Source organism: Phodopus roborovskii, unplaced genomic scaffold (assembly GCF_943737965.1).
Source record: "Phodopus roborovskii unplaced genomic scaffold, PHOROB, whole genome shotgun sequence".
NCBI lineage: Eukaryota > Metazoa > Chordata > Mammalia > Rodentia > Cricetidae > Phodopus > Phodopus roborovskii.
In genome coordinates this window covers 58,371,513-58,515,691 of record NW_026126480.1, presented here as the reverse complement: position 1 = coordinate 58,515,691, position 144,179 = coordinate 58,371,513, and the positions used below count along the sequence as shown (strand labels likewise).

The following is a 144,179-nucleotide window of genomic DNA, read 5'->3' as shown; positions in this document are numbered from 1 at the left end:
CTATTGCTGTGATAAAACACCATGACCTAAAGCTACATGGGGTGGAAATGGTTTATTTCATTTTATAACACTGAGGTTACACTCCATCATTGAGAGAACTCAGGGCAGGACTAAAGCAGTGGCCACAGAGGAATGCCACTAACGGGCTTGTTTCTTGTGGTTTTCTTAGCTCACCACCTTAATAGAACCCAGGACCCTGCCCAAGGGTGGCACTGGCCACTCTGTCATGTGCTGGTCCCTCCCACAAGAGAATGCCGCCATACCTTCCTAGAGAAAAATCTGATGGAGACACTTTTTCACCTGAGGTTCTTCTCTCCAGATAACTCTAGCTTGTGTCAAGTTAATGAAAAGTGGAGAGAGGGGGGATTGTTAAAAAAAAAAAAAGAGGGTGAGAAAAAATAACACATGTAAAGAGAGCTATCTTCTGTAAGCCCAAATCTATAGAATATCACCAGGATACAAAAATAAAGAGATAATCAGGATACTTCCTATGAGAAACAGTCCCTCGCTCACTTAGAACTTCCCTCCACACTTTTGCCAGCCTCTGTGTTTACTGGCAGCTCTGGAAACTCACATACATGGATTCTGGTTCTGAAGACCCCAGTGTTATCTGTGTGGCCCTAAGCACAATGTGTCACTGTGCATCCCACTGATCTGAACAAACATGGATAACACTAGCAATCTAAAAACTTTGTTTTCTTTGTCAGCTAAAGATAGATCTGTCTATCTTTTTTCCCCACAAAGGTCAATGGCATGAGAAGCCACTTTGCTGAGAAGGAGCTTGACAGCTGTGATTGTGGAGAATCAGGGTTTGGGTTTCTTACCTTTTTAACTTTTACCAAAATCTAGGCAGCCACTGTTTACATTGTCTTCCTTCCTAGTCCTTGCTCTAAGCTGGTGACCCCAAAGTATCTATCAGCAAGTGTGCATGGCACTAAATATCTGGTGTTGCTCCTCCAGAGCGATAGCACAGTTGATCTCAAAGCCCTAGCGCCCTCTTGAAATTTTGCAAGTTCCTGACCCAATTCCAACTCATACTCAGTTTCTGCCTTTGTATGAACTCTAAATTTTCTGTGTAGCAACCATGGCAACAAGTAGAAGTAAATATGGCCCATTGGCTGATTTTCAGAAAACTCACCAAGCACATTGGCTTTTTCTCCTGAAGCATGGAGGTATGGAAAGTCTGACTGTAATTTCCAAGCCACAATCTCCAGCCTTTTGAAAATTCAAACATCTCTGGATGCCTCTCCTTCCCCTTCATACTACCTTAATGAGAAACACCTACTGTTACTTCCCTATGCAAAACCAGCCTGGTTCCTTCTCTAGAAGCAGCTGGTGTCACTCCTCTATTTTATATTCAGATAAGTTTACTACTCTTTTTAAATGACCTTCTTAGTGGAAGGAAGGAGATGTAACAGATGCTTCTTCTTAGAATTTAAGGATGGTTTGGTTTGGTTTGGTTTGGTTTGGTTTGGTTTGGTTTGGTTTGGTTTGGTTTGGTTTGGTTTTTCAAGACAGGATTTCTCTGTGTAGCCTTGGCTATTCTGAAACTAACTTTGTAGAGTAGTCTGACCTCAAACTCAGAGATCTGACTGCCTTTGCCTCCTGAGTGCTGGGATTAAAGATGTATGCCACCATGCCCAGTAGGATTTAGATTCTTAATCCTTAGGAGAAGTATTTCACTGGAAGAGCCATGTCCAGGATACCAAGAGACTGAACAGAGAGGGATCTCCTTCTTGTTTCCACAGCAGAAGTTTACCAAGTTTCTTTCAGTAAAAATTAAACTAATGAAGAGGGCACAACAGAGATGACTCAATGGTTAGTGGAAGCAGAGCTCAGATATCCAAGTGGTCATGGTGGTTCACCTGCCATTACAGCCCCCAAAGGCAGAGGGTCACCAAAGCAAACTGGATAGTAAGGCCAACCTATCAGTAAATTCCTGGTTTAACTGGGAGACCCTGCCTTAATGAGTAAGATGGAAGGGTGATTGAGGATGATACCCAGCATCAGCCTCCAGCCTGCACATGCACACCACCCACCACCCATCCATTCATGCACATGTACACACACACATATACACACACACACTAAACCATGTTATAAATTTGTTTCTTCTATCCATGACTGTTTTTTTTATTTTTACATCTATTACAGATTGTGTTAGCAATTGTAACGAACATCATAAGTATCTTTGTGGCTATTATTGGTATGGTTATATTTGGCATTGAGTTCCCAGCTTTTGAAGCACTAGGAACTGAGTACATTTGGTCAAATGTAAGTACCAGTTTAATGTTAACTAGTAATAGTGTTAGATATAACTGAAACATTCTTATGAAAGGTACAATGAAATTATTCTAAGATACATATAGATAAAAGAACAATGATTTAGAAATTACCAAGGAAGTTGAGAAGTCACATAATCATTGGAAAAGGCCAGAGAACTTGCTGAAGCAGATATTAAAGTTGTTATTGTGGTATTGTAATAAAATTATATAGTCTTTTCACAAAGGAAAAACTCACAAAATAACAGCAGAAAAAGTTGAAACTGGAGGCAACCTGAGCTACACATCAAGATCCTATCCCTATTCATAAGTACACTGAGCTTATCATTTTTACCCTCACCTCTTATTCCAGTCCCTCTCTTCTCTCCTTCCTCTTGGCTTCATGACCTCTTTTCCTGCAGTTTATAACTATTGAGTCCATTTAGTGTCACTCACATGCACATATATTTAGAACTGACCACCTGGCATTAGATAACCTATCATGGTTTATCCAAGGGAAAAAAACTGATTTTCCCTCCCTTAGCAGTCACTGGCTGCCTGTTGGGTGTTGGACTTGTGAAATTTCCTCCGCATGTCAGCTGGTGTTATCATTTTGCAGGTCTCTTCTGGTAACCATATTGTTGAAATGTCATGGGTGCAGTTTTCCTGTCATGTCCAGAAGACACTGTCCCACAGCAGAGTTCTGGTCCTTTGGCTCTTACAACATATTTATTTATGGGATGAAGTCATATCAATCAACATGGGAAAATGAACCTAAATAGTACCAAATCAATGGGGTATCTATTGCAAAGAAAGTTTAAGTAGCCACATAGTCTTTGTTGTGTAGAAAAGTAAGTCAGGGATAAATGCTTAAGCATAAAATTATGAAAATCACCATGAAAAGTTATGTGTGTGTTAACAACATGAACAACAAAGAAAATTAGGAAATGATGGGAGGAAACTTACACACTTTGAGTTGTAAATATTTTCATTTCTGATGCAATATAGCCTGAGATAACAATAGCTAAATAAGTCTCATCGCGGACCCCAAGGGCTAGAAGAGCAAGGTCAGTGCTCCAGAGAGCTAAGAGTGAGGCCACTGACTCAGTAGACAATGACAGTCCCCCAGAAGACCAAGAGACAAGGCTATTGAGAATTATTCCCAAGCCTTTAAATCTACCAAAATGTAGCTCCAGTGGGCTGCAGACTTGAATAGGCCCTGTAAGTTTTTCTCCCTTTTAATTTCCCACTTTGTGAGTGTGTCTTCTGTTTGTTCCACCCTTGTGTCTTGGAGTCAAATGACTTGCTTTCTGGTTTCATAAGTCCACAGGTACAGAGAAATTTTACCCCTTACTAAACTACAGCACGAGTCTCTCCTACAACTGATTTCAAGAAGGATTTAGGGCTTCTTGACTTGATAATATTTAGGGAAATTTGGGACTCAGAATTGATGCTGTAATAAGTTTAAAATCTGGGGAGATGTTGAGATGAGATGAATATTTTTACACATGGAAAGAACATGAACATGGAAGGACTAGAGGCAAATGATTATAGGTCCAATTGTTTTGTTTTTTTAAGTATGTGCAATTGTGACATTTTTGAGGAAAGAAATAATTGTAGTTATAATTAGTTAAGTTAAACTGAGGTCACACTGGAGAAGGGCAGGCCATATCACTGGTGCTCTTGTGAAAAGGAAATGTGGTGCATGAGAAAGATGTCCACGTGAATGTAAGACACATGGAATAATGCTGCTATAATTCAAGAGATGTCCAGAATTCAAAGAGGGAAGTACCCTCCTTCAGAGCTTCTAAAAGGAGCATGGTCCCACCAATACATTGATTCGGCACTTTTAGCCTCCAGAACTATGAGACAATTAATTTCTGTTGTAGAGGTCATACATGTTATGGTGCTTTGTCACAACATACCTAGGGAGCTAGCACAGGAGGCCAGTAGATTGCTGCCTACTTCTCCAGCGTTTATAACTAAGACAAGACACAATATTAAAACAACTGAGCTAAGACACAAGAATGCACATGGAGCTGTCAGCTTCATAACTGACTGTTACCTTTGAAATCCTTGTCAGTGAGTTTGCTAACATTGCTTTAGTCAGGGCTACTATGGTTGAGATGAAACACTACAACCAAGAGCAACTTGGAGAAGAAAGGGTTTATTTGGCTTTTACATTTCCACTTCACTGTTTATCATCAAATGAAGTCAGGACAGGAACTCAAACAGGCCAGGAACCTGGAGGCAGGAGCTGATGCAGAGACCATGGAGGAGTGTTACTTACTGGTTTTTTTCCCCATAGCTTGCTCGGCCTGCTTTCTTTTCTTTCTTTCTTTTTTTAAATTAATTTTTATCTAAATTGAAAACAATCTTATTTTACATACTAATCCTAGTTCCTGTCTTCCCATTCCCCCATTCCTCTCACCATATCCTCATCCCACGCCACCTCCTTCCACTCTTTAGAGTAGAGGGTGAGGCCTACCATGGGGAATCATCAAAGTCTGTCACATCATTTAGAGCAGGACTGAGCCTCCACCCCTATACCTATCAGCCTGCTTTTTTAGAGAACCCAGGACCACTTGCCTAACGGTGGCCCCACCCACAATGGGCTGGGCTCACCCATATCAATCACTAATTAAGGAAATATCATACAGACTTGCCTACAATCCAGTCTTATAGAAGTACTTTCTCAGTTGAGGCTTCCTCCTCTCCAATGACTCCAGCTTGTGTTAAGTTGACATAAACTAGCCAGCACACCTATCTTCATGGATTAAATCCATCTGCCTATTTAAAATATACAATAGAATGAATGCTTCCCTACTGCAAACCAGACAAGGATCAGCTATTGAAAAAAGAATAGGATGTCCTAAACACTATTCATTCTCAGGAGAAAAAAAGACAGAACCCAAAAAAATCTGATTGACCCATTCCACTAGCTAAGTTCTCACTCTTCCCATGAGCTGAGAGAGAATAGCTTCATCAAAGTCATGCAGTAATGATTAGAGCAGGGCATAATAAAGAAAACAGAATATACGGGATAGAATAGCATAAAAACACAGATTCTATGTTCAGCCCCACCAAAAGAGACTGCGAAAAAGGAGGTTACTAGCAAACCATGTACTTCTCTGCTTTCTCTACTTTCCAACCTCATTATGTGTAAAGCAGAAGTAAAAGTTGGTGAGCTGTTAACAGAATTAAAGCATTTAGCAAGCGATCCACTACACAGATAATGAGGCAACTAATTTGAAATGGCCATAGCTGTTTGGATCTGGAAGAGTAAATGATGCAATGCTTTTCTCGAAGTTCTCAAAGGGTTTATTCACATGAGGAAAGTTTCTTTTCTACCTCAGATGGCTGGCATGATGCTTCTGCAGATCTCTATCATATATACCATCTCAGAGCTGGTCATTGCAATAATATCAGTCCACTGCTTCAGAACAGTGCTTCATCAAAACAAACCCCAGGATCAAAGTGAGTAATGGGGGTCAGGGAGATGGCTCAGAGGGTAAGGCTCCTGATTCACAAACATGGTGACCTGAATTCTGGTCCCAATTTGAATGTGAAAAAAGGTGGTTGTAGTAGCATATGTCTGTGACTCTCTCTGGGGAACAGAGATAGCTGGTCAGCCAGTCTTAGTTGAAACATCGAGTGTCAAGTTCAGTGAGAGACCTTTGTAAAAATGAAATGAAGAACAACATGCCAACATCAAACTCTGGCCCCCACACGAGCCTGAAGAGAAAGAGAGAAAAGTAACAAAGGCTGGGGATTTTATTGGTGCAGGGCAATTAAGACAGTCTACACCTGATGCAGCTTTTAACCAAAACTTTCTGGAATATGTAAATAAATGGCAAAGCATGCTCTTCACAAATGGAGAAAATATGTCACTAATTTTTTTCCCTAGGGAAACCTAAACCCTGGACTTAAACATGAGAATCTTCATTCAGCTATTTTAAAAGTTAATTAAAAGAACAAAAATAACTGGGTCTTGAGGTAGACTGATTCCCAAATTTCTGAGGAACCACCAGATTGATTTCCATAGTGGCTATACAAGTCTGCACTCTCACCAGCAGTGGAGAAGCATCCCCCTTTGCTCCACATCCTTACCATATGTGTTTCATATGTGTTATGGGTCTTATCCATTTTAACAGATTGTCATCTCTTGGAGAAGTGCTCTTTTCTGAAGAAAAATGAAGGGGGAGTAGATCTGGAGGAAAGGGAAGGTGGGGGAGGCTGGAAGGAGTGGAGGGAGGAAAAATGTGATCAGGGTGCATTGTAAGAGAGAAGAATCTACTTTCAATTTTTAAAATGAAGAACAAAAATAATCTTTAAAAAATCTAAAGGTATAGCAATCTCTGGCCTGAAATGAAATAGAGACAGCAAAACTCTTTAAGAAATATCAGAATCCCAGAGCAGAAAATTTCAACAGCAAATCTGAACATTTTAATGCAACAAGAAGATTTGAGTTGGAAGTAAAAACACCCAACCTGAAGGTAGATCAGTTTTAATTATCATCAGTGGCAAAGGATGAAAACAAATGCAAAAAAAAAAAACGAATGAACAGAGCATTACACACCTGGGAAATAGCATTGGAAGTGCCAAAATGTGCATTATGGGGTCACAGAAGGAGAAGAGGGAGGGAAGGGAAGGAAAGGAGAAAGGGGCATAATAAATTTCAAAGAAATGTTACATGTGTAGCTATAGAGAGTATATTTTTAAAATCTTGAATCAAAAACGTAACTTTCTCCTATTGAAAAAAAGAACTACAAAATGACTTTAAAAACTAAGCTTAATATGAGATAATAAAAATAATACCCTGAGGTGAAAATAAATGCAAGTACCTCATACAATAAATGCATATAAGTAAGAAAAAGAGAACAGGAAAAACAAACCAAAAGTATGTTTGACTTATTGTTTAAAAAAAGAAACAAATCTTTAGCTATATGGACAAAAAGGGAAAGGAAATCAAGTCTAGTTTTCTAAATGATGAATGAACATTAATAAAATTATTAAAGAAATAAAAGCACTGAAGTGGCTATTAGGAACAATGACATGCCAACAAGGCAGATAGCTGTTCTAGTTTGGCCTTCTGTTGCTGTGATAATATACTGACCAATTTGGTGAATAGGTAATCTTTTCAAATGGTACTGGCACAATTGGATTTCCAAAAAGAAAACAAAAAAATGTGAAACTGAACCACTACCTTACACAAGCTACACAAGTTTACTCAAAATGCGCAAAGACCTTGGCTTATGAGTTAACACTGTGAAACGCTTAGAAGAAACTATAGGTATAATTCTTTGTAACCTAAATTAGGTAATGGTATATTGGGTACAGCATCAAAGTCACAAAAATAATTTAATGCATAAATGTATTGGCTAAGGAAAGAAAACAGCAGAGACAATCTGATGAACATAGTTGCAACAACCTTCACCACCAACAATGAGACAGAGGCTCAGCAGTTAAAAGTAGTTACTTGTAAAGACCCAGTTCAGTTCCTATAGCCCCATTGAGAGCAGATCACAATCACCTGTAACTCTATCCAATGGATCAAACATCCTGTTCTGGCCTCAGCACATTCTGGCAATGTATGCACATGGTGCACATACAAATATGCAGGCACACACATGTACGTGCAAATAAAGATGCCTTGATATTTTTTCAATTACCAAATCAAATTCAGTAACATTTTAAAAAGTTTATACAGCCTGACTAAGTAGAATTTATCCTAAGAATGCAAAGTTAATTAGCTGATTAAAAAGTATTCAATAGAACATACTACATTATTAGATGGAGAACAGAAACATAATCACTGAAAAAAATGATGGTCTGTGTACATTGATTTTAATGGTGATAGTTTTAATAACTTTTCAGCTTACCTATTTTTTTTCAAAATATATCATTAATCTCAAAAATACCTATATTCTTCTATCAACCTGAAATCCTGCCTGGGGGCAGAAGATTGACAGTTCCCAGGATTCTGAAGGGCACTATATGAAAACAAATTCAAATGAGACTGAGCAATAAATGGAGTCAAGATCCTGAGGAGATTTAACCAGGTCATTAAAGAATATTTACTTTAGGGGCTGGAGAGATGGCTCAGAGGTAAAGAGCACTGTCTGCTCTTCCAGAGGTCCTGAGTTCAATTCCCAGCAACCACATGGTGGCTCACAACCATCTGTAGTGAGATTTGGTGCCTTCTTCTGACCTGCAGAGATACATGTATGCAAAATAAATAAGACTTTTTTAAAAAAGGAAGAAGAGGAAAAAGAAGGCCCTTGAAGGCCCTTGAAGGATTTTAACAACAGTTGATCTCAATCAAACTGTTTTCCTAATATTTGTGGGAATATTTTCTGTAGCAAATTACAGGTGCCCACCCCTAACTCAAATTTCTCAACCACTAAGGAAAGACTGCATCTCTTATAACAGCAATTCCAAAGCTAGGAAGATTTTAGGCATGGTTGGTACAGGACTTCCTTCTGTTCTTCCACTCTGCTATCTGCATCCTTATGCTATGACTGTTCCACTGCATGATCCCAAGATGACTTAGGCAACATAACTCCTGGTCACATCTTTCAGAGACTGGCTTTTTCCTCTTAAGGAACAGGAAATCAATCTCTCAATCTCTCTCTCTCTCTCTCTCTCTCTCTCTCTCTCTCTCTCTCTCTCTCTCTCTCTGATGCATCTGCCTCCAGCCTATGTCTGAACTAAATAATAAAAAATAGGATGGGACTGACACAAAGGGGTTAAATAAATCATGGTGGTAGGGTGATTGTGAGGGAACACACCAGTTTCCAAGTCATTCTAGAAGGAAACAAGAAAGAGAAAACAAGACATTAGACAAAACAAGGCATTAGACAAAGATAATTAATGAAGGGTTCCAACAAACCAGCCAAGTGATGCATGTCTAAACTTAAACCATGTAGAATACAGAAAGGAAGGTAAGTTTCACAGACAGTCAGAAGGTTTACATATATTGTGTATACTAGTTTTATAATAAATTTTCTCGGGCAACCAGGGCTATAAATCACTCAGTCTTTATTTATAGTTTCCATTCCACTTAAGAGTAATTGAACACCTACGGATTGAGTTCCAGGACAACCTCCAAAGCTACACAGACAAACCCTGTCTTTTAAAAAAAAAAGTTATTGAAACATAGCTTTAAATACTTAAACTGAATTCCAATAGATTAGGAGATTTTATATATATATATATATATATATATATTATTTTTTTCTTATTTTACATATCAATCCCAGTTACTTCTCCCTTCCTCCCTCCCATGTGCCCCCAACCCCCCTCCTATCTCATCCCCCCCCTACACTTCACAGGGAAGGTGATGCCTTCCAGGAGAGATCAGCAAAATCTGTCAAGTCATTTGGAGTAGGAACTAGGCCCTCCCTCCTGCCTCTAGGCTAAGGGAGTATCCCTCCATGGGGAATGTGCTCCAAAAGTAGCAGATGGTTTCTTAAATATTCACATTTTAGGAGGATTTTTGAGCACCTTCCTCAGCATAATATTCATTAATGCATTTAAAAAGTACGCAAAAAAGAGAACAAAATTTTTCTCAAGACAACAATAATAATACCATCTCCCTTAGGATGTGTTCTAGTCTCAATCTCTGTTGCTTTGGTAAAATTCCCTGCCTCAAAAAAAAATTAAGGGATTAAAGAGTTTTCTTGGCTTATAATTGCAGGAAGCAGGCCACTATTGTTTGGAAGTCAAGGCAGGAACTTAAAGCTCTGCAACCACAGTCAAATCAGAGAGAAAATAAAAGCATGGAGCCTTGTATGCTTTCTAAACTCAACAAGTCCAAGGCCTGGCCTATGAAATGTTGCCACCCATATTCATGGTGGATATTCCCACCACAATTAATAATCAATACAATTCTCACAGATATGCTCACAAACCAATCCAATCTAGATAACTCCTCAACTGAAAGTCTCTTTCCAGGTGATAGTAGGTTGTGTCATGTTAACAATTAAGACTAGCCAGTGTGGGATGTCTTCTGCATGGCACCCAAGACCTCTAAAGCTGATAGAGCCCCAGAACATAGCAAAAGGTTGGAGACCTTTTCAACAGACTAATGCTTTGGGATACAGTGGTTGCTGCAATTCATGGAAAACTGTGAGGTTAATATTGTGCATATATGAATACTTCAGCATTCAGGAGGCTAAGGCAGAAGAATCAGCTTGGGCTACATAGTGATAGTCTATCCAAAAGCAAAGGAGCCAAGTAAGTAACTAAACAGTACCTCATATGCTATAAATTCACGGGTCTGGCAGCCTTTGACACCTCCCTCAGGGCACAGCAAAAGTTGTCTTCCCAGTGTTTCAGCTCTCCATGCTTCAGGCTTTCATGTTTAAACAGTTGTTGTGTAGTCTAATTTTGACTTGATGACTCAGGACAAGCCTTTTATCTTCATGATGATACTAATTACCAATTTGCTGTCACTCAACTTCCCCTAGGTTCTTCCACTTCAGAATACGAATTGGAATCCCCATCTCCAGATTCCCTGAAGACTTCCAGTCAAAGCAAATGAAAAATGATGTGACTAAGTGAAGAACCCTATTGCTTTTACAAGACGCTTCATGGAAAATGCACCCTAATGATGTCCTTGCCAGTTCTCAATTTTTCCTAGTTCCTTAATAAAGGATGCAATTTGATCACAAGTTGGCTCTTACCCAATTGTCTCAGTCAATATTCTATTGATGTGAAGAGACACTATGACCATGTTACCTTAATATATATGTATATATATATGTATGTATATATACATACATATACATACATACATATATATATGGGGCTGACTTATAATTTCAGAGGTTTAGTCCATTATCAGCAAGGTGGGAAACATGGCCATGGCAGGATGCAGACAGACATGGTGCTGGAGTAGGAGCTAAGAATTCTCATCCCCAGGCAGCAGGAAGAGAGATCCACTGTGTTATGATAAAGCACGAGGGGAACCTTGGCGGATTCTGGATTCCATGGCAAGCGAGGGTGATCAAGGAGGGGACCAAACATGCCAGGCAGACGGAGCTTAAGTGAGAAGTTTTATTAGAAAGGGGAGAGAAGGGTAAGGGAGAAAGAACAGAGGTAAAGAGACACAGAGACAGAGGACAGAAGAGAAGAGGGAGACAGGAAAAGTCCTGTCTGCCCCAGGGGAACAGCGGGAAAGAGAGTATAAGTGAGCGGGGTCTTTCTTGTAAAGGGGTCTTTTGTACCTGCATCCAGGCTAGTAGTCATGGAACCCTGGGCTGACCAGGGTACGGCCTGAGTGCATTCTGCCAGGTGACAGGGGCAGGCCAGCGTAATGCCTGAATCCCTACACACTGGGCCTGGCTTCACATTTGAAACCCAAAGCCCAACACCAGTGACACTCTTCCTCCAACAAGACTACACTTCCTGATCTGTTAAAACAGTGGCATTCCCTAAGCATTCAATATATGAACCTATGGAGGTCATTCTTATTCAAACAGCACACCCAACTGTACCAACCTCCCCTACTCCTAAGATTTGGAGAATGAAGGGAAGTAGAGTTGACTGCTCATTTTTACCTCAGCCACTGGAAAACATGAAGGAAGAGACCTTTTCATTGCAGACAAGAAAATTCTAGCTTTGGAAGAGGCATAATATTGCTGCAGCAGAAAGCAAAACTCTGTAATTTCTCTGTACTACTGCTGCCTTGACTACAAAGAGTGGTCCCTAGCCCATACAGTAGAAGGGAGGACTACATGATGTTGGCAAAACAGCTTAGAACAGCTCATACCTGCACTCCATCAACAGGCTGACATTATAATTCATTAGTTCTCATCATTGTAACAACCATGGTGATTTTGGAAACCAGAAGGTAAGTTTCCTATTTCCCAATACTGCTGACCAGAGCCCATCTCTGAAAGCTAGAGGTGTGATCATTTTTAGTATTTTTAAGCCCCCAAAAAAGTTCCTGATAGCTTTCTGGAAGAGATTATGATGGGTTTGTGTTCCTCAATAAAAAAAAAAGAAAATAGATGTTGCAGTTTTAGCACCTGGTACATCAGAACATGGCCTCATTTAGAAATAAAGTCTGGGACCAGCAAGATGGCTCAGCAGATCAAGGTGTCTGAAGCCAAGTCTGACTATCTGAGTTTGATCTTTGGAACCCACTATGGCAGAATGAAAGAACTCCTGCAAGTTATCCTCTGGCCTCTACATATGTACAGTAGCATACACATGAATTTATAAGCACAGAATAATTTTGTTTTGTTTTTCATATAAAGTCTCACTGTGTAGTCCTAGCTGGCCTAGAACTTAGCATGTAGAGCAGACTGGCCTTATATTCAGAGTTCCACCTGCTTCTACTTCCTCAGCACTGGGATTGAAGGCATGTATCACCATGCCCAACAAATAAAAAACTTTAATAAAGATAAAGTCTTAGCTGAGTAGTGGTGGCTCAAGCCTTTAATCCTAGCACTCAGGAGGCAGAGGCAAGCAGAGCTCTGTGAGTTCAAGGCCATCCTGGTCTACAAAGGGAATTCCATGATAGCCAAAGGTTGTCTCACAAAGAAAACATGTTTTGGAAAACCAGAGAGAGAGAGAGAGGAAGGAAATGAAGTAAAAATGTCATAATAGTGAGGCCTAACCCATTGTGGCAGATTCTCTTTTAAAAGGTGGGAGACCCTTTGCTTCTTCTGCATATATACCTCTCTAGTGCTGGGATTAAAGGTGTGAGCTCTGTTACTCTTTTAGACTGATTCACTCTCACGTAGTCCCTGAAAACGTTTAGCATTGGCAGAAATTGAGCATCCTTGAGGGAGGTTATAGTTTGAACATAAATTGTCTCTACAGGTTCATGTGTTGAAAACTTGGTTGGTCATCAGTCTTCCTATCTCTCATGCTTCCTTCTCACCAGGAACTGAACAGTGTCACCTCAAATCCAAACCAACAGCGTCTGCTGTATTGTTTGGATCTCTCCACCCCTCCTGAGACTTCCCTCCCCTCAAAGTTTCTAATCCCTTCAAGGCAGCATCATTTCCAGGAAATCAAGAAAAGGGATAAAATCCCAACTTATGTAAGATAGCTGGTTAAATCTGGTTCCATAAGACCCACATGACCTAAGGCTTAGTCATTTACATGGCCAAGACCATATACTTCTTATTACTTCCCGCAGTACAAGTGGTTTTTTACATCATTCATCTTTCTTAGAGGCTGCTGAGTTATTTTATGGAGCTAGACAAATTACAGGAAACCTCCTCTTTAAAAAGTAAATTCAGAAGAATAGAAAGAAAAAAAATGAAGAAAAATGTGTTTAATTTCGAGAAAGACTGATCCAACCAGACATTAAAGCATAGTCTAGAAACTCTGTAAGGAAAATACCATTGGAGTAGCACCTGCATAGACAAGCAGGCCAGTGGCATAGAAGGAAGAAATCTCAACTGGAAATTGAGCTTGTTACTAAGGTGGCATTTCAGTACACTGCAGTAAAAATGGGCTGACTGGTAGAATACTATAAAAAAATAAAATAGTCTTTTTAAAGGGTACAAAATCCGATGTACAGCTTATACTATTTGCAAGAATAAACTCATATAAGGAAATCAAAATGTTAAAAGTGGTAGAACCCTTCCCCCAAGGTGTGTGAGGCCCTGGGCTCCATTCCCAGCACTGTCATTTTTTTTCTTAAAAGTAAAATCACAGAAGTACTAGAAGAAAATAAAAGTGAAATTATATTTAATCATGGGTCTAAAAGGTCTTCTAACTGTGACTCAAAATCCTAAGTAATAAAATAAAGAATCGATACATTTTAAATGTGGATTTTTTTTTCAGGCTCAAAAGTGTTTTAATAAGTTGAAATACAATTACTGTGCCCAAGGAGAAGAATCCCTAAACAAAATGCCTGCTGAGAAAGCATGAGGGCCTGAGTTCAGCTCCCCACACCCTACAAGAAAAGCTAGATGAAGCAGCATGCTTCTATAACTCTGAGCCTGGGTCCCCAGAGCTCACTGACCAGCCGGCCTAGTGGATCCCCAGAGCTCACTGACCAACCAGCCTAGTGGGATCCCCAGAGATCACTGACCAGCCAGCCTAGTGGAATCATAAAGTTTCAGATTCAGTGTGAGATGCTGTCTCTAAAAAACAAAGCAAATAGGCAGAGGCTTATGAAGCCACACCACTCCTGGAGAGCTATGAGCACTTGATGGTTGCTGAGGGAAGGAGAGATAGTTCCCTCATCCGGGCAACCACGTGTAAGCTGTCCACGTACTGATAAGTAAATCCTCAACAGGTTCCTATAAGTGATCTTTATTAAACATATTGTTCCCTAAAAAAAAAAAAAAGAGAGAGAAACACGGAGATAGGATGACTTGTTGGTAAAAGGAAGAGGATCAACAGGAGAGGAATAAGAAAATAATGAGGGGAAGACTATGACCCAAATCTAGTATATAAATGTATAAAATGTCAGAGTGAAACCTATCGCTATATATAAAACTAACATATGCTAAAGGAAAGTTTGAAAAAATAAGGCAGAGAGCGATAGAGAAAAACATCTAACATAGACCTTTGACCTACACATGGTCACACAAACACATACATACATACATACATACAATCATACAATCATACATATATACATACATACATACATACATACATACATACCACATGAAAATACAATAAACAATTGCCAAATTGTTAGAAGAAAATATTCCACTGGTAAGATCTAATAAAGAATTACGTCTAAAAGCCAAGGGGCAAATCTGGTTGAAATGGGTATTGGCAAGGTTTGCCTGCATCCGGATTTTTTCATCCTTTTCATTTTCAATGTGCCTTCTATGTGCCTGCCCAAAGCTTGTCCTGTACTTTCTTCTCTGCTTATCTTTGTCCCTTTCCATAGCCTCTACCTATAATGTTCTTTCAACTGGCTAACTTACAAAGTTCCAGCTGTCACCTCATCTCCATGTGCTCAGTCAGTGAGATTTTATTGAGTGTCTTTTATATGCCAGTAGGAATTCTCAGCATCTACATGGTCGTTCACAACCATATGTAACAGCCAGGAGGTTCAGTGTCCCTCTTCTGGCCTCTGTAGTCATTGTACACACATGGTAAACAAACATAGATAAAGGCAAAACAATCTTACTTATAAATAAGTCATTGATAATAAATACAGGAGTTAAGTGTAAATCTCATTTTACCCATTGGTTCCAACTTTTTTCATTGCAGTTCAATGATTTCAAATATCTAATCAATCATTTCTTTGTGTGTCCTCCTGGGATCACTTATCTTTTTGCTGTAAAATTGATGTCACCCTGTCCTCTATTTCAGTTCAGCACATCAAGCCCGGAGTGTTCAGGTCATTCTTTTGTCTCCCAGAGCATCCACCACACCTCATGTATCTATTCAGGCATCATGAAACCCTTGAAAAATGGAACTGAATTTAGTTGATTCAGTGACTAAAGCAGGAAGCAAATATGGGTGTGGAAGCTCTGAACAGCTGTTGATCCAGCATCAGCCAATAAAGAAGTAGAGAGGACTTCGGATCATTTGCCAACTGTACTGGGAGCAGTCATTCTCTAGAGAAGTAAGTTTTCCACAGCAGAGTTGGAAGCAGGAGCAAGAGAGACTTACTTGGCACAGTAAGGTGAGTGTACATGATCAAGTATTTGTATGGCTCACTGAGGGACAGCGATAAGGCGTTTGTGTCAAATGAGACATGGAGAATGTAAGTAGATGAAAGACATTAGAAGGTTGCATTGTACTCAGTTTATTGTGTCTACTCCAAAATTAGAAAAGTTTAAAGGCATACAAACTCAGTGGGTAAGGATTATTGCATCCAAACCTAATGGCCTGAGTTTGAGATCTAGGACCCACAGGGTAGCAGGAGAGAATCAACTCCCACCAGTTATCCCCTAACCTCCAAGTATGTGACATGGAGCACACGCATGCATGCATGCACACACACACGCACACACTACACTGGTTGATAATGGACTTTTCTTGGGCACAATGCCCTCTCTAAGTTTCTTTTCCAAAATCTAAGAGAATTGAACTCAGTGTTCCCTAAGAGTCCTTCCACTGTGGCAATCCAGGTTCAGGTAATTCCAATGTATGCAAACCAGGATCAAAACACTAGAGACATGCAAGCAGGGAAAAGGCTCAGCCTGTCTTCTGGGTTCCCCTAACCTCTCTAGGCCTTGCTTTATTAGTCTATGGGACTGAGGTTAGGACTGAAAGAGATGCCTTTGTATAACATTGGCTGTCTGACAGTCCCCACAGCCCTATAAAGTTCAACAATATCTTCAAAATGGGATTAGCAAGTATACGGGTTGAATTGCTCAAGAAAAAGTCATTCTCAGTTGGTGGTGGTGTTCTTGTTGTTTGGTTGGTTTTTGTATTTCCTGTCGCTTCTGACCTGCAACAAAGTTGCTTTAATTATGAATTATTGTTGATACATTTTATTTACTTACTGTGTATGGCCACATATGTGCCACTAAATGTGCTTGGAGATCAGAGGACAACTCTGGGGAGTCAGTTCTCTCTTTCCACCATTTGAGTCCCAGGGACCAAACTCGGGTCATCAGGCAGTAAGAGCCTTCATCTGCTAAGTCATCTCAAGGTCCTGCACTCGACTTTTTACAAAGGTGCTGGAGATCCAAACTCATATCCCCATGTTTGAGTAGTAGGTAGCTACCGATTGAGCTATCTCCCTAGCCTCTCCAAGTCTTTAAAACTATAAACACAAGTATATAAATGATGAGTGATTCCATTGTACTTTTTGTTTTCATCAGCATGAAATCAGTGCCTTCACCAGGCTCCATGGCCAATAGTGTATATGTGGTGGCACCCCACAATGCTTACCCTGAAGTCCCAGGAGCCAGGTCTCAAGTGCCTCTGTATCCAAACAACCAGGCTCAAATCCATGTAATTCCTGGGAATCCACCTATTTCTGTGCCGGCCCAGAAAGTCTTGAAAAACGGCAAAGTCCTAGGGGTAAGTAAAATTCACTTTGTGAGCCCTATGCCATGCTACAGAGAGAGGGAAACAGAGGTTTGAGACAGGTGAATAGAAATTCCAAATAAAGAGCAGCAGAACAGGATATCTCAGTTAGGAAAGTGCTCAGTGAAGTGCTGTCAAGCTGAGTTCCATCCCCACAACCCACCCTACATAAAATGGCTGTGAGAAAGCACACTGTCATCCCAGAACCAGGAAGGCAAAGACAGGTAGATCACTGAAGGTCTCTGGCCAGCCAGCCCAGCTTACATGGCGAGTTCCAAGCTAGTGAGGAAAGAAAATTAAATGGATCCTGGGGAATGATACCCAAGGTAGATGTCAGCCTCATCATACATGTCATCACACACATACACACACACGATACACAGTGCCCAAAGCCCATGCATCCACATTCATGCATGAACACACACGGAGACATATAAACACACATGTGCACACATATGTACATACATGATACATACATGCAGGCATGCATACATACATACATAGGTACATAAATACAAACAAAAAGAAAGAAAAGAAATTACAAATAAAGCAGGTGAGGCTGGCTTTGCCAAATCCAGGTCTGTTGGAAATTTCTTTATCACAAGGAGCCTCAGTGTGCAGCCTTGTAGTTTCTGACTTGGGCATTTGGGAACAAAGAATTTTTTTAAAAATAGTCAAAAAGCAGTGATTGTGAACATAGATCCTTTTGCCTCTATGCACTTGCTTCCTATAGCTTAGGAAGTAAGAAAAATCCAACAAGGACAAAGTTTCCCAAAGGTGGAATGAAATCCACAATTATTAAATCAAGTCTTTGCCCAAAATAGAAAGAAGGCAAGCAGGCTAGACCAGCAGCAATGCCTGAAAGGCTAACCTAAATAGCACAAGGGAATCCATTTCGTTGCATAATCCATGGTAACAAACATCGATTCTGATCCAGAGCCCACGTTCCAATCCCAACTCATGCTCTAATCTGGCTTGGGGAAGTCTAAAAATAGGCAACTTGCATTTTTAAAAAAGCATCCAGTGGTCTGTTTCTGAGACTTTAACCTCCAAACATGCCAATATGCACCAAAAAAAAATGTGGCACCTATAAGTTTATTTGATGCTATATAGCTTGTAGAGACAGGATGGGAGCAACTGAACTATCACTTCTAGTTTTGTTTCTGTTACTGTGGCAAAATACTCTGATAAAAAGCACCAGGTGGGAGGAAGAAGTTTGTTTGGCTTACAGTTCCAGGTTACCAGGGAAGTCAAACAGGAATTTGAAGCAGGTTACATGCACAACAAGAGCACAGGGAAACTGAGACATCTATGCTGCCCTTTGCTCTCATATAACTTTCTCCTATCCTATAGAGCTCCAAAGTAACAATGTAAAAGCTAGGTATAAAAGTATGAGCCTATACTACTAACGCTGGGAAGGTAGAGACAAGGGCTCCCTGGAGATTGCAGGCCAGCCATGGTAGCCAGTTAGTAAACTCCAAATTTGGTGAGACACTCTGTCTCAGAAAAATAAGATGAAGAATGACTGATAAAGACACCGGATAACAATCTGTAGCTTCCACTCACACACCCATGAATGCACATACACATATAAACATGTACAAACACACACATACAAAGAAAGTTTAACAGCTGAAGGATGTGCTCACAATGAAGCATTAAACTAAGTGCAGAGACGCTGTTTCTTTGTTAAGATACATGTTTGAAAAAGAACAATAGGAAGTTATAATGAAATGTAAATTCTTGCTTTCTCCAGGGATAGTTTGATTATAAATAGTGTTGATTTTATTAATATGCTTCTCACATTTTCTTTTAGACCAGGGAAATCAAATGGTTATTGAAATATAAAGGAAGTAGAAGGAAAGGCAAGATCAGGGCTTAGAGGCAAAGACTTCAGCTTTGGCTCTCCTGACAGGCCATCCAGATCCTTATTGGCTTGGTGCACATTGGCGTGGGCTCCATCATGTTCACCAACCTCTTCGGGTACTATACACCTGTCTCCCTCTATGGAGGCTTCCCCTTCTGGGGAGGCATCTGGGTGAGTAGCTCTAGTCTGATGCTCAGGGAAGCCTTATCAATCTGTTCAGGAATATGGGGGTTCTTGCTCAAATATCTTAGTTTGTGTAGGGGTTGGGATGAACCTTAACAAAGTGCCATAGGCTGGGTAGCTCCAAACCACAAAAGTATATTATCTCCCTGTTCTGAAGGCCAGAAATCCAAGACCAGAATGTCAGCTAGTAATCAACACTGAAGTCTCCCCTAACCTTACAGCTAGCCATCTTCTGCTGGATTCTTCCCTCTATGCCTGTTTGTGTTCCAATCTCGTCGTTGTTGTTGTTGCTGATGATGATGATGATAGTTTTGGTGTTTGTTGTCATTGTTGGTGGTGGTGGTGGTATTTTGGTGGTAGGAATAATGGGAGTGGTGGAGGGTGATAGTGTTGTTGGTAGTATTGGTGGTGGTGGTGAAAGATGGAGGTGATAGCGTTGGTAGTGGTGGTGGTAATGATGGTGGAAGTGGGGGTGTTTTAAATTAGTATACAAAGTAATGGATTAATTATGGCACTTTTACTCATACTTTGTTCCTGCTTCCCTTCTCCATGCCACCCCTCCTTTGCTCCCTTTCTCCCCTGCTTCCCTCCCACTTGACCCCTTCCTTCCCCTAATACCTCCCTGTTTTAGTTTCATTTCTATTGCTGTGGTAAACTACCCTGACAAAGCAACATGGAGGGGGAGAAAGGATTTGTTTTAGCTTATGATTCCAGGCTACAGGCTAGCGTCCTTTACTGAAAAGAAGTCAAGGCATTGGGAACTTGAAACAGCTAGTCACATCATAGCTATAGTCAAGAACAAAGAGAAGTGAATGCACAAACGCTCTCCCTACATGCATGCTTGGGCTCAACTCAAGTTCTCAGCTCCTACATAGTCAGGAACCCCTGCCTAAGAATGGTGCTGCCCACAGTGACTCTGGTCTCCCCATGTCAATTAACTTAATTAAGATAATCCTCACCAGGCATGATCACAGGCCAAACAAATGTAGACAATCCCTCAATGAGACTGTCTTCCCAGGTCATCGGGTTGACACTCCCCTTCTCCCCTTCTGCTTTCATAGTCATTGTATTCTGCCACTTTCATTTGCCATCATCAACCTTATGATCTTTTTGTCCCCTTTCATGAGTAACAATACACACACACACACACACATACACACACACACACACACACACACACACACACACACACACACACACTACAATCTTCCTATGAGAGAAATCATACAGTATTCATATTTTAGATTCTGGCTTATTTCACTTAGCATGACAATTCTAGTCCACCCATGTTCATTGCTAACCTACACTTATAAGAATGGCAGGTGCAAAATCAAACACACCCTTAATCCCAGCACTCTGGAGGCAGACACAGGAGGATCTCTATGGATTCAAGGCCAATCTAATCTACATAGTGAGCCCCAGGCAAACCAGGGAGACATGGTAAAACCCTATATAGTCACATTCTGAGGTTCTGGAGCTAGATCTTTTTAAATATGAAACTGAGGGTCACAAATCAGCAATAGCCCTACAAAGCTGTATTCACCAAAGACTAAGATCATCAACACAGAAATGGCAGCATTTAACTCACAAAGAAAATAGTACTGGGGTTAGGTTTTCAGGCCTTGTTCAACAGACACCCAGAGTTCAAGAAACACTTTTTTTTCTTTCTTTCTCAACAGTCAGTAAAGTTTGTGAGCCAGCAGTGGAGATGTCTAACTCGCTGTCCACACCTGGGCTCGCGCCATTTTGGAGGACTATCTAGCTTGCTAGCTATGCATTCCCTTTCTGAAAAGGCCCATGTGATCTGTAACTCCACAAAGATGCTGCTGTGCTCCCTCCATGCCAGTTTATTGCCTTCCAACCCTCTCGTTCTTCTCCTGGTGCCTCCCCAGCACACACACACCCTGCTCTGCCCCTCTCCAACTTCCTTTTGTTTTTCTCTCACCTACCTATGGCTCAATAAAAGCTTTCCCATAAATATCAAAACTCCAGAATGACCTTAGAAGTCAACCAATGCCAACCTTTCCTGTACAATGATAATAAAATAGGTTGGCAACTGTGCCATCCCCTCAGCTTCACAAGCTTGCAAAGCCACAAGGATGTGCCTTCAGAGATAACACCCTGTTCCCTCCTCTTCTGACCCACATTCATGACTCCTCTTGCTCATGGATCATTTTCCCAGGCTGCAGGTTTCTTGAACTCTGAACTAACCCAGACTTGGAGCTGAGCCCCCTCTCCTCCCCCAGCCCTCTACAGATAGATGCCTGGGCTGAAACATCTCACAATGTCACCACTATTCACTGGCTTTCTGTATCATGTTCGATTCTGCTGAGTGTTTGTGAGCACCTGGAAGTGTCCTGACATCCCAAATGCCCTACTGGCCCTTCAGGTCAGAACTTTCTTCTCTTTGTCTTCAGGCATTTTGTTGTTGCCATTGCCTGTCGTTGTTCCTTGTCACTTTCTTAATTCCAAGTCTGCCTTTCTATTTCTCATCTATTACTAACACCCTTCTCCAGGGCAAAGGAACATCTTTGGCACCTCCGGAGGACTAACAAGAACATGAAAGCCCAACTTTCTTCCCTTACTTTCTAACTCATTTCTGTAAGGGAAAAGCTGTGAAATTGAGGCTTGTTGCTCCAATGACAGAAAAAGAAAAAGGAAAAAAAAAGACATTTTCCTTGGAAGGGAAGCAGCTCAAATACATTTTCATTGTAGGTTACTAAGCATCTGCCCCAAATGGGAATGCAGGACAAAGTCTAAGAGGTTGAGTCTGAAGTCAAGCTACTGGGTTTGATCTCAAGCTTTGCTCCTTGCTTGATGATCTTGAGTAAATGGTTTAAAATCCATAAGCCTCATTCTGCCCATATTTTCAAATTTACTTTAAAACTTTATAAATATGTTCATATATCACATTCACTCCCGTTACCCTCTTTTATCCCTCTTCCCACTCCTACTGACCCCCCACTTTTCCCCAAATAGTCCAGCTCCTATTATATATATATATATATATATATATATATATATATATATTCATTCTTATTTTACATATCCAGCCCAGTACCCTCTCCCTCCGGTGCCCCCTGCCCCCCCATCCCATTCTCCCACATACATACTCCACAGGGAGAGTGATGCCTTCCAGGAGGCATCTGTCAAGTAAAATGGAGTAGGGTCTAGGCTCTCCCTCCTGCCTCTAGGCTAAGGGAGTATGCTTCCATGGGGAATGTGCCCCCAAAGTACTTTCGTGCACCAGGGATACATCCTGGTTCCAATGTCAGAGATCCCTTAGACTGCCCATGTTCAGGGGGTCTGAGTCAGTACAATGCTGGCTTCCCAGCTATCAGTCTGGGGGGTCCATTAGCTCCCCCTTGTTCAGGTCAGCTGTCTCTGTGAGTTTCTGCAGCCTGGTCTTGACCCCTTTTCTTATCACTCCTCCCTCTCTGAAACTGAATTCCAGGAGTTCGGCTCAGTGTTTATATGTGGGTGTCTGCTTCTGTTTCCATCAGCTACTAGATGAAGGCTCTATGATGGTAGATAAGTTAGTCATCAATCTCATTATCAGGGAAGGGCATTTAAGGTAGCCTCTCCACTGTTGCTCAGATTGTTAGTTGGGGTCATCCTTGTAGGTCTCTAGACATTTCTCTAGAGTCAGGTTTTTTTTTCAAACCTATAATGGCTCCTTCTATTATGGTATCTCTTTCTTTTCTTCTCTCTCCCTCTCTCCCTCTCTCCCTCTCTCCCTCTCTCCCTCTCTCTCTCTCTCTCTCTCTCTCTCTCTCTCTCTCTCTCTCTCTCTCTCTTCTCTCTCTCTCTTTGCTCTTGTCTCTTTGTCCCCTGACTCAATCTTCCTAGCCCCACAGGTTCTCCTCCCCTTCTCTCTCTCCTAACTCCCTCCCTACTCACTGCCCCCTCCACTCCTGCTCCCAATATGCTCAGGATTATCTTCCTTTCCCCTTCTGTGAGGGACCTTGTATGAATCTCTTAGGTTCCTCCTTGTATCCTAGTTTCTCTGGCTGTGTGAATTATAGGCTGGTGATCCTTTGCTCTGTGTCTAAAACACCAGCTCCTACTTTGATGGTTTTTTTTTCTTTTGACCACTGAGTTTTATTAGGGTTGTTTGTATGAGCATGGGTGAGGGGGTATTTACCAGAGCATAGCAACTTACTAGGTGCCACACTGCTGAAGAAAATGATATATCTCCTACACCCAGATTTTGGACATCTTTAAAAAGGAAATAACAGTGGTGTTTGGTGGACTAGTACTCAGGGCTTAAGAGAAACACTGTGTGTGGGTGGACGAAAAAGATATGGACAAGATTACTACTGGGTAGGAGATGATGAAAATGTTCTGGACTTAGATTATACAACTATAAATATACTAAAAATATTGGGACTGTGATGAATGGTAAAGCATGTGAATTTTCTCTCAGCAGTGCCATTTCTTAAACACCTCAAATAGAAGCCAGCAGGTTTTATGAAATCGTAGTTGCTGCCCTCTTAGACCACCTCTGTTGTCACACCAGGCAAACAATGGCAGCTGATCCCTGCAGAGCACAAGTTATTGGCAAGAAATTCCCCCCTTGTATGATGCTCAGCGTCAGAGACTCGCATTCATTGTCTAAGCGATTGAACAGAACCCATTCAGGCATGCAACAGAGAGGACTAATACTGAACTCCTATCTGAACCCTCTCCCTCTTCCCTCCAGAGGCCCACACCTCATGAGTCCTGATATAAATCCTGGAAAGACTCAAATAGTGAGCATGTGTAAACAAACAGCAGGAAATGGGGTAACATCAATTGAGTACTATGAACAAGACACAGTAAATTTGAGGCATAAGTTGTAACAGTGATACCTAAAAAGATAGGGATGTCCACATTTTTTTCAGATGAGGAAATGAAGACTTAGAGGGATTATTAATTCACCAAAGACTAGTTAAGTTCAAACTAGACTTTAAAACCTGTTCTGATAAACCCTGATTATTCTGTCACTGTCACTTAGCAACTCAACACACATATTTTCTACCATAAGTAAATCTGTATGAGACTGTCTGCTCTCCAAATCAGATTCTTATGGAAGGGTGTGCTGATGCCTAACCCTTGTTAAGCTCTCAATCTTGTGCACAAGTTTATCATTTCAGGATCTCTCTCAGTGGCGGCAGAAAATCAGCCCAATTCACCCTGCCTGGTAAGTCACATTCTGAGACTGTCTGTCCCACCTGGAGACCTATAGTGTCTCAGTGAGGAATAAGACTGACAAGCAATCCTTCCCTTACTCCTGCACCACCAAAACCAGACCTAGGGCACTCACATGCACACTAACCCTTGCATACAGGTGCAGACAGACAGACGGACGGACGGACGGATGGACGGACGGACAATGCTACTACCACTGACAGAGGAACGTGGGACTAGCTTGCATAGAAGACCTTCACAGGAGGAAACACAAAGCTACCAGTTAATCGAGACACACTATACAGAGTATGTCCATAGCACATAGAGCAGGCTTCCAGCCATTCCCGCAGGGGCCAGTGAAGGTCCCAGCACCTGCTTCACTGAGAAATCCAGAAACTACACTCTGAAGAAATATGGAAAGAGTTTTGTGTGCTTCCCTAGCAATGGACCAGTACAATAGCTCTGCTTCCTTGATAAGTAGGTTGCCCAGAGTAACTGCCTCCTAGTGATCAAGATCCTAAAATCATAAACTCTATTGGAAAATATCCAGAAAGAGAAGTTTAACATATCTAGACATACCTTTCTGTACATGGTCCAGATGCATAAAGTGCTTCATGCCATGGAACTGTGACTTTTATAAATGGTAATGACGGGAAAGATTGTATGTGGTCTAATTTAACACAGTACAAATGGGGGAGGGGTGTTTGCTGAATCTGCACATCTCAGCTATACTCAGCTTCCTCTCCCATCTTGACCTGGTGTGTCTTCTCCAGATGAATGGCAGTGTGGGCTTGAACATCTTCAGTGCCATCTGTTCTGCAGTGGGCGTCATACTCTTTATCACAGATATGAGTATTTCAGGAACATATATTTACCCCAGTGACTATCCTTACTACGACAACAGGGTGAGTGTCCACAACCAACGATCTCTGCCTACACTTATGTTCAGACTATGTCAGAAAAGACCTGACAATCAAGCCTTCCCATTAAGCACTGAAGGGGAAAAAAGTGCTTTTAGTGTCAGGACAGGGTTTAAAGTCCTCAGCTGCAGCCTCTCATCAGCTTTTACTGTCTTTGTAAAACAATACCTGCCTTGTAGTACTGGAAAAATTCAACATGATGATGTATAAAACACCAGCTGCCAATACACTAGCAGCCCTTCACAGTCTCAGCCTTCCCACCTGCTATGTAGAGTTCAACAAACACTGTTTTTCTCCTTTGCAAACTTTTTTGTTTAGTTTTTAGGCTGCTATCCAAAGTGCTAGGTTTCATCATTACACATACCTTTGTCCTCAATTTTCCCTTTCCCTTCCCATCCCCCTCTATCCTCCACCTCCTATTGGTTCACTTTTCACCCTATCTAATCCCAGCTCTGCTTTCTTTTTTTTTTTTAATTTTTTAAAGATTTATTTATTTTATTCTATGTGTACATATGTTTTGCCTACATGTATGTCTGTGTACCACATGTATGCCCATGCCCATGAAGGTCAAAAGAGAGCCGTGGAGTCCCTGAAACTGATGTTATAGATAGTTGTAAGCCATCACATGGGTGATGGGACCTAAACCCAGGTCTTCAGCAAAAGCAGCCAGTGATGTTAACCCCTGAAACATCTCTCCATGCCCCAGCTCCCTTATGATGTTGTCCTGCCTTCTCTTGGTCCCCCCTTCTAGTGTTATGACATACACATAGAAAAAATCAAAATCTAAGTTCCACATGAGAGAAAACATGCAGCATCCATCTCTCTGAACCCTGCTTATTTCTCCTAACAAAATGACTTGCAGTTTCATCCATTTTCTTGCAAATATCAGGATGTGCACAAGATTGGGCCCTAGAACAGCATCATAAGGGGAGTCTAGATTGCCAAACCCTAACAAACTTTTTCTGCAGAGTCAGATGGGCTTTTAGGCTTTGCAGGACATACAATTTCTGTCACAACACAATAGACCTTTGGCATCCACAGAAAATAGTACATGAACAAGCGTGGCTAGGCAACAGCAGGATCAACTCTAACAACTGTCACCTGGCCACCTGCACTAGCATCAAGCCCCATCTAATAGAAATAGAATATGGGCTACATATATGATTTCAAACTCTTTGCCACATTAAAAATTGCAACTAATTTTTTATTAATTTTTCATTAGCAAACACTATTAAAAGAAGTAGGTGATAGCAGGGGAGGGGAGAAAAGTCTAGTTCTGTAGGGATGGGCACTACAGTGTGTACTCAGAGCCAGGTCCCAGAAGATGAAGGAGTCTAGGAAGAGTGATTGTTGCACAGGCATCCAGACAGACAGCAGTATGGCAGAGACTTTAAGGATAGCTCAAGCCCACATAGCAGAATAGACAGCCAGTCTTATAGGTTGAGGAAGAGAGAAAGTTATAGCCCACATCACAGGCCTGCAGCAAAAGGACCAGGGAAGGATTCTTGCTAATGTGGGACTTGGATGTGAAGAAATGAGGGCCAGGGCCACATTTAATTAAGGTGCAGTAAGTGTCGGGATATTTTTATTTTGAGTAGTGAGCCTTTGAGATCCAGGTTGTGTTTTTACACTAACGACACATCTCAGTTTGGCGCTCAGCACTAATCTAGTACTCAGCAGCCACAGGAAGTGATTCTGAGCTCAATGGGCAGCTTTGGGCATGTCCTCTCAACCTGCCAACAGACACAGCCTCTCTCAGCAGACCAAGTCTCTCCTCCCCCCATCCCTTCTCTCTTCTACACTGTCTACCCCCTCCATTTTCTTAGAGATTTTCCATCAGCACATAAGCATGCATTTGTTTTTTTCCATCTCGTAAGGCAACTCCATCCTTCAGTTGCTGCATCCATAAAGGAACCGTTGGCCCCTCCTATCATACCTCACAGTTGGTTTCTTAAGGAATCCAGTTGGTTCTTCTTTGGGAATGTATCCACAAACCAGCCATGTTTTCCATTGTAGAGTGGGTCCCAGCCACTGCATCTGTCACCTCAGTCATTGAAACAGCCTGCCCCTGTCCTTGCTCCCCACCCCCTGCCACCCTGACCCCCTCAAAGCTCTCTTCAATATGGCACCCAGCCTAATCACTTTGACATATAAGGTCATGTGTATTCTCTATTCAACCCATTTTATTAAGAAATTACTTCTGATGCAACCTTTTTTGGGCATTTCCTTAACTAATGGCTTTCCTTCCCATAAAGGCTACTAGAGTAAATGATAAACAGCCATTTTCAACCCATACTTTAGCCTGGGCCACATTTGTCCCCATAAGGCTAAGAGAGACACTTTGTCAAGGACACACAGATGCTCCATTGCAGAGCTTTGTCAAAGTCCTCGCCTAGCACTGATACCCTCATATTTCTTCTGATTCTAGGATACAGGCATGGCTATTTCTGGTGTACTGCTCATCTTCTGCCTCTTGGAGCTCTGCATTGCAAGTGTGTTATCCCACTTTGGCTGCCAAGTGGCCTGCTGTCAGTACAACAATGTGAGTCCTTTGTGGGACATATACCCCTAGATGATGGAAAACTACCAGGGTCTCTGGTGAATTTTGTTTCTGCTAAAGAGGATGAAATAGAAAAATATCTATAGGTCTCAGTCTTTAATTTACCTTTATTACTGGGTCTTAGTCTACTTTCTGTTGTTATCAGTAAGCTGAATAACTTATTAGTAAAGATGTTTACTTGCCTCTCAAGTCTAGTGGCTGGAGTATCTAAACAGCATTGTCCTGAAGAACTTCTGGGCAGAGGCTTTCTCTGCCTGGGTTATAATAGCAGAGAAGGAAAAAGAATAGTGGTCTAACTGAGAAATATTCAAGCATGAGGGGTAGCCTTACTTTATTACAACATCCTCTTGTGAAACCTAGCCTTCTCCCTGAGTCAAGAATAAACCCATTCATGAAAGTGGTAACCACAGCCTGATCACGATCCCCTAAACCTCACCTATTACAAGTCCCACCAGCTCAGTCACACCACACTGGAGTGTATGTAGGCTTCCAGCAATGAACCCCTGGAGGATTCCTCTAGCTTTAGTGAAGTGTGCACCTGATGTGTGCCTTTGTTTTTCAGGTGGATGTGGTCATTCCAAATATCTACGCAACAACAAATACAGTGATCTTCCCAGAACCATCGAACCAAATACCACGTTATTCCAGTGTAGTGCAAAACTCCAGATAAGTGAAGCTCAAAGTTCTAGAAGAATCTTTCACTGAGACCAAGTGATGTCCTCCTCTGCCTAGGCTCCTGTAAGCTAGGTCCTTCCTTTCCTGACAAACTAGGGGAAATGTCTTTCTTACTGCTTATACTGAGGATTTGTTCTCTAATTCACCCTGGCAAGCCCTGCTGGCTCTCTACTAGAACAAGGTGGGCGATTGAATGGATTTCAACAAAGATGTCCTCCTAAGACCCATGCATCTGTAAGGTGGTAGGCATCTCTACACCAGTCTTCGTGTACACACATCCATGTACTCTCATCTAAAGGAGTTTCAGAGTAGAGTAATAGCTATCTTATCACCCAAACGTCCCTCTATCAGTCATTCAATCATTTAATAAATATGTATTGAGCATCTGAAATGCCCAAGAATCTATTCATGGCAGACATGAACATGCTATAGCTCTTGACCTTATGGACAGACAAACTGCTGGCCTCAGAAGGAAAAAAACTCTGTTTTGCTCATCTAGAGCAGTATGCAGGAGGAGAAAACACAGAGATGGATATGATTTATTCTGTCAGTGATGCAACAAGGAGGGAGGAAGCATAGAATTGGGAGATCTCTAGAGAGAGTCAACCCCTAAAATTGCTGATATCTTTGTACACTGGCACCACTGAGTTGGTAAGTTGAGTTTTAATATATGACTTTTGGGGATACACAAATATTCAGCCCATAAGACAGATTATGTAAAGTCTGTTGATACAATTTCAGAGATCATGTATAAACCAACATGTAAGTTGGGGGTTTCAGTTTCCAACAATGAGGGCTGGGATCAGCAATATTAAGACATGAATTGTCAGAATTGTAAGTGGAGTAGAAAGCACTACAGCATCTGCTAGGTAGTAACCAGGGGTGATGCTATATACCCCAAAACCACAGGACACCCCCCAGAGCAAAGAAGGCTCTGGCCCAAAATGGCAACAGTACTAAGGTTGAAAAATAAACCTTAATTTCTGAGAAAAAAAACACAATAATGAACTCAAAGAGCCATGAAAGACTAGTTTTTCCAAACACACAACTATACTGAGCCAGGTTTTCTTCCTATACTCTCACCAAAAACAAGCTATAAAACAATTGGGAGAATCTACACTTCTTCAGTTGGACCAGACATGAAAGATATACACCAACCTGATGAGGTTCAGGATGAATCACCCAAAAATGTGCCATCAGACACTTGAGAAAACCTGTGAGAAGATCACTCCTACCTTCCCTTCTCCAACCCCCTGAATATGGAGAAGCTCACTCAAGGGCCCTGATCTCTCCTAGAGGAAAGGCATCCTGCTGTCTGAAGACACAGAGAAGACAGTAGGCACACAGGTCATGTGAAGCTCACTTGTTCATTACCTCTGATCACCCTTTTTAAATTGTTTTCAGATGATATTTATTTTTATTTTATGTATATGGGTTGTTCAACCTTCATTTATGTGTGTGCAGCACAGGCAAAGAGTACCTGTTGATTCCACAAGATGGCATTATATCCTCTGGAACTGGAGCTACAGCTGATTATAAGCTACCACACACCCTCTGGGAATTGATCCTGGGTTCTCTGGAAGAGCATCCAGTGCTCTTAACCACTGAACCATCTCACCACTACCATATCATATTTTTTATGTATATGTTTATTATTTTTTATTTTACATATTGATCCCAGTACCCTCTCCCTCCCTTCCATTCTCCCCGACACTCCCTCCCGTCCCATTCCCCACCCACTCCACAGGGAAGGTGATGACTTCCAGGAGGGATCATCAAAATCTGTCAAGTCAATTGAAATAGGGTCTAGGCCCTCCCTCGTGTCTCTAGACTAAGATAGTATCCCTCCATGGGAAATGTGCTCCCAAAGTACTTGGGATGCACAAGGGATACATCCTGGTTCCAATAGTCAGAAGTCCCGAATACTTCCCAGACCTTTTAACTGAGACTCATGTTCAGGGGTTCTGAGTGAGTACAATGCTGGCTTCCCAGTTATCAGTCTGGGGGGTCCATTAGCTCCCCCTTTTCAGGTCAGCTGTCTCTGTGAGTTTCTGTAGCCTAGTCTTGACCCCTTTTCTTATCATCCCTCCCTCTCTGCAACTGATTTCCAGGAGTTTGGCTCAGTGTTTAGCTATGGGTGTCTGCTTCTGTTTCCATCAGCTACCACATGAAAGCTCTATGGTGGCACGTAAGTTAGTTATCAATCTCCTTTCAGGGAAGGGCATTTAAGGTAGCCTCTCCACTGTTGCTCAGAATGTTAGTTGGGGTCATCCTTGTAGATCTCTGGACATGTCTCTAAAGTCAGTTTTTTCTTCAAACCCATAATGGCTCCCTCTATTATAGTATCTCATTTTGCTCTTGTCTCTTCATCCCCCGACTCAATCTTCCTAGCCCCACATGTTCTCCTCTCCTCCCCTTCTCTCTCTCCTAACTCCATCCCCACTCACTGCCCCCCCCACTCCCACTCCCAATATGCTCAAGAGATCTTGTTCCCTTACCCTTCTGTGAAGGACCTTGTATGAATCTCTTAGGTTCCTCATGTGTTCTAGTTTTTCTTGTGGTGTGAATTATAGGCTAGTGATCCTTAGCTCTGTGTCTAAAATCCATATATGAGTGAGTACATACCATGTTCCTCTTTTTGTGACTGGGTTACCTCATTCAGGATGGTTTCTTCAAGTTCCATCCATTTGCATGTGTACTTCAAGATTCCATTGTTTTTTGTTTGTTTGTTGTTTGTTTTGTTTTGTTTTGTTTTTTCCCAAGTAGTATTCCATTGTGTAAATGTACCACATCTATATCCATTCTTCAGTTGAGGGGCATCTAGATTGCTTCGAGGTTCTAACTATTACAAATAATGTTGCTGTGAACATAGTTGAACATGTCTTTGTTGCATGGATGTGGATCATTTGGATATATGCCTAAGAGGGGGATTGCCGGGTCCTGTGGTAGACTGATTCCCATTTTCCTGAGGAACCACCATACTGATCTCCCAAATAGATGTATGAGTTTGCACTCCCACCAGCAGTAGAGGAGTGTTCCCCTTTCTTCACATTCTCTCCAGCATAAGTTGTCATTGGTGTTTCTGATTTTAGCCATTCTAACAATAGTAAGATGGTACCTCAGAGTTTTCTTGATTTGCACTTCCCTGATGGCTAAGGATGTTGAACACCTTCTTAAGTGTCTTTCAGCCATGTTGGATTCCTCTATTGAGAATTCTCTATTCAGTTCTGTACCCAAATTTTTAATTTGGTAATTTAATTTTATTTGGTGTTTTAGTGACTAGTTACTTGAGATCTTTGTATGTTTTAGAGATCAACCCTCTGTGGGGTTGATAAAGATCTTTTCCCATCTGTGGGCTACCATTTGCTGTTGTCGACTGTGTCCTTTGCCTTACAGAATCTTCTCAGTTTCAGGAGGTCCCATTTATTAATTGTCGATCTCAGTGCCTGTGCTACTGGAGTTATGTTCAGGAAGCAGTCTCCTGTACCAATTTGTTCAAGGGTACCTCACACTTTGTCTTCTAAGAGATTCAGTGTGGCTGGATTTATGTTGAGGTCTTTGATCAATTTGGACTTAAATTTTGTGCATGGCAATAGTCATGGGTCCATCTGCAGTCTTCTACACACCATCATCCCATTGTTGAAGATGCTTTCCTCCTTCCATTGTATACTTTTAGCCGTTATGTCAAAAAATCAGGTGTTTGTAGTTGTGTGGGTTAATATCAGGATTTTTTTATTTGATTCCATTAGTCTACCTGTCTGTTTTTGTGCCAATACCAAGTTGTTTTCAGGACTATAGCTCTATAGTAGATCTTGAAGTTGGGGAAGGTGATGTCTCCGGAAGTTCCTTTATTGTACAGGGTTGTTTTAGCTATCCCAGGTCTTTTGTTTTCCCATATAAAGTTGTGTATTATCCTTTCAACGTAAGTGAAGAATTGTGCTGGGATTTTGATGGGCAGCATTGAATATGTAAATTGCTTTTTTGCAAGATTGCCATTTTTACTATGTTTATCCTACCTATCCAGGAGCATGGAAGATCTTTCCATTTATGGGTATCTCCTTTAATTTCTTTCTTTAAAGACACAAAGTTCTTGCTATATAGGTCTTTCACTTGTTTGGTTAGCATTACCCCAAGATACTTTATGTTGTTTGTGGCTATTGTAAAGGGTGATGTTTCTCTGATTTCTTTCTTTATCATTTGTATATAGTAGGGTTACTGATTTTTTAGTTTATCTTGTATCCTGCCACTTTGCTGAAGGTGTTTATCAGCTGTAGGAGTTCCCCGGTAGAGTTTTTTGGGTCACTTATGTAAACTATCATACCATCAGCAAATATTGAAAGTTTGAATTCTTCCTTTCCAAATTATATCCCCTTGATCTCCTTTTGTTGTCTTATTGCTTTAGCTAGAACTTCAAGTACAATACTGAAGAGATATGGAGAGAGAGGGCAGCATTGTCTTGTTCCTGGTTTTAGAGGAATCGCCTTAAGTTTCTCTCCATTCAGTTGATGTTGGCTGTTGGTTTACTGTACATTGCTTTTATTATGTTTAGGTATGGTCCTGTTATCCCTGATCTCTCCAAGACCTTTATCTTTTTCAGTTTGTTTATATGGTGGATCATGTTGATAAATTTTCGTATGTTAAACCATCTCTGCAACCCAGGGATGAAGCCTACTTTGTCATGGTGGATGATTTCTCTAATGTGTACTTGGATTTGGTTTGTCAGTATTTTATTGAGTATCTTTGCATCAATGTTCATGAGGGATATTGGTCTGTAGTTTTCTTTCTTAGTTGTGTCTTCATGAGGCTTGGGTACCAAGGTGACTGTGGCCTCGTAAAAAGAGTTTGGTGAAACAATTTGAGGAGTGTTGATATTAGCTCTTCCTTGTATTTCTGTTCTGGTAGAATTCTGCACTGAAGCCATCTGGCCCTTGGCTTTTTTTTTTTTTTGGTTGGGAGGCTTTCAATGACTGCTTCTATTTCATTAGGGGTTATAGGACTATTTAAGTTGTTTATCTGTTCTTGATTTAATTTGAGTAAGTGATAGTTATCCAGAAATTTGTCTATTTCCTTTGAATTTTCAAATTTTGTGGAATACAACTTTTCAAAGTATGACCTGAAAATTGTTTGGATTTCCTCAGTGTCCGTTGTTATGTTCCCCTTTTTGTTTCTGATTTTGTTAATTTGCATGTCCTCTCTCTGCTTTTTGGTTAGTTTGAATAAAGGTTTGTCTATCTTGTTGATTTTCTCGAAAAATCAACTCTTTGTTGCATTGATTTTTTTTTTTTATTATTCTTTTCCTGGTTTCTACTGTATTGATTTCAGTCCTCAAATTGATTATTTCCTGACATCTACTCCTCCAAGGCGAGTTTGCTTTTCTTTTGTTCTAAGACTTTCAGTAGTGCTGTTAATTCTCTAATGTGACTATCCTCCGTTTTCTTCATATGGGCACTTAGTGCAATGAACTTCCCTGGTAGCACTGCTTTGAAGATGTCCCATAAGTTCAGGTATGTTTTATCCTCATTCTCATTGAATTTTAGGAAATCCTTAATGTCTTTCTTTATTTCTCCTTTGACCCAGGTATGGTGCAATTGCGCATTGTTCAGTTTCCATGAGTTTGTAGGGTTTCTGAGATTTGTGTTGTTGAATTCCAACTTTAAAGCATGGTAGTCTGATAAGATATAGGTGACTATACCAATTTTTTTGTGTCTGTTAAGATTTGTTATGTCGCCTAGTATGTGGTCGATTTTAGAGAAGGTTCCATGTGGAGCAGAGAAGAAGGTATGTTCTTTTGTGTTTGGATGGAATGTTCTATAAATGTCTGCTAAACCCAATTGAGACATAACTTCTGTTAGTTCTTTTGTTTCTTTGTCAAGTTTCTGACTGGTGGTCCTGTCTAGTGGTGAGGGTGAGGTGTTGAAGTCTCCCACCCACTATGAGTGTGTGAGGTTTTATGTGAGGTTTGAGTTTTAGTAGTGTTTCTTTTATGAATGTGGGTGCCTTTGTATCTGGGACATAGATGTTCAGACTTGAGACTTTGTGCTGATGGACTTCTGTGATGAATACAAAATGACCATCTTCATCTCTTTTGATTAATTTTGGTTTGAAGTCGAACTTGTTAGATACTAGGAATGCTACACCTGCTTGTTTCTTGGGTCCATTTGATTGGAAGATCTTTTCCCGACCCTTTACCCTGAGGTAATGTCTATCTTTGAAGCTTAGATGTGTTTCTTGTATGCAGCAGAAGGATGGATTCTGTTTTTGTATCCATTCTGTTAGCCTGTGTCTTTTTATAGGCGAGTTAAGACCATTAATGTTGAGGGAAAGTAAGGACCATTGATTGTTAATGCTTGTTTGTTTTAGATTTGTTGTTGGCAGTGGTATTGTGAATATATTTGTCCTGCTTTACCCTTGGTTTCTGGTGTAGTGGGATTATCTGTTGCCTATGTCTTTGTGAGCATAGTTAATTTCCTTGGGTTGGAGTTTTCCTTCCAAACTTTCTGTATGGCTAAATTTGTAGATACTTATTGTGAAAATCTGGCTTTGTCATTAAATATCTTGTTTTCTCCATCTATAGTGATTGAGAGTTTTGCTGGGTATAGTAGCCTGGGCTGGCATCCGTGGACTCTTAGTACTTGTAGAACATCTATCCAGGACCTTCTGGCCTTGAGAGTTTCCATGGAGAAGTCAGGTGTAATTTTGATAGGTCTGCCTTTATATGTTATATGTTTTATGTTATATGTCCTTTTTCCTTTGCTGCTCTTAATATTCTTTCTTTATTCTGTATGTTAGGTGTTTTGATTATTATATGTCAAGGGGTCTTTTTTCTTTGGTCCAGCCTATTTGGTGTTCTGTATGCTTCTTGTACTTTCATGGGCATGTCCTTCTTCAGATTGGCAAAGTTTTCCTCAATGATTTTGTTGAATATGTTTTCGGCACCTTTGAGCTGGGCTTCCTCACCTTCCTCTATGCCTATTATTCTTAGGTTTGGCCTTTTCACGGTGTCCCACATTTCCTGGATGTTTTGTGTTAAGGATTTGTTGGATTTATGATTTTCTTTGGTCGATGAATCTATTTCCTCTAGTTTATCTTCAATGCCTGAGATTCTCTCTTCTATCTCTTGAATTCTGTTGGTTATGCTTGTGTCTGTAGTTCCAGATCGTTTGCCCAGTTTTTCTATTTCCAGCATTCCTTCGGTTTGTGTTGTCTTTATTTTCTCTATTTCAGTTTTCAAGTCTTGAACTGTTTCCTTCACCTTCTTAATTGTTTTTTCCTGGCTTTCTGTGCTTTCTTTACTTTCTGTGCTTTCTTTACTTTCTTTAAGAAATTTGTCCATTTCTTCCCATTTTTTGTTTGTTTTATCTTCCATTTCTTTAAGGGATTTTCTCACATTGTCTTTGAGGGCCTCTTTCATTTTATGACGATAATTTTAAGTCATTTTCTTCTGCTTCATCTGCTTTGTTGTGTTCCGGTCTAGTTGGTGTAGATTCCCTAGATTCTGGTGGTGTCATGCCTGTCTTTCTGTTGTTAGGTGATTTCTTGTATTGCTGTCTTCCCGTAGCTTCTTCCAGTAGGTGTTGGTGGGGTCTCCCCATCTCTGTATGGAACTTCCCTGGTGGGCTTAGGTAGGTCAGAGGTTCGATGTCTGTAGCTCTGGGTGGTCCAAGCTCTCTAGGAGGTCTCTCCACAGGCAGGGGCCCAATGATGGGGGTTAGCAATCAGCTCCAGCAGAAGACTGGCAATGGGGGTCAAAGATCCTGAAGGCTGGGACTCAGGATGTTCCTCGTGCCTCTAGCCAAGGCCTGGTGATGGGTGACAAAGGCTGAGCTGATACTCAGGATGTTTCTGTACCGATAGGCAGATCTAGCTGGGACCTGGCACTCTCCAGCTGAGGCCTCTTTATTTAGCAGAGGCCCTGAGATGGGGGTCTATTTCATTTCTTTAAGGGATTTTCTCACATTGTCTTTGAAGGTCTCTATCATTTTTATGAAGATATTTTTTAAGTTGTTCTCTTCTGCTTCATCTGCTTTGAGTGTTCAGATCTAGTTGGTGTAGAGTCCCTAGATTCTGGTGGTGTTATGATTGTCTTTCTATTGTTAGGTGTTTTCTTGTATTGCCATCTTCCCATTGCTTCTTCCAGTGGGTGCAGGTGGGCGCTCTCTCTCACTCTCTCTCTCTCTCTCTCTCTCTCTCTCTCTCTCTCTCTCTCTGCTACTCCCCCAGTGGGCTTAGGTGGGTCAGAAGTTTAATGTCTGTAGCTGTGGATGGTCCAAGCTCTCTAGGAGGTCTCTCCTCAGGCAGGGGCCCAGTGATGGCAGTCAAAGATCCAGCAGTTCCAGTAAGTTCCCCAAAAGTGGCAGGATTGTTGGATCTGCCCTCTGTTCCAGTGCTTAACCAGAGCAATGGGACAGTGGGCTAGGTATGGCACAGGGTGGGGAGAGAGAGAGAGAAGAGAGAGAGAGAGAGAGAGAGAGAGAGAGAGAGAGAGAAAACACCTGGAATGCTGTTGCTTTTGAAACCATAAAGCCCACCCCCAGTGACACATACCCTCCAACAGGACACACCTATTAATCCTTCCCAAAAAGTTTTACGGAACCAAGAATTCAAATACATGAGTGGTAGGGACCATTCTAATTCAATTTACCATACCCTATGGACAGTTGCTGGGTAAAACCTTAGAAGAATCAGGAAGGAAATCTTCAAAGTCAAATAAAAAACAGAGATATGAATCTCTAATATTAATTTCTTGTTATGAATAAATAAAAGGCAGAATTACAATTTTGGACACACTTGCACAGCCCAGGATCACCTAGGATGTTGGTAATAGATTTTATGAGGACAGAGAAGTCTATCCTAGTTCTAGTAGGGAAAAAAGATCACTGGAATTTCTGTACTTTCCTCAAGTGGGTGAGCTCAAAGAAATAAGTACAAACAAATGCAATGCAAATCTTTTCTTGTCATAGTAGCCCCAGAGCCTTGATTAGCCACTAGGAAAACAAGTGCACTTAAAGACAGAACAGGGTGTCTCAGTGATTTCTAGAACAGGAGGCCATGGCCCAAGGGCTTCTCTTTTGTTCCCCTGGGAAGCATAATGACCTAAAAGTTGAAAACTCCCCATAGGACAATTGACTTGCTGATAATATCTGCAGGCAGTTAGGAGCCTGAAAGCTCCTGGAAGAATCAACAGACCAACCTCCATTGTTATTTACAACTTCGAGACCTTGTGGGGAACAAGAGCTATAGACAGTGTCTTCCACCCCTCTCCGCCCTTTAAAGCCCCCAAACCCTCCACGCCTCAGTGCACAGCCTCCACACCTGTACAGTCTGATGCCTTCTGTTCTCATTAAAGGACAGTCTGCCTCTGTGAAGGGTTGCCTCTGATTTCTTTTAGTTTCATGCCACTGCCATCAAACCCAATCTAACATGCTAGATGGATGTTCCAGTGGTGTTTGCTTCCCTGTCACAAACACTATGAGCTTTCTAGGGCTACACTAACCAAGTGACACAAACAGGATAGCTTATTAAATGGATTGTGCCTAGGTTCAGGCTGAGAACCTGAGCTCAGGGTGTCACCAAGGCTGGGTCCTTTCATTGTCTGTGAGAAGAGTCTCCTCTAGGCTTCTCTTATCCTCTGGCTTATGGGAGTATCTAGTATGTTAGAGCATTACTCCAAATCCCACCTGCATGTTTAAATGGTGTACCCTCCCTATGCTCACCTCTGCAAGATCTCTAACTGCAACCCACAATGAAAACACAGGTGATGTACACCTGAGAATAAGCCTGAAGACACACCCTAGAAAGCCAGGAAGAACATCCACAGACACATGTATTCATGCTACTTGAACAATAAATTGGTATTTGGTGTAAAGCATTGAAATGTGCCTGTTTATTTCCATAGCCAAATATGAAGCAATTGTCTAAGGTGGCACTGTACTGTTTTCCAAGCAAGAAATTCCCTTGATAGGAAATAGCTACTTGAGGATGTGTTTGGGGACTTTCCTGTTTGCCTATGGGATAAGCCAACTAATTGCACAGACTACTCTCATACTGGGGATTTTCTGGTTCATGTCAGCTTAACAAAATAATTGTCCCAAAGCAGTTCATAGGAAAAGTGAAAGTGACATCCTCAAACTTTATATAGAAACCCAAAGAGAAGACCATTAGGAGTCTGGCAGTCAACCAGGGTTGCAAGATATCTATGTAAAAGTACCTCTTGATCTATAAGGGGAAGTCTATAGTGGGTGAGCTGATCCATGGAGGGACTCAGCCCAGTTTGCTGGTCTTGGGAAGAATGAGTGTCACCTTCCATTATTAAAAGCTTGTACAAAGTTTATTATTATTTCTGAGTCTGTTTATCCAGGAAAAAGAGTTCTTGCAAGGAGGATATCTCCTATCTAAGTCCACAAAGCTTGAGTCCAAGCCTGTGATATAAGGAGGAAAAGGCAATAGTTGACATATGGACCTGATGATTCCACAAGTGCTGTGGGAGACACACACACACACACACACACACACACACACACACACACACACACACACACACACAGAGGAATTTCTGGAGAGAATTGAGCAAAGAACTTAAGCATAAGTTCCTCCTGGTCCCTCCTGTTTCTTCCTCTTTGGGGATCACTTCACTGACTTTTTCTCAATCCAAAGAGAGGCCATAATTCCTTCATCTTTCAAAATATCTCTGCCCTGCTCAGCAGATATTTTAATGATCTAGCTTTCTCTAGATACACAGGGCAATGGCAGAGTTTTGTATTTGAGCCAGAATACTACCCCCTTTGTTGAAGATGAGGTACCCTGTTTGGAGTTGAAATCTCCCCTGGGAGACATTTGGTGCAGGCCCTGTCCTCTCCATGTCCTCTCCATGTTCTCTCCATGTTGGCCTTGCTCCCCCCCATATTGCTCATGGCACCCCTTTCCTCTAACCATCTCACTTTTCTGTCTGTTCTTATCTGTAGCTTCATATCCTACTCACTCTTGCCCAGAGAAGCCTCTCTCTTTCACTCTAGACTATAACTAGAGTTGTCAGGGATGGAGTCTAGACTCTAATCATCCCAATTTGGCTACCAGTCCTTAATAGACCAACTAAACCAATAAGTAATAGTGGAAGTTTGAAAAAGTATATTTATTGTGACCTCACTGAGGAGGATTTCACCTTTGGAACCCTGGGTAGGGGCTGGAGCAGGTCTCTTAGCCCTTACAAGGAAGAACAATTACATTCATCAAAGGAAGAATCCACCAAGAGGATATTGCAACTCTTAACATCTATGCACTACACACAAGTGTATCCAAGTTTCTAAAAGGAATATTACTACAGCTCCGATCACACAATATTCTCTAACAGAGATATTGGGGGGCTTCAATACTCCATTCTCTCCAATAAACAGGTCATCCAGACAAAAGCTAAACAGATAAATGTTTTAACTAGCTGATGTTATAAACCAAATGAACCAGGAGACCCCTGCTTGACCAGAAGCCAAGTCAGCCACCCAACTCTAACCCCCAACTCTGAGGAAGACCTCTTGTGTGACAAGAGGCCACACCAGCTACCAGAATTCTAAGTAGGCTTCCCACCCTTGGATCTCTCCCATTCTCTTGGTGACCCTTACCTATCCCTAATCTTCCCTCCCCTGCTTGTCACCATGTCCTGGCCCCCAACTTGAATAGAGACCTCCTACACAATCAAAGGCCACACTGGCTAGAAGACCAGAAAGGAAACAGAAACCAAGGAACAAAACACCCATCAACAAAGACAAACTCAAAAATCAGCGTCTAGACTTATAATCACCCCAACCCAGATGCCTAGAAATGAGCATACTAACACAGTCAACAGCAGACAGGGCAATATGTCATCACTACAATCCAGTTATCCTCCTATTATTTTTAGCAAGCCCTGAAAAATCCCAACACAGCTGAAGCACTAGAAAAGGATAGTTAAAACCAACTTCCTGAAGATGATAGAGAAGAGGAAATAAAGAAATCCCTTTAAAAATGGAGGAAAAGACAAAAAATTGGAGAAAATGAATAAGTCCCTTAAAGAAAGCCAAGAAAAAACAACCAACAGTTGAAGGAAACAAATAAAACTGCTCAAGACCTGAAACTGTAATAGAAGCAATAAAGAAAACACAAATTGAAGGAAGTCTGGAAGTGAAAATGTGTGTGTGTGTGTGTGTGTGTGTGTGTGTGTGTGTGTGTACAAACTACAGATGCAAGCTTTGCCAACATAATACAAGGGATGGAGCATAAAAGAATATACTACTCCTTCTTAGCTCCTCACAGAACTTTGTTCATAACTAATCCAGTCATAAAGCAAGTCTCAACAGAAACCAGAAAATTAAGATAATCCCCTGCATCCCCTGCATCCTATCAGACCACTGTGGATTAAAGCTGGATTTCAATAACAACAGAAACAATAGAAGGGCTACAGTCTCATGGAAAATGAACAACTCTCTACTGAAGTACCACTGGGTCAAGGAAAAAATAAGAAAGAAATTAAAGACCTCCTGGAAGTCAATGAAAATAAATACATAACATACCCAAATTTATGGGATACAGTGAAAGCAGTGCTAAGAGGGAAGTTCATAGCACTGAGTGCCTACATTAAAAAACTGAATTAGCCTCATGTTCATGGAGCATTAGAACTAACATAGTAAAAACAGCCATCTTACTGAATCCTGTCTACAGATTCAACACAACCCTGATCAAAACTCTAACACAATTCTTTACAAACCTTGAAAAAGTACTCAACTTCAAATTAAAAACAAAAAACATGATAGCTAAAACAATCCTGTATAATAAAAAAAAACTTCCAGAAGTATTATCATCCCCAGTGATGAACCACAGAGCTATAGTAATTAAAAACTGCATGGTATTGGCATAAAAAACAGGCAGATTGATCAATGAAATTGGATTAAGATGCAGATGTAAATCCACACACTGATCAACACCCAAATTTTGATGAAGAAGCCAGAAATGCACAAAGGAAAAAAGGAAAGCAGCTCAACAAATGATGCTGGCACACTGGATGTCTGCATGTAGAAGAATGCAGATAGATCCATATCTATCACCACGCACAAAACTCAAGTCCAAGTGGATCAAAGACCTTAACATAAAACCAGATCCACTGAACCTAATAGAAGCGATCCTGGGGAATATCCTTGAACACAATTGGCACAGGAAACTTCCTACACAGAATACCAATAGCACAGACACTAAGATCAACAATTAATGAATGAGTACTCATGAAACTGAAAATCTCTGTAAGGAAAAGTGCCAGATTCCAGCTCCAGCAGCATTCTTGTGCCACAGGAAGAATATGTGAAGTGGGCGAAAAAGGAGGAGTCTGACCACCACTGAGTTGTCTTTCAAACTGATGGTTCTGACTAGCTCAGGCCATCTTCATTTATACAGGTTCTAATGCATTCTAGCACGAGCAGTTCCAAATCATTTCTCTCTTTAATTATTTTCCAAGAATCATTAACATTTTAGTTTCTCTTCTTTCCCACTCCCTTCACATCATTGACTCTTACCCCTTATCATTCATTATATAGCAAGCCAAATATTTTCTTCATTTTTAAATTCATTTTTACATTCCAATCCCAGTTCCCCCTCCCTCCTTTCTTCCCATTCCCTCCACTCTCCCCCACCTCCCATCTGCTCCGTAGAGAGGATAAGGCCTCCCCTAGGAAGTTTACTAAATCTGTCCTATCATCTAGTTGAGGCAGGACCAAGGCACCTCTCCACCCCCCACCCCTGTGTCTAGGCTGGGCAAGGTATCTCTCCATATAAAATGGGCTCCACTAAGTTAGTTCGCGACTTAGTGTTAGATCTTAGACCCACTGCCAGTGGCCTCATATATTATCTCAGTCACACCATTGTCAACTATATTAAGGGAGTCTAGTTTGGACTTATGCAGGTTCCCCATTTGTCAGACCTGAGTCAGTGATCTCTTACTAGCTCAAGTCAGTTGATTCTGTGGGTTTCCCCATCATGGATCATGGTCTTGACTTCTTTGTTCATATTTTCACTCCTTCTTCACTTCGATTGTACTCCAGGAGCTTGGCTTGTTGGTTAGTTATGGATTTCTGCATCTGCTTCCATCTATTTCTGGAAGAGGTTTTAAGTTTCTCTGGGGCTATGGATTGTAGGCTGGGTATCTTTTACTTTATGTCTGGTATTCACTTATGAGTGAGTACAAAATATAGTTGTCTTTCTGGGTCTGGGTTACCTCACTTAGGGATGGTCTTTTCTTGTTCTGTACATTTGCCTGCCAATTTTGGGATGTCGTTGTTTCTTACTGCTGAGTAGTACTCCATTGTATAAATATACCACATTTCCTTTATTCATTCTTCAGTTAAGTGTCATCTATGCTGTTTCCAAAATATATAGCAAGCCAAATGTTTTATATCTAGCTAGGTACTTCTTTCATACTGTGCCCTAGCCAGCAGCAAACATGTGGTTACTAAGTAAGAGATTTGAGCCCAGTGATTAATTCTTAATAATATGAGATCAGGTGAATATATTGTGATGCCTAGAGTAACATTTTCAGGTATATACCAGTTTCTGAGTAATCTGTAATTCAGTTTCGTTATATGGATGGCAGTTATAATCCTATTCTTTATAAGTTCTCAAATAATGATTAATACTTAACTCTTTAACTATCAAGACCAAATTTCTTTGTTCTTCCTGGGAATTTCTAAATGTAATTCTTTAAAACCCACAAAGGCAGCTGACCTGAACAAGGGGGAGCTCATGGACCCCCAGACTGATAGCTGGGAAACCAGCATTGAACCAACCCAGCCCCCCTGAACATGGGTCTCAATTAGAAGGCCTGGGCAGTCTACGGGACCTCTGACAGTGGAACCAGGATGTATTCCTGGTACATGAAAGAACCTTGGGAGCACATTCCCCATGGATGGATACTCCCTTAACCTAGAGACAGGAGGGAGGGCCTAGACCCTTCTCCAACTGACTTGACAGATTTTGATGATCTCTCCTGGAAGGCATCACCTTCCCTGTGGAGTGGGTGTGGAATGGGAAGAGATGGGAGTATGGGGGGGATGGGAGGATGTGAGGGAGAGGGAACTGGATCAAAATGTAAAATAAGAAAAAATAATAAAAACAAAACAAAAAAGTACCTCTTTAAGAGAAAGTGGAAATTTTAGAATCCTTTATTGATACTTTGATATTGGAAAAGTATCCAAGTGTCCTGTCTCTTTTTCCTTCTGTGTTCCTATAAGGTTTTTAATGTCATCTTTAAGAAACCATTTTCTTGGTTCTTACATTCTTTGGAATATATTTATCTCCTTTTGATATAGTCGCAATAGGCATTAACCTTAGTGAGTTCCTCCTGCTTATTCAGGATGACTGCAAAGGCAGCCAGGGACAACTGGAGAAACTGGTCTCTGTAACAGATCAGAGAAATCTGGTTTTACTGAAAGTTAGAGGAGCCTAAAGTCCATGAGCCCTCTAAGGTCAGCGCAGGATTTTGCAGTATTGTATCCATAGGTCCTTGCCAAATGGATGGGATTCTCCGAAGGGTCTTGCCATCTAAGGAGCTCCATTTGCAACACACCTATACACCATTCCCAAGGGTGACAGCATGGCTTCCACTAGCAAAGGGCAATATCAATGGGACAAAATGGCAGCCTATAGAATGTGAAAAGATTTTCACCAACTTCTCACCCAATAGTGTGGTGATATATTATTTATGATTTATTAAAGCTTCCTGAGGATTCAGAAAGCAAAGCCAGCCACAAGCCATAGAAGCCAGGCAGGCACCTTTAATCCCAGCATTAGGGAGGTATATAAGACAGAAGCAAGGTCTTAGTATCAGGCATTCATTCTCCAGCCACATTGAGAATAGGAAGACATTCAGTCTCAGGATTCAGCAGCAGATTCAGCCCATTCAGCCCATTCAGCCTGAGGTAGTGGTAGGAGCTAGTGGCCCACTACTTTGCTTTTCTAATCTTCACCTTAAAGTTTGAAGCCCAGTATCTGTCTCTGAGTCTTTTATTTTTCATACATCACAACAGAGGACTAATATCCAAACTACATAAAGAACTCAAGAAACTATACATCAACAAACCAAATAATTCAATTAAAAAATGGGATAAAGATACATAACAAATAATTCTCAATAGAGGAATCTCAAATGGCTGAGAAACATTTTAAAGGTCAACATCCTTAGCTGTCAGAGAAATGCAAATCAAAACAGCTTTGAGATTTCATCTTACACCATCAAAAACATAAGTGACAGCTCATGCTGATGAGAATGTGGAGCAAGGGGAACACTCCTCCATTGCTGGTAGGAGCATAGACTTGCATGGAAATCAATATGGTGGTTCCCCTCAGAAAATTAGGAATCAATCTACCTCAAGACCCAGCTACACCATTCCTAGGTATATACACAAAGAATGTTCCATCCTACCATAAGGACATGTGTTCAACTATGTTCATAGCAGCTTTAGTCATAATAGCCAGAAATTGGAAACAACCCAGATGTCCCTCAACTGAAGAATGGTTAGAGAAAATGTGGTACATTTACACAATGGAGTATTACCCACCTGTTAAAAACAATGAAATCATAAAAGTGGCAAGCAAATGAATGGAACTAGAAAAAAATCATCCTGAATGAGGTAAAGGAGGCACAGAAAAAGAAACACAATATGTACTCACTTACAGGTGGATATTAGCTGTTAAGTAAATAATAATAAAGCTACAATCCATAGACTAATAGAGGCTAAGTCATAGAGAAGGTTCTAGGACAGATGTATGGACCTCCTTGGAAAGGGAGACAGAATAGATTCTGTGAGTGAACTGGGAACAGATAAGAATGGGAACAGGAAGAATCAGGTTGCAGTGAAGGATGGAGAGAGAGAGAGAGAGAATATGAGAATAGATGACTGGAATTGGAGTGCATTTGGGGAACGAGATGGAAAACTTGTGCAGTGGATGATACTCCCTGAAATCTATGAGGGTGACCCTAGAAAAGACTCCTAGTAGTAAAGCATATGAAGCCTGAATCTTCTGTAACCAGGCAAGGCTTCCAATAATCCAGCCACAAAACATTCCACCTACAATTTGTCCTGCCTACAAGATGTACTGGGGCAATGGTGGCCTGGAATTTGTGGGAGTAGCCAATCTATGACTGGTCTAATTTGTGGCCCATACCATGAGAGGGAGCCCATGCCCAACACTGCCTGGATGAGCAGGAACCTGAGGCTGGATAGCCCAGAGACCTAGGATCAAACCAAACACAGCTGACAAAAGAAAAACAAAATGATTCCAATGATGCTCTCCTATACTCATAGATCAATTCCTAACCCAGCTGTCATCAGAGAAGCTTCCTCTGGGAGCTGATGAGAGAGGATACAGAAACCCACAGCCAAACATTAGGCAGAGAATGAGCTCAAGTTGGAGGTCTTTATCAGGTCCCTCCCCTTGGAGCTTGGGGAACCCATTGGAAGAGGAGATATGTCACTGTGTGGGTGGGCTTTGAGGTCTCCTATTCTCCCAGCTGGGAGTTCTACATCTTGATCCTCAGACAACAGGAAGTGAACCAAGTTCCACACTGAGCATAACTTCAGAATAGGAGACCTCAAAGCCCACCCCTACAGTGGCCTACACACTTCCTCCAACGAGGCCACATCTACTCCAACAAGGCCACACCTCCTAATAGTGCCACTCCCTATGGGAGCCATTTTCTTCAAACCACCACAACCACTCAGCACAATCAAAGTACAAACTGGGAGTCTGTTTTAAAGTGGCCAGTGTCTGCCTGGAGAGAAACATTTTTCACAGAGCAGCCTCTAGTACATTTATGGGGAGATTAGAACACAAAACAACTACATCATGGTTGGCAGTTGAAGGGGGAAGTAAAGTAAGTAGTTTAACAGAAGCCAAGAACATGCTGTTAGCTGGACATCTTGACCCTGAGTTTCTCAAACAGGCTTAGGTGTTTTCCTGTAGGCCCCTGCATGAACCGCCGAGGCGCCTTGAGCAAGCCTGAAGCTGTTGGCAGGAACTCCTTGCCCCAAGGCTTTTGTTGGTACTCTTCCTGTTTGATGACACACACCTCACCTCGTGACAACACACACCTTGTAGGGAGGAGCTAAGCCTAAAATTCCTGTAATTTTCCACTGTGCTGTAAATCGGTATTTAAGCCCGTTCTTTCCCCTCAATAAAGGGCATTCAGCATTTGGTGTTCCGACATTGCCATTGAATGAATGACCCGCTGTCTTGTCTTTATTTCAATCTCTAGGCCTTCGCCCGATTCATGGAACAGATTGTGGGGGAGGGGGGCTACACTTTCCCACGGGACGTTGAACAGAGCAGGTAGAAAAGGGAGGGAGGTCAGTTTCCATTTAAACCAAAGATGGCTCCAGCCGAGATAAGATGGAGGAACATTTGCCTTGTTACACCCCCCACTGGTCTTAGTGAATGAGCCAAATCCTAGACTCATCCTTCTTCAAAGAGGTGTACTTGACCCTACAAACCATTAATTTGAATTATTCCTTTGCTTTACATATTGGCCATACAAAATTTTTTAGTGTGTGTGTATTTAATGTTTATGAAATTTCCTGGTCCTGAATTCTTTTTTTTTTTTTTTTTCAATTTTTTTTTTTTTTTACTTATTCGTTGTGTCTTTCACATCATACATCTTGACCACATTCATTTTCCTGTCCCTTTGCATCTGCCTTCTGCCACTGCAACTCCCAAAAAAAATTTAAGAGAAAAAAAATAAAAATCTCACCATGGATGCTGCACTGTGACATAGTAAGCCACACAGTAAACCCCTTCGTCCATATATCTTTACTTACAAGTGTTCATTGTCATTGATCTGGTTTGAGGCCTCTGGTTGCTGCTACACTATCAATGCTAGGCCCTCACTGGAACTCCTCCTGTTGTTGCCCTGTGCTGTGGAGATCCTGTAGCTTTGGGTCTGATGGTCAGGCCCCTTCTCGTGCTCCAGATGATCATAGATGGGGTGGATGTTGAGGCAGATCAGGTCATAACCCTAGTTCTGGGCCTGGGCAGCTGCAGGGTTGGCCAGTTCTCTCTTGTCTCCACCTCCAGGGTGAGCTTTCCAGCACTGCCCCAGTTAATTCAGTCCTTGTAGCAATGAGCATGGGGTAGAGCCAGTTCTCTTGTGTTCATGCCTTCAGAGTCAACTTTCCCACACCTACACCACCAGGGCCAGCTCCACTGTGTTGCCCAGGCCAGGTACATCAGCCAATCTCCTGAGCTCTCCTAGTGAGGGGCAGAGACAGCCCTCCTGCTCCCATGACACCAAAGTTAGCTCCTTCACCTGTCCTAGGTGTGGATGGGGGATGGTGATCTCTTCTTCACCCATTTGGCCAAGTAATTTAAAGTGTAAGACCCCACCATTAATAGAATCAGAAAGAGAACTAGAGGCCCAGCCAATGCTGATAGAGTAGTTAGGCAGGGGACCAAGAAAATATTCTCTCTCTCTCTCTCTCTCTCTCTCTCTCTCTCTCTCTCTCTCTCTCTCTCTCCCTCTTTCTCTCCCTCCTTCCCCCCCCCTCCCCATTTTTCTTTCTGTGTCTCTCTTTGCTTTTCCCCAAGCATGGCAAGATTTTCTCTGATTACATCTGATCAATTAGCATGGAAACAATGGTTTCTCCCAAAACCATACATAGTCCCCCAGTTCTGTGGGAAGTTAGTCTAAGCCTCTCTGCTTTTGTGGGACCACTTCCACAAGGGAGTACGGTTTTTCTGCCTGCCACAGCTGGTCTTGTCCCACTGCCGCACCAGCCCCAAATAACACACAGAGACTCTGTATTTGATACAATGCTGTTGGCCCGGTTACTTGTTTCTTATCGGCTAGCTCTGCCTTAATTATTAACCCATTTCTGCTGATCTATGTATTTCTCTTACCGGGGAGCCGGCGGCATACAGCTTTCTCCAGACTCTCCATCTTGGCTCCTCCCTACTACTTCCTATTTCTTCCTTTTCTCCTAGTCCCTCCTATCTTCCTTTCCTATTAGCCAACAGTGCTTTATTATTAACCAGTATGAGAAACATATATACATAATGGCATCTCCCATCATCGTTCTAATTCAGAAATGGAAATTTTTAATACCTCTAGGTCCTGGTTCAACCTGTTTGCTTAGTTCCTTAACATTCTCATCTCTTCTGATAAAGGCTGATATGTCTGTGGCTGATGAGCCAACTCTTCCTGCTCAGACAAAGAGTGGGGGGAGGACAAATGTGGTTCCTTTTTCTTTGTAGTCCAAGGAGTTAATGTTAAAATGTATTCTCTCTTATTCCCCACTATATCGGTATACCTTGGGTAGAATGTGTACCAAGACTCATAAAAGGAGCTTCTTAGTTTGAGATTGTACATCAAAAAAGACATATATAGTCAAATCATTAGTATATGCTCACCAAATAGTTGTGGGGACCCTGTATGATGCTGATGTCCAAGTGAATTAACCCAGAAGGCAGAAATCAATCAAATGACATCAAAATAAGGGAAAGTGCCTAGTTTAAAGGTTTTGGATATTAGACAGTTTCCAGCCCTGTGTCCTCTAACGTTAATTTGGACTGTACCCATGAGTAGAGCCCGGTATTGCTTCACACAGGCATCAGAAAGCCATAGTTCTGGTGTTCATCAGAGGAGAGCCTCAACTGTGTGGGATGCTATGAGTGAAGATCCTGACCTAGCACTGAGCAGTAGTGGCAGCATTTGGAAGGCAGGGGTAGGTGGATCTCTGAGTTTGAGGCCAGCCTGGTCTATACAGAGAGTTCCAGGACAGTCAGTGCTACACAGAGAAGCTCTGTCTTGAAAACCAACAATAATAAAAAGATCCTGACCCAGAGTTACCCCCTCCCATCAATCCTGCTACTCTCTGTCTCTCTCTTGCCTGATGACAACCCACAGGTGCACATCCTTGATTGTCAGAAAAACGAAAGATAAAGCCAGATATATAGGAGTTGTAGTACTTGCTTTAACTTAATTTATTTAAGCCTAAGCCTTAGGGCCAGGTACCTTAACCCAAAGCAGAAATGATTGATCAGACCCTGGCTCTAAGGTGGTAAAAGAGAAAGACCACCACCATACACACAGACAGTTCCTATGTTTTTACTACTGTGCATGTCCATGTGTAGAGAAAGAGGACGTCTCACTACTGGAGGAAAGTACATTAAAAACAAAGAAAATGTCCTGGCCTCCCTAGAGGTTATGTGGCTTCCTCTACAAGTTGCTAGCCTCAGGAATAGATGAGAGAAAAGAGAGAGAGAGAGACCATAAAGAGAGAGAAGCCATTATAGATTTGAAGAGAAAACTGACTCTAGAGAAATGTCCAGAGACCTACAAGGATGACCCCAACTAACAATCTGAGCAACAGTAGAAAGGCTACCTTAAATGCCCTTCCCTGATAATGAGATTGATGACTAACTTATCTACCATCATAGAGCCCTTATCAAGTAGCTGATGGAAACAGAAGTAGACACCCACAGCTAAACACTGAGCCCAACTCCTGGAATTAAGATGCAGAGGGGGAGGAGTTATAAGAAAATAGGGACAAGACCAGGCTACAAAAACCCACAGAGAAGCTGATCTGAACAAGGGGGAGTTAATGAACCCCCAGACTGATATTTGGGAAACCAGCATTGGACCGACTCAGACCCTCTGAACATGGGTCTCAGTTAGAAGGCCCGGGCAGTCTAAGGGACCTCTGACAGTGGAACCAGGATGTATCCCTGGTGCACAAAAGGACTTTGGGAGCACATTCCCCATGGAGGGATACTCCCTTAACCTAGAGGCAGGAAAGAGGGCCTTGTCCCTACTCCAACTGACTTGACAGATTTTGTTGATCCCTCCTGGAAGGCATCAGCCTCCCTGTGGAGTGTGTGGGGAGGGTGGTTAGGGGGTATAGGAAGAAGGGAGGGAGAGAGAGGGAGGGAGGGAGGGAAGGAATGAGGGAAAGGGAACTGGGATCGATATGTAAATACGAATAAATAAATAAATAAATAAATAAATAAATAAAACAAGTTGCTAGCCTCCACTGCCAAAGACATAAAAAAAAAAAAAAAATTACTCCCTTGAGGCAGGAGGTAAGGAGGTCTCTGACCTGGCTGCCTGACAAGTGGACCTAAGACCAATGGAGCTCATTGATATTCTGGTGACACAGCCAGACCCAGTGTTACCTGAGACACCATGGTACAACCAAGAGGAAATAAAGGAAGCAAAAATAAGAAACAGACAGTTCAAAGCCATAGATTAGTGGAGGACACCAGAGGAAAAGATAATTCTTCCAGAACTGGGCAGGACTCTTGTAACTGACCTTCACCAGGCTACTCATTTGGGGTCCAAAAACTTTCTTAGTTACTCAGACCAAGGTATGTTATATCTAGACTGAACAGCCTGATGTGCAATATCTCAGCCACATGCCAGGTTTGTGCTCAAAAGAAAGGATCTGAATGAGAAGCCAATACCCCAGCAAACTTGGAGAAACCAACTTCACTAAGATCTGGCCTGCCAATGGAGGATATAAAAATTTGCTAGATTTTATACATACCTTTTCTGAGTAGGAAAAAGGGTTCCCCACCAGACTAAAACTGTTCAAATAGTAGCTTTAAAGGTTCTCCAGAAATGGGTCCCCTAATTTGGCCTCCCCCTAACAATGGGGTCTGACAATGACCTGGTTTTCATAGCCAAAAACTCTCAACTAATAGCTAAATCTTTGGACACAGATTAAAAACTTCATTATGCATATAGACCTCAGAATTCTACATGGGTAAATAAATAAATAGGATGCTAAAGAAAAAAACTAACACAACTCACATTATAGTCCAGTGAAGGGTAGATTTTTTTTGCTTTGGGTTTGGGCTCACTGCACCACATATAGGAAGGGATTCACCCCCTCTGAGATTATGTTTGGAAGACTTTCCCAACTGCTTCCCCAGCTCAGAGATCAGCAGTTAGTAGAACTCTTTAACCATTCTTTCCTCAAGTCACTACAGGTCCTCCAGTCCTTCATAAAGGCTTTTGTTGACTATATGAGAGACCTAGCTGACTTCCAAGTCCACCAACACTTTCCTTTTGTTCAAACCCAGTGATAATGTCTGTGTCAAACCTATAGCCAAAAGGGTACTGGAACCAGCTTGGAAAGACACCTGGGACACACTTCTCTACACTTCTATGGCCATGGAGGTAACTGACATTATACTGAGAATCCACCACACCCATGTCAAGAAAGCTGAAGCCACTAATGATGACGCAAACGAACTATCTTCAGAGTATGAACCCATTAAAATTAAGGTCTCAATAAGCCCTGCCTCTTTGCTTCCTCCTGAGTCATGTGTATATGAATGCAGGGTCATGGCCCAACCCCAACACCCTCAGGCCCTGACCTGGAAACCAAGGAGGAAGATACAAGGGAGGTGATAGCTAGAATGACTACTGATCAGCAACCCATATTCCATCTTGTCCATTGTTCACTGATGCCTGCTTCAAATGTCTGATTATATTGGTGAAAGATAGGAATACAGAGTTTAAAATTTCATGCATGTCTTGCAGGTAGGTCCTCTAGTTACCAAGAACAAGGGAATTTCCACTGTAAAAATTGGAAATATATATATATATATATATATATATATATGTATATGTATATGTATATGTATATGTATATGTATATGTATATGTATATATCCCCTCCCAATAGGAAAATGTGATCTAATGGCCATATAAAAAGAGATTACAGACCAACTTCCCTTATGAATATAGATATAAAAATACTCAATAAAATTCTTGTAAACCCAATCCAAGAATATTGTCCACTATGATCATCCCAGAGATACAGGGATGGTTCAACATATGAAAAGTTGTCAATGTAATCCACCATACAAAAAAACTGAAAGAAAAAGTCACATGATCATCTCACTAGATACAGAAAAGGCCTTTGACAAAATCTAGCACTCCTTCATAATAAAAGTCTTGGAGAGATTAGGAATATAAGAGACATACCTCAACATAATAAATACATAATAAAATTTATAACAAGCCCATAGCTAGCATTAACTCTAATGGAAAAAAGCTCAAAGTTATTCCACTAAAATCAGGGACAAGATAAGATTGTCTCCACACTCTCCATATCTATTCAATATAGTACCTGAAATATTAACCAGATTAGGACTGGAAGATAGGAAAGAGAGAGAGAGAGACAGAGACAGAGACAGAGAGAGAACATAAAAGAGGGAGCCAATATTGGTTTGAAGATAAAGTTGAACACAAAGAAAGGTCGAGAGAACTACAAGACTGCTCCCAACTAACAATCTCAGCTTCCGTGGAAAGGCTATCATAAATGCCCTTCCCGGAGAGTGAGATCAACAACTAACTTCTCCATGGAGCCCTCAACTAATGCCTGTTGAAAATAGGAGCAAACACCCATACATATACACTGAGTCAAACTAGAACCCAGAAGCAGATGGAGAGGACAAGACCATGCGGTAGAAGCACATAGAGACAGCTTACCTGAACAAGGAGGAGCTAAGGGCCACTAGACTGATAGCTGGGAAGCCAGCAGGGGACTGACTCGGGCCCCCCTGAATATGGGTCTCAGCCAGAAGGTCTGAGCAGTCTAAGAGACCTCAGACAGTGGAGCCAGGATGTATCCCTGGTGCACAAAAGGACTTTGCAAACATATCCCCCATGGAGGGATAACTGCCTTATTCTAGAGACAGGAGAGAAGCCCTAGTCCCTACTTCACAGGACCTGTCACATCTACATGACCCCAACTGGATGGCATTCCCCTACATATGGAATTGTGGTGGGGGGATGGGAGGGGAGGGTGTTTAGAGTGCATGTGAGAGGGCAGAGAGGGTAAAAGGGAAGGAAGGAGGGAGGGAGGGAGGGAGTGAGAGGGAACTGGGATCAACATGTAAAATAATAAATTAAAAAAAAAATGCTTTGACTCCAAAATTTAACTTGAAGAACAAGTTACCGGGGAAAAGGATTTCTATTTTTGTTTCCACAGAAAATGAAAAGATGTGGTTTCCTTCCAGACTAATGTGGTTTGATCACGCCAGACTGCCTGAAACAGAGTACAAGCTGATCCTACATTCAAAACAGCTGGACAAAACAGCCCTACAGACTACAGCTAGGATATCTGAATCTTCTTCGAATCCCCCAAGACAGCGCCCCCTTACCAGCAGGAAGTAGTTTGGAAAGAACGACGCCCAAATTCCCAAATATTGTGTATAAATATTTGTTTTCATTTAATTGGACTTTGTTATATAAAATTAAATTAAAAAATTATAATAAATAAATGAAAAAATAAAAAAAGAAAAGAGCTAAACATAAAAAAAGAAATATTAACCAGAAAAATAGGACAACTAAAAGAGATCAAAGGGAAAAAAATTGGAAAGCAAGAAGTCAAATGTCTTTATTGCAGATTATAAAACTCCTAAACCTAAGTGGCCCCAAAAATTCCACCAGGAAACCTCTACAACTGATAAACACTTTTAACAAAGTAGTTGGATACAAAATTAACTCACAAAAATTAGTAACCCTCCTATATACAAATGACAAATGAACTGAGAAATAAATCAGGGAAACAACATTTTTCACAATAACCACATATAATATAAAGTATCTTGAATAAATGAAACTAATCAAATGAAAGACTTGTGTGATAAAAATTATAAGACAGTAAAGAAATAAATTAAAGAAGATATCAAAAGATTGAAAGATCTCCCATGTTCGTAGATCAGTAAATATTTCCATCCTGTCAAAAACAGTCTACAGATTCAGTGCAATCCCCATCACAACTTTAATTCTTCATAGAACTTAAAGGGACAATTTTCTGCTTCAAATGGAAACATACATACACACAAAAAAAAATCAGGATAGCTAAAATGATTCTGAATAACAAAGAACTGGAGATAACAAATGTCCTCACCCTCCCTGGGGAGCAGAAAGGGGATGGGATGGGAATTGGGGGGTAGGGGGACATGGGAGGAATTGGGATTGACATGTAAAACAAGCTTGTTCAAATTTAAATAAAAAATTATCAAAAAAATTTAAATGAATTTTGCCAAATGTTAATGAACTAAATATTGCTGACTATAGTTCTTACTTGATAACTGCTTTTCTATATTTAATTTTACTATGTTAAAGTTAAAACCTTTTTTTTTTTATTTAGACAGAAAAGAGGAGATGATGGGGTTGCCCTTTTGTATATATGTTTCTCTTATTGGTTGATGAATAAAACACTGATTAGCCAGTAACCAGGCAGGAAGTATAGGCAGGGATACCAGACAGGGAGAATTCTGGGGAGAGGGCACAGAGTGAGTGAGTTGCCAGGAAGATGCCATGTAGCTAACGGGAAGATAGGACTCCAGGCATCCTCCAGTAAGATAAAGCCATGTAAAAATACATAGATTAATAGTTATGGGTTAAGAATCAAGAAAACGCTAGCCAATAAGAAGCCTAGGCTATCAGCCAAACAGTTTATAACTAATATAAGCCTCTGTGTGTTTATTTGAGATTAAGGGACTGCAGGACAGAACTTCTATCTACAGGATAGATATTTACATCACAGTTTGATTATGCAATCTAAATGGACTTATAAAGTTGACAGATACCTTTTATCTGCTCAAATACAGAACAAAAATCATTAACTGACCTGTGCATACCACACATTCCATACTTGTGTTAGTGCAGATAATATATGTTACCTTTAAAAATTTGTGTGTTTCAAAAAGACAAACACAAAATATAATAACTCATATATGGATTTTAGACATAGAGCAAAGGATCACCAGCCTACAATCCATACCACCAGAGAAGTTAGAAAACAAGACAGACCCTAAGAAAGACATAAATGGTCCCCCACAGACGGGAAAAGGGATAAGATCTCCTGAGTGAGTGATGGGAGATGTCATTCTGTAAATATGTTTCTCTTATTGGTTAATGAATAAAGCACTTTTGGCCAATAGGAAAGCAAGATAGGTGGGACTAGGAGACAAGGAGGAGATAGGAAGAGGTAGGAGAGGATTCAAGATGTAGGATTCTGGCCCCTCTCTCCGGTAAGATAAGACCACATGGAAATGCTTAGATTAATAGAAATGGGTTAATATTTAAGACAGAGCTAGCCAATAAGAAATGCTTAATAACAGGCCAATAGCTTTGCATCGAATACAGTTTCTCTGTGTGTTATTTAGGGCTGGTGCGGCTGTGGGACCAGACCGGCGGGAAAACCTGTTCTTAGGATTAAAGATAAATTACACATAGGACTTTAGACTCACAAACATAGGATAAATGATGAAATATTTTCTTTAAATATTGCTAAGTGTTAATAGACTTAATATTGTTAACTATGGTTCTTATTTGATAACTGTTTTGTTATATATTTTACTATGTTAAAATTAAAACCCTTTTTATTTTAGACAGAAAAGAGATGATGGGTGATGTAATTTTGTAAATATTTTTCCCGTATTGGTTAATGAATAAAGCACTGTTGGCCACTAGGAAAGCAAGATAAGCAGGACTAGGAGACTAGGAAGAGATTCAACATGGAGGACAGAGACAAAAGAACTCTGGACCCTCTTTCTGGTAAGATGAGACCACTTTGAAATACTTAGATTGGGGCTGGCGCAGTCTGGGTCCAGGCGGGAGGGAAAACCTACTCATAACACCTGAGCAAATTAGGAGGGGGTGAGGAGAGAGGGAGTTAGAAGAAAGAGAAGAGACGAGGAGGGGAGAGGTGAACATGAGAGAACAGGAAGATTGAGTCAGGGAAAGAATAGAGGAAAGTAAGAAAAGAGATACCATAATAAAGGAAGCCATTATAGGTTTAAAGAAAAATCTGGCACTAGGGAAATGTCCAGAGACCTACAAGGATGACCCCAACTAACAATCTGAGCAATAGTGGAGAGGCTACCTTAAATGCCCTTCCCTAATAATGAGATTGATGACTATTTTATATGCCATCCTAGAGCCTTCATCCAGTAGCTGATGGAAGTAGAAGCAGGCATCCACAGTTAAACACTGAGCCAAATTTCGGGAGTCCAAGTGCAGAGATGGAGAAGTCATGAGCAAAGGAGTCAAGACCAGGCTGGAGAAACCCACAGAAACAGCTGACCTGAACAAGGGGGAGGTAATGGACCCCCAGACTGATAGCCGAGAAACCAGCATAGCACTGACCCAGACCCCCTGAATGTGGGTCTCAGTTAAGAGGCCTGGGCAGTCTATGGGATCTCTGACAGTGGAACCAAGATGTATCCCTGGTGCAGAAAAGGATTTCGGGAGCCCATTCCCCATGGAGGGATACTCCCTTAGCCTAGAGACATGAGGAAGTGCCTAGACCCTACCCCAAATGACTTAACAGATTTTAATGATCCCTCCTGGAAGGCCTCACCCTTCCTGAGGAGTGAATGGAGGATGGGATGGGGGATCGATGTGGGGCATGGAAGGAAGGGAGGGAGAGGGAACTGGTATCACTACATAAAATAAGAAAAAAATATTTTTAAAAATGCAAAAAGAAAGTTTGTATGTTTTCAGAACAAGGGGACTGGATACCAGTGAAAACAGGTGGCCCAGGTGATCCAGTCTCTTAAAGTTCCTCTGTTGAAGTTCTACATCCAGAACAACTTCAAGGCTTCTTGCTGAAATGGTCCAGCCTCACACTATGCATATTGCCTGTTTGAACTGCTCTTGCCAATTTGCCAAGGTCAAGTTATGGGAAAAGTACAGGAGGGAACCAGGTGCTGCTCTCATCCAACACCAACCAGATATCTGTGGTCTGCACCTTGGACCAAAGCAAGGTCAGCAGGACGATATCTGGGAACAGAAAGTCCTGGAAGCATTCTATCGAGACCACCAGAGTGCTGAGATAGTCATAACTGAATTCTTTGTATTCTTTGTGCCCAACCCGAATAAGCAACTCTGTCCTTGGTTAACCCCAATTGCCTTAATTGAATGGACCAATGAAATCCCTGTAACCATGCTTCTGCTTCTGTAAGCCTGCTTCTTGCCACCCCAACACTATATAAACTGCCTGAGTTTTAGCCTCGGCACACTCAGTCCCCCGAAAGACTGAAGCGTCCACAGGTACCTGTGTAAGCAATAAACAGTCTCTTGTGCTTGCATCCAGTGGTCTGGTCTTGTCTCTTGGGGCAAGGGCCTCTCCTTGACAGGCTCCGAACTCTTGGGGTCTTTCAGTATTATCCCATCACACCAAGACTGGGCGACAGCTAGCTCCATCAAGACTTGACCATTATTTTTTCCCCTGAGGCTGTTAGGCTTTGTTTATGAAAGTGTGAAAAGAATTTCCAAAAGAAATGGCTGCATCTTAACTTCTTTATTGATAGACAAGAATTTAAATATTGTTATCAAAGATCATAATGACTATATGTGATGGTTTGAATGAAAATGGCCCCTATAGGCTCATATGTTTGCTTGCTAGAGCCCCATAATGGAACTGTTTAAGAAGGATTAGGAGACCTGGCCTTGCTGGAGTAGATGTGGCCTTGATGGAGGAAGTGTGTCACTGGGGCTGGACTTTCAGATTTCAAAAGCCCACGCCAAACTTCTCTCTCTCTCTCTCTCTCTCTCTCTCTCTCTCTCTCTCTCTCTCTCTCTCTCTCTGTTCCTCTCTCTCTCCCTCTCTCCCTCCTTCTTCCCCCCCTCCACTAACTTCTGATCAGGAAGTAACTCTTAGCTACTGCTCCAACACAGAAAGCCTGTCTACTTTCCACCATGATGATCATGCACTGACCCTCCAAAACCATACAAGCCCACAATTAAATGCTTTCTTTTATACAAGTTCTCTTGTCCCATGGTGTCTCCTCACAGCGATAGAACAGTGACTACGACTGCATCTGGAATGGTTCGTCTTTGTTTTCAGCTTGACAGAATTTAGAATTAGTTAGGAGATGGTTAGGTATTCCTCCAGGAGAGTCTGTGAGAGTGTGGGGAAGAAAATATAGCTTAAATCTGGATAGAGTCATCCCATGGGGGTCCTAGATGGAATTAAAGAAGAAAAAGACAACTAGCAGAGTGCCAGCTCGCGCCATCTGTATCCTGAGCCACTCAAATGTGAGCACTAAACTGACCTTTGGCTAGGCAAATTTAAAAGATGAACCTGTACATACTCTTGAGATCAGTAAGAGAGTTCAAATACTCATTTCTTTGCTTCACCAACTAGAAGTATAGAGCAACTGGTGCAGGAAGAAGTGGGAAGACAAGAAAAGGGTCTCTGGAATATTGTATATGTTGCATGTTTTCTTGTCCTTGATCCATATATAAACGTGTAGCTTGTCATTACTGAAATGGGCTCATTTTTCTATTGTTAAAATTGCTAATACATAACACATATTCTTGTAAACACATATTTTGGTATTATAACATCTAACTATGCTACAGAGAACCTAGTAAAGGCAATTGTTCAGTTGCTTGACTCGTCAAATGTCTGGTGAGTGCATATGATGGCTATTTAAGAATTTATGTGTACATTCCAAACAGTGTTTGTCTGTTGGAGTCCTGGAGAAAATACAAGACTATCTGAACCCATAAATTGCTGCCTGACATCTTCTGACATTTTAACTTAAATATGTGACTCAATACCATTCCATCTTCCTGTACTTTTGTCTTTACCACAGATTTACACCAAGACTGAGCTGTTTGGTTAAAATATATACAGATATATGCATTTTTTCCTGTTGTTTATATTTCAGGCTTTTGCCTGCTTAACCTGTCATTTGGACAACCTTGCCATTTGGAACTGGCTTATTGGCCTTGACTAAATGGTTATACTGTTAATATATATATATATATATATATATATATATATATATGTGTGTGTGTGTGTGTGTGTGTGTGTGTGTGTGTGTGTGTGTGTGTGCCCATATATCAGAATAACTGTAATAACTAGCACTATTCAATAAAATTATAAGAGATCTAAAACTTTTATTTCTGTCATAATTGTAGATTTAGCCTTCTGAGTCAAAGCTTCTAAATTTTGCTTCAAAAGTACAATCTGGGGCTGGAGAGATGGCTCAATGGTTAAGAGCACTGGCTCCTTTTCCTCAGAACCTGAATTTGGTTCCCAAAATCCACATGGCAGCTTACGACAGCCTGTAACTCTAGTCCCAGAAGAACCCAATGCCCTCTTCTAGCTTCCAAGAACACTGCATTTGCATGGTGCACAGACAAATGTTTGTACACAAAATAAATAAATAGTAAATAAATAAGATTTCCAAAAATAAATATTTATCCATGTGTTTTTCTCTCTGCATGTGCACATGTACACTTTATTTACTTTGTATGCATGGGGGAGTATTTGCCATGGTATTTGCATGAATGTCAAAATACCGTTTTGGGGAGTCAGTTATCTCCTTCAGCCATGCAGATCCCAGGGACCAAATTCAAGTTGGCAGGTATAGCTGGGAGCAGTTTAAGGCAATGAGTCAACTCAGAAGAGGCTGAAAATATCACAAGTAAACAAAAGCCAATGAGGCCAGTAGATCTGATCTTACATAAACAGAAAAAGATTAAACTGAACTGCAGACATTTCCTTTAAATGCTTCTGTTAGAGGAAAACAAAACTGAACCTCAGAGTCAAAAACAAACTTGACATTAGCCAAAGAAGGCAGTTCTCCACATGCAACTAAGCAAGTTGTTTCATTTTCCCTTCCTGTACACTATATAAAGACTTCTTTTGGTTGAGTATCATCAGCACTTTTACCTCTTCTAGTTTGGTGTTGTACAATTCAGGAATTGAATTCTGCTCAGCTAAACTTCTTTAAAAATTTTGCTTTGTCCTAAACTTTTAAGGGCATAAAAGAGCCAAGCAGATCAGTAGGTGCCAACTTCAGGATGCCTTCTGTAAGTCTCTTGATTTATATGGGGAAGTCTCTGTGGGGTGGCTGCCCTTGGGAAGGATTCAGTTCAGTTTGCTGGTCTTAGGAAGAGCGAATGCATGCATCTAATTTCAAAAGTTGTATGAAATTTAGTTACTGTGAAGAAGTAAGATTCCCTTGGGAGACAATGATTTCTTTGCAGAGTGGATGTCTCCATGTGTCCACAGAGCTGGATTATAGCCTGGGGTATAGGAAGCAACACTAATGGCTCTAGGGGAGCTGGGTCTTGCTCTAAAAGCTGTGCCTGTCACTGAACTCTTAGTGTCCCCTGTAATTGAAATCCTTCCACCTACACAACTAACCATAGCCTCTCCCTCATCCCCTTTCTTCCTCTATCGCCACTCCCCACCCCTTTCCTAAAGCTTGCCCTGCCACACACTCTTACACTACACATATCAATCCTCTCCACGCATGTAAGAATACACACACACAATTTTAAAACATATTCAGTGAGAGCATTGGAGATTTGAGAGAATTTTGCTAACATTAGAAAGAAAAGAAAACAAGACAGGAAGGCAAGCTGAAGATCTTGGTAGCTGCTGAGACAAAGGGTTTGGAAAAGGAGAAAGGGACATGATACACCTAATAACAGACACTCCAGAAAAATAGAGGCAAGATCCTGGGGTCTTTGCTCTTTACATTTTACATTGATATGCAGATTTGACCTCTTCTCAGGTGACATTGTCATAGTTTTAGGGTACAAGCCTGAACCCACGTAGTCCTAACAAGTTAAACTGTACTACTGTCTTCGAGATGTCAATTTAAGTGACAATTGTGAAATGTAGATCCATGAGATTTATATTTAAATAGAGTGTCTCTCTTTGGAGTATCTTCTCTTCTTGCAGGCATGTGCCATGGGCACATAAGTGACAATCCAGCTTTTCAGGCCAACCAAAAAGGAAATAAATGATCTTACTGTTTTGTTTTTTAACTTGTAGTCAGTTAAAAGTTTCATTGTGTAGCCTAAACCTCAGAATTCTGTTTAAGACAGAAAAATTATTACTCATTGCAATCGGTTTACCTTTCACTTCTGTTGGCTTTGGGCCAGGAGGAAATAACTGAACAGCATTGATTACTATCAATCTACCTTATGCCTTTGTTAACCTCTGCCATTAGTTCATCTTTATCTGGAGTTAGTAACAAGCAGCCTTCAGATCTTTAGCATTTATTGAAATCTAATTCAGGTCCACTTTCTAGCAGTGGAAGTCCAGTGCAGGAATATGCCTCATGAACAGCATGGAGATCTTTCATTATTGCTCTTGAAATCTGCTATCTCTTATTTTTCTTCTAGCCCCCTACCTAGAAGGGCATTGCTGATGACTGCTCATGCCATTTGTCTCTGAGGAAGCTGACATCTCTTCCGTGGTTCAAAGAGCACTTCCATTGGCTTCCTACCTGTCTAGTGTCAGGCTTATATTCCTCTGGTTTCCTCTTCTGCTGAATTAGTTCAACTTAGGAATCACTTCATTGGATCTTTTTCACCAGATAAAGGGAAGCCTCATGTGAGGCTTTGTGAGGCTTCAGACAGGTCGAGCTGACTTTCCGTGTTCATACCTAAGAAGGGGAGTACAGATTGAGAAACAGAAGGTAAAGATACTAAAGAAAAGACAAAGACAAAGAATAGTGTCAGGAGGGCACATCGGGACCAGAAAACTACTCATCACTGAAGATGTGGCACCTTAACAATCGTTGGAAGTCTCCCCTCTCTCAGGAGGCTTTTTCTGCATGCTCTTTGTCCCTCATGATATCCATGCCTCCTTTTTCCTCTATCTCACCTCTCTCTCTCTCTTTCTCTCTCTCTCTCTCTCTCTCTCTCTCTCTCCCTGTGTGTGTGTGTGTGTGTGTGTGTTTTAAGATTTGTTTATTATGTATACAGTGTCTGCCTACATGCCTCATTCTAGATGGCTGTGAGCCACCATGTGGTTGCTGGGAACTGGACTCAGGACCTTTGGAAGAGCAGCCAGTGCTCTTAACCTCTGAGTCATCTCTCCAGCCTTTCTCTGTGTTCTTGTACACAACACAAACACTATTCACTTCCTACACACAGCACTTTCACTGTCTCACTGACTCCAGGCCACATGTCTTTACCTAAGCAAATGACTGGTACTCAGAGGTTAAAAGAAAAAAAAAACTTTTTTCTACCCACACTGGATCCTCTTAAAGGCTCAAACAGACATTTTCCCCAGTGGAACTGAGAGATACTAGGGGACTTCCAAAGCCATAGAGACAGGTTCAACACCAAATTTGTTGGTATCCAAACTTGTTTTCATGCCCTTTCTGTTCATTTTGATTCCAGATTCTAGGATTTCTTGGGAGGGCACTTACAGGTGGACTGATACCTCTCATCATAGGTGCTCTTATCTCTGTGTTCACCTCCAGGTCCAGGGCTGATAACGCATACAGGTGAGTGTAGTTTAAAGGGGGTCTTTCTGTTTCTCATACCTGTATAGAAGCAGGTAGCATCACACAATGTCTAATCCCTCTGTGCATGACCACCCTCCTGTCACTCAGTGTTCCTCCTTGTGTTTTCCAGTAACACAGGTCCTGCCTATGACTCAAACAGATCCCAGAATACATATGGACACCATCCAAAGACAAATTAAGAAAACTCCACCATGTAATTAAATCTAAAGATTCTAGAAGCACCTCTCACTGGAACCCAAAGATGTCCTCCTCCTTCTGGGCTTTCATAACCCAGCATCTCTCTTCCCTGACAAATGAGGAAATAATTTACACATTGCTTGCACCTTGAATTTTGTGATTTGATTCAATTTGGTAAATCATAGTTGATTAAATAAATATGGATTTTAACCAACAGGTCTTCCCAAGGCATTTATAAATTTGTTGTGTGGGCATCTATAAGCCAGCCCTTAGTGTACACATATGCATGTGTATGTGAGAGTTTGTGGGTTAGAAGAACAAATATCTAGAAATGTAATCTGTAATCACTTATTTACTTAATAACTATGTACTGAATGTTTATTTAATATGTTTAATGCTGTTTTATAGCAGTAGTTGGGTAAATATTGTAAATATAACATTGTGCTTGATCTCAAGGAATATGGGGCTTTGCAAAGAAGATACTACATGTTTTAATCAGCTGTTCATCTTTGTAACAAAATACAAGACACAGTCTAGTTATGAGGAAGAGAAATCTATTTGGCTCGCAATTTTGGAGATTCAAAACCATGGCCGTGTATGTTCAGCAAATGGAAGACAGAAATAGTGGAAGCTCTCATTAAGTTGTGCCACAACTTGTCAATCCAGGAGCAGAGGAGGGTGGGTGGGAGCAGACTGGCTCTTTTCATACTGCCTTTAACTGTTAGAGTTTTTGAGAGGCTTCCTCATGGAGGTACTACAGCTCTGAGAGGGAAACCTAAAGGGAAAGGTATCCTGGCAGACAGGAGACAAGGAATACCATTAAGTCATGACCCATAGTGATGGATAAAAGTGTCAAGACCATGTTGGGGAAGCCTACAGAAACAGCTGACCTGAGCAAGTGGGAGCTCATGGACCCCAGTCTGACAACTGGGGAACCAGCACAGGATGAACCAAACCCCCTGAATGTGGGTATCATTTGGGAGGCCAAAACAGTCTATGGGGCCTCTAGCAGTAGAACTAGTATTTATCCCTAGTGCACGGCCTTTGGGAGCCCATTCCTTATGGAGGAATACTCTCTCAGCCTAGACATATGGGGGAGCACCCAGGCCCTGTCCCAAATGATTTGATGATCCCCATGGAAGGCTCGCCCTCCCTGGGGAGTGGATGAAGGATGAGATGGGTGGTTGGTGTGGAGCATGAGAGGATGGGAGGGAGAGGGAACTAGGATTGGTATGTAAAAGAAGATTGGTTTTAAATAAAAAAAATAGTATAATAAATAAAAAAACCTCACACAAGAGATTTATTGGGAGAGACACAAGAGGATGGCTGCCTCTGATCAGTCTAGAAGCAGCAAAGAACTGAGCAAGAGGCAGGCTTTATATAGGGTGATTTCGGGGCAGAGCTGTTCAGGTGACCTGGGATTGGAGGGATTTTTGTGGCTTGATCTTGGGCTTTTTTGTTGTTGTTGTTCTGCAGTGTGGGGCCTGACCACTCTCCTACCTCAAAGGTTGGGATGGCCTTTAAAGAAGTAGCAGATGGGGCCTAGCCATTCTTGCCTCCAGGGGCTTACATTCTATCCATTTTTGTTTACTAGTGATAAACAGTCAGGGGTCTGGGACATTGAATTCCTTGGGGCAAACTTGATCTTTTCACTGGGGGTATAATGGAGGGTGGGGATGATTACAGGCATTTGGCTCAGGATCTAGGGGCTGGTAATCTGTAATAGCAAATAATTAAAAGTCTGGTTAGAAATCATTTGAATCTGTTGCTGAACAAATCTAAACAAGAAGTTTATAAGACAGGATGAGATTGGTAGGATTAAAAAAAAAAACAGGAGAAAAGGAGTTAAGAAGGGTAGTGATGCTGAGATGTGGTTGTACACACCTTTAATCCCAGCACTAGGGAAGCAGAGGTAGACCTCTATAAATTCAAGGCCAGCCTGCTTTACAGAATGAGTTCCAAGACAGGCTCCAAAGCTACATAAAGAAACCCTGTCTCAAAAAGAAAAAGTTTACCAGTGAACCCCATCTCCCATCTGGGGTGCCATGGGTCCTTAATTAGGGTATAAAAGATCCCCCATTCTGCATAAAAGGTAGAATGCCTTCCTGGATATGCATCATGTCTCCTACAGGACCAATAAGGGCAGCCTCTATATGTCTCTGGCCAATGTCAACAATTGTTTCTAGTTTGATCATAGAGAAAGCAAGCATGCGTTCAGGTGGCTTAGAAGTTGATTTAGGTCTTACAGAGCTAAGCCCCTCTTTTGGCAACCTGCTGGTGAGCAGTCTCCAATGGTGAGCAAGCTCCACCATTAGGGTGGTCTGGTTGAACTGTTGGGTGTAAGTTTCCTGAACCTCAAACCTCAACACTCAACAGGGGTCAGGGGCTTAGACTGAGAGGAGAAACTGGGCATCTGGTACCAAGGCTTTCATGGAGGCCAGAGATGAGGATAAAAAATGAGTCCAAGAAATGGAGTCTCACCCACAGGAAAGGGTAATGGAGTCACAAAAGTCGCAAGGGCCTAGAAGACCTGTGGGAGTATGGACAGCTCCAAAGGGAAGGCAAGAGAAAAGGACAGGAAGGGGCACAATAGTACAGCTGAGCCAAAATAAACTGCAGGATTGTAGCTTTAAAGGGGGGGGGAGGGCAGGTGGAGAGCATCAGCCACATCTGAGGTACCTCAGCTTAAGAGTGCCAGAGGAGTGTCAGACATTCAACAGTCACTTCCTCAAACTCAGGGAAGTGTCACTCCAACCAAAGGTAAAACTTACCTAATTGCCACTAGTGGGAGAGCCAGAAGGTAAGTATGTTGTGGGTGGACCGAGTCCCAGTGCAGCTCAGACCCCGAGGGGAAGCACAGGTACCAAGAGAGCCTATCTGAGTCAAGTATTACAGCTCTGAAGGGAAATGTAATCCAGGATACCAGAAATACCACAAAGTCACACCACACAACAAACCTCACACAAGAGATTTATTGGGAGAGACACAAGAGGATGGCTGCCTCTGCTCAGGTGAGAAGTAGCAAAGAACTGAACAAAGCTGAAGAACCCATCAAAGAAGCAGAAGCCGACAGAATGGGAGACAGTCTTTACCAGCTATACGTCTGACAGTAGATTAATATCCAAAACATGTAAGTAATTCAAAAACTAACCAGTCAAAAAATTCATTCAAAAAAAAATAATGGGCTTGGCATCTGAAAGCAAGGTCTCAAAAGAAGAAATAAAATAACTAAGAAATATTTCAAAAACCGCTCATCATCCCTAGGAGCTAGGGAAATGAAAATCAAAACAACTTTGAAATTTCATCTTATCCCAGTCAGAACACCAAGGATCAACAAAATAACTGACAATAAATAACTAATTAAATAAGTAGTTAAATATTGGAGAGGATTTGGAAACAAAGGAACCCTCATTTACTATTGGTGGGATTGAACATTGGTCTAGCCCATCAGTGAGTATAGAGAACCCTCAAAAAGCTAAAAAGTATATCTACTATATGATCCAGCAATATAGCTCTTTGGCATATACTCACAGTACTCCAGAACCTACTCCACAGATACCTGCTCAGCTATGTTCATTGCTGCTCTACTCACATATTATGTAGGAAATGGTAACAACCTAAACGTCCTTCAACTGATAAATGAATAATGAAAATGTAAATAAAAATGAAACCAGGAATGGTGAAGGTAAATGGATGGAGCTAGAAAAGATCAGATTGAGTGAGGTTACCCAGACCCAGAAAGAGGAATATTTCATCTGATGTTCCTGGGCCCAATTCTTCAGATGTGAAGACAGCCTGATTAACTTCAGAAAGCAGGAAAGGGAAAAGGAACCAATGCCAGGGTAGGGAGGGTGGTACCAATAAAGAGGAGACTAGCAGGGTACACGTGATCTGACTAGAGAGATGGGGTAAACTAGGGAGGCCTAATAAGATCTAACTCACTTAAAATTACTGTGTGTGTTTGTGTGTGTGTGTAAATGAAGTTTTCTGATCTGGGCTGAGAATGCCTCCCCCAAAGAGCCATAAATATGAGAGACCACCTTTGTTCAGGGTTGTCTAAGAGACACCCAAAACATTATAGGCTGTTGATATTGCCCTTGCTTGCCTCCCAGAGATGAAAGGTATGTCCCTATTGATGAAGACAGCATATACTTTAGGCATAGGCTCCAAAGAATCTGATCTAAATCTAACCTAAAATTTTCCTCCATTAAGACTATCTTACATGATAGCCAGGTGGTGGTGGTTGCACACCTTTAATCCTAGCACTTGGGAGGCAGAGTCCAGCCCGGTCTACAAAGTAAGTTCCAGGACAGCCAGGACTACAAAAAGAGATCCTGTCTCGATAAAACAAAAACAGACAAAAAAAAAAAAAAAAACTATCTTTCATGGTACCAGGATGTTCCATGCAAGCTTCCAAGAGAGAGAAACAACCAATATTTCTACCCAGCTATGTTGCCTACAAATTAAAATGATCAACATAACACCATAACCCTAAGGATGTAATAGGGGTACACATAGCTTGGAAGTAACCCAGAACACTTCTAAACACTCATGGTCCACTTAATAAGAAGGAAAATCATGCTGGCACAGGAAACCTAGCCAACTACACAAAGCTACTGAAGTCTGTATCTTGGAGGAGAATCTGGAACTACCAATTTACTAAACCAGCACAATTTCTAGCTACATTCTAAATATTTGTCCTAATATCCACAGATAAGTATAGGTGTCACCCTCATCAAAGAAATGTTTCCTTGTGGCAGACAGAGACTACTGCAGAAAACCACAAACAATCAGAATGTAGAGAATAAGTGATTTTGTGGTGCCCAGCCTCAACTAATGCATCTACAATATAACTTTCATGCCTACGGCTCATGGATCATTGTGGAAGAGGGGGTGGAAAGACTGTAAGAGTCAGAGGATCTTCTTTCTGTGAGATTATGTCTCCTAGAAATGTCTCCTAGAATGAAGTCTCACTAACATGGCTGCCTGAATAAGGGCCACACCAATAGACAGGCTAGTATGGAAAGGAGAAAGCTCTTGGGACCTCAACTCTAGACAAAGAACTATAAAGCAACTAAGGAGTGCTCAGAGTGGGAGAAATAGACTTCCCCAGGGATGAAAATGCCAACTGACTATCCAGTACCAAGTTATAAAGCCTGAAATCGTATTTGTACAAGTAATATTATATGGGCTGAGTAATAATATATATTATTATACACACTATGTATACATACATATATGTGTAAAGTCCACTATGTATACATACATATATATGTAAAGTTTGTGCATATGTGTGTATATATACATATTTACATGTATGAATATATATACATATGTGTGTGTGTGTGTGTGTGTATATATATATAGTATGTGCGTGTAACAATTTGAGGAAAGGAGGCCATGAATTTGAGAGAGACCTAGGGGTTGCAGGATACATGACAAAGATTAGAGGGAGGAAAAGGAAGGGAGGAAAATTATGTATTTATCTTAGTTACTGTTCTATTGCTGAAAGGAGACACCATGATCAAGGCAGCTTATAGAAGAAATCATTTAACTGGGGACAGCTTCAGAGGGTTAGGCCATGACCATAGTGGTAGGAAACATGGTGGCAGGCAGGCAGGGACAGTAGCTGAGAGCTCACGCTAATCTGCAATGTGGGGGCAGAGAGAGAGGTGCTAGGCCTGGTGTGGACTTTTGAAACCTCAAAGCCTGCCACCCCCAGTTAAACGCCTCCTGCAACAAAACCACTCCTTTTAATTCTTCCTGGTCCAGCCTTGATATAAGAGGACTTGTGCATCATTTTATTGTAATTTGTTATGCCATGTTGAGTTGATATTCCTGGGAGACCTGCTCTTTTTCCTTTCTTTTTTTTTTCTTTCTTTTTTTTTTGGGGGGGGGAGAAAGGAGATAAAGGAGTAGATCTGGGGGAGGGGGGAAGAATGGGAGGAGTGAGGAAGGAATGGAAACTACAGTTGAGATGTAATGCATGTAAAAAAAATTAAAATTAAAAGCCACTACTAAACCATTTTATTTCATTTTGAGTATTTGCATCATTTGGATACCTCATAAGCACATCATCAAAAAATTAATCCTTGGGTTGGCATTGACACTGTCAGGAGAGTCTGGACCTTTGTGATCTGGGGCCTTGTAAACACCCTTATGTCATTGGTGGTGTATCCTCAAAGAGAATTTGGGGACTCTGGCCCCATCTTCCTCCTTTGCTTCAGAAAAACTCAGCATTCTTCCCACCGTTGTGACGTGATATGCCCACAAAACGTCTGAGTGAATGCTCTCACCCGGGCTTGAACTGCAATCTCAGAAACTGTATGTAGTGAGATATCTACCCCACCCGCACCTGTTGCACTGACCATGTCCATTGGGGCATGGGGACAGGTATACGTGTGACCTGGGGGAACTAGGTCTGGGGTCCCGGACCCCAGCACTCTTTCTTGCTTCCTGATCAGAGACAAAGAGCATCCAGAGACATCCTTGGAATGGGAACCTGCTGGCAGTCATCTGTTTCTGGTGTAAGTGATTTCTCCCCGAATAAACATCCATCAGCCTATTCATTTTCCCAGATTCTTATTTATCCATGATATCTGGTGTCAGAAATGGGATTCGAACCCATGCCTCCAAGGGAGACTGTGAAGATGATGCTCAGACTCGGGTATCTCTTTTAGATAGGTATAAGATATGGTTGGGAAGTGTATGGTTTAGATGGGATATAGGTAGATTAACTTACCTTCTTGTGGATTATCTTAGTAATTATTAGTTGTATACAACTTACATTGATTCTTGTATATTGTAATTTATGTAAAATTAAGTTTGTATTCCTTTCTCAGATGATTTGTACATTACATTTTGTCGTGTTGTGTAAAATCTTTCTGTTTGCAATGTTTTGTGCACAATATCTTTATCATATTCTATGTATATATACCTTTACATATGTTCAAGACATTTTTTATATCTATACAATTTAGGATATTTTTATCATGCTGCACTATACAGTTCTACCTCTGGTCAAGGCATTTCAATTCTACCTCTGTTTTATATATATATGTTGCTGTGAGACTTTAGATGACTGTCCAGGTAGCCTGCTGTTTCTGTCTTTACTGCACCATTTGGAAGCTGCCCACCTGCATTTCCTGCCTAACTCTAGTATTGTTATCTTCCTTCTCAGGTCTTTGATGAGGTTGAATATTAAACTGTCACAATTATTGTTCTCTCTTCCTAGATAGAAATATTAGGTACTAGACTTAAGCTTTCCAGCTTAGAACAACTCTATAGTGATCTCTGTTATGCCTTCACCCTAGGACTAAATTTGTAGGTTTTAAGTTTGCATGTCCTTAATTTTCCTTTTCTTAGAGCATACTTGATATTTACTGCCTTCGTATATAGTTTTGTATCAAGCCTAAATCTTTTCTTTAGACTAAAAGGGGAATTGTAGTGAGCTATCCACCCTGTCCGCACCTGTTGCACTGATCACAGCCTTTGGGGTATGGGGACAGGTGTTGGGTGTGACCCGGGAGAACTAGGTCTGGGATCCCAGAACCCAGCACTGTCTTGCTTCCTGGTCAGAGGGCATCCAGAGGCATCCTTGGGGCGGGAACCTAATAACTGTAAATGAACAATCTTTATCTTTCTATAATTAGTTACCTCAGGGACTTCATTGACAGATGCAAACACCTTCCAACACTGTGTATATGTCAGCACACACCTGACTCTGCTGAACTACTCTTCCTAAGAATGGATGAACTCACTCGAGAAGAACATCCAGATAAGACATTTCTCAAGACACACTCAAATGGGAGTGTGTTAGCCTAGTGGTGGTGGTGTTGTTATAGTTACTATCACCAAATACCTAGAGCAGGCTAGTTAATAAAAAGGAAAGAAAGGAATTTATCTTCACTGTATTGCATGACAAAAACGTGTGGTGCGTGTGTGCACTGGTTCTCTCTGCCTTGCCATATAAAACCACAAGAACTGAAGTATAAGAGCCCCACCCTAAACACCTGACAATCCAGTCACTTCCTAAGTGTTCCACCTTTATACTCTGCAGACACTCCTGACACCTCTAAACTCTGACATCAATTCAGATATCATATCATATTCAAACTTTAGGGAGATTTAAAAATGACCCTTCACCTTTAGACCTGATGAAAAGGAATGTTGGATAAGAGTCAGACACAGCCCATCCATTTCTAATCAGTCTCTGTTAGACTCAGTGCCTCAACTTCCCTTTGATTGGTCTTTCACACGCTAGTGTCAAGAACATTTTCATGTCTCATAAAGTTAAATCAACAACCAGGAGTCAATAGAGGCTATATAACTGCAGAGGGCAATAAAAGCTGGAGAAGTAAGGTTAAAGTTCACTTGGATAAGAGGAAAATAAAATGGCATAAAGGAGATCCCTCTGTCAGTCAAAATTGCTACATGTATCACACGTGATCTAGTAATGCTCTCCTCCTTCTGGAGTGTTTAGTGCAGACATTTATGGATTTGTTCTAATGTTTGTGTTGTTTGTAAGAAAATGTCTGTGGGCTGGAGCGATGGCTCAGAGGATGAGAGTATTGACTGCTCTTCCAGATCCAGGTTCAATCCCAGAACCCACATGGCAGCTCACAACTGACTGTAACTCCAGTTCCAGGGGATCTGACACCTTTACACTAATGCACATAAATAAAGTTAAATAAATTATTTTTTAAAAAATACCTGCAAGCCAGGTGTGGCAGAACACGCCTTTAATCCCAGTACTCTGGAGACAGAGGCAGGTAGATCTCTGAATTCAAGGCCAGCCTGGTCTACAGAGTGAGTTCCAGGACAGTCAGGGCAAATTTGAGACCCTGTCTCAAAAAAATAAGTAATTTTTTAAATGCCTGCCAGTGGATACTTTACTTACTTTAAAAAGAGACAGAGGATTATTTGGTTCCCAATTCTGATAGCTGGCAGTTTGAACAGGAATATCTATGGAGGGCCCCCTGAGTAACATCATGAGAACGGAAAGAAAGTAATATGTTTACCACAGTTTATCACGAGAAAAGAAAGGAAGTAAGATGCTAGGGAGATGCGGTCCTGCTCCTGTATGTCAAGCCACTTTCTCGGGAGCTGGTCCACTCCTAAAATATCTAGCCCACTCCAAAAGACCAGCACAAAACCTTTCACAAAAAGGGCCATGACCCAGTCACATTCTACAAGCCACACCTCTCAGAGGTCTCACCACCTCTTAATACCACAACCATCGATGACAAATCACATCTACACCATAGTAGTTTCCAATAAGTACCTGATCAATTAACTTGGTACTCTGGAAAACCAACGAGTTAACATTTATTGAGTCATTATCTACTATGCTATTTCTGTTCAGTGCACTTTTGCCTATGTTCCATTATTTCATATTAAACAACACAGAGGAGAATTATCAATTCTGTAAGGACAAGAAAAAAAAAAATCAGGTCTCATCAGGGTTCAGTAATTTGCCATAGTACACCTGCCAGTAATTTATGTGTTCTAGTTTGCTTTTTGTTGTTGTTGTTTTGTTATTGAGATAAAATGCTGGTCAAAAGCAACTTGAAGAGAAAATGATTTATTTGGCTTAGCCCATCATCAAAGGAAGCCATGGCAGGACCTTAAAGCAAGAACCACAAGGGAACACTACTTACTAAGTTGTTTCCTGTGGTTTTCTGAGATACTTCTCTCTCTCTCTCTCTCTCTTTCAAAATTTCTCATTTAATTCATACAAATGTTAACAGTTTTGTAATGCATATCACATTTACAGAATCGAAACAAGTACTGTAACCCAGTCTGGCCTTGAATCTATAATGTAATCTGGGCCCTCCTACATCAATTAGCAGTTAAGAACCTCCCCCAGACATGTCCACATGCTAATCTTTTTTTTTTATTATTTAAATTGGAAACAAGATTGTTTTACATGTCAATCCCAGTTCCCTTTCCCTCCCCTCCTCCCCTGCCCCCCCCATCCCCTGTCCCCTTTCTGCTCCCCAGGGAGCGTGAGGACTTCCATGGGAGATCTTCAAAATCTGTCATATCATTTGGAACAGGGCTTAGGCCTTCCCCCGCCACACGCTAATACTATGAAAGCAATTCCCTCAGTTGAGATTCCCTCTTTCCCAGGTGGCCAACACATAGTGGAACTGGATTTGAACTCATGTCTTCTCCCTCTACAGTCTATGCTGTGGGGCTCCTGATGTACCTGTCACTTCTAGAATGCTGATCACAAGGGAAAACATGATGGTGACAATGATAATAATGAGGTCATTTTTTGTGTTCCAGCATTACCCCTTCTACTAAAACTAAAATCATATTTGTCACTTTTAATTCTTCTTTCTCTCAACTAGCCTGTTAAGAAATTTTACCAGCTATACAGTCAAAACATTTTCAGGACAATCACCCCACATCTACCCTCATGCCTATTTTCCCAATTTAGGTCATTTCCATAGTCTTGAATAGTCTCTTAGATTTTTTGCCCCTTCCCTTCATAAACCTAGAAGCCAGCTACATTTATTCTTTGCCTCCCCTAAGATTTAATCTTAGATGACTCCATTAATATAGGGGGCTGAAGAGGTGATTCAATGGTTAAGAGCATTTGTTGTTTTTGCAGAGGACCTGAGTTCAATTCCTAGCATCCACATTGTTAGTATTCAAGCATCTGTACTGGCCTGCCCTTGGGGTTCTGACAGGATATGTCATAAGCTGCAGCCACTAAAAGCATCACCTGAGCATATTCACTACATCCCCTTATAAGAGGGCCCTAGCCACCTTCTCTTTCTCTCTCTCTTTCCCTCTCTCCCTCCCTCCCTCTCTCTCTTCCTGTCTCTCTGTTTCCCCCCTTTTCTTTTCTCTTCTGCTGCTCCTGTCCCCAAAGACCAGTCTCACTGTTCCCTTCCTTCCTTTTCCCATTCCCTTCCCCCCCCCCAAAAAAAAGTGTGAGCTCTGTCACATGGCATCTTTCTCTCTCTTCCCTGGAGGCTTTTTAAATTGTAACACACAGGATGACTCACTACCATGTGTAACTGCATTTCCAGAGGATCTTACCTCTTCTGATCTCTGCAGACACCAGGTATACATGTGTTCCACAAACATATCTGCAGGCAAAACATTCATGCACACAAAATAAATAAATCTTTTAAACCTATCAAATATTATTGATACACATCTAGTTACATCACTCCTTATTTCAGTGACCTCCTATAGAACTTTCTAATTCATAGCCATAAAAGCCAAAGTCCTTCCAAGGAAGGCCAGGCCCCTGCACAGTCAGACCTCCCTGGGCTTCTCCAGTTGGATCCTGCTGTGTTCCTCTGATGAGCCTGATTTGCATCTTGCTAGCTGCTCCCACCTCAGGGAAGCCTTTCCACTCCCATTTCCTTCTGCCAAAAATGTTCCTCCCTCCATACATTATTGCTGGCACATACTCAGTGTATGAAGTCATAAGTTTTGTAATGACATTTTTATCCAAGTATATCATGTACTCTGACCATTTCACCCCATCACCCTTTCCTGTCCTACCTCCCACTAATGCCTACTTTTCCCAAATAGTCCACATTCCACTCTTGTGTCATATATATGAGTCTATACTCATTTGAATATGTGAGACTATATATTTAATATAAAGTTCAAGTATAAGAGAAAATGTGACTTTTAGCTTTCTGAGTTTGACTGATTCCACTTAGTGTAATAATCTCCAGTTCCATCCATTTTCCTGCAGGTGAGATAATTTCTTCCTTCCTGCAGCTGAATTATGTACATACCATATTTTCTTTATTCATTCATCTACTGATGAGAACTATGCTGGTTAGCTTAAATTGTCAATCTGACACAGCCTAAAGTCGTCTGAGAGGAGAGACTCAATTGAGAAATTGCCATATTGACCTGTGGATATATCTGTCTTTGTCAGTGTCCTACTGCTGTGAATACACACCATGATCATGGCAACTCTTATAACTGAAAGCATTTAGTGGGTCTTGCTTATAGTTTCAGAGGTTTAGTTCATTACCAGCATGTCAGGAAACACGGTGGCAAGCTGATAGATGTGCTGCTGGAGGAGGAGCAGAGTGTTTGTCCATATGGATCCACAGGCAGCAGAAAGAGAGAAACCCTGGGCCTGACTTGAGAATTTGAAGCCCAAAGCCCACCCCCAGGGACACACTTCCTCCAAATAACCCACATTTCTTAATCCCTGTCAAACAGTGCCGCTCCCTAATGACCAAGAATTCAAATATATGAGCCTATGGGGGCCATTCTTATCCACACCACCACAGCATCTGTGGGGAGAGTGTCTTATTGGTAATTGATATGCGTGCCCAGCCCTCTGTGGGCAGAACCATTCCCTGGGGATGGTCCTGGGATTTGTAAGAAATCTAGCTGAGCCTAAGGCCACTCACAGCCATCAGGCAGCATGCCTCTGTGGATTCTGCTGTTCTTCCTTGGCTGAAAGTGAGTTCCTTTATCAGAGTTAGTGCTTCAAGGAATAGCAGGCATGCCTGCCTTCAAGTTCTGTTTGAGTTCCTGCTCTGACTTCCTTCAGTGATGGATTATGCCCTGGGAGTATAAACCAAATAAACACTTCCCTTCCCTAAATTAAATTTGGTCAGAGTATCCCCCCCCTTTTTAATTGAAATTAAAAACAATCTTATTTTACATACCAATCCCACTTCCCTCTCCCTCTTGTCCTTCCATGTCCCCCACAGGGCCCCCAATCCCACCCCCAATCCACTCCCCAGGAGGGTGAGGCCTCCCATGGGGGAAACATCAAAGTCTATCACATCATTTGGGGCAGGGCCTGGGCCCTCCCCCATGTATCTAGGCTGATGGGGAATCCTCCTGTGGGGAATGGGCTCCCAGAGTCCTTTCATGCACCAGGGATAAATACTAGTTCCACAGCCTGAGGCCCCATAGACTGCCCTAGCCTCCCAGCTGACAACCATGTACAGGAGGCCTGGTTCATTCCTATGCTGGTTCCCCAGCTTTGTGACTGGGGTCCTGGTCAGAGTATTTTATCACGGCAATGAAAGTGAAACTGGAAGTCTAGGCTAATCTGTTGAAAATATTGTGGGTAGTACTACAATAAACATGGCTTAAGCAGTGTTTGTTTTAAGAAGAAAGCAGATCTCATGGGTAACAACTTTGAATTTTTAAAGCCTGACAAAAGAATCCTCCTCCCACCCCAGTGACTGGCCAGGGTGAGGCCGGTGAAAGAAAGCTAACTGGACCCCCCCCCCAGTAATGTGGGAAGAATGTAGAGATTCTGTGGGAAGCTCTTCAGACGTGCCAGGGGCTGTGGGATCAGAAGAAAGGGGAGGTGATGAGGGGGAGAAACTCTTGGAAGCACAGGGGAGGCATGGGTCCTAGGTAGAGAGGGCCTGCCCCAGTTCTATGCAAGAATAGGCAAGAGGTTGGAGACCCCAGTGGTTCTCAATGCAGAGTGACTCGCTCTGACATCCTACCTGCCAACCCTCAGGCCCCACACCCAGCCACATGAACTAACTTGATTAATAAAGCTTTCAGAAAACTCAAACAAGGAGTTCTTGTTTCCTAGGGCTAATGCAACAGCATACCACAAACTGAATGGCTTTGTGAATAAAGTTCCATACAAAACCCAGCTCTCATCTCAAAGGAAGAGTTTATTCTGAAGCCAAATGTGAGTGACTGTGACCCAGTAATATGGATTCAGGTTACTCTGAATAGTAGGTTCAAACATGGCAACAGTTCCATGAAGTTTTAAGAATGACAAAATAAAAGGAAGCCATAAGTCAAGGTACTTTAAAGATATGCCAATAGAAACATCAAGTTATGTTGGTAACAAACACCAAAGCGAAGAAATTTCTGCCTAAGTCTGCGATGCTATCTGATGACATTCTTAACTTTGGACTTAGGGAAAGCTAATGGTTCATTAATAGATAGTTACTATATAGTCCGAAAAGACTTACCTGAGAATCACAGGGAGGGTAAGGCAGATGAGGAGGTGGGCAATGAATTGTCACACAAGAATTTGGCTCCAGGTCTGCAATAGTTCAACTTTCCACCTCCATCAAGGAAGTCCTAATCATTCAATAGTAAATTTCCTTGAACCTTGGTTTACATAAGTTTGCTGAGAAGAAGGTGTTTGTGTATTTGGGGTTCTCTGAAAGCAGGAACAAGAACCTGCTGTGTGCCTGTCTCCATTCTCTAGTTTGTGGAAATACCTGGTGCTTCTTGGCTGATAGGAGCACTATCCACTCCCTGCCTTTACGTTCCTATGCAAAGTATTCACTCTGAGTCCTCTGTGTCTAAACTGCACAGATATAAATGCCAAAAATAAAAATAAATAAATAAAAATAATCAAGGTCTACACAGGTGAATGAAATAAGAGAACACCGGAGGCATCTGGAAGATCCAGAGCAGGGAGAGAAAGTAGTAGTCTAAATATGGCCAGCAGACTGAACCAGCTGTGGGGTGGGGAGGAGCAGCTGGAGAGGAGAAAAGGGGGAGGACAAGAGAGAGAGAACCCAGAGACCCCATGGCTGAAATGGCAGATTTTTGTAGGAATCAGAAGCTAGGGCAGGGAAGGGAAGCCCCTGGGTGACATGAGAAGGGCTGAGAGAGGCCAGGACTCTGTTACGAGGCTTTCTATATAGAGAGAACCTGGAGAGCATCAGGAGCTTTGATGTGCTAATAGTTTCACAGTTGGCCATTTGGCCCATGTTTCTTTTGTACCTGACAATAGATTTAACCCAGATGGGAGTCTTAGCAATGAGGGAGTAAGTGGACAGAGGCTCCCACCCCCCAACCAATAGACTATCCACAACTGATACTCACTGGCAAAGGAAAAACCAATTTTTTTCAGTGACATTTCTTCAGGACAATAACCACACTTCAGGGCAGGCCCCATGCCCAGGAACAGTCGGACAACACAAAACAAATTCAGTTGTATTTTTGTACTTTTTTGTCTCTTTTTGTTTTGTTGGGCATTTATTGTTCTATTGGTCTTTTGCTTATAAATATTTGGTTTTCCTTTTTTGTGAGTGTGTTTGTTTTCTTCTAAGAGATAGAGAAAAAGAATACAAAGTTGGATGGGTAGGAAGTTGGGGAGGGTCTGGGAGGGATTGTGAGACAAAAAACATGATCAAAATATATTGTCTAGGGGGGAAAATCTATAAACGGAAAGGAATAAAAAAGGAGAAAAACTAAAAGGCCAAAAATACCCTACTCCAACAATCAGACACTAACTGCCTGGAGCCTGCCCAGGCTTGGAATGTCATAAACAAATAACTTCAGCCTAACTCCTGAAGAGCCCTGGGTGCCTCACCCAAATGGCTGGCCTTGAGAAAGATGAGTGTTGTGATATAAAATTACTACTCAACAAGATGGTGAGCTGCCAACCTACAACCTCTTCCAATGTAACACCACACAAACGACCTAAGGCAAATCCAGATAACTCCTCCAAACTGTCATAAAAAGAGGCCATTCCGAAAAGATGTGGATTCCTTCCAGACTAATGTGGTTTGATCACGCCAGACCGACTGAAACAGAGTACAAGCTGATCCTACATTCCAAACAGCTGGACAAAACAGCCCTACAGACTACAGCTAGGATATCTGAATCTTCTTCGAATCCCCCAAGACAGCGCCCCTTACCAGCAGGAAGTAGTTTGGAAAGAACGACGCCCAAATTCCCAAATATTGTGTATAAATGTTTGTTTTCATTTAATCGGACTTTGTTATATAAAATTAAATAAAAATAAATAAATAAATAAATAAATAAAAAGAGGCCATTCCCCATTAGGGGTACAATTTGTTCTCTCTCCTTATCCCCTTCTCCTTCCCCCTTTCCCTCCCCACCTTCTCTTTTTCTCCTTCCCCTTCCTCCCTTTTTCTCCATGTTTCTATCCACAGTGTATATTCTTTATTAAAACATCTATATCAATTCTGGCCCAATGACTACTTCTACACACACACACACACACACACACACACACACACACACACCATGTCTTGGACTCATGGCTCCAGGCATGACATAAATCTGCTTTCTATAAGGACACCATTCATGCTGGTTCAGGTCCCATCCTGACCACTTCATTGTAACTTAATTCCTTTTTATGAGGTCCCTATCTCCAGGTGCAATCACTCTGACATTCTGCATGGGACACTTTCTCAAAGGCAGACTTTGGAAGAACCATTGCCATAGAATCCTACTCTAGACAAGGCCATAAATGCTCTGAGGGGCAGATAAACTCAAGGTGGGAGCCTGACATCATAGTCATTGGCTCTCCGTGAAACTGCAAGGAGGACTTTGGAGCCTGAAAGAGAAACTTAAAATTTCTTCCCTTGTGTTTTTAAATTTCCAAAGAAGCTGCAGAAACTGCCAGAGCCTGAGAGAGATAGACTTGCCAGGACTCGAGGTAAGACTTCTGGGCACTCCTTCGCAGGGTCTTCACAGAACTTGGACATTATCAAAAGAGACCCAAGACCTGTACAAGCCCTGAAAAGATCCTTTAGGAGCTGCAAGAGTCAGGGGTCCTCTGTAGACAGCAGGATAGAGCATGGTGGGAGCTCATGATAACCCAACCTTGGAGACCATTGCTGCTCAGCCACTTGGCAAACTGCTGAAAAGTCAGAACAGGTTCCTGGAACTATTTCCCCCTCTGCCTGAGCAAAGTAATCCCAGGAAAGAAGGCTGGACCTCTCCCTGAGTCCATTTGTTAAACACATCAGGTCCTCAGGAGCACAGCCCAGGGCTTAGCTCTCTGTGTTAATTGCCATATCTGTAATGATATTGTTCTTCACACACTGAACAACAAGGAACCTCCTGGGGGGGGGGGGAGTTAGAGGGATGGTGGGATGGATAGAACTACCCCATCTTCCCATGGCATGGAAGAGAGAGTTGATTCTACATAGCATTTCTTTTGAAAGAGAGACAGGCAGATGTTCCATCCAAACCATTTGTATCCCAGTTTCAGGCTGCACTAGCAAAATATCTGCCTAGGATACACAAAGCCCTGCGTTTGACACACACACTCTCAGCTCCTTATAAACTGGTCATGGTAGTACATGACTATAGTTCCAACGCTTGGGAGATGGAGGCAGGAGGATCCTTAGCTACATAACAAGTTCAAGGATAGCCTGAGCTACATGAGACTCTATCTCAAAAACAAACCTCAACTTCAACATTTTCTGCATGACTATGTTCAGGCTAGCTAACTTCTTTAACATTCAGTTCATCTGAAAAATATACATAGTAATAGTGCATGGCTGGAGGAATTGTTTCATATTTCCAGGGCTGTGAGACATAAGCATCTATGGTTGCTATAGTTGTTGCTATCTGCCACCTCTCTTGAAAACTTGGTGTTTCTGGGAGAAAGAAAGGAAAGCTAAAAGTTTAAGGAGATGTGGCACATGGTGCTTGACACAGTATGTTCCAAAACTTTAACATTCATAACATTCATGGTTTGTGTCACCCGACAGACACAGGAAGTTAAAACATAGCTTTATGGAAAATAATCCTGGGTTCCAAGTTCATTCCTGTGAATGAATTAATCATCCCCCCTCCTCTCAGAGCCTAGGTCCCTGTGGGATTTAGTGGAGAGATGTGGGATATGGAGATGAGGGAGACATCATGGGTACTTCCTGGGCTGTCAGCTCTCAGACCAAGGACAGGTGTTTCTCTTGTCCATTTTTTTGTTTGTTTGTTTGTCTTGTTTTGTTTTGTTTTGTTTGGGGGGGTGTTGAGAACTGAATCCAGGGCCTCCTTTGCCCTGAGCAGTGCTCTGTCACCAACTTTCATTTCCAGACCTTTTTACTCTTGTGTAATTTCAATTATGAGACAGAGTTTCATTAAGTAGCCCAAATTGTCTTGAAATTACTCTGTAAATAAGTGAGCCTGGAATTTGCAATCCTCCTTCCTCAGCTTTCCAAGAAGCTAGCATGGGCCTGTACAGACCCTACTTTTGTTGATGCTGTTGTCTTCTTGGGTTTGCTTCAAGACAGGGTCTGGTGTATCCCAGATTGACCTCAATATCACTATGTGACAGAGGATGACCTTGAACTTCTGAATCTCCTATTTTCCCTTCCCAAGTGTTGGGATCCTAAGCATGTGCTACCACACCCAGTTCCTTTGGTGCTGGAGGTAGAACCCAGGGTTTCATGTATGTTTGGTAAGAACTCTACCAACCATGGAGTCTTTCTGTGCTAGTGGGGGCCTCAAACTCTAAGCATGTGCTACCACACCCAGTTTCTTTGGTGCTGGAGGTAGAACCCAGGGTTTCATGTATGTTTGGTAAGAACTCTACCAACCACGGAGTCTTTCTGTGCTAATGGGGGCCTCAAACTTTGCCAGCATCAGCGTCGCCTAGGAGGCACAGTAGAAGAAAAACTGAGAATGTCTGGAAAGTGAAGTGAGATTTTACCAAGTGATACTCACACTGCTGACCTAGAGACCACACTTTAAAGATGCATTTGACTTTGTATTGGAAATAAAATAGCTTAGAGTCTATGGGTGGCAGGGTTCTGAGGATAGCCTTTCTTTAGGGATGGCTTCTACCCTTCAGCAATGGGCGAGCTAAAAGTGCTTTCCTGTGCTGGAGGTGAAATGGCCAAGGAAAGTGCTATCTCTATCTACCTTCCACAGACAAGAAATAGAGCTAATGCTCTTACACCTGCAGGTCATAAAAACAGAACTGTCCATGGCTGCCTGATCTCTGGACCCTGATGCTACCTTGCCTGTGGGTTCACTATCTGGAGGGTTAGTAGTGAACAGTGCCAGCCCATCAGCCAACACTAGAGACAAGCTGATGTCAGCCTTTTGGGTAATTTCCTCCCTCTTGGTTCCTGCTGGCCAGTACCATACCATGGAGCACTGCAATGGATTTACTTTGTATTAGTCATCTAAACAGGCCAGAAAGCTTCCTGCTTGCATATTACTAGAATCTAGTTCATATTATTTTGTGCCGTAGCATTTGACATCTTGCCAGCAAGGAGGTACAATTCATCTGCAATAAGATTAGATAGAAGTGAATATTGACAGGTGATTTTCCTTTCCTCATCCAAATGGGAAATATTTCTACCAAGTCTTTACTGTGCTAAGGAGACTGCCTGCCTCCTACCACCATCCTTCCTCATCAGCGCAGGAAAATTAAGACATCCTCCAGCTCTATCTTATCAGAGGACAGCTCAGGACCATGGTCAGATTGTTCTCTTCCAGCAGCACCAAACACTGGGAGATGGAAACCATGTGCTAGTAAGGATCAGGCCACCCTCTGACTCCCCAGGACCCTATAAACAGCAGTTGAAATATAGATGAACACAAGCCAAGTGTGTGCTTCAGTTCTCGGCACCCACATGGCAGCTCACAGGCATCTGTAACCCCTGTTCCAGGAGATCTGACACCCTCTTCTAGCTTCTTCAGGCTCCAGGCACACTTGTGGTGTACAGACATACATGAAGGCAAAACCCGTACACATAAAAAACAAATTAAATTAAAATTTTGATAGAGACCTAGATGTAGCGCCCACGCTATAGTTTGTTCCACGAATCGGGTGAAGGTCTAGAGAGTGAAATAAAGAGACAAGACAGCGGTCATTCATTCTTCATTCAATGGCAATGTCAGAACGCCAAATGCCTTTATTGAGGAGATAGAACGGGCTTAAATACTAACTTACAGCACAGTGGAAAATTACAGGAATTTTAGGCTTAGCTCCTCCCCACGAGGTGTGTATTGTCACGAGGTGCACGTTATCAAAACAGGAAGAGTATCAACAAAAGGTTTGGGGCAAGGAGTTCCAACCAATAGCTTCAGGCTTGCTCAAGGTGCCTCGGGGTCCAGGCAGGGCCTGACCCCTAGATTTTCAAGTATGCCCCAATCATTTGAATATTGTATCCCCAGAACTGAACTCCCAGGGAACGAGGACACTTATCTTGTGCAGAGGGCTTGCATTTTAGTGAAGACAATGACAAGCATAAGAAGGGATTAGATGGATTGTTGATTTATCAGTGACAACTGTATCTTGTGTGTTTTGTGGTAGCTATACATCATGATCCAACAAGAGAGTGTGTCTGCTGTTACTGCTGTCCCAGGCAATGTCCAGCCATTGGAAATGACGACTTACCCGGCACCAGCAACTGTGCTCCAGTACAATACAGGCAGTACAAACTTACAAAGACCACACATTGTGATCCAGAATCCAGCTGGACTGACAGGCCTGCAGGCCCAGCCCACTGTACTACAGTATCCAGTAGGAATGGCTGGTGTGCAGCCTTCACCAGGAGTGATCCAGTACTCACCAGAAATACCAAGTGTCCAGGTCCTGCCTGGAAACCCTCAGAATCCCCTGAACACTGTCCCGGGGCCAACACAGACCTCAAGCAATCCCCAGTGGAACATGTCCTTTATGTCCTTTCCTGAATTTGATCCCAAAAAATTCATAAGTAAAGAGGTCAGAACATTAGGGGTGAGTATGACGTCATCTCTCCAGCTTTGTAAGACCATCTCTGGTGCCTCTGGGTTTGGAGGTCAAAGGAGGGTAGCAGCTTCTAAAGGCTAGGTCTAGGACAACCCCACAAATGGCAGTCCCATCCTGTATTCCTCTGCTTCCCAGTTCATCCCACAGGCTCTTAGGAAGGCTATAAAATTGACCAGCTATCCCTTTCCTAGCTATCAGGACAAGGGTCAACAGCAGCTTCACTAGAAAGACCATTGACCAGTTCAGCCTCAGCTGCTGCCTCTCTATCGTAAGATCTAGTAAGCTCCTCTAGATCCCACAAGCCCTGAGGCTGCTGACTTCCTCTTCCACCAAGGGTTTTCCTGCCTCTTTCCTGCATCCTCTAGTTTCATGTAACACTTTGAAAATCTCAATTTTTTTTTTTTTTTTTGAGGCAGAAACAAGACCAGTCCTATGCTCCACTAGATAGCAGCCAACTCCTAGCAAGACGACTGGCTTGTAGCAAATTCTCTATCTCAATGCACTCGCTCACTCAGCATGGAGGGCACTCTATGAGGAGACAGATTCAGAAATTACCAAGACATGGTCCTCAAAGACGAGGGGTGGGGGAGGGGGTATTTCATAGCAGTATTGCAACTGTACCTTCTTGGCACTCTCCATGAAGTATCACATGCACAGCTTTGCTGCTCAGAGAGTGCAAGTTCATTTGAGAGGTGACTACCCTCCTAGAGGTGAGAGGACGAGGCAGGTTCAGGAAAGAGACAGACTCATCAAAACCCTACTCTGATGGGGATATGGCTAGGCTATGCCCTGTCAGAAGCTTCGTCCCCGGTATGGTGATGCCGAGGGGTGCCAGAGAGCCTCTGAGAGGTAGGGCCCAGCGGGAAGTGTAGGTCACTGGGCTAGTCCTTATAGACTCTGGATACTTCTCCTGGGAGCAAGACTGGCCCCAACCCTCTGGCTTTCTGTCTCACTGTATAATCTCTCCCTCTTGCGTGAACTCTCATCATGATGCTATTCACCACACAGTGACACAGCCAGGGGCCTTATACAGCTCAAACTGACAGTTCCCAAGCTGTGAGATGAATAGACTTCTTTTTTTTTTTCTTCAGATTACCCAGCATTTGGTATTTTATTTTAGCAATAGTAAATGGAATAATACATACTCCAACCCCTCCCTTTTTGTCTATCTGCAGAAATAGATGAGTAGATTGGGCCAATAACAGAGAGCATTGTTTGTAGCCCCAATTTATCAGAGCCACCTCTTGGACTAAAGTCTGAAAAATTATCTCAGAAATCCAAATGCTGTTCCCAAGGACCAAGGGAGACTTTAATTGTATGGGTGAAGGTGATGTGGTGATGTTACATAGGCACTGTAATTCTGTATTACGCTTCTTTTTTTTTTTTTTTTTTTTTTTTTTTTTTTTTGGAGACAAGGTTTCTCTGTATTGCTGCTTTGGAGCCTGTCCTGGAACTCACTCTGTAGACCAGGCTGGCCTTGAACTCACAGACATCTGCCTGCCTCTGCCTCCAGAGTGCCGGGATTAAAGGTGTGCTCCATCACCACCCAGCTCTGTATTATGCTTTTTATGCTATTAATTAATACCAATGAGATGCATATTAATTCTAGTGGCCAACTATGTGAAGGCATTTGGAAATCCAAGTTCAAAAGAAAACTGCTCTGAGCCATCTTACCCTTTTTGTTACCCAGGGTACCCCCTGGTACCACCTGTGGAGCTTTAAGACACACCTGGAAGAGACCCCAACCAGAGATAGTGGTCTAGTCTAGGTGTGGGTCTAGGTGAGCTGATACCAATCAAACCTCAGGGACTCTGGGGCACAGCCAGGGTGATAAAGTGCAGCCAGCAGCCCAGCTCTCTCTCACCAGTTTGCTCTCTGCTCTCCCCACAGGGTATCCAGATCCTCATTGGCCTGTTTCATATCGTCTCTGCAGCCAACCCTCAACTATACTGGAGCTATTCTGTGCTGGGGATAACAGGGTACCTGGTCTGGGGAGGGCTATCTGTGAGTACAAAGCCATGTGGGTGGGATGGGGTAAAAAGACCTTTGAATCCTACCCCCAGTCATGTCTGTGGCTGCTGCTGAGGGCTGAAGAGCCCATCTACATCCTGGCAACACCACCTGCCACCTAAAAACATTCATGTCATCATCAGAGTTTTTAGGGTCCGAGCCTCAGCTATGCAAGCTATGCAGCACTAACAAGACAGCCTCTGCTACCCGCCCCCCCCAACAGGCCATAGCAAAAGAGAAAATAAAGATGATTTATTTCCTGTGACTGCAGGGAGAAGAGGAACAAATAAAGAGGCCCGGTGACACCTCCTCTAAACCTACCTTTGGTGTTTAAGTATCAGATAAGGACCACACATAACTATGTAGTTATGGTCAAGGTGTGGTCTTGTCCATCACTGGCCCATCACTGCCTAAGTTCCAGTATGTCCTTCCAAGTGACCTGACAGATTGGCAAAGGCAAGCTCTTTCTCTAGCTGGCACCAAGCTTCAGCCTTTCTCTTCCTCCAGCATCGGACACTTATAGCAACTTTAATCCCTGATATAGATTATCTTAATACTGTAAAATATGTAAGCCACAGAGTCCACAGAGTTCCGTGATGTACACAGCATCTGACTCCTAGTCACAAGAACAACTGCAAAATTTTCAAGAATTAAGCAAGTTGTCCAACCATTTGGTAACAGGAAACAGGCTATTGCAGATAAAGTCATTTCAAGGCCTTCCCCTACTCTGTAGAGACCTCACCAGCAGGTGGCAGACATTTATAAGGGCAGCACTGCCTATGTGAAAGCCAGGGGACTAGGAGAACCGTTCAGAAAAACAGACTGTCTCCTGAAAGTCTTAATTTGGGTTGAGGGTGCAGGTCATTCAGGGTCATGCAAAACTCCCAGTAGGTCAGTGACTCCTTATCTAGCAAACTTGGGTGAGATTCACAGAAAATAAAGGATGAGTTTAAGAGGAGTTTTATTATAGAAAGATTTTTAAAAGCGGAGCCTTCAAGCCTGGGTTCCCAGGAAAAGTAAGCGGTACTTCCAACAACAGGAAAAGCCTGGTGAGCTGCCAATGTAGGGGCTTTCACATGGCAGAAACTGGGTGAAGGCTGGAGTCATACCTGCTAAGATGGGTTGATCTTTTGGGCTTATCGAGGGGCAGGCTAAGTGGGATCTTGAACTATATTTCTGATTTATACAAGCAGCTGTATAAATCGCTGAAAAGCTCATGCCCACATGAGTGATGACTCCCAAAAACCACATCTCCTGAGCTACTTGCAAAACTTGTAAGCACTCCACTAAAGAGTCTCCCACCGCCCCCAGCAAGTGGTTGTAACCAAAAAAATCATACAATATGTTTTTATTATGGTTTTACCTTCCCCCAACTCCTCCAAGATCCTCCCCACCTCCCTACCCACTCACTCTCAACTTTATAATGCTCATTACGTTTACTCACTCTTTTCCTTTCTCTCTTTCTCAAAAACAAAAACAAAAACAAAAAATGAACATCAGAACAAGCAAACAAACAAAACAGGACAAGAAAAAAAATGCTAAAAAGAAACAAAAAGGCTCCCACCAAAAAAAAATTTTTTTTAAAAAGTGTTTTGTTGACTAACTACTCCTGGGCATAGGGGACTCCCTGGAATGTGGTTGATATACCAGTGAGACTCCACTGTAGAAAACTGTTTGTCCCTTTGCCAGCAAGTACCAATTGCAAATAGCTTCTTTGTTAAGGGTGGGACCCCATGTCCACTCCCCCTTCCATCCCTACTGAACCTGTGCCTCGAACCTGTGTTTGTCCTGAGTGCTGCCGCAGGCTCTGCAAGTTCTTCTGTGCACCAGTCCTGTTGTACCTGAAGGACACCGTTTCCTTGGAGCCATCCATCACCTCCAGCTCTTAAAGTCCTTACGCCTCCTCTTCCAGGAAGATCCCTGAGCCTTGAAGGGAGGAGGGCTTTGATGATGCCCCACTTTAGACTGAGTGCTCCAGAGTCTCTCACTCTCTGTACACTGTCCAATTTGGATCTCTATGTTAATTTCCATCTACTGCAAGAAAGAACTTCTCTGAGGAGGCTCTGATCTATGGGTTTAGCAGTGTTGTTCACAGTCATTTTATTGCTGATTTCCTTTAACAGAATAATAGTAGTAGGTTTTCCCTGAGGCTCATGGCCTATTTAGCCTCAGGTTCTTCCCCCCACCCCTCCCTTCCCCTCCAACCCCCCCTACAATTGTTAACTGCTAAGCTTTTCAGACCTTTTATTTTTCTAAGCTTCCTGAGCTATGACACCCACACATATATACACACATAAATAAATGTGGTTTTTTTTTTCTTGTATGTTGTTTTAGATTGTTCCCTAATCATTTTACCTTGCTTATATGAATATGTTTTGAAGCACATTCTCAAACTGTGTGTTGTTGGTTTAGGACTAGGCAGTTGACTTTTTTTTTTTAAAGACAGGATCTCAGTAGGTATCAGCTCCTGGCTAACAGGCAGTTCACTATAAACCAGGCTGGCCATGAACTAACAGAGATAGGCCTGCATTGGAACCACCACCCCAACTAACAATTGACATCCACACATTGATCTTCTATCTGGTGAAATGACTATACTTTCTTATTAATTCTAGTGACTTTCAGACCTGCTAGAATTTCTGTGTAGCCTCTCATATCATCTACTAGTGAAGACACTGTTAGAGTACACAACAATTTTACTTCATTATCTTGTCATATCACACTGATTTTGTGGCCCATCCTGAGTTCTTGGGTTTCAACTAAGTGGTAGGTATCAGTCCCCTAAACTCTATGATCTAGGGCAACCTTTTTTTTTTTTTTTTTTTTTTAAGGTTTCAGACCATCCAGTTCAGTGCTCCCTTCTGACTGCACAAGAGTTACACTTTACCATTTAGACGTGTTTCACCTCAGTGATTCTTAAAGAAAGAAACATAAGAGAGGGATGGCTCAGTGGTAAAGTTGTTTGCCCAGCACATCCAAGGTCCTGGGCTCTATCCTCGTAGTACAAAATAATGTAAGTAGAAACTGTTGTTACTACGAAAGTCATTTTTACAGATGAGAGGGAAAGAGCTTCAACAATAATTCACGGCGATCAACTGTGTGAAAACAGGGACCTTGTTAAATCTCTTAGGCTGCTCTAGGAGCACAGAGAGATGAACTAGCAGCAGATATGAAACATGAGCCCCATTGTCCTCTCTCCCAACCTCAGGGCAATGACTGCTATGCAACCCTACCCATAACTTCCAGAGTAAGATCACCGTCAAGGATAGGACAACGTCAGCAGTGAATTAGTTTGGACAATGATATGGCCCACCATGCACTTGAGGAAACATTGAGAAAACATAGATGATGATGATAATGAATGACTTAGGACATCCTATATGGCCTGTTGGAATTGAGTGCCACAATACTGAGCACTTAAAGTTTGGGACAGGGATAATGCCAAGACGAAACTCACAGATACAAGATGTTTGGAATTTAAAGACACGTTCTTTTTTTTTTTAATGTCTATGTAGTTTATCATCTCTGGATCCCTCTCAATCTCAGCTGAAAAGTCTGCCAACAGTTGCATGGTAAGTCACAATACCAATTCTTTGATGACCCATGAGTCTTTTTTTGTTTGTTTGTTTGTTTATAAGCCTAGATCTTTACAGATCTTTTTTATATTAATTTATTTTTTATTTTTATTTCACATATTGATCCCAATTTCCTCTCCCTCCCTTCTTCCCTTCCTCCCTCCCTCTTTCCCTCTCTCCCATCCTCACATGCACCCCAACTACCCACCCCTCCCATCCCCCCCACTCTGCATGTAGGGTGATGCCCTCCAGGACCGGTCATCTAAATCTGTCAAGTCATTTGGAGTAGGAACTAGGACTTTTCTCATGTCTCTAGATTAAGGGAGTATCCCTCCATGGGGGATGTGCCGCAAGGTCCTTTTATACACCAGGAATACATCCTGGTTCTACTGTCTGAGGTCCTTTAGACTGCTCAGTTCTTCTAGCTGAGACCCATATTCAGGGGGGTCTGAGTCAGTCCCATGCTGGATTCCCAGCTACCAGTCTGGGGGCCCGTTAGCTCCTCCTTGTTCAGGTTAGCTGTCTCTATGTGTTTCTGCAACCTAGTCTTGTCCACTCCCTCTGCATCTGGATTCCAGTTGGGCTCAGTGTTTAGTTGTGGGTGTTTGCTTCTGTTTCCATCAGCTACTAGATGAGGGCTCTATGATGGTGGATAAGTTAGTCATTGATCTCATTATCAGGGAAGGGCATTTATGGTAGCCTTTCCACTGTTGCTCAAATTGTTAGCTGGGATCACTCTTGTAGATCTCTGGACATTTCTTTAGGTTCAGTTTTCTCTTCAAACCTATAATGGCTCCCTGTTACTCTCTCTCTCTCTCTCTCTCTTTCTTTCTCTCTCTCTCTCTTTCTCTCTCTGTCCTATTTCTTCCCGGCTCAATCTTCCAGTCCCATGTGCTTTCCTCTCCTCCCCTTCCCTTTCTCCTAGTTCCCTCTCCACTCACTGCCCCCCCACTCCCCATGTGCTCTGGGGGACTTGTCCCTTCCCCCTTCTGTGAGGGACTTTATATGAATCTCTTAGAATCCTCCTTTCATCCTAGTTCCTCTGGTGTTGTGAATTATAGGCTGGTGATCCTTTGCTCTATGTCTAAAATCCATATATGAGTGAGTACACACCATGTTCCTCCTTTTGTGATGGGGTTACCTCATTCAGAATGGTTTCTTCAAATTCTATCCATTTGCCTGTGAATTTCAACATTCTATTGTTTTCCCCCCGCAGAGTAGTATTCCATTGTGTAGATTGCCACATCTTCTTTATGCATTCTTCAGTTGAGGGGCATCTAGGTTGCTTCCAGGTTCTTGCTATTACAAATAATATTGCTATGAACATAGTTGAGCACATGTCTTTGTTGCATGGATGTGGATCATTTGGGTATATGCCTAAGAGGGGGATTGCCAGGTTCTGTGGTAGACTGATTCGCATTTTCCTGAGGAACTGTGATACTGATCTCCAAAAAGGCTGTACGAGTTTGCACTCCCACCAAAAGTAGAGGAGTGTTCCCCTTTCTCCACATTCTCTCCAGCATAAGTTGTCATTGGTGTTTCTAATTTTAGCCATTCTGCCAGGGGTAAGATGGTATCTCAAAGTTGTTTTGATTTGCATTTCCCTGATAGCTAGGATGTTGAGCACTTTCTTAAGTGTCTTTCAGCCTTTTTGATTTCCTCTATTGAGAATTCTCTCTTCAGTTCTGTATCCCAGTTTTTATTAGGGTTATTTGGTGTTTTGTTGACTAGTTTCTTGAGTTCTTTGTATATATTGGAGATCAGCCCTCTGTCAGATGTAGGATTGATGAAAATCTTTTCCCAGTCTGTGGGCTGCCATTTGGTCTTGTCAACTGTGTCCTTTGCCTTACAGATCCCATTTATTAATTGCCCATCTCAGTGTCTGTGCTGCTGGAGTTACGTTCAGGAAGCGGTCTCCTATACCAGTGTGTTCAAGGGTACCTCCCATTTACTCTTCTAAGAGGTTCAGTGTGGCTGGATTTATGTTGAGGTCTTTGATCCATTTGGACTTGAGTTTTGTGCATGGCAATAAACATGGGTCCATCTGCAGTCTTCTACACACCATTATCCAGTTGTGCCAGCACCATTTGTTGAAGATGCTTTCCTCCTCCCATTGTATACTTTTAGCTGTCTTGTCAAAAATCAGGTGTTGGTAGGTGTATGGGTTAATATCAGGACTTTCTATTTGGTTCCATTGGTCTACTTGTCTATTTTTGGTCCAATACCAGGCTGTTTTCAGGACTATAGCTCTGTAGTAGAGCTTAAAGTTGGGGATGGTGATGCCTCCTGAAGTTCCTTTATTGTACAGGGTTGTTTCGGCTATCCTGGGTCTTTTGTTTTTCCATATAAAGTTGATTATTATCCTTTAAAGGTCATTGAAGAATCGTGCTGGGATTTTAGTAGGGATTGCATTGAATCAGTATATTGCTTTTGGGAAGATTGCCATTTTTACTGTTTATCCTACCTATCCAAGAGCATGGGAGATCTTTCCATTTTCTGGTATCTTCTTTAATTTCTTTTTTTAAAGACACAAAGTTCTTATTATACAGGTCTTTCACTGGTTTGGTTAGCATTACCCCAAGATACTTTATGTTGTTTATGGCTATTGTAAAGGGTGATGTTTCTCTGATTTCTTTCTCAGCCCCTTTGCGTCTGAATAAAGTTGGGCTACTGATTTTTTTTTTTTTTTTTTTTTTTTAGTTTATCTTAATTCCTGCTAGTTTGCTGAAGGTGTTTATCAGCTGTAAGAGTTCCCTAGTAGAGTTTTTTTGGGTCGCTTATGTAAACTATCATATCATCTGCAAATAGAGACAGTTTGACTTCTTCCTTCCCAATTTGGATCCCCTTGATCTCCTTTTGTTGTCTTATTGCTTTAGCTAGAACTTCAAGTACAATATTGAAGAGATATGGAGAGAGAGGGCAGCCTTGTCTTGTTCCTGATTTTAGAGGAAGTGCCTTAAGCTTCTTTCCATTCAGTTTGATATTGGCTGTTGGTTTACTGTATATTGCTCGTATTATGTTTAGGTATGGTCCTGTTATCCCTGATCTCTCCAAGATCTTTATCATGAAAGGTGTTGAATTTTGTCAAAGGCTTTTTCAGCATCTAGGGAGATGATCATGTGATTTTCTTTTTCAGTTTGTTTATATGGTGGATCACATTGACAGATTTTCATATGTTAAACCATCCCTGCAACCCAGGAATAAAGACTACTTGGTCATGGTGAATGATTTCTCTGATGTATTCTTGGATTCGGTTTGCCAGTATTTTATTGAGTATTTTTGCATCAATGTTCATGAGCGACATTGGTCTGTAGTTTTCTTTCTTAGTTGTGTCTTTGTGTGGCTTGGGTACCAAGGTGATTGTAGCCACACGAAAAGAGTTTGGTAATGAACCTTCTGTTTCTATTGTGTGGAACAATTTGAGGAGTATTGATATTAGCTCTTCCCTGAATTTCTGGTAGAATTCTGCACTGAAGCCATCTGGCCCTGGGCTTTTTTTGGCTAGGAGGCTTTTGATGACTGCTTCTATTTCATTAGGGGTTATAGGACTATTTAAGTTGTTTGTCTGTTCTTGATTTAATTTTGATAAGTGATAATTATCCAGAAATTTGTCCATTTCCTTTGAATTTTCAAATTTTGTGGAGTACAGGTTTTCAAAGTATGACCTGAAAATTGTCTGGATTTCCTCTGTGTCCCTCTTTTCATTTCTGGTTTTGTTAATTTGCATGTTCTCTCTCTGCTTTTTCATTAGTTTGGATAAAGGTTTGTCTATCTTGTTGATTTTCTCAAAAAACTAACTCTTTGTTGCATTGATTTTTTTTTATTGTTTTCCTGGCTTCTACTTTATTGATTTCAGTCCTCAAATTGATTTTTTCTTGGCGTCTACCTCTCCAGGGTGAGTTTGCTTCTTTTTGTTCTAAGGCTTTCAGTGGTGTTATTAATTCTCTAATGTGATTATCCACCCTTTTCTTCATATGGGCACTTACTGCAATGAATTTCCCTTGTAGCACTGCTTTCAAGGTATTCCATGAGTTTGGGTATGTTGTATCCTCATTCTCATTGAATTTTAGGAAATCCTTAATTTCTTTCTTTATTTCTCCTTTGACCCAGGTATGGTGCAATTGTGCATTGTTCAGTTTCCATGAGTGTATAGGGTTTCTGAGATTTGTGTTGTTGTTGAATTCCAACTTTAAAGCATGGTGGTCTATTCCAATTTTTTTGTATCCGTTGAGGTTTGTTATGTCACCTAATATGTGGTCAATTTTAGAGAAAGTTCCATGTGGAGCAGAAAGAAGGTATATTCTTCTGTGTTTGGATGGAATGTTCTATGCCTGTTAAACCCAATTGAGACATAACTTCTGTTAGTTCTTTCGATTTTTTGTTAAAGTGTCTGACTGGTGGTCCTGTCTAGCAGTGAGAGTGGGGTGTTGAAGTCTCCCTCTATAAGTGTGTGAGGTTTCATGTGATTTTTGAGTGTTTCTCTTATGTAGTGTTTCTTTTATGAATGTGGGTACCTTTGTATCTGGGGCATAGATGTTCAGAATTGAGACTTTGTGCTGATGGATTTCTCCTGCGATGAATACAAAATGACCGTCTTCATCTCTTTTGATTAATTTTATTTTGGTTTGAAGTCTAACTTGTTTCTAACAAGTTAGGATAGCCACAACTGCTTGCTTCTTGGGTCCATTTGATTGGAAGATCTTTTCCCAACCCTTTACCCTGAGGTAATGTCTATCTTTGAAGCTTAGATGTGTTTCTTGTATGCAGCAGAAGGATGGATTCTGTTTTCGTACCCATTCTGTTAGCCTGTGTCTTTTTATAGGCGAGTTAAGACCATTAATATTGAGGGAAAGTAAGGACCATTGATTGTTAATGCTTGTTTGTTTTAGATTTGTTGATGGTGGTGGTTTTGTGAATATAATTGCCCTGCTTTACCCTTGGGTTCTGGTAAAATGGGATTATTTATTGCCTATGTCTTTGTGAGCATTGTTAATTTCCTTGGGTTGGAGTTTTCTTTCCAAAACTTTCTGTAGGGCTGGATTTGTAGATATGTATTGTGAAAATCTGGCTTTGTCATTAAATATCTTGTTTTCTTCATCTATAGTGATTGATAGTTTTGCTGGGTATAGTAGTCTGGGCTGGCATCTGTGGACTCTTAGTACTTGTAGAACATCTATCCAGGACCTTCTGGCCTTGAGAGTTTCCATGGAGAAGTCAGGTGTAATTTTGATAGGTCTTCTTTTATATGTTACCTGTCCTTTTTTTCCTTTGCTGTTCTTTATATTCTTTCTTTATTCTGTATGTTAGGTGTTTTGATTATTATATGTTGAGGGGTCTTTTTTCTTTGGTCCAGTCTATTTGGTGTTTGGTATGCTTCTTGTACTTTCATAGGCATGTCCTTCTTCAGATTGGGAAAGTTTTCCTCAATGATTTTGTTGAATATTTTTGAGCTTGGCTTCTTTGCCTTCCTCTATGCCTATTATTCTTAGGTTTGGCCTTTTCACGGTGTCCCATATTTCCTGGATGTTTTGTGTTAAGGATTTGTTGGATTTATGATTTTCTTTGGTCGATGAATCTATTTCCTCTAGTTTATCTTCCGCGCCTGAGATTCTCTCTTCCATCTCTTGTATTCTGTTGGTTATGCTTGTATCTATAGTTCCCGATCTTTTGCCCAGTTTTTCTATTTCCAGCATTCCCTCAATTTGTGTTTTCTTTATTGTCTCTATTTCAGTTTTCAAGTCTTGAACCGTTTCCTTCGCCTGTTTAATTGTTTTTTCTTGGCTTTCTGTACTTTCTTTAAGAAATTTGTTCATTTCTTCCAGTTTTTTTGTTTATCTTCTATTTCTTTAAGGGATTTTCTCACATCGTCTTTGATGGCCTCTATCATTTTTATGACAATATTTTTTAAGTCCTTTTCTTCTGCTTCATCTGCTTTGGGGTGTTCAGGTCTAGTTTGTGTAGAGTCCCTAGATTCTGATGGTATCATGCTTGTCTTTCTATTGTTAGGTGTTTTCTTGTATTGCCGTCTTCCCATGGCTTCTTCCAGTAGGTGCAGGTGGGGGCTCTCTCTCTCTCTCTCTCTCTCTGATACTCCCCCAGTGGGCTTAGGTGGGTCAGAAGTTCGATGTTGTAGCTCTGGGTGGTTCAAGCTCTAGGAGGTCTCTTCTAGGCAGGAGCCCAGCAACGGTGGTCAAAGATCAGGCTCTAGTAGAGGCCCTGTGATGGGTGTCAAAGATCCTGCAGGCTGGGACTCATTATGTTCCTGTGCAGACAGGTTGATCTAGCCTGCGCCTGGCACTCTCCAGCTGAGGCCTCTTTAGCAGAGGCCCAGTGATGGGGGTCAAGGATCCAGCCAGCAGGGGCTCTGGATGGCTCCAAGGGGATAGGCAGATCTCTGGGAAGGGCCCCGGAACTCCAGTAGAGGACCAGCAGTGGGGGTCAGAGATCAGGCAGGTGGGAATTCCGGGTGGTCCTGCGTGGGTAGGAAGGTCTAGTGTGCTCAGAGCAGCTCCAGGAATTTCCCCGAAAGTGGCAGGATTCAACCCATGAGTCTTAAAGAGGAATAGTTGGCCCTAAGGACCAATCCTTTATTTTACATAATTGGCCATGAAATTTGAAGTGCAGAGCCCCATTGTTAATACAGTCTGTTTCACAGCCTCAGTTTTTACAATGGAAACTCCCTGGTTCTTGGCAACTAGGGAGCCTAGCCTCCCGATATGCACAGAACTGTAAACTCTGCATTCCTACCTCAAAAGATAAACTCCCACATCTTTCTCCAATACAATCAGACACCTAAAGTGAGCATCAGTGAGCAGTGGTTAAGATGGAATATGGGTTGCTAATTTGTAGTCACTCTAGCTATCACCTCTCCTATATCTGTCTTTCTCCTTGGTTCCTAGGTTTGGGCCTAAGGGTGATGGCTTTTGGACCATGACCTTGTACTCATCTACACAAGACTTAGAGGAGGCAAAGAGTCAGAGGGTACAAGGTCCAGGGCCCAATGAAACCCTAATTTTGAAGTGTCTATACTCTGGAGATAGTCCATTTGGCATCATCATCACTGGCTTCTGTTTTCTTAACCTGGATGTGGTAGATCCATGTGTGATATAATATCAGCTACCTCCATGGCCATAGAAGTGAAAAGAACCCCTTTGGCTCCAGCACCCCTTTGGCTATCTGTTTGACCCAGACGGTATAAATGGGCTCGAACAAGGGGAAGGTGCCTAGCTATACTTTGCCTGTCCATTGGCCCAAACAGCTTTATCCATCAACCTATAAAAGCAATGTATATTTACAGCATACAAAAGGCATCTAATATCAAGGGGTGTCATACACCAAAGAAAGCCACTAATCAATATAGGGAAACAGAACTGACAGAAACAAATAGACACACAGAGAGACACATAGTAAAGACAACCATGATGATCACCACACATTCACATACCTGAACAGACTAGGGGATTCCAGTGACATGTCACATGGATCCTAGACACTGGATCAGCAGCTATGCCCAGCCTTTCTTTTGTGTCCTAGACTGAAGGCCCCTTAACTAAAGTTACCTTCAGAGGTGACAGGCCAGATAACACTTATTTGAAGAAAATTTAGACAGGGTGTCAGAGAGGCCTGGACTATCACAAGCACCAAGACTCTGAGTTTCTAGAAAAACCTGGGTGCTCTCCAAAGGACTTTCATGATACGGGTTTAAAAAGGGGGGTGGAGTGATTTCAGGTTAAATTAAAGATGCCTCGCTGAGACAAGATGAAGGAACTTTAGCTATGTCACAAGAGAAATGTCAGACTTTGCCTCAAATCACACAGTGAATATGTGACAGAACTGGAATTTGAGTCCAGAATTCTCTGGTTCCAAAGCTATGCTGAAACACATTGCATGTGCTACCACTACATACTGAAACATGTCTCAAAACAAACAAATGAGAAACATTTAGCAATTTGGAAAAGTCATGAAAATTTGCTATGCGATAACCTGGAGGTGTTTTACATTAAACAGAAAGCCAGACCTGGGCCAGAAGGAGATAAACATGTATTACAGCCATCTCCCCCAAGGTATTTCCTACTTTTTCATTAGCTGGACCTAAACAAATACTTCTGGAACAATTGTATCCCCAACCATAATCTTTGATGTGGTGTTCCTCATCCCAACAGGCAGAGAAGAGCCTGGTCATCTTTGGACCTGTGCTGCAAACTTAAGGAGCTTCTGTGTAAGTGCAGAGCTGGTGCCAGGCCCTCCTTCCCCTTCCTTTCTCTACATGGCTTCTGTCTCTTAAGGAAAGTGGTAGATGAAGGGCATCTCCTGATTCCTAATCCATGATCTACAAGGCAATTTTTTTCTATCTAGGTCTGCCTTACAAAAAGGAGCACCTCCTCAACTCCCCAACATCAAGTGATCTCACATCGTCCTTTAACGTCCTAACAAGACTGGCCAAACACTGCCGGCACCCTCTGGGAAACGCAATGCCCTTGCCAAGCAAGGGCTGTGGCATTCCTGGGCCTCTCTGGACTCTGTGTTGCTCGGCTGTCTGACTTTTAACTGAAATCTCTGCTTCACTTTCTATGTCTGGCAGCTGCCCCAGACTTGGCCCAGATGTGACATGTTGACTCTTCTTTATTTTCTTCCCCAGAACCTCACTAATGGGAGCAGCCTGAGTTGAGCCAGGCAGTAAACAAAGCTTGCTGACATCTCAGCATGGTGAATCTTCCCCAGCCAAGCTTGCCAACCCAGGCTCCAGCCCCAGGCTCACCCTCAGCATTCCTATCATCTTATGTCTCTTCTCGGGGCAAGCTTGGTACCCTGCTTCTTTCTTCTGCACAGCAACCTCACCTTGCCTCCAAATACCCTTCCGAATCTCCTTGCCTCCCTCAGCTGCTTAGCCAGGTGTTGATATTCTCCCACTGGGATGGGGAATGTCCTTCTGTATGCTGTGAATATGTGTTTCTCTTATTGGTTGATGGATAAAGCTGTTTTGGCCAATGGACAGGCAAGATTTAGCCAGGTGGGAAACCAAGACAGGGATAGAGAAAGGTAGTAGGCAAAGTCAACAAGATTCCATGTAGCTGCCAAGGAAGCAAGAAATCCAGGCATCACCAGTAAGCCAAGAGCACGTGGAGATACACAGATTAATAGATGGGTTAATAATTAAGGGAGATCTAGCCAATTAGAACCCTGAGCCATTGGCCAAACCATTTATAATTACCATAAGCCCCTGTGTGTTTATTTGGGACTAAATGGGAGGGAAAGAAACTTCCATTTACACCAATGGGTGGTTCCTGCCCTGAAGAAACACAGAACAATCATATCTCACTACCCTGGGGTAAACTAACAGACTTCTGCCCCAACCAGCCTGGCCCCCTCCTTTCTGCCCTGCTCCTCTTTTGTCCTATGTCCAGAGTCCTCCCAAATGCTGAGCTTTGACCTCCGCTCACCATTCCCCTCTTTTATGTCCTTCAGGTGAACGCCAGCATCGGCATGAATATCGTCAGTTCCATCTTCTCCCTTGCTGGTATCATCATTATCATTGTAGATCTGTGTGTTTACAACTCTGGTCTTGGTTCACTGGTGGTAAGCATTACAACTGACTCGTCCCAAGGCTTCTTTAGGATTGGGAGAGTTTACATGGCTGTTTCTTGAGCAGGAAGGAATTGCAACAGAATTCCATCCTAATATGATCCATAAATCACATAACTTCCTCCATAACCCTGCAACTGCTAAGAAAACCACAATGTTCCTCACACCACGGTGAGAGCTCTAAGAGGCAAATTGTCTCGGTGGATATATGGTTGCTTATCTCAAGCTGCAACCTGGTCCCCCTTCAGGATTAGTCAAGCAGACAAAGGAAACCTGGCAGAGCAAAAGACCCATCTATAGTGGTGAGGACAGTCCTCAAAAAGAGAGCTTCCCTGGAAGAAGCCCAGTCCAACTTGACTGGACATGGCAGGAAAACATGCAAGCTTGTTAGCATCTGGAATCCAGCCCTAGGCAACAGGATGAACTGACAAAGAGGTAGATTGTGGTCATGTAGAACAGAAATTTAGGATTCCAATAGGCCTGAGACCAAACCCTGGGGTCCCATCTTCTGCTGAAGGGGAAGAGTGAGGAGAAGTACACCTAGAACCCTGCCTAGGGCTACAGCAGGAAGCACACTGAGCTCAGTCCTGCTTTCAAAGCTCTGTCTGATTTCAAAGCAAGACCAGAGATTGAGCTACAACAGCCAGAAGCCAAGCAGAGCTGATGGTCCTGACCTCACTGGTATATCACCAATTCACAGTAAGGGCCCCAGCCTTTCATATGGGTTCATAGCCAGGTAGGGTTCATAACAGGTAGGGGTCATCTCAGAAGCAAACTTTAAGACAAGTAATTTTGATGGAGGAAGTTAGCAATGCCTCAGGGCAGGGAATCAGGGGTACTTACACACCAAACCTACAAGCCTGCTCTCTAGAGGGTTGTTTGAGCTTCAGGCTTGTAGTATAAACAGCAACATGGGCTTCTGAGGCCATAAAAGTAACGATTAAGAAATGCAACGGCTGTTAAGTGGAAGTTGGGGTATACTGAAGGGATATGGCAAAGGTACAACGTAAAGGCAGCATCTATGCCAAGACACCACACACAGAAGGATCTCCAGGATTACAGATGAGGCATATGGCATTTACTTTAAGAGAGCTACAAGTACAGACTGCCATCCAGTCAACCATGAAGCCTAAAATGCCCCCATTTTCTCTCTGCCCCTAGGATTGTTTGAAAGCAATCACTGGGGGTCTTCTCCCCTTTGCCTTCCTGGAATTCATCATCACCTGTGTGGTCTCACATTTTGGGTGCCAGGCTACATGCTGGACCCATTTTGAGGTGAGTGTTGGGCTTTATTCCATGAATCAGAGCCTACTCTGGGGAGTTTAGCAAGAGATGACTAAGGTTTTAAGAAAAGTGGGCTGAAAGGGTGTATCTGATAAGTTTTGCTGCATAGCAAACTACCCCAAAACAAAGTACCTTAAACCTTAGACTTAGAATTTAATGCAGCAGTACTCAACCTGTGGGTCATGGCCACTCTGGGGGTCACATATGATATTTACATTACAAATTCTTAATGGGAGTAAAATTACAGTCATGAAGTAGCAACGAAATCATTTTATGGTTGGGGGTCACCACACCACAAGGAACTGTACTAAAGGTCACAGCATTAGGTTGAGAACCATTGACTCACTTGGTTCTTGGTTCTAAGTATCATCCATTTGTATGGTGATACAAGACTTGTTCCTCAACTGTTCTCAGATGAACTCACTCTTTAATCTGAAGCCAGCTGCCCAATGGGCTTCAGGAAGGCTGGTGCTCAGGTCTCTTAGCAGGCCAGCTCATTTCTGTTCCTGTTATCTCATCCTCCAGTATGCCAGCTTGAGTTTCTATACAAATCAGCTGGATTTCAGCCTAGCAAGAATGTAATGCCTCACATGCAATCACATGCAAGCACTCTAGTCCTTGCTTGTCCCTGCTTGCTGATGCTCCATGACCAAAGTCACTCAGGTGGCCAAACTTATAGTTGGTGAGCAGAGGACAGCTCTAGCTCAGGGAAGGAAATCTACAATGTCACCTAAGACATATAAGTAGGAGAACTTAAGGGAGGGGTGGTTTTGTTTTGGGGGGATTTTTTTGTTTTGTTTTGTTTTGTTTTGTTTTCAACCAAGTTATTAACATACACACAAAAAAAAAAAAAAAAAAAAAAAAAAAAAAAAAAGCAAACCATGTTTATCCCCATGCCAGGAATCCCAAGCATTCCACCCAATTCTATCACCATGCTTGAAGTCAGGGTCCTGTTATGGATTGTGGATCTTCTTGACATAGCAACCTAGAAACCAAAACAACTTTGGGGCTGAAAATGTAGGCTGAGAATTTGGTTAGCATACAGGAAGCCCTAGATTTGACCTTCAGCATTGCATGAATCAAACATAGTAGTAGTGTATGCCTGCAATACCAGAACTTGGGAGGTAGAGGCAGGATAATCAGAAGTTCAATGTCATCCTTGGCAACTTAGCAAGTTTGAGGCCAACCTGGAATACATGAGACTCTGTCCCAAAAAAAAAAAAGGCAATACTAATAAAAACAAGTTCCATTAACATACACAACAGAGTGTAGTGAGACAAGAACCAGATAACTCAAATATACTCTCCCATTCAATAGAGAAAGACCTTATAAGAGGCCCAGGACAGTCACTGCTCCATAAAATTCTAAAATCCTATGGAGCAGTCTAGAGACATGGCTCAGTGGTTAAAAGCACTGACTAGTCTTCTGGAGGACCCAGGTTCAATTCCCAGCACCCACATGGCAGTTCACAACTGTCTGTAACTCCAGTTCCAGGGGATCTGGCGCCCTCTTTTACAGTCTTCAGGGCACCAGGCATGCACGTAGTATAAATTCATACCAGTAGGAAAAACACCCATTCACACACACAAAAAAAAATCTTTATTTAATCCTAAGAAGAACATATTGCTTGGTTAGGAATCAGTTCAGCTTTGAGGAAGAACCTGCCATTATTTTGTACTACTTCCTGGTTGTGTCTTCCTAGCCCACTGTTCTGTGGGGTCTCTTGACTCTACTGTCAACAACACTGTCCCTTTCTCATAAGAAGGAGCCCATCTTTTCCATCTTTGGAAAGATGGGCAATTATCTAATCATATTTGCACTATGAGAAACATCAGTTCAAATTTAGTGGTCATTTTGCTAACACAAGTTCCTCAAAATTTCTGGGGATGTTTTATCTACCAGATTATGGCTTTTGCAACTTGATAAAGCCTCATCTTTAGCCGTGTTCTAGACAGACCTATCTCAAAATCTACCAAAACCTATTTTGGGATCAGGCCTCTCTGGAACCAAGCCCATAAGATTTTCAGAAGCTTTTCAGTGTGGCCAAGGGGAAGGCCAGAGACATGGTTCAGTCAGTAAAGTACTGGCTGTACAGGCATGGGGACCTGAGTTCAGATCTCCCAGCACTCATACCAAAAGGCCAGACTCTGCAACATATGTCCATAATGCCAGCACTAGGAGTCAGGGAATGTGGGGCAAAGACAGGTAGATGGAGCTCACTGGCCAGCCAATCTAACCAATCACTGAGCTCCAGTGATTCAGTGAGAGACCCTGTCTCGAAAATAAAGTGGAGAGCAGTGAGGAAGACACACAATGTCAATCTCTGGCCTCCATACACATATGTACACACAGTCACACATATCCCCATGCACTTGTGCACACACACATAAACACTTACACAGTCTTACTTAGCACAGGATTGTCTAACCCTAATTTGACATTTGTTGTTAGGCCTACAATTTACTATAAATGTCATTTATCATTGGTAACTTCAGAAATGTAGCCCTAAGATGTAATAGCTCATGCAAGAGGCATTTAGCTCATGACCTGCTGACCTTGCAGACAGTTCTGATCTGCTGGGATTGCTGAGTCAACAGTTGGTTGCTGAGATACCCAGAGGTTGTGTGGTCTTGGATGCACACATTTCTCACAGTTGGCAAACCTCCTGTGAACAGTAGAAAAAGCAAAACAAACAAACAAACAAACAAAAACTTCATTATTCATCAGGTCAGCCCTGCTTTCTGTTTCAATGAGCATCAAGAAAGATCAAGCCTTAGTAGGCAAACACTTCACAGGCCTCTGTTTGTATCCCCATTACTACTGTCTCCTTAGCCAAAGAAAGTCATGTGATCAAGGTCAGCATCCATGAGAGAGGGCCCACCCCAGTCATGGAAAGAGGAAGAGAAAGAAGGTACTGCTTTTCTTGAAGTTTACTACAAAGGACACAGATGCCTTCCTGGTCTTTGTCTTTCAGAACATGACTGTGATCTCACCCATGGTCAGTGGCAACACGGTCAACATGACCAATGGACCTGTCAACACCACCAGCCCAGCCAGTGCCACCAACATCCCAGTTCAGGCCACTGTCCATCCCACTGTCCCCAGTAATGCTTACCCTGAAAACTTATACATAAATGGAGCTGATCTTACCCAGAAATAGCTGATGGAATGCCCATTTCGAAGACATGGAGGTACCACTACAATGGAGGCTTTGTTTCCACGTGAAACCCCTGAGACCTTGACCCTGGCGTAACCACCAGGCCAGGGCCAACACCATTTCCCTTCCCTTCACTCCTAAGCTTCTCCCTTTGGATTGATATTTTTTATTGTTATTAATGTGCTTTTTTAATTCATAAATGCTGTCCTTTTGACTCCAGGTGCCTTTTAACTTTAACAAGCTGCATACAAGGTTGCATTTTTTCTGTTGTTGTTGTTGCTCTGTTGCTCCACTTACATACTTACTGTTGAGAAGTCAATTCTAAACCAGTAGACAGGCCAACCATAGGAACATGGGAGCCGCACAGAGAGCATGAACTGCCCAACCCCAGTTGCTGTGTGTCCCCAGCACTCCTGAGTGTGTGAGTGAGAGAGCAAATGAACACCATACTGCCTGCTGGAACTGTAACAAGCAAGCCACCCAAGCCCAGGAAAAAGCTGTCTTGGTTGAGCAATGGTAGAGATGCAAACTTAAAACCCCCTTTTACTTGTAAAAAGAGGCTCTATAACAGGACCTTTCAGACTATAGTGGTCCATCATCACTGTCCACCTCCCTCTTCTGTCCTTCTGTTTTTCCAAGAGTCCATACACTGGGCAACATGCACAAGTGACAGGATCCATGTTCCTGGTGCCACTCAACAGCATGACCATGGCTCCAATCAGATCCACAAGGCTGTTTTCAGCTAATCTGCAGAGACCAAAGACACTTTCTTTCGCTAGTGTGACCCTGGCTCCTGGCACCGCTTCACTAAGTGCCTTTGTTCAAGCATTTCTTTTTATTTCACATGTGTGTGCATAAGTGTTTGATGCATACGCAGGTAATATTGGCTCAAGGGTGTGTATGAGTGTGCTTGTACATATATGTGCATGCATGTAGAGGACAATTTCAGACGTTTCTCAGGTACTCTCCTCTTCCTCTTCCTCTTCCTCCTCTTCCTCTTCTTCCTTGAGACAAAGTCTTTTTACTGACTTGGAATTCACCACGTATACTAGGCTAGCAAGCCAGTGAGGCCTGGGAATCTGCCTGTCACACCGCCCCAGGCCTAGGCTAACCATCATGTGCCATCATGCCTGACTTTTTCTTTTTAACATGGACTATAGGGATCAAATCAGATCTTTGTGTTTGCAAAGCAAGCACTTTACCAACTGTCTCTTCAGCCCCTCAAGCATCTCTTTTCCACTTGCAATAAGTAAGGGTAATAAAGGAAAAAAAATGAAAGGGTCAAAAACTTCCATATTGCAGCATCCACTAGCCTGAAGCTCCCCACAGTCATTACCAGTTACCAGAGGGCCCTGTGATTTCCATAACCTTTAAGGATGAGGTTCTTATGGCCACCCAAATGCACTAGAGTACAGTAGTCACAGCACTAGGAAGTAAAGGACAGTGGGCAGCCAACATGTGAATAGTGCCTCTACTTCAGTGTTCACAGAGACTGAATGTCCAACAATAATATAGAGACATCCTCAGTCCATCCCTCACAAGAGGAAACTGAGACTCAGACAGAAGATGCTCTGTTTTGCCTGTTGCTATGGCAAACACCAAGGCCAAAAGAAACTTGGGAGAGGAATAGGTTCATTTCAGCTTACAGCTCCTGGATCATGGTCCATCACTGAAGGAAATCGGGGCAGGAACCTGGAGGCAGGAATCATGTAGGAATGCTGTTTCCTGGCTTGTTCCCTGGTGCCTAGCTATCTTTCTAAAGGATACTGGGGCTAGCTTCTTAGAAAATGGCACTGCCCACAGTGAACTGAACCCTCCTATAGACAATCCCTCACAGACATGTTCATGCTCTAAGTTGACAAAGGCATTTTTTCTGCTGAGACTTTGTTTTTAAGGTGATTCTAAGCTATTTAAGTTGACAGTTTGTAAAAGGTCCCCAGACCTTAGCACTGCCACCATGATGGAACCCGGACATAAGCAACACCTGTTGATGGGAGATGTCATTCTGTAAATATATTTCTCATATTGTTTAATGAATAAAACACTGTTGGCAAATTGGAAAGCAAGATAGACGGGACTAGAAGAGAAGGAGGATTCAGAGTAGTCTCTGGCCAGCTAATAAAGACTTTCTAATGGCTCTAAAACCTTGTCTGAAGCCTTGTCTTTGGTGGATTCCTCACAATGACTTAATGCTAACTGGGACAGGAGCCCTTCTCTGTAGATGTAAAATAGGATTCCCTGACACCTGGGCCACAGACCCTTCTACCATACCACAATAGCCTGCTCTGTCCCTCCCCCTTCTCCCTAAGTCTCCATGTCTACCCCAGGGCAGGATAAGCTAACATACACTAACTGAAGACTTGTCCCTGTTGAACCAGTTTGGGGCTGTCCCCCCAGAGTGCATGGCATAGGAATCCTCTGGGGGAAACCCATTGTCATCCCACCAGTAAGATAAACCAGACCCAAAGCATTCCACTTAAGACCTCCTCCCTTAAGACCCATTCCTCTACGTCACTTCTGCACTTCTGCTCAGAACCTGTGCCTCAACCCACTCCTACCTACTACATAAAGCCCTTGTTCAGAGCATGCAGGGAGGGAAAAGTGTGGCCGCATCTGTTCCTATATGCAACAACTGTATACCTACTATGTGTCTGGTGCTAGCCAGTGGAGATAAATGGGCAAATGCTAAACTGCTGGGGTAGCCATTAATACTTTAGCTTTGGGATCACAAAGTGGGCAGGAGTCAGAGGAGCAGCGTAAGTGCGGGGCAGTTAGGAAGGGACCTCTCCCAGCTCAGAACAAGTAGAATGAGCACACCTCTGTGTTGTAGTGGCCAGTCTACTATGTAGTATTTCCCAGCAAAGCATTAGCCCAGTGTACAAACAGAATCGACAGATTCGGCCACATCCAAAGAAAAAGCAAGGACAAGGATCATTCAGCAAGAGAGGGAGATTTGACCATACTGGCTAAATCATCCAGGCTACATGACCTGGAGAAGGAGGTAGATAGGGCTGGGCACTGGGCTTTCTCCCTGGACATTCCCACATCTCCAGCTTATCCTGTCCCCATAGTTTGTTTTGTAGATGTGGGTGTGGTTTTAGAGAGAGATAAGTCAAGATCAGGATAAGTCAAGTTGTAGACAATGGCTTGTGACAGCCTGTGGTGTTGCCTTTAGTGAGTGTCCTGTGACATTAATCCCCCCTACTTGATGAAATGAGGGCACAACTCATGGTGGCTATAAAGCCTGGTGGAGAATCTGTCTTTAGACAATGGAACTTGAAGAGTCCCTGAGGAGCAAGGCCTAAGGAGGAAGAGGTACAAGCTGTGCTCTGGAGTGTCTGTTTCCTAAGCCCCAGACAATGTCTGTGGCCGCTGATAGTAAGAGATAATCAGGCTACCCCAAAGATTGCTACAAGATTGGGACACATGGGGAAAGAGGCATCAAGATTAACATGAGAAGCCAGTTGGCAGATACTGGAAACCTCCCTACCAAGACTACAGGGAAGGAACAGAGTAGCACTGCACACTGATGACAAGTGTGGAAAAGGTAGGTCCCACTCAAATGACCTATAAAGGGCCCTGATGTTGGAGGCCTGACACTTTTGAGCCTCTGAGCTGTCCCAGGCGTCCATCCTACTTCCATTCTCAGAAGAGCCTTTCTCTTACTTAATACCTGTCCTGTCTATCGCTACCCATGTGTCCTTGACCTAACTCCTCATTCAGGGACATAGGTCTAGAAATCTTATCATGTGCCCTCTAAACTCAAATCCATGCCTATAACAAAGATGCAGTCCTTCTGCTATACCAGGAAATAATTCATTTTGTTCCCAGTCTACTGTTCTCTGGGCAGGTCTGGTCTGACCTGGACTTGGCAGAACTATCTCATGCATTTGTGTTCAGTGGAAGGCCAGCTCCATGGCCTTGCAGGCCATGGCTGCATGGGTGGGGCTTCACCAGGGACAATGGGGTTATGCCATGTGCATCAGCCTCTAACAGGGAAGCCAGGCATGGTCAGTGCTGGGTGCAGAGCTCACAGCCTCCTATGTCTTGGGTTGGAACTGATCACTCCCACTTCTTGTTGGCATAGGAAGTCACACGGCAGCCCAGTTTTGAGGACTCAGGAAAACAACTCCAACCCTCTGCAGGTGTAGACACACATTGGCCTGAGGACTAAGGCCGTTTTGACACTCAACCTGCCTTCCTGATCTATCCCAGCATTAGCTGAGGGCTGACCCAGGCCTGTCCCCACGATGTCTTGAGTTTATAGGTGCTATCCAATCATGAGACCTCATAAGATATTCTGAGATCCTGGACCCAGAAACTCACAGACTAACTTTCCAAGTACTTGAAAGGCACTGTGTATGTAAACATACACACATACTAACACATGTTCACATGAATGTTCATGCTTAGACAGAAATCTGTGAGTCTCCTGGGCTCCTTGTCTAACTGTGGTCAAACCTGGGAGGACAGAACACAGGCAGCCTGCTTAGTCTTCTCAGAGCATCTCAGTGGGGTGAAGGGGAACCTTATGGGTTCCTATCCCAGCTCTGACACGAGTAGGGGGTGCCAAGCAATTCACTTTACTCTCTGGGCCTTGACATTCCCTCCCAGAGACTGAAGCAAGGGAATGGGATGCTCTTGGGCCCTTGGGAGGTCAGTGACCACATAAGTGGCTGCCTCTGGCCCCCACCTCTGGGAGACAGGCGGAGACCTCCGAGCGGGGAAGGACTGAGAACCTGCCAGAGACACAGCTCCCAAGCAGTGATTCCCAAGCCCCACAGGAATAGCAAGGTTCTCACAGGATATGTGTGAATGTAGGAGCGCAGAGGCAGAGGGGAGCCAGCAGCCCGCACAGCAGCCGTGGCAAGCCGGTGAGTACCCCCATTGTCCTTCTAAAAAGACCACCCAGGGAAGAGATGGGTGGGGCTGTGGGGGCCGCCGGGGATGGAGAGAGAAAGAGATCATTGACAGAAACCTACCAGGCACTAAGATTGGGAAGGAAGGAAAATCCCAGCTCATTCCAGTTCAAGGCAATGAGAGACCCACTGCACAGGATAGGGGGACAAAGGAGGGGTATCTGTCTTCTCTCCTCAAAGCCAGGGTCAGAGATTACTCAGGTACCCACCAGGGACCCCAGGGAGGCAATCGCCCGCCTGAGGAGACTCCCTTCCTCCAGAAGCCAACTCATGTTAGAAGTCCAACCTAGGCAGGTGATTCCAAACCATGCACAGGTGTCCTATCTGCCCCTTCTCTGAGTGGAAGAGGACATGGCAAGGGTCACTGCTAGAAAACTCTTCTGGGCAAATACTGTGTCATTTGTAGATGGGATGCATTAGTCATGGAAAAGCAGAGCTGTCAATGCTGCCCAGTCTCAGTGGAGGGGTGCATGGGTATAGCAGAAAGCCGTGGGGTGTGTGAAGGCCAGTGACTGAAAAAAATCTGCTTCCCCGTGGTATGTTTGCATCTGGTGGCATCACTTCTGGGACTATAGGGCAGGCCTGGAATGTCCTGGAAAAGCTGAGATTGGAGACAAGATGCCTGGTGCCACAGGGCCAGGCTTACATAGATGCAAGTTTTTGCCTGGTCTGAGAAATGGCTACAGACCCAGGAGAGAGGGAGGGGGTGAAACCTTAGAAGCCTGAAACACCCTACCCTAATCCACTTCCGTGATATGTGGGGAAACAGGCCCAGAGAGCTCAGACTGTTTGCCCAAATTCACTCAGCTACTTCATCTTTTTGTTTTGTTTTGCTTTTCAAGACAGGGTTTTATCTTTAGCTTTGGAGCCTGTCCTGGAACTCGCTCTGTAAACCAGTCTGGCCTCGTAATGTGCATTCTTACCAGGCTGAGTGCAGGATCTGTGACTTAATTACTAAGCGAAGGTGCCAAGCCCCAGATGTGTTACCATACATTTCATTCCAGCCCCCCACCCCCTTAGAGTCTCTCCCTTCCAGCTGCCAACACCTCCTCAAAAGGAGCTTCAACAGGGAAGTAAGCAAAGCTGCTTTGGGACCCGGGTGAGGATCACTCTCAAGTCAAGTGCTGGCTGCCCAAGGGTGCTCCAGCTAGCATGCTGGGGCAGCCCACCACCGGTCCCTGCCACTAAGACTGTTAACAGCTGAAGCCCAGGAGTAGTGAAGGACTCCTCCCCACCAGGCATGCCCCAACCTGACAATCCTAGGTGGTCCTTATTGTCTTCTGGAATGTTGGTGGCTCTGATTTGGTTTGTGGTCCCAATCAAGCCCAAGGCAGAGTGTGCTCTGTGAATGCTAACTCTTGAATTTGAATATTGGTCCTTTTTTATAGGATGTGAATCAAATGTGTATGCTCTATGATGCAAATAAGTACCTATCTGTAAGTAAAACTGTTTACATTAATTTTGAAAGCTTCACAGCGGTTATAGCAGGGTGACACTTAGGCAGTCCTGTGACTTTTCCAGTCACTCTCAAGCCAAACTGCAGCAATTTAGCAATTAGCCTGCCTGCTCTTGTATCGCATCAGGACCTGGAGCTGTTCCTCAGCCCAGGTCCAGCAGGTAAGGAGAGTGATGGATGGCTGTCTTTTTTTTTTTTTTTTCCTGTGCCTTTCTTGCTCTCCCCCACCCCCCCATACACACAGTAGCTGACTACCTGTCATCTCCAAGACTGGGCAGTGCTAAATGAGGACAAAGGACAGGGGCCATGCACCTGCTAGGTGCTTTGTAAGTTGCTGTCACCCTCCCTGAGGTAGGCACTTCTCTACAGAGACACACCCCATTGCAAGGATCTCTCTCCTGTGTACCCCTCTGCAAAAGAGCTCTAGCCCAACCTAGAAATCTGCAGGTCCAGTGAAAAGAGCCTACATGTGACTTTCTCCCAGACAGTTCCTCAAGAAAGCCTCACCCCCCATGGCAAAAGACAACCAAAGACATGTCCCCTCCTTCCTGTGGGTGTCAAATCTATTTTCAACCCCACTTGCAACCCTGGGAAAAGGGCATAAAATGCAGCCCACAGTTTCTCAGCCACCTGCCTTTTGCAAGCCCCCTGACACCCTTGGTGACATCACTCACTTCAGAGTCTGCTCCCCAACCAACACATAAGCCCTCAAGGCCCATGACCTGCCCTACTTGCTTCTGCAAAATGATCTGCAAAACATGTCCATCCCAGAGTGCCCCGGGTGTGTGCCAGAGTTCCTTATAAATTGTTAAGGGCTCTGCATGAAGGGCTGTTATTGCCACATCTCACTCAGCAGTTGATAATCAAACACGGTTGGCCTGAGTTTCCAGGCAGCTGTTGGCTTAAGGCAGGGTGCAGTGGCTTTCTTTCCTGTGCATGCATGAGCGTGGGATATGCTGGCTGATTGAGAGTAAGAAATGGGGGAGCACTGAGGCAGAGTCACCGGAATACCACAGGTGGATTAGCCACTGGCTTCGGAGGAGCTGGGGGAGGGGAGTGTGTGAATCTCAGGTCCTGTGTCATTTATCCCTGCCTGGGTTTGCCACTTACCCTGCTGAGGGTGCAAAGCCTATTTCTGTAGGTGTTTCTCTTCTCCTGGGGATCACGGGGCTCTGTGTTTGATCATATTTCTCACCACCCACCTGAGAATGGTGCTGTTAATGATGCAAATGCTCCCTGCTGGGTGGCTTGAGCCCTGTGGGAGCTCAGAGTTCTTCTGACCCCAGAAAAAGTCCCCAGTACACATATGACTCATCATGCCCCTCATGTATGATCTTCCCCTGACCCTGGTAAGTGTGTCCTTTTAGCCTAAGATTCTGCCTTTTCTGACTCTGTCCTTAGTACTTTTGAATGTCCTTACTTAGGGAAGTACTGAAGTGGCAAACTCACTCAGCCCCCTTTGGTTTATAATGTGATCACCTGCAAATGCCGAGGGGTGTCAGATGGCTCTCATCTTTAATAATAATGGCTCTCATATATACATGGATAAATGCATTTGTGTATATATGCAATGCACATGTGTGTGAGTACATATACAAGTGCACACACATACATGTAGAGGCTAGGGATCTGCATGGCTCTGTCTCCCAAGCACTGGGAATCTAAGGATGCTACCATGCCCAGTGGTTTTCTGTCTGAGCATGGAACCTGGGTCCTCATGGCTTGCTATCTCCATCCCCATCTTAGTGTCATAGGACAGCAAAGAGAGGTCACCTCCTCCTGTTTCACAGAGAAAGTACTGGTTAGTTACTGTGACAATGAGGGAAAACCCTCCACAGTGCCCTGGACTGGTCAATAAACTCTTAGCTCAGAAGTTGTGACTTTACTGTCACTCATGTGGTTTTAACCAAAAAAGTCACATGACCACACCAAACTTCAAAGCACCCAGAATATAATAGCTAGAACAATTGAGCAAATGACAGAGCCTGCCCCTGGAGGCAGCAACGAGGAACAGATGCAGGTTGGGACACACACAGACTTGGGCTTGAATCCTTGCCCTCAGATTCACTAGCTGGGTCACCCTAAGCATGTTCCTTCTCTGCCACAAGCCTGTCATCACACCACAATAATAAACTGTGGGCATTATCAGGTCACTGTAAAGGTAAGAAGCAATGTATCGGAAGCATCCAGAGACAAGGGTGTCCTCAAGAAACAGCACATGCTGTTAATCCCATAAGCTGGGGCAGGGTGGAGCTGGTGCCCCATGAAGAGTTCAGAAAGTTTCAAATGTCAGTGATGATCTAGAACTGATAACAACACTGCTTTGAAACAAGCACACCATAGCCCTTTGCTGGTGTCTAAGGACATTCTAGTCCATCTTGATCCTCATTGCCAACCCCTGAGATGAAGTGAGCAACTGTGCTAGCTATGACACGGCCTGGGGTGATCTGCGTCTAAAGAGAACAGGTTCCTGGTTCAGTTCATGTTTAGCTGCCCCTGTGTTTTGAGCCTATGGGGAGATAGGACATGGTAGCCAGAGTATGTGGCTAGTAAGCCAAGAAGAAGCCAAGACCCCAAAACCCCCTTCCAGGACATTTCCAGACCCCCAGGGCCAAAGGACCCTCCACCAGCCTCTGTCTCTTGCATTCATTGTGGCTCATGTGCCTGGCCTTCCTTTTGGTCTCAGGCTGGTGACACTGTTTTGGAAAGTTTGGGATCTTTAAGAGGTGGAACCTCTGCAGAAAATGGCTGCTGGGGTCAGGGCTTGAGGTTCACAGCCTGGCTCTGCTTCCTGCCCACTCAGTGCTTCCTCACTGCAGGTGCATTCCAACCAGACGCCTCACACTCCTGCCACCATGCCTTTCCCAACGTGATGGACAGTGAGCCCTTGAACGCTAAGCCAAAATAAGCCCTCCTTGCTTTAGCCTGTTTATTTTTCAGTATTTGGTCACAGAAATAAGAAAATTAAGTAATGCAAGATTCTGTCACCTGCCGCTCATATCATCCTGGGAACCAAGTCTACGTCTAACAGGCAGACCTTTGAGGGACAATCAATACCCAAACTCTAGTCACAGCCACCTTTACCATCATTGTATAGAAATAGTTGGTAGCTCAATGTATTTTCCTTCTTATTCCAAAACACCGAAATTAATGTGGCATTTAAAGCAACAAGTAAATTCCAGTGACCATTTACTATATGGTCCAGGCAGTGTTCTGAGATTGGAGTTGGAAAACTCCAACCCACCAATCAGACCCAGCCCATCTGTTCATGTCAATAAAGTTTTATTGAAACATAGCCTCATCTATTTATGCATTTATTGCCAGTGTCTGGTTCACAGAGGCTTCTCCTATTCGAAACAGAAACTACCTCACAAAAGCCCAAAATCCTTATTAGCTGAGTGTCTGCAGGGAATGTTTGCTGGTGTGGCCCAAGCAGTGTTCATGTCTGCTAAGAACCATTTCAGTGTAAGGGTCTGAAAGTTGGAGCCCCAACTAAATCCCACCAAGTGGGAAGTAATAGCACTTTCCTTGAAGATGTCAAGCAACTTCTGCCACTCTCTGTATGGGACTGTCATTCAATAACATTATTTACCTGAAACATGTTCTTTTTTTTTTTTGCATGTGCATGAATGCATGCATATCTGTATGTCTATGTGTACATTTATGTGCATGTTCATGCATGTGCATCTATATGCATGCATGTGTGTGCACATATATGTGTGCATGTATGTATGCAAGTTCGTGCATGATGTGTGTGGAGGCCAGAGGTCCACTCTGGGTGTCACTCTGTCTTGGAAGTAGACAGTTACCTTGTTTTCTGAGAGAGAGTCTCTATTGGTCTGGAGCTCACCAAGTAGGCTGGGCTGGAAGGCAGGCCAAAGAACACCAAGGATCCAACTGGTTCTGTATCCCCAGCACTGGGATGACAAATGTGTGTGCCCACTCCCAGCTTTTTATATGGGTTCATGGGATTCAGACCCAGGTGGTCCTTATGCCTGTGCAGCAAGTACTTTACCATCTGAGCTGTCTCCCCAACCCATGAAACATTTTATTAATCACCTCCAGTGAATAGAAAAAGCTCATGCTGGCAGATTTTACCCTGTGCCTCCTCTGCCATTTCGGTGGAGGTACTCCAGCCATTGGAACCCTGCTTCACTCTTTGTGGGGACTCAGCTATGTCTCCCAAAGTCAGTCCCAACAGGACACTTGCACTTTACATTCATCAGTATGGATCAGGCCCATCACAGAGGACACACGTGTGGGAAGCACCATCACCCAGCATAAAGATGCATATCCACTGAGGTCCCTCACAAAGCCACAGGGATTGGGCTCTGTCAAGAGCCTGCTATCCAGAAGCATAAAGAGACACAATTGAGTTTTCCATAGTGCTAGAATGTATTGACCAACAATACATTTACAAGCTGAGTCAGTTTCATTCGCTGCAATTTGCCAAGCACTCCTGATTTTCCCTTAACAGAAGGCTGTTAACTCTCAGATCACACATTAAACACCTCACTCCGTGTGTGTGTGTGTGTGTGTGTGTGTGTGTGTGTGTGTGTGTGTGTGTGTTTTACAGGTTACAGAATGACTATAAAAGTACAAAGAGGCCACGGCACAATTCAAAGAGGCCTCACCAGAGGTCTTGAGCTATTAGAGACACAAAAGTCGCTGCTTTGGTTGGATATGATATTAAGGATCCCAGTTGGAGAGCTGAAGGCAAGGATTGCAGAGACACAGGTCCATGGAGGAGACGTAGAGGGCTGTTTTGGACAGAGACAGACTGACAGTAGTTTCAGGAGGCTGTATCAAGCAGTGGGACCAAGCTGAGTTGAAGTGCCAGACAATCTGCCTGGTGGTCCCATAACACACACATTGTGGGCTTAGGTGCCAGGGCAGTGAGGCCACCACCACTGCAATGGTGGCATCTTCTTTATAGGGTACTTTCCATCCTTTGGAATGGATGACATTGGCAGGAGGTAGTTATCTACACACACAGGGAGACACTGAGTCTTCTTGCCTCATTGGATGAACCCACAGAGCAGCCAAACGCTGCCTTTCAAACAGAGTCCCTCAGGGCAGGGCACAGCCCAAAGCCACGCTTTCACACAATGTGGAGTAACTTGGAGTATAGCACAGCCTGATCCCCCACAAGCTGTACAGTCTGCGAGCTGCAATGCCTCATGCACTCAAACCACAGACCTAAAAACAGTGGCAAATACACTTTTGTGCACTGAATATATAAGGTTTAAGAATATACTCCTAGTAAAGATGCTGGAACAATTCACTGTGTAAATCAGGGCCTTTACCTGGCCTGTAATGAGACAGGGTCTAGTGCCCTTACCCCTACTCTTGGTCAGGAAACTGAGGCAGGAAGAGGTGACCCTCTTGCCCCTAGTCTCATAGTAACCACATGGGCCAGACTTCAAATTCTGTCTCCTGTCACAAAGCTGTGACTTGGACTGCTGGGTTCTTCACCACATGTGAAAGCCAGCAAGGAGGATGACTGTTTTAATAATCCACTGGATTATATACACACCCTGGGAAGCGCTGCCAGACATCTAGCTAATGGGTCAACATTCATTCCCTTGAGTGTTTTCCCAGGCCAGCCACACCCATGCTTTCCACAATCCGTGTTTATCTTAGCTACAATAGCGGTTACTACTAGGGTAGTCAAGGGGAGCAGGATGGGTTTCCCCAGGGTAATTATGTACCCACTGTCACCAGATGTAGGCCTAGGGGAAGGAAGGGGCCCCATCCTGTCTGGCCCTTCTCTTCCTTACTTCAGGTAAGCTCCACCTTCCCAGGGCTGTGTGTGTGCGGTCACTCACCCTCTCTGGGGAAAGGAGGATGTTTAAATATATGCTCCTCTCAAAGGTTCCACTTGGGCTGGGGATATGGCTCAGCAGGAGTGGGCTTGCCTCTCCTGTAGGCTCCATTCCATGTGCAGCACTGAAAATAAAAAATGTTCCTTCCATGTAATGTAGGAGAAATCAAGATCAAAGTCAAGAGTAAAAAGCCTAACATTCAAGCCAGGAGCTTACTCGGAAGCTTACTCTGGGAGTCTCTTCTTTTTTCCCAGCTCTAGTCAGGAATTTGGGCTCTGTTATCCCCTGGCCTCAGCAAGCAAGAGCAGGGAGGTGCGCCATTTATCAACTGACAGCCTTAAGCAAATGTGTAACCACCATCACTGCCTTGTTATCTCCTGAGCCTTCGTCCCCCAGGCTCTCTGAACACGATGTCCACACCTCCTGCCAGCAATGGTGTGTTTGTCGTCATCCCGCCCAGCAACGCCAGCGGCCTCCGCCCGCCTCCAGCCATTCTGCCCACCTCCATGTGCCAGCCTCCAGGGATCATGCAGTTCGAAGAGTCACCGCTGGGGGCGCAGGCGCCCAGGGCCACCCACCCACCTGACCTTAGACCAATAGAGACGTTCTTGACCGGAGAGCCCAAAGCTTTAGGGGTAAGAGAAGCTCCCCCATGTGGTCTGAGACAAAACCGCGGGGCAGGTAGTGAGCCTTATACTCTACAGGAAGGGGCGCAGGCAAGGGATAAATGGGAGAATTCACTCGTGTACCAGACAGACAAGGCGCTTGGAGCTCACCAAATAAACCAGTAAACAAATGACCAGAACTCCAAAGAGGATAAAGAATGATGGGGGACTACAACACTAACAAGGACAGAAAGCTCTCTCTGAGAAGATGACACTGAAGCTAAATCCTAGGTGTTAAAGTCAGCCTAGCAAGAGCTTGATGGGTGCAAGGATGGGTGAAGGGTAGGATTGACTATATAGAAGAGCAGCAAATGCACAGGGCTGAGATGGGAATGGGTGTGGCTCATTAAAGGAAGCTATAAAATACTGACATAGCTGGACCGTAATGAACAAAGGAAGACCTGACAGGGGGTGAGAATGAAATGGTAGGCACGAGCCAACTCCTGTAGAGCTGACAGTCCATGAAGGGTGGCTTCCAAGCCCTTCTCTAATCTCAAATAGCCTTAGATAGTGCTCTCTACGAAGGGATAAAATATAGATGATTGGTGGATACATGGATAAGATAGATGATAGATTAAATAGATGATAGATGATGGACAGATAGTGACAGATGAATATAATTAAAATGAAAAGACAGATGGGTGGATGAAAAGAGATAGGTAGGATGGATAAATAAGATAGGATAAATATATAGGTAAGACACATAGATGATGGAATAGATAATATATAATAGGTGGTGATTGATAGATAAGATAGATGATAGATTAATAGGTGGCTAGATAGGCATGTGAATTGCTAAAATCAAAAGCTTCAAATTCAATTGAAGTTTTTTAGTGTACAAAATAATGAGTGTTCTAATGCTGTATTTATGCTTGCATATCATTATTCTTTGCTCATAATCATAACAGAATTATTTTGGGCCAAGAACTCATGAAGTCAGGCAAACCCTAAGGACTGGATCACACTCAGATTAGGCAAATGTCGGCTGTCCATCACTGCTCAAGCAGGAGTGCTCCCAGCTGCAGCCAATCAGGTGACCTCCCACTTTGTTACTGCTCATACTGCCTAATCTGAGTGTGATCCAGTCCTTAGGGTGCCTGTGACTGGCTGTGCTCAGCTGTCTGTGTTGGGCTAAACTCCACTGTTTATTTAAATTATATGCCCTTAGATGGGATTTCTCTTTGTTTCCATACTGAGTTAGGCTGCAGTTTGCATAGGAAGAGACATTAATGGTCTCCTGTTAAATCACACATATAAATTATATATGCGTATATATTTCTGTGTGAACAATAGGAACCGTGCAAGCAATGGTGGCAGTGTCCACTCTGAGAGACACCTACACTGTACCACATCAGCTCTTCAGACTCTCAGTTCTCAGCACCAGCTTGTGAGCCAGGCCCTCCCATTCTTACTGCAAAGACTAAGAGCCTAAGGCTTGTCAGTATAAGTCATTTGCCCAAGGCCAGACTGCTGGCAGGTGGCATTCTGTGACCCAGGACAGCCTGACCATAGATTCTACTTTCAGTCCCACTGTTTGGTCATGCCAGGACCTCTGACTAGAATGCAGAACTCCATCCTAAAAGCTGCATCAGAGTTATGGTGCAGAAGGTGACTGGGGATAGCAAACTAAAATAAGATATTGACCAGTGGTGGTGATGCACACCTTTAATCCCAGTACTCAGGAGGCAGAGGCAGGCAGATATCTGTGAGTTCGAGCCAGCCTGATCTACAGAGCTAGTTCTAGGCTATCCAAGGCTACACAAAGAAACCCAGTCTTTAAAAAAAAAAAAAAGTAAGATATTGTTTCTAGAACCCTGAAACCACAAAGAAGGCCCTGGGAACTTAACTCTCTTCCTCTCTCTCTCTCTCTCTCTCTCTCTCTCTCTCTCTCCCTCCCTCCCTCCCTCCCTCTCTCTCTCTCTCTCTCTCACACACACACACACACACACACCACACTTTGGTGAGACAAAGCTAATCTATAGGAAATCTAGCTAAGTATCTGGGAGTATGAGCCAAGGGGAAGAACACTAGCTGTGTTATTCAGGGTTTCTATTGCTGTGATGAAACACCTTGACCAAAAACAAGCTGGGGAAGAAAAGGTTTACTTGGCTTACACTTCCATATTGTAGTCTATTGTCAGAAGAAGTCAAGACTGGAAGTCAAGCAGGACAGGAACCTGGAGGCAGGAGCTGATGCAGAGACTGTGGAGGAGTGCTGCTTACTGCATGCTCATCGTGGCTTTCTCAGCCTGCTTTCTTATAGAACCCAAGACCGCCAGCCAGGAATCACACCACCCACCATGGGCTGGGCCCTCCCCCACTGAGCACTAATTAAGAAAATGCTCTACTGCCTGCAGCCTGATCTTAGAGAGGCACTTTCTCAATTGAGGGTCCCTTCGTTATTCTAGTTTGTGTCAAGTTGACACAAAAACTAGACAGCACACTAGCTTTGGAGTTAGCTAGCCCACTCCTCCATATCTATGGGTGACTAAGTGTCTATGAGTTCAGTTTCCTGGGCTCCAAAATTAAGATGGTGTTCACATCACTGTGTTAGTGTTAAAAGAGAACAGATCTGAAAGTAGCCAGCACAGTGTTGTGCTGACAGGCTTGCAGAAAGTGGCAACTGACATTTCACAGGACTTATTCCAGTGGCAGAAAAAGATGGCATTGTTGGCAGTGAGACACACACACACACACACACACAGAGAGAGAGAGAGAGAGAGAGAGAGAGAGAGAGAGAGAGAGAGAGAGGAGCTGGAGAGAGAGAGGGTAAGCATAGAGAAGAAAAAGCAACAGAATACTGAAGTTTGTGTCCATAAATACCCCAATTCTTGACACTCACATTAGAAAGCGATATGCAGTCCCCATGACTCCAAGAATGTGATTGTCACTGCTCACAGAAATGCTATGGATGGATTACTGCCTTGGGTGATGTCAAACCCTTGCCCACCATAGGAGCCCCTGTGAGAGTTCCCGAGATGGAAAGGGTGCCAGTCATAGACTGTACTCAAATATCTTCCATATCTCTTTCTGCTCAGTTCTGGTCACCAAAAATGTGTGAAAAGCAATGCAACAGAACTTACCACAAGGCCACACTTCCCAGAGAGTACCCACCCTTAGGAAAGCCATTCCACATCTGGAAATGTTTCCGTGTGGCTCTGATAAATAGAAGAAAAAAATGTGGGCGAGGAAAGCAAGAGAGGGCAGGGAGGGAGGGAGATGGAAAGAAAACCTAGTGAAGATTTCAGCCAGCGGAGACAGCTGTGACCTCCCAGGATGGGTTAGGGAGACGGCAAGCTAGGCCTGCCAAAGAACCCGGGCTTAGAAAATCAGACAAGCAGCTCAGAGCTGTGCTTGACAACTACAGCTCCACTCACACATTGCACTTTGGCCTGGAGCTCTTGGTGGGCTGAGGAGAGCTCGTTCTATCTTGATTTAATGTTCTGGCCTCAGACTAAGAAAATCTGAGATTCTCCCCAGTGTCTGTGGGAATCGGCCGCTCTCCTGAGAGGCCGGCAGGGGGCGCTGTGAGGACAATGGCCTGAGCCCTTGATGCCTCTCACAGACTGTACAGATCCTGATCGGCCTCATCCACCTGGGCTTCGGCAGCGTCCTGCTAATGGTTCGCAGAGGCCACCTGGGAATGCTCTTCATCGAAGGTGGCGTCCCCTTCTGGGGAGGAGCTTGCGTGAGTGCGGGAGTTACCATCCTATGCTGGGGCGGGGTCCTGCCCAGGTCACCTCTATCTGGCCCACTCCCAACATTTCCCTACCTTAGCCCATCCTAAGTCAGGATCTAACTCGCCTCCCAGACTAACGTGTGCATAACAGTTATCACTAACCTTCATCATAAACCTTGGCCTGACCTACTCCCAGCAAACAGGCAGTGCTCCACCAGAAACAGCCAGGATCAAGCAGGCCAGAGTCCTAGTCACAGCCGGGCTTCCTGCGTCCTAAACCCACATCCACACCCCACCCACAGAAAACCCTCAGTTACCTCTGTGAGTCCCAGCCCTGCCTGAGCTGATCTCCAGGTAGTCTCCTGCCCTGCATCCATTCCTCTGCCCATATCCCCCACTGGAGAACCAAATCAGGGTTTACTTGTCGGTTCCGAGGTGCCAAAGGGAAGTTTGCAAGGTGGTGCTGCTGTCTGTAGCTCTGCCAAAGGTGCCAGAGCTCTAATGGGGGGGGGGGGGAAGCTCCAGCTATCTCCAGGAAGCACAGGCTTTGGAATCAGCTTAATGGGGTCTACACTGAAGCCCACTGTGTAGGATGGAGTCCCGTCTGTGCATCCCAGGCTATCTGGGCAAGAGCTCAGACGCCCCTAAAAGCGGAGCTCAGAGAGGTCAACATTGCTGACACTCCACAGCTAGAGCTAAACGGCTGGGAACAAACTTTAAGTCCGGGCTCTAATGGTCCATAGTGAGCCCAAGTTGGAGGAAAATGTTGACAAGCAGGAGTCAAGGTAGGCACTGCCTCGGGAAGAAACAAGGGTAGTGGTTCTTCTCCACACTCCCTCTTGCTTCAAATTCTGTCACAGTGTGCCCCATTCGCATGGTAGGAGGGGACAGTAGGGTCATGAGGCCTAGGCAGGGCATGTGTAGCTTGGTATTCAGTTTTTGTGTAGAACTTCACAGAGGAGACTGCTGGGTGTGTAAAGCACTTGTGTAAGGAGTAGGTTACACACTTGCACAGCAAGGATGAGGCCTTGAGTTGTGTCTCCATTGCCTTGTCGTCAAAAGCCAACCTGAGCTGGCAACCCCAGGGCTGGAGAGATGTAGACTGGTCAGACCCACCAAGTCCAGGTAAGAGAGCCTGTCTCAAAAAACAAAGAAGGCGGCTCCTGAGGAGGAACAACACATAAGGTCGTCCTTGACCCACAGGTGTGAGTACACAAGCATACACACACACACAAATGCAGGCAGATGTTTCTTTCCCAATCCCAGCTGCCAGTCCCAAATAACCAACATAGAGGCTTATAATTAATTGGATATGCTCGGCTGATAGCTCAGGCTTGTTACTAGCTAACTCTTACACTTAAATTATCCCATAATTCTTATTTATGCTTAGTCACATGGCTTGGTACCTTTTCTTAGCATGGCATTCTCATCTTGCTTCTCTGCATTTACCTGCAACTCTCTGACTCTACCCTTTCTTGTCCCCGAATTCTCCTAGGCTGCTTCTTGAGCTCAAACTCTCCCTGCCCAGCTATCAGCCAATCAGCTTTTTATTAACCAATGAGAGCAACACATATTTGTAGTGTACAAAAAGATTGTTCCACGGCACACAAATGCACACATGCACACACATGGCCTCACATCTGGGACTGTTGCCCCATGAGAGAAGGGATCTTTTCCATTTTATACAGATCTGTTGAAACTCAACTGCTACTTGGTAAATACCTGATCAGTGAATATTTGAAGGTGCATGTCCTATGAGGCTTTAGTAATATGTCAATGAAAATACATACCTTGTAAATTATGGCTTGAGGTCTCAAGACAGAGGCCGCTTTTTTGTTGTTGTTGCTGTTTGTTTGTTTGTCTGTTGAGACAGTCTCTGTTTGTAGCCCTGGCTGTCCTAGAACTCACTATGTAGAGATCAGGCTAGTCTCAAACTCACAAATATTTCCTTGCTCAGCCTCCCAAGTTCTGGGCTTAAAGGCATGTGTGACCATGCCAGAGGACAAAGGCCTCTTAGAAAACCACTAAGACACCCTTAGAAATACACCCAAGATGCCTGGCAGACAAGAAAGCTTATGGGTCTCTGCCTATACCTGTGTCTTCTTGGTAGAATCTAGGCATGATGTGTCTTGGTCAGTATCTGAGCCAAAACTTCATTGGGCCCTCTCTTCCCTACACAGTTCATCATCTCTGGGTCCCTCTCAGTAGCAGCTGAGAAAAATCACACCAGTTGCCTGGTAAGTTTGAATGGAGACAGAGAATCAGGACTGGGGATGGGACCCACTCAGGACACCCCCCATCTGCCCACTCATTTTTGGCCCATTCAACAAACATTTCTTGGGGATTTTCTAAATGTCCATGGAAGGAATTTAGACATCCAATACAGAAGGAAGACATGGGACACTTGCAAAATGCCACCCAAGGTTGTAAAGGTCTAAAGATGGAGTGTTCATAGACATTCCGGGGAAGCCAACGCAGGAAGGGTCCCCGGAAGAATAGACATCAAGCTGTCTCAGGGGGTGAGCCTGAGCCTGGGAATAGGGAAGTGGGGAGGGGGACAGGCTCCTGCTGCAGACCTGGCTCAGGAAACCCACCAAGAGGATCAGGCCTCCTCCACAGCAGCTCCCAGGAGGAAAAAGCCAAGGGAGGCATTGGGGCCTCTTCCTGGGGTCCCAGGGATGGAGAAGAAAAAGAATAGTGAGAAAGAAAAACCGCGCTGTTCAGGGCTCATGGCCCCAGCCCTGGGCCCATGGGAGGAAGGGTGCAGGAGGCTGGGCATAGTGAGCTGGCCCCTCTTGTCCTTTCTCCTCTTTGCCTCTTCTTGGTACCCCTCTCCCTCCCTCAGGTGAGGAGCAGTCTGGGAACCAACATCCTCAGTGCCATGGCGGCCTTCGCTGGAACGGCCATTCTTCTTATGGACTTCGGTGTCACTAACTGGGTATGTTGGCAGATGTCCCTAAGGGCACTAAACCTGGAAAGATTAGGACTGCAGCCAGGACTAGTGAAGACCCAATTGTCAGCAGCCCTAGGCTATTCACAGAGTCTGCTGCTCCAATAGAGCTCATGAGTGTACTGACATCATGTGTACTCCAAGATGGGGTGTGGGGGGAAAGGACATGAGGCCTGGTAGAATGGAGGGAGAGGGCTGGGGCTGGAGCCAGGAAGGCCAGATCCGGGTATACCTCTGCCTCTTGCCTGGGCAAGTTTAAGCTCTAAGTTTGACTTGACTGTGGGTTTGGGTCCCCAGGATGTGGGCAGGGGCTACCTTGCTGTGTTGACCATCTTCACCATCCTGGAGTTCTTCATCGCTGTCATTGCCACCCATTTTGGGTGCCAAGCCACCCGTGCTCAAACTAACGCAGTGAGTACTCTCACACCATGCCCAGGGCCCCTGAGGAATGCCTGTAGCCTGGAGCGACTGTGCCTACAAACCCCTCCCACTTCCCCTTTGGAGTAGAGTTGTGATGAACTTCCAATAAGACACTAGGGCCCAAAGCTATGAAATGGGACTATTCACCCCGTGGCCAAAGGGGGGCGCCAGCACTAGCAGCAAAGGTGCTGCTATCTTTCCGGGGGGGGGGGGGGTGACAGGGTTGGGACGAGTAAGGGGCGCGCCTTGCACAGAGATGTCCAGTCTGTGAACAGATGGGCACATCAGAAAAGACAGCATGACTCGGTGGAAGTTAAATTCATTTTTTCCCGGGAAAAGGAGAAGGAAGCGAGAGAGGGGCAAAATGAGAGCGGGGGGGGGGGGGGGCCGAGGGGGAGGTGGTACTGATAGCACAAAGGCTTGCCTGGGCGGGAAAATGCAGCCAGAGGCTAGCGGGTGACATTTAAGGTTGGCGAGGAGGGGGGCGGGGGCGAGGGTGAGATGTATTCAAGGAGCATAGTGAAGGGCTACCGGTGTGGAAGCAGCCAGGGACTAGCACTGGTTCAGGCAAGAGCTATAGAGCCCCGAACTCAGCAGCTGCTGATCAGAAAGGAAACATCAGCTCACTAGCTCTTTGAGAAATGAGGTTTGTCCACTTTGCTCCCTGTGGTGTGTCCAAGCCCTGGGTCATAACTCACCCTAGAAAATGTTTTCTGAAATGTTGATTAAACATGCTTTTGCGTGTTGTGTGTGTGAGCATTTGGTACTAAGGCGCTGTTCTCAGGGTGTCCACTGGGTGGAACTGTTGCAACACTCCTGGAAGACCGCAGAGCCGCCCAGGTTTGGGGTTTTCTGTTTCTTTACAGTCTGTGATTTTCCTACCCAACGCCTTCGGCACGGATTTCAACATCCCCAGCCCAGCAGTCTCTCCACCGCCTGCCTATGACAATGTGGCATATATACCCAAGGAGTCGTCAGAGTAGTAGATCGCAACCCCTCTTCTGCAGGTTAGAGCCCAGGCTTCCCGTTCTCCCCAGCTTCTCTCCATCCTCACCTTGTTGTTCTAAGCTGGCCCTTCCCCACCCAGGCCTTCTAGGTGGCATACACTGTGTCACCAAGTGATGTGTTCCATCAGTAGTGTCTTTCTAAAAAAGACATAAGACTGATGTCCAGGGTGTGTGTTCCTAAGCACTACCCCACCCCAGCCCTGTCACCTGACATAGATGGGCCCTGCCTGGGCTCCTCTGCACTGTCCTTGGCTCAGTGTGGTAAGTCTTGGCATCATGGAGGTTTCACGGGTTTGCCTTCAAGAAGATCCTTAAGCACAGAGAACTCAGAATGTTCCAGAATAGACTGGCATTTCAGAGGTTCTGGCCCTATCACACAGCAAGACAGAGGGCCTGATCCCCAGACTCCTGCCCCCAAGACCATCTCTGGGCTTTGTCATCTGCTGTTACATCTTTGGGTTGTCATTTTCTCACCTGGAAACTAAAGTGCTAAACTACATAACCACAAGGCCGATCCAACACCACTGGGCTCCCTGGGGTCCTTGGGTCTAAGATAGGCATTGCCCCAACTCCCTCCCAGAACCTCCTTTTCCTTGTTTTTAATAGGACATTGGTGTTGACTCTGGCCCTTCCCACATCCTAGGACAGGAGACTGCAGAGGAGACTGGCTGACTCTTTCACCCAGGACATCATCCACAGGTGCACAGGGGAAGCATTACTGACCCTCCTGTATCCTTACCTCACCCCTACCTGAAAAGCATGGGTGTTCCTGAAAGTTACCATGGGAACAGGGCTGAATCCCAACAGGAATATGACACCTTCAGCCCAGTGTTCATAGGCCCTGGCATATGGCTTGTTTCATCCACACTGTGGAGAAAAATAAACAGCATGGCTTACATTTTGACTTGGTCTCAATGTAGTGGCTTTTGCTTTTTGAGCTGTCCATGCTTAGTCAGAGGTTTGGGTAAGTAACCCACAAAGAGCAGGCAAGAGGAACTTCTTGCAGCCAGGGACATCTCCATGCCTTGATTTTGATGATGATGATTACATGGGTAATTGCCTATATGATAATTAACTAAAGTGAAGGCAGTGGGTAAGGACCTGCGTCTGGATGCTCAGCATGCATGTAAGAAGATGACATGTGTCCATAATCCCAGCACTGGAGACACAAAGGCAGGAAGAACTCTGGGTGGGCTTGCTTGGCCAGTCAACCCAGCTGAATCTGAGATCCAGGTTCAGGAAGAGATCCTGTCTTAAAAAGAAAGATGAGCAACTGAAAGAACAAAGAAGTCCTAGGAAGCTTGAACTTAGCCTATAGTACTTTTCTCAAACAATCAGTATATGTATAAAGGATAGCTCTAATGAAGTTCCATAACACACATAGCTTATGTGCTTGCCCGCCAAACTCAGGCATTAATCAGGACCAATTATGCTGACCCTAACTAAGCACATGAAAGTTCTAGCAGATTTTCCCAGACTATCACCCAGTCTAGTTTGGATACCCATTTTTCTGACCTACCTAGATCCACGTAGTTTTGTTTCTTTCCCAGTATTCCATGATTCCCTTTCACCTTCCTCATATCTAGATTGAGGATTCTGAATTTATGCTAGCCTCTACCGAGTTTATGGCATGAATAAGAGATATGAATAAGAGATCTCAAATACCATCTGGGAATGGACATTTCTGTGTCCGGACAATGAGCAAAGATTTTGAATAAAAATATGAGAGGGAAGTCAATCCAACAATGGCAAAGCAAGTGTCAGCATCTCTCCAATAGTTTCTATAGCACACCTACCTCAGAGAGTTCTGAAGCAATCTATTATCAAATACCCAAGGATGTGTAACATTAAAAATAAAAGAGAGGGATGTATTTACTTCACAATTCTGGGTTCTGGAGATCAAAAGATTGCATGTGGCAGTGGCCTTCCAGCAGTCTAAAGGAGCACAAAGACAGCAAGAACATGCGTGTATGCTCACTTTATCTCCTTCCTGATGAAGCCACTAGGATTCATTCATGGTGGCCTCCCTCTGGTGCCCTTCTAATCCTAATCACATCCCCTCACCACTGTCCACAGCTTGAGTAATCTGATCGCTGATAGAGAGGATGGTACTTTAGCTTCCCAGGGACTCTTAGCTCTTATTCAGTCAGTTCCACAATTATTAAGACTGTACTTAATACTCAAAGGGGGTGGGGCATGGAAACTGACTGTTGGCTTTATTCCTATGAAGTCAGTTCCACCCAAAGCAGGTAGGAAGTATTTTTAAAAGTGGGGTTCTTCGACCTGACCAAGTGAGAATACATGGTCCCCAGTCGTAAAACTGGGGAACCGGCATTGCACCAAACCAAGCCTTCTGAATGTGGGTGTCAGTTAGGAGACCTGGGCAGTCTAATGGGACCTCTGACAGTGGAACCAGTATTTATCCCTAATGCACAAATGGACTTTGGGAACCCATTCCCCATGGAGGGCTATTCTCCCAGCCTAGATACACAGGAGAGGGCCTAGGCCCTGCCCCAAATGATGTGACAGACTTCGATGATTCCCCCATGGGAAGCCTCAGCCTCCCTGTGGAGTGGATGGGGGTGGGATGGGGGTCAGTGGGGGGGGGGCATGGGAGGAAGGGGGGAAAAAGAACTGGGATTGATATGTGTTAGGAGCAGTTTTTTCCTGTCGGTCTAATCCCACTGTCACACCAGCCCCAAATAACACTTAGTGACGCTATATTAGATATAATGCTGTTGGCCTGTTAATAACATTTCTTATTGGCTAGCTCTGTCTTACATATTAACCCATTTCTATTAATTTAAGTATTTCCATGTGGTCTCATCTTACCAGAGAGAGGGGCCGGCATTCTGCTCTCTCCGTCCTCCATCTTCAATCTCCTCCATACTACTTCCTCTTTCCTCCCTGTCTTCTAGTCCCACCTATCTAGCTTTCCTATGGCCAACAGTGCTTTATTCATTAACCAATATGAGGAACATATTTACAGAATGACATCTCCCATCTGATATATAAAATAAGATTGTTTCTAAATTGAATTTTAAAAAGAAGAAAAAAGTAAACACTATTAGCTTTGCCTGATCTTAAACATCACACAAGTGGAGTTATATAGTACATGTGTTTCTTTGTGTCTGAACCCTTTCACAGAAAAAATGTGTTAGAGATTCACCTGTAACATCTTGTGTTTTCATTTTATTGTTTTTAACACTTTTACAAGCATTTTTTGTTTTATTCTATCACTTTAATTGATTTATCTGTTGATGGATAGTGAGGTTAATTCCAATTTGGGGCATCATCAATAAAACTCAACTTTCTTGAACACACACACAAAAAGAAAAGTAAGATGGAGAAAAATTGCAAGAAGATGCCCAACGTTGACCTCTGGCTTCAGCATATACATGTGTGCATGCTTGTACATACACACATACACCACATGTACCCATGAACACACATGGACAGAGAGATATGTACACAGAAATAAACCACACACATATATACACAAATTAATCCAATTGGAATGCTTCATGCACTTTCATATGTGTTATTACCTCCATTTTTAAAAGCTGCAGAAAAGATAAATAGAAAAAGCACAGGAGTTGTCTAGTTCTGCACACAACAGCCTGGACAGCTTGAAGCACATGCATTCACTGTCTCACCACATTCCCGGTCAAGATCCAGACATGCCTTTGATACGTTCTCCTCTTTGAGTCACACAGCTACAAGCTTGGTGGCAGCTGGACTTCACTCTCAGGGCGTCCTGTTACTTGTGGTCACATGACCATAGTTTTTAAACCCATATCTTTTTTAAGATAAACACGAACATGCTTACAAAGACGATGGTATAGCTGAGTCTTACCACCAGAGATCAAGGTCAACCAAGAACTAAGGATGGCCCTAGCTAGCTTTGGGAGGGACTGGGGAGGGGATCATAATGCTACTCTCTCTACTGTGTGAATACTTGGACTTTCAAAACATTAAAAAAGATTCTCTCAGGGACAGCAAGATGGCTCAGCAGCTAAAGTCACTACACAACCTGGCAATATCAATTCAGTCCTTGGCACCCATGTAAAGGTGAAAAGAGAGAATAAATTTCACAAAGTCAAAGCTGTCCTCTGACCTACACACACACACACACACACACTTCAATCACACACATCAAAAGCACACAAATTTTAAAAATGAACATTGTAATAATCACTCATCCAACCAACATGACTCTACCAACATGACAGATGCCATCAGTTCTGCTCCATAAATTGTCTGAACTGTCAACACTGCAACATTAACTGTCTCAAAGGGAGACGTAAGGAAGAGGACTCAGATTTTCATCTGCTCAGGTTTGGAAGCAGCATGGGTTTAGAGGTTCTAGCAAGGGGCGGGCCCTCGAAGGAAAAGATCCAAAGTCTAAAGCTGTAAAGATGTTCTGATTTCCTCCTCTGGCTCTGCTGAGGCAGCTCTAGATGGGAAGGTAAGGCTGAAGCCCACAGCAGAGGTTCCTGGGCCAGGTGAGTACTCCCCCCCTTCCACAGCAGAAACCAATGGGAGGGGGTGGCCAGGGCCTCATGTGGGTTTCAACCTTAGCAGGAGACCAGCCTCTTGTGCTACTCAGTCAATAGCTGCCAGCTGGAGGTGACCCCATCCCCCAAGGAAGGGAGCAGGGTGACTGTTTATCAAGCAGCAGTGACAGCAGCTGGAGAACAGATGTTCCATGCTATGGAATCCTGGGAAACAGGGTTACCATCAGACTCTCTCCAACGAGGAGTCTGCCACACAGCCAGCTGCCAGTTGGGGATCCTGAAAGCTGAGAGGACTGTCACCTCTTCCCTTCTAATTCTGACCTCGAGCACACAGAGAGAAAGGTTTGGGAAAGCAGAGAGAGGAAGGGATTTGTGGAAGCCCACTTTCCCAGAGCCATGCTTTACACCAACTACCTAGCCCCCAGGCCCATAGAAAGGTTGCTTTGCACATGCCCCTGGCTCCTTCTGAACTAACAGAATTAAAAACTGCATCTTCTTAGTGTGGCTGCCAGCAGCCTCTCTGTCACAGGACGCAACTCCATATCTCGAAGTTCATTTCTCTGCCTGATATGCCATACACACATCTACACACTTGCACATATATGCACACACATTACATACACATATAAATGCATATACTGTTATACCTACTGGGTTTTCTCAACCTCCAAGGAAGAGACTCCCAACTGCAAAAGCAAAAGGTTTTTATTGCTAAGAACCAAACTAGCTGGGACCTCACTCTATCAAAAGAGTAAGGTGCCCGCTTACAATTGTGAAGGGCTTTTAAAAGGGGAAATGGAAGGGATGCTCAAGACCACTAGTCTCAGTTCACAGACATTTCACAGAGTACAAGGTTTCTTTACAAGGTCGGCAGGCTCAGTGGCCTTGTTTTTAAGATAATGGGGCAGGGAGGATGCTGGTGGTGGGCTCTGGCTTCTTTATATCCTAAGAACAGCATGTGGGCTCTGTACTCTGCAGTCAGGGAGTCATCTACTGGCAGAAATTCTTGTTCTCCCTAGTTTTTCCTTCTTGCCATAAGCCCTAATTTTATGCCTTTTAGTTATTAATTTTCCCATCACAATACATGTCTGTGTAAACACTCACTGCCCTCCCTGTCCTCTTGGCTTCTTCTACACCATCTAATTAGGGTCACATTCACAGCAGGGTTTTCTCAGCCTCCCAACCCAGACCTCCCACAGACAGATCTTACCCAACCAACACATGTTCCCTGGTGTCCAGCTCACTGCTCTACAGATGAGTCCTGTGAGCAGTGTGGGCTCCTAGTTCACTTTCTCCACAGACCAGATACTCTCCCCTCTCCACAACCTTCCCAACCAGCAGGAGCCCTTAGCTGACTCCTCTCCCTGCTCTGAGCACAGATCAGATGGAGGCAATGAACTTCCTACTCCTGGTGATTAGAATGGAGTCTGTCTTAACAGAGAACCAGTCAAAGGTCAGATGAGATTCTAGCCATAGGGCAAGTTGGAGGTATCACTGGCTTTCATTGCTAAATGCCAGCCTCTGCACCTGGCACCACTTAATCCTCACAGCCCACCCTTGAGGCAGGCACTGGCATTCCCGTGTGCCCATGGAAACAGACTTAGACACTGAGATGCAGGAATGGAGCCAGGGTTGAGCCAGGCTTGCCAGCTTAGAAGTCCATGTTCTGGCCCACTGAGGGACTGAAGGGTCCTCCCGGTTGTCTCTGCCTCCCAGAGCCTAAGGAAAAAAGAGGGATATTTGCAGGGTCCAGAAAGCCCAAGGTAGTATAAATCACCAAGACCCTAGGGGTCCCTGAGATACCAGACAGATAGGTCTGTGGTCCTCAACTGGGAAAGGGTACAAGTAAAGAAAATTCCCCTCATCCTGCCAGTCCAACTTCATGCCCAAGGCAGTTCTGCCCCAGTCCTGGAGGCAAGATGGACAGGGCAACAGGGCACAGGCATTCTAGAGGCTTGTAGCCAACACCAGCTTTAAAAGATGAACTCCTAGAGAAACCTGTGAGGGGAGGGTTTGGGTGGGAGGAGAGAGGCACTATTGGGGAGCCTAGCAGCCTAATGTGGTGATTTGAATAAGAATGGCCCTGATAGGCTCATATATTTGAATGCTTGGTCACCAGGGAGCGTCACTATTTAAAAGGATTGGAAGGATGGAAGGATTAGGAGTTGTGGCCTTGTTGGAGGATGGGGGGGGGGCTGTGGTTTCAAAAGCCCATGCCAGATTCTCTCTCTCTCTCTCTCTCTCTCTCTCTCTCTCTCTCTCTCTCTCTCTCTCTCTCTCTCTCTGCACGAGGATCAGGGTGTAAAACTCTCAGCTACTTCTACAGTGCAATGCTTGCCCTCTGCTGTCATGCTCCCCACCATGGCAATAATGAACTAAACTCTGAAACTAAAAGCAAGCCACCTATTCGATGCTTTTGCTAAGAGTTGCCTTTGTTATGATGCCTCTTCACAGCAATAGAACAGTGACTAAGATAAAAGCTGGTGCCGGGACTGGAATATTGCTGTGATAGGCCTAACTACACTCTTGAAGAAATATAGACTTTGGTGTTTTGAACTAGAAAAATGGTTGAATACTTTAAGTGGGGTTCCATAGGCCATAGTAAGAGAAGCATGGAAGACAGAGGTTCTGAGAGCAATGTAGGTTATGAGAGCTGATTCAAGAAGTTTCCTGGGGGAAGAATATAGTAATAAGTGGCCTAGACACCGTTCTTGTGATATTTTAGCAAATATCACATCTGCCCTCATCCTAAAAATCTGCCTGGAGCTAAACTGAAGAGTTTTGGATTAAAGGTGTTGGCAGAGATGATTCCAAGATAGCCCAGTGTTGGCTGTGTCCTGTGGTTATTAGCAATCACTCTTATGTGGGTCTATAATGGAAAAGAGTAAACTGGACAAAATGTACAGTGTGGGAATAAAAGGAACATTAGGATAAATAATATGGGAGCGAAGTGCTCAAGGAGATTTAAAAAAAGTTTAAAGTAAATCCTGATGCCAAATAAAATATAGGGAAGGAGTAAACAAGACCCCACCAAGCTAAGCTTCCAACTTGTGAGAAGGAATTAGAGAAAAGCTTAAGCCATAAAAGAGACCAACAACAATGTAAAGCTGATACAAACGTAACTGAACAAGATGGCCACGTTCCATTCCCACCAAGCAGCAGAACTTGAGAGTTTTGGCCAAGTGATTCTGGCTTTAGAATCAAGGATACAGAAAGGGGTTGTGGAATCTTCCTCCATGGCTCAGAGAAGCCTCTAATGTGGCCAAGTATGTATCAGGGGTGTCCCTGCATGGATGCCCAGACAGACCATTGAGTAAAGCTATGAATATAAAAGACTTGATTGCCTTGGAGACCTCAGGATGGAGATGCAGGAGACATGGGATACCGGCCAAGGAAAGTTGCAGACTGGGTGTGGAACCAACAGAAGAGAGAGATGTGTGTTGCAGTCAACAAAGCTGAAAGTATCTCAAGGTGTTTTAACATCAGGCATAAAGATGTGGACTTTGGAGTGTGCCTGCTACTTTTCAGCCTTGTTTTGGCCCATTATTCCCTTACTATGCTCCCCTTCCTCCCTTCTGAAACGGCAATGTATACTCTGTGCCATTCTATGTTAGACGTATGTGAACTGCATCTTGATTTTGGTTCTATAGGGGAATTACAGTTTAGAGATTGCCATGAGTCTCAGACTTTGAACTTCGGACTTTTAAACAGTGTTGAAACTGTAAGACTGTAAGGACGTTTTAAGTTAGACTAAATGCATTTTATGATATGATATGATATGATATGATATGATATGATATGATATGATATGGCTATAGGCCTATGGTGACCAAGGACTGGAATGCAGTGGTTTGAATAAAAATTTTCCTTCATAGGCTCATATATTTGAAAGCTTAGTCACCAAGGAGTGGCATTATTTAAAAGGATTAGAAGGGTAGGCTTTGAAGTTTCCAAAGCCCATGACAGGCCCTCTCCCCCCCCCCTCTCACCTGATGGTTGTAAAGCTCTCAGCTACTTCTCCAGTGTCCCTGCCATGATGATGAAGAACTAACCTCTGAAACTATAAGCGGGGCTCCAATTAATGGTTTCATTTATGAGTTGCTTGTGTCATGGTGTCTCTTCACAGTAATAGAACAGTGACTAAGACACCTGGGAGAGGGGACAGGCTAAGGTATCAAGTTCAGGTCTAGGGAAGTGGGAGGCCTCACAAGAGGGTCAGATTGGGAGCTACATGTGGAAGTCAGAAGCCTATGTTTTTCAGAACAGTGATGGTGGCTCTTATCTTGAGGGCATGGCTTAGTCAGCAGCCCGTGTTTTATAGAGCAGTGATGACGACCTCTTAATGGTGAGGTCCTTATCTTAAGGAGGTGATTCTGAAATGAGAGTGAATTCTTGAGCCTGGAAGTGAAAACTGGGGAAAGACACAGCAGGACGGAGTCACCATGGGCAACAGCCTGCTGCCATCATACTCTTCACCTTAGAAAGTGGCAAGGGACTTTATAACCCACAACCCTTCCCCTCTGTTGTCTAAGGTCTGCCACATCTGGCCCTCCCCCTCAAGAGTGTTTAAAGTTCCTCTTAGTGCCTCTCCATTCCAATTTCAAGTTGGAAATAATGCTTGAGTTCAGATCCCTACCCCCAGCCCCCAGTCCCACTATGATAAACCCATGAGAACATCAACAGGACGGAACAGATACCCAAAGACCTAGAATCAGAGGTTTGGAAGTTTGTCATTTAACCCAAAACGGGTCCGCAGAATATCAACTGCAGAGCATGGCTGGACTCCAAGGAAGAAGATCCTAAGCAAATTAAATGTAGAAAATGTCCTTAGTATCAAAACAGGGAGCATCCCTGCAGGAGTCCTCAGAGCCTTGAAAAGGTAAGAAGGTGATGTGTTAGGTTTACTAAACTTACTTAACCGTGAACCCCTTTAAGGCAAATCCATTACAACCAGTGCCCCATGGGATGTGATTTGGGAAAGGATACTCTGTCCTCTTGAGTCTATTTGTACCATTTCCACTGCTACAGTTCCCATAAGCAAGTGCCCAGGTCGATAAACCTCCCCATCCCCAGCGCCCAGATAGTCCCTATCTTAGTTAGGGTTCCTTTGCTGTGAAGATACGTCATGACAGCTCTTATAAAACATTTAATTGGGCTGGCTTACACTTTCAGAGGTTTCGTCCATTACCATCATGGTGGGACATGGCAGCGTGCAGGAAGACGTGGTTCTGGAGAAGAGGCTGAGATCTTGATCTTCAGCCAGCAGAAGCAATTGTGTGTCACACTCAGCATAGTTTGAGCAAAGGAAACCTCAACCCCACCCCAACAATGGCACACTTCCTCCAACAAGGCCACACCTACTCCAACAAAGCCACACCCCCAATAGTGCCGCTCCCTGTGGGGGGTCATTTTCTTTCAAACCACCACAGTCATCACCGCTGGACACCCCAGTTCATCCCACCTCTTCTAAGAAGCTGTATCTGAAATCATAGCTACGTCAGAATGGTCTTGAGAAAGCTACACAATTGACAGACTGCAGACATTCCAACTAAACCAGGGGTTGTCCCTTCGGGATAATGGAGATATCAACCAAGGGCTCCTGCTAGCAGCCCAGGCCATGAACATGGGGTGATGGTTTCAGGCCACAAGTAGCTTTAATCCCAGGCACTTCCTACCATGTGACTATGGCCAAGACACTGGACCTCTCTGAACCTTGGTTTCCTCTTCTATGTAATGGTGCTGATTTCCTGGAACTCAAGGGAGGTCGGCCTGTAAAACCCCACAAATGGTTCTGGCATCCTAGACCCTTCCTGTCCTCACCAACCTCCCAAGTCTCCTTCCCACTCTGTGGGAATCCCTACATCTCCATGGAAGCACAGATATTTTTATGAATTCAAAAAGGATCCTCTGAATTCACAAATCAGACTTCATCCCCTTTTTTCCATGATAAAGAATCCAACAGAGGAGCTAGATGGCTCAGTAGGGGGCAAAGCTCTCATCACAAAAGCAGCAAACTGAGGACTATTGGTCAGATTTGCAGAACTCACATAAACGTCAGTCACTTGTCATCTCAGGACACAGCAGACAGATGGCCACTATAGAAAGCTTTAAGTCCATGGGCTCTGGGCCAGCCTACTATGCTTCCAATCCCATTTATTAGCTGTGCAACTTCTCTGAGCCTCATCTACAAAATTGGAGCAGGAACAGCATTTCCCTCACAGGACTGGGACGCGGACACCTTCAGATGATGCATATAAAATGCTTTTATCGGTGCTTAGAACAGAGAAAGGGTACATGAATGTTGCTGTTGTGGACAGGATTCAATACTGATTCGCTGGCTCTATGTGGACTCAGAGTACACCCTGGACAGAAGTCTCTTTCTGTTTTAGTTTGAGTTTCTACTGCCATCAAGAAACACCATGGCCCAGCAACTCTTATAAAGGAAATATTTAATTGGGCTGGCTTACAGCTTCAGAGGTTTAGTTCATTATCATCATGGCAGGAGGCATGGCAGCGTGCAGGCAGACATGGTGCTGGAGAAGACGTCAAGAATTCCACATCTGGATTCTCAGGCAGCAGCAGGAGACTGAGCCACACTGGGCATAGCTTGAGCATACAGCCCACCCCACCCCCCATGTCCTCCAACAAGGCCACACCTCCTAATAGTGCCAGTTCCTATGGGCCAAGCAGTCAAACACATGGTGTATGGGGGCCACACCTATCAACCACCACACTGTCTCTTCTCTCCCCATTTCCCCAAACCCAAAAGACATGGGCATTACCACAGGACCATGGTTCACAAAATGCTCACATGAGCGGGGCCTCTGACCCCTAGCTCCTGCCAGCCTGAAGCATAGCCAGTGCAAGCTCTCTCTTGAAGTGTTATTCTAATAATTCTTTATCAATAAACACTAGGGAGTCAGTTATCAGGGTGAGAACCTGAATGATCAGAGAAGTGGCAGAAAAGCACTATTAGGAGGTATGGCCTCCTATCTCTTTTGTTCTTCCATCCAAACGGGCAAAGACCCTCTCTAAGCCCCACCCTACTACTTCCTGTCTCTCTATCTGTCCCCAGTCTTCCAAAACCTCTATGATTAATTTTGATCAGCTAGTAGTTAGCTCCGCCCTCTGATTCAAAGCAAACTTTACTGTCAGAATGTGATCAAAATATGACACAACGTTGTCTTATAGTGGGCGTGAAGTTCATCTGATCTTCCTTTCCCTGCAAACCCAGAGAGGCTGAGAATAGCAGCTATGCCCCATTCCCAGGTTCTAGATTACTTCAGTTTAAATCAAAGCCAATGGGCTTCACTATGTGAGTCCCCACTGGGCTTTGCCATGGGCCTTTTTCTGTGTGTGCCTTACTTTACCATCAGGAAATAAACCAAGGTAAAAAGCTACTGGACAAGGCCTCTACTGTCCAGAGGGCAGAGGTGACAGTGAGAGTTGCATTCAATCCTCAGACACAAGCTGAACTCTAACAAGGCCTTCTCCTTGGTCCACAGCCAGGGTACCCTGCCAGAGTCAATGGCTTCACAAGCCCCCATGGTGATTTCCAACAGTGGCAATAAGAAAGTCTCTCAATGGCAGGACCTAGGACCTGCCCAATCTGCACTAAAGGAGGCCCAGCCCCAGCATCTGGCTCCAGATGGGTACCTTGAGAAGCCCCAGGAGAGAAGTAACCTTCTGCAGAAGCTGGGAGTGAGTAGGGAGTTGGCTCCCAGGGAGGAGGTTGAGGGGGGCGCCTCCAGCTTCCATTTACACTCATGCTACAATCAAAACAAATGCAAGGGGAGGCTGGTGCTTTGTGGGATGTGAACAGGACCCAGGATGCCAGCCCTCCAGAGCCAGGACAGGATGGATGCCCCAACTGGGGTTTTGACATCTTTACCTGTCACTATAGCAGACCCTGGAGAGGGGGTCTCTCCTCGATGACCAGGACACCCAGAGAGGTGGGGAAAGGAACTCACCACCACCAGTCGGTCGAGGCCCTGAGGACCATGTGGGTCTGGCCATCTGCCCCCTCACTTTAGTTACTTCCGGCTTCCCACCCAGGTCTTTCACATCGTTATTGCTTTTGCACACCTGGCCTTCGGCGGTTACCTGGTCTCCACAGTTAAGAATCTTCACTTGGTGGTGTTGAAGTGCTGGTATCCAGTCTGGGGAGCTGTCTCTGTAAGTAGGAGCCCAAATCAGTGGATACAGAGGTACACGGGGCTCCTGGGAGGCACTGGCACCAGAGGCATGAGCCCATCCTGTCTCCATCCTTGCTCCATTCCCTCAGTCATACTAGACATAGCTCCTTCCTGGGAGCACCTGTCACTGGTGAGCCCTGTGGACCCTCTTTTAATTGAGGCATGTGTGTTGGACAGAGACAAGAGCCAGTTTAGGATAGGTTCACAAGGCTTCTGAGCACCCAGGCTACCTTTGTAGCCAAAGCAACCCTAGTGCCCTCATCCCTATCAGGCTGTTTGTGCAGCCAGACCCAGTTGTGATCCACAACTCTGTCCTCAGGACATCAGCCAGGATAAGAGACAATAAGACACATACACACACACACACACACACACACACACACACACACACACACTGTTCCCCAGAAGCTCCATTCCCCTCCAGGACTCCAGGACTTGTGTCCTGGCTCTGAAAACTGCTTCACACTTAGCCCCAGCTCCATAGCGTCCTCTTGGGCAAATATTTTCACCCCCCCCCCCATCTCCAGCTTCCCCTGAGTCCTCCATCACCACCGTCACAGCTTGGCACTCCCATAGTGACAGGGCTTTCTACACACAAAGTGCCCATCACCCTGTGCTCCCCAGGATGGGCACATAGCAAGGATTCAGTGTACATATGAAAGACAGATCCAAAACACCCTAGACCTGAGAGCCAGGAGCAATGTCCCACCAAGTGCAGAAGAAAGGTGAGGGAGGGAGGGGTGGTTACTGTGACCCCAGCTGTGGATCTGCATGAGCTCTGGAAGTCTGTGTCCTCCATGGGTGAGTATGTTGAGGGGCAAAGCTCTGTCCACAAAGTGGTGTTCTCTGCCCCACCAGCCAACAGGGGTTTGATTTCTCAGAGAGTAAAGTGGGGGGGGGGACAACATGGGCTTTGCAGGTTCTGAAGCACCTCAACTCTCTCCTTTGACCTTCACACCTGGTCTGCAGTTTCTCATCTCAGGAATCTCGGCCATGGCAACAGTGACATTTCCCAAGACCTCCCTGGTGAGTTGACATTTCTCTCAAAGCTAAGGGGAAGGCCAAAGGCATCTGTGTACAGGGACAAGCAGGACGATTGGCTGGGAGCAAGAGCATGTCTTCAGGGCATCTGAGAGGCTCCAGATGCAGGCTACGGACTAGAACAACGGGCAGGGAAGAAGGGAAGCCCAGCCAGAGCTCCTGGCCTCTCAGGAACGGCTCCAGGCACCTATCCCTCCATCTAGAATAGACCTCCACTCCTCAATTAGTTGCTTTCCTCTCTGTGTGATGAGACACCTGTTAGAAAGTGACTTTGGTTGAAGAGGGTACAGTCCACTGTGGTGAGGAAGACTTGGATTTGGCGGGGGAAGCAGGAGGCTGCTTGCTCATATCTGAGTGGATCAGAAAACAGAGAAGAATTCTGGTGCACATCCGACTCCCTTTTATTATTCAGTCTGGGCACCCCTCCCACACCTGTGGGATGGCGCTACCCATCATTAGAGCTATCTCCCCTCATCAGTTAAAACTCTCCAGAATAGGGGCTAGAGAGAAGGCTCAGAGGTTAAGAGCACCTGCTGCTCTTCCAGAGGTCTTGAGTTCAACCCAGCAACCACATGGTGGCTCACAACAATCTGTAATAAGATCTGGTGCCCTCTTCTGTCATAATAAATAGATCATTAAAAAAAATTCTCCAGAATACCCTCAGAGACACACCCAAAAGTCTGTCTCAGTGATTCCAAATCTACTCAAGTTAACAATGAAGACTAACCATCACAGCTTCCTTCCAAATCTATCAAGTTTCTTTTTAATTTATTCTTTCACAATTTCATGAATCTGTATTACATACTTTGATTCTATCTTCCCCAGCATTGTGTCCTCTCCTATGACTTCTCCCTCCTTCAAAACCTTTTCTCCCTCCCTTCAAGGTCCCCTCCCCCTTTCCTGTCTTTCCTTTGTTTTTTGCTGTTTGGGGTTTGTCTTTAAAACCACTGTGTTTAGTTAGTGCTGCTTACATGGGCATGGATGGGCCTTATTTGCTGGAGCAAGGGCAAATCTAGCAAGTTTTGACTTCACCCATTACATGGCCATCCAGCCCTGAAGCCAGCAGTTGAGGACCACCTGGCTCTGCATCCCTTCCCTGAGTCCTGGTGCTGCTTCTAGACAGTCCCTCAGCTTCACACCTTCTCCAGCCCACACCCTCTCTTAGCTCCCTTCTATTCCCCCTCAACTCTGATCTGGGAGAGTCATCCCACACTGTCTCCTCACAGCAGCCCAAGGGTTTGTTCCAGAGTATGAGTCCTACCATATCATCCAGCTTCTTAGGGGTTGGTGACCCAGCAAAGGCAGGAGATACCTGGCAGAGACCTGTATGGCAGGATGGTGGCCTGTTTCAGGAGCCCAGCAGGATGGATGGGTGGGTGGGTGGGTGGATGGATGGATGGATGGATGGGTGGGTGGGTGGGTGGATAGATGGATGGATGGATGGATGGATGGATGGATGGATGGATGGATGGGTGGGTGGGTGGGTGGAGAGGAGGAAAGACCCTAGGCTATGAAGGGGCAGGACACCTACAGGCTCTTTTGGATGTTAGACTCCAACAGTTGGCATATCTGATGTAAGATGGTTGTTGGGGAATGTGTCATGATGCATCCTTCTTTATTATGAGCCTAATGTACCTGGCAGCATCCCAGAAGCCCTTGAGTCCTTCTAGTGTGTTTTGTAGAGGATAAGTGGGTGGGGGGGGGAGCCTTCCCAGCAATCAGGAGCCCAGAGCCTGATATGCAAGTTAGCAGCCTTGAGCTCAAAGACAGGCAATCTCCTGGTGTGGGAGGAGGGTGTCACAGACCAAGTGCCTGGAAGGAGGGCATTGTGCTGGATCGCTAAGCTCTAACATTTCAACTCTGCTTGCAGAAGGTTCTGTGTGTGACAGTAAATGTCATCAGCTTCTTCTGTACACTGGCCGGCCTCTTTGTCATGTCCAAGGACCTCTTTCTGGAGAGCCCTTTTCTATGGCCGATCTGGAGACCATACCCCAACAACACAGTGAGTTCCCCTCCCCTCGTGAGTCCTCTGATTCAAAGGGGGAAACAGCCTTGAGCTTGGCTGAGCAGAAACAATCACATCTCAGAAAGCCTGTCCTGGAACCAGGCACTGCCCATCTGTACAGATCCCTCTAGAGGCACGGTAGAAACTCATGGCTGACAGGAAAACAGACTGTGCTTTGAGTCACCGTGTCCATGTTTTTCACATGGAAAAACTGAGGCCCAGAGAGGGCAATGTCCTGCTAGGTGCTGAGCTGTACACTGACTGCAGGACCACACCCTAGAACTGCTGATTCCACAGCTAAGGCACCTACCTCCTCCCAACAGCCTTGTAGAACAGGCTCAATCCACTTCACTGCCCCCATTTTATGGCGGTGAACACTGAGGTTCAGAAAGGATAAATTAGTGGTCAGAAGCCACATACACACAGCAAATCCAAGGTACGGTGAAAGCTTAAATCTTTCAACAGTGAGTCATGCTTTCACTACACCGTGGCTGCCTCTACAACAGGAGGAAGTCCTGCCACTCTAAGGAGCTTCTTGAGGGAGCTCCATGGCGACACACAGAAAAGGCACACACTTGCTTCCCTAGTGAGTGTCAGCTCACCCTTCCCCCACCCCACTATATTTCTCTCTGGACCTAGACAACCCCACCAGATGAATGGAATTGTCCAGATCACCCTTAGGGACACTTCCAGTTCTCCCAGGGTCTTGATAAACTCTCTGGTCCCCACACTTTGGGAAACACTCACCCAGCCGCCCTCCCTATGCGCCAGGCACTAGGCACGATGCAGGATGGAAACAGCCCCAACCCCTCAGAGTCCCTCCTTACCCTCCAGGGGGAGCCAGAGCCCTGCTGCCTCTGCTGTCCATCTGCCTGGCAACTCCAGATGACAGGCTGGTACCAAAGCCCTGTCCTATCTTCCTGCCACTCTCTGCAGGTCTATATCCAGAGACTGGAGCTGGCCCTGCTCTGCTGTACCTTCCTGGAGATCTTCCTGACAGGGCCCACAGCCATCACAGCCTGTAAGACAGAGCGCCTGCACACAGAGGTGAGACCTTCCTCAAGACATGGGAACCTTGGGCAGCAGCGAGCTCAGAATGAACAGATAGCAGGCAGGGCTCACAAACTGGGCACTTACAAGGTATCAGGACCTCTGTGGAACACGGCATGAATCTCCATATAATTACTATAGTTAACGAGCCATAGTGACACATCTAAACAGCTTTCCTTCATCTTCTCATCATCCTTTCAGGAAGGCATGTTCTCCCCACTATACAGATAAGTAAACTGAGACTTAGAGAAATCACACCACCTCCTAAAGCTAGACCCAGCCCAGGCTGCTTGCCCACAGTCCACTAGAGGCAAAATAGAACTCAGCTCCCACCAACTAGCCCCTGTAGATCTTTCTTGATCAGTGTTGGAGAGACAGTCACACGTAAGCCTCTGGCCGTTCCCTCAAGCCCCATATGGACCTTGTGACTTCAAAAGTGACTCTGCCAAGACACATTTTACAAATAGCTGATCACACATGGACTGAGCCAATGGGAACAATAATTTCTCACTTGCAGGATGACATCCCTCTTGTTCCTGACACACCTGTGGAACTTGAAGGTCTTTCAATGGAACCACCATCCTATGAAGTTGTGACTCAAGGTAACACACAAATGAGAAAATTAAGAGGTGAAGGGGTTCTCAGCCAGATCTTCAGAAGTGACCACCATTCCTTCTCCTGGGGAAAGGACAAACAGTGCTATTGTTAAAACAGTCCACCTAGGAACAGGTGGTGGTCCCTTCCCCTACACTTTCTGCCCAGTCCCAGATACCTCAGAGTCTGACTCAGCTGGCCAGAGCCTCCTCTGCTGAGTCAGGGTAGGACCAGATGCCCTCCTTGCCAGCCTCCAGGGTAGCTCTTGGGTGAACCATCCTACCCCAATGTAGTTAGACTTTCTTTTGGGCCACCAGCTCACAAATAACACAGAAATGAATTATTAATTATGAAAGCTCAATCTTAGCTTAGGCTTGTGCCACTAGCTCTTATAACTTAAACTAACCCATGTATTTTAATTTACATTCTGTCACGTGGCTTGTTACCACATCTCTCCATATTGCCCATGCTGCTTTCTCTGCATCTGGCTGGTGACTTCACCTTCTTCCTAGAGTTCTCTCTCTGCCGGGAAGTCCCACCTATACCTCCTGCCTAGCTATTCATTCATTGGCCATTCAGCTTTCATTACACCAATCACAGCAATACATTTTCACAGAGTGTACAAATAGCCCACAACACCCAGCCTCCCACCCACAGTGGGTGTACAGTGGCTGCCCATAGCTGGGTTGGATGTCATAGGCTATGTCCAGGGTAATCATGAATCATGGAGTTTGGGAACAACCAGAAAGACATCAAATCAAAAAACCGTGCAAGGTCTCTTTCCATCTATAAATGGAGGGGAAGTGATGGCCCTGATTTGGGAGGCTCCTGCAAGCTCAGAAACTTGAGGTCAGAAGTGGAGTTTATGACGAGACCCTGGCCTGGGACTTCTAAACCTAGTCATGCTGGTGGGCAAGCCGAGGGGAGGACCTGCCCTCCTCCCCTCCCAACCTTCACCGCTCATAGGAAACCACTGTCTGTGCTGGCTCAGTTGTGGACCACACTGGGTTCCTTCTGTTTCTTTAAATTGATTTGTTTCTTATATTATTTTAAGAGGTCTCTTTTTAGCCATAAATGCTTTAGCAACCAAAGTAAGCCCTCAAAATAACAAACGGTGAAACTAAATGTCATCAGATTCTTTACCCCTCTGCCATGACCTAACCTGCCACTCACTCCTTCCTAAGGAACCTTGATATTCCCCAACACACAAGCACACCCTGCCTCTGAGCCATAACCCCAGCCCTTCCTCACCTGGATCCTCCTCCTCCTCTACTGTGGGCAGAGCTTGCTTTGAGTCTTTCCTAGGCCACCAGCTCTGAACCACTGCTGGCTTCAGAGATGCTTTCCATCAATCTCCACTTCACACAGGCCCAGGGAACTTGAGAGTACTCTAAGAATGTTCACTAGTAAGTACTAGTGGAGCTCCAAACTGAAGTCCTGCCCCGCTGGTGATTCACGAGTTGGTGGCAGCATGGCTCTGGCTCTCCAGAAGGGACATTTCAGTGAGAGGGAGAGACCAGTACTATTGATGTTTAATAAGGATCAGGAGAAACAAATAGGCCGAATAGATGTTTATTCAGGGAGAAATAACTTACAACATAGACAGATGAACACCAGCAGGTTCCTGGTCCCAGGGATGCCTCTGGATGTCTTCCTGCCCCTGTGCTGCAGGCAAGAGAGCTCTTGGAGCCCCCTCCTTAGACTTAGTTCCCCCAGGTCAAGTCTGGCCCTGTCTCCACCCCCCAATGGGCGTGGTATATGCCACAGGTGCGGACAAGGTGAATATCTCACTACGCAGTACTTTCAAAGGAATGCCTGCAACATCAGCCCTCTCCCTGCACCTTATTTGATTCTAAGCACCATTGAATTATAACGACACGGGTCCATTTAAAGAAATGTATTATTGCATGTGCATGGTAAGATTTTGTAGCTCAGTTGGTAAAGAGTTTTCCTAGCTGGGAAACAAGCAAAGTTACTCAGTTTGCAGAAAAAAAACATGGAGATGAACTCTGACTTTAGCTATAGTTCCCATAGCCCTTGAACTTGGAATTCTGCTTTTCAATCTCATCAACCTTCTATGTTAAAAGAATCTTTGTGAATCATCTCAGCTAACCTCATGCCACAGGATAAACCAGATGTGTGATGTAGGCTCACTGAGTGTTACCCAGAAGGAGGTTTTAATAGACATGAGGCTGGACCCCACGTCTGATGTTATCTCCCTGGTCCTGGCCCACCTGCTTCCTGGGATCAGCACCCACCATATCCCCCAACCCTACAGTTTCCTCCAGTCTGAGATTCTAGCCCCACTGCTACCCCAGGAATGTTAAGAGAAACCACACACAAGGGCCTCCTCTCCAGCACTGAAATGTACTTCAGCACTGAGGCAGGTCATGGAGGCCTAATGTTTATTCCTTTGCCCCACAGCTAAAACCTGAATTCTTACTGTGCCAAATCCATCCCCATCTCCCAGCGGCTGAACTCCAGTGTCGAGACAGACATGAATCACAAAAATAAATGTATAACTCCTATGAAGAGAAACTGAGCTGCTCTGAGAGTGTGATGGAAACAGAGGGAGTGGAGGGGTCTCAAGGGAAGCCGACAGGTCCAGCTGTCCAGACTCTGCCAATTTCTTTTTCTTTTCTTTTGTGTGTGTGGGGTATAGTGTGTGTGTGTGTGTGTGTGTGTGTGTGTGTTC

General features: G+C 43.7%; 4 protein-coding genes and 1 long non-coding RNA gene across 5 annotated transcripts; all 5 read left to right on the top strand.

Annotated features, from left to right (window-relative positions):
- The first annotated feature begins 17,017 nt into the window (after positions 1-17,017).
- Ms4a8 (membrane spanning 4-domains A8) lies at positions 17,018-28,603 on the top strand. Its single transcript, XM_051193975.1, has 6 exons — positions 17,018-17,228; positions 19,150-19,272; positions 24,407-24,466; positions 25,227-25,364; positions 27,802-27,915; positions 28,496-28,603. Exons 1-6 carry the CDS (start codon positions 17,028-17,030, stop codon positions 28,601-28,603), a joined length of 744 nt encoding a protein of 247 aa, XP_051049932.1. The 5' UTR covers positions 17,018-17,027.
- Positions 28,604-60,302: 31,699 nt separating this feature from the next.
- Positions 60,303-63,315, top strand: LOC127228879 (uncharacterized). Its single transcript, XR_007835059.1, has 3 exons — positions 60,303-60,463; positions 62,795-62,901; positions 63,032-63,315. It is a non-coding gene; the product is annotated as an uncharacterized LOC127228879 (long non-coding RNA).
- Positions 63,316-83,120: 19,805 nt separating this feature from the next.
- Positions 83,121-103,165, top strand: Ms4a18 (membrane spanning 4-domains A18). The gene is made up of 6 exons (XM_051192157.1): positions 83,121-83,542; positions 85,445-85,558; positions 89,080-89,136; positions 98,605-98,715; positions 99,883-99,996; positions 102,980-103,165. The coding sequence occupies exons 1-6, from the start codon at positions 83,126-83,128 to the stop codon at positions 103,163-103,165; spliced, it is 999 nt and encodes a 332-aa protein (XP_051048114.1). The 5' UTR covers positions 83,121-83,125.
- Positions 103,166-115,651: 12,486 nt separating this feature from the next.
- Positions 115,652-124,758, top strand: Ms4a15 (membrane spanning 4-domains A15). Its single transcript, XM_051192099.1, has 7 exons — positions 115,652-115,997; positions 119,592-119,714; positions 121,886-121,942; positions 122,551-122,643; positions 122,953-123,066; positions 123,942-124,082; positions 124,689-124,758. The coding sequence occupies exons 1-6, from the start codon at positions 115,773-115,775 to the stop codon at positions 124,056-124,058; spliced, it is 729 nt and encodes a 242-aa protein (XP_051048056.1). The 5' UTR covers positions 115,652-115,772; the 3' UTR covers positions 124,059-124,082; positions 124,689-124,758.
- Positions 124,759-136,126: 11,368 nt separating this feature from the next.
- Ms4a10 (membrane spanning 4-domains A10) lies at positions 136,127-141,702 on the top strand. The gene is made up of 7 exons (XM_051192156.1): positions 136,127-136,300; positions 136,655-136,774; positions 137,764-137,820; positions 139,706-139,837; positions 140,777-140,887; positions 141,408-141,492; positions 141,653-141,702. The coding sequence occupies exons 1-7, from the start codon at positions 136,127-136,129 to the stop codon at positions 141,700-141,702; spliced, it is 729 nt and encodes a 242-aa protein (XP_051048113.1).
- The last annotated feature ends 2,477 nt before the right edge of the window (positions 141,703-144,179 follow it).

Excerpts from the sequence above, each read along its gene's own strand:
- Ms4a15 (XM_051192099.1), top strand. The coding sequence starts at position 115,773 with ATGTCCACACCTCCTGCCAGCAATGGTGTGTTTGTCGTCATCCCGCCC. Across the intron at positions 115,998-119,591 it reads GAGAGCCCAAAGCTTTAGGG|ACTGTACAGATCCTGATCGG; the intron begins GTAAGAGAAGCT and ends TGCCTCTCACAG. Across the intron at positions 123,067-123,941 it reads CCCGTGCTCAAACTAACGCA|TCTGTGATTTTCCTACCCAA; the intron begins GTGAGTACTCTC and ends GTTTCTTTACAG.
- Ms4a10 (XM_051192156.1), top strand. The coding sequence starts at position 136,127 with ATGGCTTCACAAGCCCCCATGGTGATTTCCAACAGTGGCAATAAGAAA. Across the intron at positions 139,838-140,776 it reads GACCATACCCCAACAACACA|GTCTATATCCAGAGACTGGA; the intron begins GTGAGTTCCCCT and ends CACTCTCTGCAG. Across the intron at positions 141,493-141,652 it reads CTATGAAGTTGTGACTCAAG|TCCCAGATACCTCAGAGTCT; the intron begins GTAACACACAAA and ends CTTTCTGCCCAG.
- Ms4a8 (XM_051193975.1), top strand. The coding sequence starts at position 17,028 with ATGAAATCAGTGCCTTCACCAGGCTCCATGGCCAATAGTGTATATGTG. Across the intron at positions 24,467-25,226 it reads AGCCCAATTCACCCTGCCTG|ATGAATGGCAGTGTGGGCTT; the intron begins GTAAGTCACATT and ends TGTCTTCTCCAG. Across the intron at positions 25,365-27,801 it reads ACTACGACAACAGGGTGAGT|GATACAGGCATGGCTATTTC; the intron begins GTCCACAACCAA and ends TTCTGATTCTAG.
- Ms4a18 (XM_051192157.1), top strand. The coding sequence starts at position 83,126 with ATGATCCAACAAGAGAGTGTGTCTGCTGTTACTGCTGTCCCAGGCAAT. Across the intron at positions 98,716-99,882 it reads CTGGTCTTGGTTCACTGGTG|GATTGTTTGAAAGCAATCAC; the intron begins GTAAGCATTACA and ends CTCTGCCCCTAG. Across the intron at positions 99,997-102,979 it reads CATGCTGGACCCATTTTGAG|AACATGACTGTGATCTCACC; the intron begins GTGAGTGTTGGG and ends TTTGTCTTTCAG.